This window comes from Kogia breviceps, chromosome 2 (genome assembly GCF_026419965.1).
Source record: "Kogia breviceps isolate mKogBre1 chromosome 2, mKogBre1 haplotype 1, whole genome shotgun sequence".
NCBI classification, from domain to species: Eukaryota; Metazoa; Chordata; class Mammalia; order Artiodactyla; family Physeteridae; genus Kogia; species Kogia breviceps.
The window spans coordinates 182,921,226-183,059,796 of NC_081311.1; the positions used below are offsets into that span (position 1 = coordinate 182,921,226).

At 46.9% G+C, this 138,571-nt stretch overlaps 6 protein-coding genes and 1 pseudogene across 15 annotated transcripts; 5 read left to right on the forward strand and 2 right to left on the reverse strand.

Annotated features, from left to right (window-relative positions):
- Window positions 1-6,552: 6,552 nt before the first annotated feature.
- On the forward strand, window positions 6,553-26,524 carry PLCD4 (phospholipase C delta 4). Its single transcript, XM_067026881.1, has 16 exons — window positions 6,553-6,642; window positions 10,534-10,574; window positions 10,712-10,870; window positions 12,072-12,300; window positions 13,416-13,551; window positions 14,446-14,677; window positions 18,122-18,323; window positions 19,283-19,427; window positions 20,060-20,212; window positions 22,125-22,298; window positions 23,549-23,705; window positions 24,041-24,157; window positions 24,392-24,564; window positions 25,115-25,250; window positions 25,591-25,740; window positions 25,820-26,524. Exons 2-16 carry the CDS (start codon window positions 10,553-10,555, stop codon window positions 25,924-25,926), a joined length of 2,292 nt encoding a protein of 763 aa, XP_066882982.1. The 5' UTR covers window positions 6,553-6,642; window positions 10,534-10,552; the 3' UTR covers window positions 25,927-26,524.
- Window positions 26,525-27,216: 692 nt separating this feature from the next.
- Window positions 27,217-45,608, reverse strand: ZNF142 (zinc finger protein 142). 5 transcript variants are annotated; one of them, XM_067026872.1, is made up of 11 exons: window positions 45,405-45,608; window positions 44,987-45,130; window positions 44,758-44,875; window positions 43,124-43,437; window positions 39,315-39,914; window positions 38,056-38,220; window positions 36,320-37,144; window positions 33,790-33,967; window positions 30,126-33,048; window positions 29,382-29,487; window positions 27,217-28,106 (listed from the first exon to the last, which is right to left on the reverse strand). In XM_067026872.1, exons 4-11 carry the CDS (start codon window positions 43,401-43,403, stop codon window positions 27,637-27,639), a joined length of 5,547 nt encoding a protein of 1,848 aa, XP_066882973.1. In that variant the 5' UTR covers window positions 43,404-43,437; window positions 44,758-44,875; window positions 44,987-45,130; window positions 45,405-45,608; the 3' UTR covers window positions 27,217-27,636. The 5 variants fall into 5 exon arrangements, with proteins under 5 accessions (XP_066882973.1, XP_066882974.1, XP_066882972.1 ...); XM_067026873.1 differs by having other exon boundaries at window positions 43,124-43,291; window positions 44,987-45,138; window positions 45,405-45,484; XM_067026871.1 differs by having other exon boundaries at window positions 44,987-45,138; window positions 45,405-45,484.
- Window positions 44,680-49,568, forward strand: BCS1L (BCS1 homolog, ubiquinol-cytochrome c reductase complex chaperone). 2 transcript variants are annotated; one of them, XM_059052134.2, is made up of 8 exons: window positions 44,680-45,778; window positions 46,986-47,354; window positions 47,456-47,595; window positions 47,808-48,002; window positions 48,308-48,371; window positions 48,610-48,779; window positions 48,997-49,114; window positions 49,256-49,568. In XM_059052134.2, exons 2-8 carry the CDS (start codon window positions 47,035-47,037, stop codon window positions 49,506-49,508), a joined length of 1,260 nt encoding a protein of 419 aa, XP_058908117.1. In that variant the 5' UTR covers window positions 44,680-45,778; window positions 46,986-47,034; the 3' UTR covers window positions 49,509-49,568. The 2 variants fall into 2 exon arrangements, with proteins under 2 accessions (XP_058908117.1, XP_066882981.1); XM_067026880.1 differs by having other exon boundaries at window positions 44,682-45,547.
- A 442-nt stretch (window positions 49,569-50,010) lies between these two features.
- RNF25 (ring finger protein 25) lies at window positions 50,011-56,433 on the reverse strand. 3 transcript variants are annotated; one of them, XM_059052131.2, is made up of 10 exons: window positions 56,364-56,433; window positions 53,834-53,908; window positions 53,492-53,594; window positions 53,332-53,399; window positions 53,164-53,233; window positions 51,924-51,995; window positions 51,692-51,835; window positions 51,258-51,350; window positions 50,850-50,984; window positions 50,011-50,646 (listed from the first exon to the last, which is right to left on the reverse strand). In XM_059052131.2, exons 1-10 carry the CDS (start codon window positions 56,402-56,404, stop codon window positions 50,077-50,079), a joined length of 1,371 nt encoding a protein of 456 aa, XP_058908114.1. In that variant the 5' UTR covers window positions 56,405-56,433; the 3' UTR covers window positions 50,011-50,076. The 3 variants fall into 3 exon arrangements, with proteins under 3 accessions (XP_058908114.1, XP_066882983.1, XP_058908116.1); XM_067026882.1 differs by having other exon boundaries at window positions 51,258-51,347; window positions 56,364-56,431; XM_059052133.2 differs by lacking the exons at window positions 51,692-51,835; window positions 51,924-51,995 and having other exon boundaries at window positions 50,012-50,646; window positions 56,364-56,431.
- A 325-nt stretch (window positions 56,434-56,758) lies between these two features.
- STK36 (serine/threonine kinase 36) lies at window positions 56,759-84,815 on the forward strand. Of its 2 annotated transcripts, XM_067026883.1 has the most exons (27): window positions 56,765-56,818; window positions 57,252-57,426; window positions 58,122-58,262; window positions 58,373-58,450; window positions 64,100-64,230; window positions 64,837-65,086; window positions 66,510-66,603; window positions 66,895-67,064; window positions 67,224-67,411; window positions 67,940-68,039; window positions 69,436-69,582; window positions 72,946-73,125; window positions 74,053-74,150; window positions 74,596-74,701; window positions 76,736-76,886; window positions 77,073-77,200; window positions 77,731-77,835; window positions 78,198-78,296; window positions 78,383-78,471; window positions 78,730-78,793; window positions 78,989-79,099; window positions 80,413-80,487; window positions 80,913-81,087; window positions 81,348-81,495; window positions 81,727-81,874; window positions 82,451-83,197; window positions 84,439-84,815. In XM_067026883.1, exons 2-27 carry the CDS (start codon window positions 57,343-57,345, stop codon window positions 84,580-84,582), a joined length of 3,951 nt encoding a protein of 1,316 aa, XP_066882984.1. In that variant the 5' UTR covers window positions 56,765-56,818; window positions 57,252-57,342; the 3' UTR covers window positions 84,583-84,815. The 2 variants fall into 2 exon arrangements, with proteins under 2 accessions (XP_066882985.1, XP_066882984.1); XM_067026884.1 differs by lacking the exon at window positions 82,451-83,197 and having other exon boundaries at window positions 56,759-56,818.
- An 8,172-nt stretch (window positions 84,816-92,987) lies between these two features.
- On the forward strand, window positions 92,988-128,689 carry TTLL4 (tubulin tyrosine ligase like 4). Of its 2 annotated transcripts, none has more exons than XM_067026885.1 (19): window positions 92,988-93,246; window positions 110,864-112,448; window positions 113,337-113,446; window positions 113,803-113,866; window positions 118,440-118,561; window positions 119,007-119,117; window positions 119,479-119,555; window positions 120,263-120,454; window positions 120,555-120,637; window positions 120,870-120,998; window positions 122,374-122,496; window positions 122,799-122,897; window positions 123,456-123,590; window positions 124,004-124,141; window positions 125,398-125,500; window positions 126,125-126,335; window positions 126,476-126,546; window positions 126,951-127,036; window positions 127,373-128,689. In XM_067026885.1, exons 2-19 carry the CDS (start codon window positions 110,962-110,964, stop codon window positions 127,629-127,631), a joined length of 3,600 nt encoding a protein of 1,199 aa, XP_066882986.1. In that variant the 5' UTR covers window positions 92,988-93,246; window positions 110,864-110,961; the 3' UTR covers window positions 127,632-128,689. The 2 variants fall into 2 exon arrangements, with proteins under 2 accessions (XP_066882986.1, XP_066882987.1); XM_067026886.1 differs by having other exon boundaries at window positions 127,469-128,408.
- LOC131750440 (UDP-N-acetylglucosamine transferase subunit ALG14 pseudogene) lies at window positions 94,892-95,370 on the forward strand (annotated as a pseudogene).
- Window positions 128,690-138,571: the final 9,882 nt, after the last annotated feature.

Below are 138,571 nucleotides of genomic sequence, written 5' to 3' on the forward strand. Positions count from 1 at the left end.
ATAAAGTATCTCTTGCTGGGGCAGAACCGCACTCCTGGCTGTAGTAGCCAGAACAGTACTAGTGTGGGAGAGACTTCTATAAATGAAGAGGTAAAGCTTGAAACATTTTATCAAAGACTTTAATATTCATTTCCTTCCAAGGTTCAAGACTTAGAGCACATCTCCTGAGTTGTTTCCATCCCTGTTCCTGGCTCTCAATGGGACAGAGCCAACCTCTGCTTCCAGCTTCTTTTTTCCAAGGCTTGAGGGCCTTCGTTTCAGTGATGGAACAGGGCAAGGAGAGGCATTGGTAGCCTTCAGAGCTTCCTTACTAGCTGTATGTATAATTCCCTTGCTCACTATTCCTGCTGCTCAAAGGCTGGGAAAGGATGAGGGGGAGAGGGAGAATACACAAAGTTAATTGCTATCAAAAGACCAAGGAAAACATTTAAAATAGGAAACCATAGAATGAAATGAGATTTTTCCTTCCAGAATGTTGTGGAATTTAAATTTTTTTAAAATAACACATTTATTTAAAAAGCAGATATAATAGGTAAGTTGAACAATACAATTAAACCTAGCTTAACTTACGTATATAGAACATTGTCACTGAACCAACAGGGTACATATTTTTAATTGCACCAAAAGCTTTTACCAAAATTGATCATAGCTGGACCATCAAGTTAGCCTCAGGAAATTTCCAAAATAATTTAAAATAATACAGTGTTCTCTGAACACAGTGGGATTAAGCGAGGGAAAAAAGAACAAACAAACTGGAAAGTCCCTAACTGTTTATAAAACAGGCAGTACTAAATAACCCACTGGTCACAGAAAAAAAAAGCACAAAGGAAATAAAAAAAAAACTGGTAATGAAGATATGCCATATCAAAACCTATGGTATACAGGTAAAGCACTACTTAAATAACTTTAAACTCACACATTACAAAAGAAAGGCTGAAGTCAGTGATCTAAATTTTCACATCAAGAAACTGGGAAAGAATAGCAAATTCAAAATGTAGAAGGAAGAATGCAGAAAAAAAAAAGTGAAATAGAAAACAGATGTACAATAAAGAAAATCAATAAAGCCGAAAGTCATTCCCTCAAAAACAGTAAAACTGATAAACCCATAGACTGATCAGGAAAAAACCCCTCAACATTAGAAATGAAACGAGGGACTTCCCTGGTGGTCCAATGGTTAAGAATCTGCCTTCCAATGCAGGGACACAGGTTCGATCCCTGGTCGGGGAACTAAGATCCCTCATGCTACGGGACAACTAAGCCCGCATGCCACAACTAGAGAGCCCGTGTGCTCTGAAGCCCGTGTGCCGCAACTAACACCTGATGCAGCCAAAAATAAATAAATATTTTTTAAATGGAAAAAGGGACATCATATCTTAGAGTCACCAGTATCATAAACTTCCAGAAACTATAGAAAAGGGGAACAGATCTCAATTCACTTTAAAATATATATATTTATTTATTTGGCTGCACCGGGTCTTCGTTGTGGCACACGGGATCTTTAGTTGTGGCACGTGGGCTCTTAGTTGTGGCATGCGGGATCTAGTTCTCTGACCAGGGATCAAACCCGGGCCCCCTGCATTGAGAGCATGGAGTCTTAACCACTGGACCATCAGGGAAGTCCCTCAATTCACTTTTGAAGCAGTATAACCCGGCCACCAAAAACTATCAAAGATATCACCAGAAAGGAAAACCAGGTGCTAATCTCTCCCGGGAATGTTAATGTAAAACTGCCAGACAAAATAAGCACGTCAAATCTAGCGATATATAAAAATGATAATAGGTCATATCTAATTTGGGTTTACTGAAAAAATACAAGATTGATTCAACACTTGAAAACTAATGAATTCAATTCACACAATCAGTGTATAAGGAGAAAAATCAATCTAGACAGATGCAGGAAAGAACACTATTCAACAGCTATTCATGATTTTTAAAATCTGAAAACCAGAAATAGAAGGGTATATCCTTAATCTCATAAAAATCTTACATATATATGTATGTAGGTAGGTTAAATATAGGTAGGTAGGTTAATTGATTACACACAAATATATGTGTGTGTGCCTGTAATCACTTTGACCCAAAATAAAATTTAATTACAATTTAAAGAAGTAAAAAGTTTCATATTCATGAAAACAAAAAAAATTTAAAAATAAAAATCTTAATAAAAACCCTACAGTAAGCCTCTCGATAAAATATTGAAATCATTCTCCATGAGGTGAGGAATAAGATAAGGATGTCCACTATCACAACTCCGTATACCATTATACTGGTCCCAGCCAGTGTGATAAGTCAAGAAAATAAGGGAATTCCCTGGTGGTCCAGTGGTTAAGACTCTGTGCTCCCAATGCAGTGGGCGTGGGTTCAATCCCTGGTCAGGGAACTAGAGCCCGCATGCTGCAACTAAAGATCCTGCATTCCATAACTAAAGATCCCACATTGCTGCAACTAAAGATCCCGCATGCTGCAACTAAGACCCAGCACTGCCAAATAAATTTTTTTTTTTTCTTTTGCTGTACACGGGCCTCTCACTGTTGTGGCCTCTCCCGTTGCGGAGCACAGGCTCCGGATGCGCAGGCTCAGCGGCCATGGCTCACGGGCCCAGCCGCTCCGCGGCATGTGGGATCATCCCGGACCGGGACACGAACCCGTGTCCCCTGCATCGGCAGGCGGACTCTCAACCACTGCGCCACCAGGGAAGCCCCAAATATATATATATATTTTTTTAATTAAAAAAAATTTTTAATTAATAAAAGATTTTTTTAAAAAAAGATTATAAAGGAACAAAAAAAGTGCTGACAACATAATTGTGTATGTAAATAATCCAAAAGAATCTGCAGACTCTTAGGATTAAGTGAATTTAGCAAGGTCACAGAATACAAAGTCAATATACCGCCTCCCCAAAATGAATTATGTGTTTCTAGATACAATAAATAGAAAATTAAATTTCAAAAATATATTGTTTATAATAGGATAACAAATAGCTCAAAATATCGATAGATATGTCAAAAGATACGCAGAATCTTTACATTGAAAACAATGAAACATTCTTAAAGAAAGACTGACGTGTGTGGTCAAATCATGTATAGTCAATTCACCACATATTTTTCTTCCTTGTTATAGGTTAGCTTCTGTCTGTTGGAAGCAAAGGGGAAACTTGCCTATGTTCTCAGCTATTTGGAAATCTCACTGTGAAAGTTTCACAATAACTTAGTTTTATTTCTTTAATTGTATATAAGATAACATTAGATTTAAGAAGCATTTTTAACCCTGATGAAATTTCAGGGATGACTTTATGATCTGACAATAACATTTCAAAATGAATACATTTTGAAAATAAATTGAAATGCCTTAAATGTAAAAAAAAAAAAAAAAAAAGACTGACAAAGATGAAGACATATATCGACTCCCTGGATTGGAAAATAAAATTGTAAGGATGACAGTTCTCTCAAATTGATCTGCTGGTGAAACTCAATTCTAAGTAAAATCCCAACAGGTTTATTTTTGTGAAAATTGTCAAGATGATTCTAAAATTTGCATGGAAATGCAAAGTGCCAAAACAGCCAAGGCAATCTTGAATAAAAATGAAATTGGAGTCTTCCACACCCAGATATCCTCCTTTAACTTTCAACATTTTAGTACCACCTTTTTGAGATATGGGTTACAAATAGCATACTATATCTTGTGAATTTTCTCAAAGTTTTACCTCTTGCACCCTTTGCATTTTAATTCTAACTTCTATCATCTTGTTCTCTGGTTTATTTTATATCTCCTTGTTCCTACTCCCCTTGGTGGTTTTGGTGTTTTTTTGTTTTTGTTTGGGGGTTTTTTTTTTTTTTTTTTTTTTTTTGCTGGAATGGAAGAGTGGCTATCTTGGCTTTTAATTCAACAGGTGGTCTCATATTGATGATTTTTTAGATGGAATTTAATATTTTGAGTTGCCTTTTTGACCAACAAGAAGGGGGCTTTATTTCAGAAGTTTGAGTAGTTTGGTTGGATGGTCTGGGAAAGAGGTCTCTGAAACCCCAAGCTGACTCCTGAGAAGCAGAGAAGTTTAGGGCATCTCCCCTGGGTGTCAGGAGGAAAGTTTAGGCTTGCCTGCGTAGCAGTAGGAGAGTATACTGTTTAGGTCTCCCTCTTTGCCAGCTGCCCCTTCATTTCAATTTAGGGCTTCTAGGCCTTTCCTGGGCATGGTTCCCAGAAAGTCCCTCTGCTGCTGCTACCCTGATCAGGTTTCTGGATCTGTTAATCATAGACAACAGTGGGGGAAGGGCCAGGATCATTATGGAAATAGGAGCAACTAAACCAGATGGACAGTTCCTATGCACGGGGCCCTGTCTGTCTGCTCCCGTCCTGTGTCTGAGGACCATTCTGCAGTGGACATGTCTTCTAAGCCATTCTTTGGAGCCACGTTAACCTTGTGAAGGTCTCCAAGTGCCTTTCCCCAAAATCAGAACGCATGATCTGGGGTGCTGATGAGAACACTGAAACAGAATGTTTGAGATTCGAACTCTACCAGAAAACCCTGGGGTGGGGGGTGATAATACCCCTCACAGAAAACCCAGAAGGGAAGGAGGTTGGGCCGCAATTAGGTGAGGCAAATAGTGACTCAGAGAGGCAAACTGTATGTAATCCTGGAATGCAGAAGGGGAGTGGGGAAGGTGAAGGGGAAGTATGGAAAAATAAGGACATGATGATGTTGGAGAAGTGGAAATGGGAGAGTAAGATGAGCATGTGAGACGGGACCACTATTAAGTAAAATATGAAATCAGCACAGTTTAAATCTTGATGCCTCCTAATCTTCCTGTTCTCCACGAACGGCCTTCCCTCTCCTGCATCCACTCCCTGCATACTCCTTTTCCTTTACCAAAACCTGCTCTTAGCACAGTAAGCTCAACTTAGGTATAAATTATGAAAGACCCATAAGGCTTCTGAAATTACCAGTTAATAAAATGTGAAAACATTTTATTGTCAAGTATAACACAAATATATAAAACTACATAAAGAAAATGTATAGCTTAATAAGTTATTATGAAGTGAAAACCCTTATTAGCACCCAGAACCAGAAATAGAGCTTGGTCAGCTGTTTCAGATGGGGCCAGCTATGGGCCCCATCCCATCACGACTCCTCCCTCCTCCCCAAAGTAACCACTATCCTGACATTTATGGTAATCACTCAGGAGGATTTTATTTTAATGGGACTAACGATTTAGCTATAAATAATCACTAATGGTAGACTATTAGGCAGTTGAGGGATGTTTGGAGGAGCCGCAAGAGGCAGCTGGATCTCAGCACACTCAAAAATCACACCACTTCGTACAGTTAGTTCCCTCTGTGCCTATGATTAAGACACACCTCACTGGAAGACGATCCCACAGAAGTCCAAGTACAGTGCTGTGCCCTTTGCCCTCAGCTCCATACTGTCATCCACTGATCCAGAAAGGACCATACTCCACAGTCTTCCCAAGGCAGAGCAAAAGTAGGTCCCAGATCACAGTACTTGAGCGAGTGTAAGGGACTGGCGGTCTCTGCTGCCGACATGTGAGTCTAGGACATTGCCTAAACTTCCCTGGGCCTTAGTGTCTCACTGTGAAGTATGGGGCCATGATAAAGCCCTTTACAATTGCCTATTCCTCACCTAACTTGGTCCCCTTTCCTCACCTAACTTGGTCCCCTTTCCTCAATCTTGGTTTCTGTTTCCTCTGCCTATTTATACACGCTGTAAGAAGCTCATTACCTTCCTTTCCCAGTTGGGTGTCTTTCCAGCCTTGTGCTCCTCTTTTTGCCCTTGATCCTCAGACACCATGGTTCTGCTTCATTTCTACATGTACCATTATAAAAACACATATACGTCCTTGCATATTAGAGGTGCTGAACAAATGGTTGTAGAATGAATGAATACATGAAACAAATTGTTTCCTACATTCACATAGGCACTCCTTCAATATTTAGCAAGTACCTAACATATACGTAGATATCAGCCTATCCCACTACACAAATCCTTCCTCTCCTCCTTTTCTCATCTTCCCCCTTTCCCATTCTATCTTTTTCCCTTTCTCTGAGCCATAGAGTTAGACTGAGTGCCCTGCGAGGCAGGATGCGGAGACACTTCTGCCAGTGGAAACAGACACCATGGAAAGGAGCCAGGTGAAATTAGGGCAAAGACAGCTGTACAACACGCAGAGGGAAACCAACCAGAATGAAAAGCAGTGATTCATGGAGCACTGCAGCTCAGATACTCCTTGGGTTTCACTCTGAGAGCTACTGCAGGACTGAGGTCGGTGAGGGCTGGCATCAAGATGAAGGACAGACAGGCTCCTCCTCCCTGGAGATGTGATGCCCGTCAATCCCTCCCCTAATCCTCTTCTGCGCACCCCACCCCCACTACTCCCTCACACTGACCAGTGTCCTGGGCCTTTAAGAGTTGGATGGGCTGGACTTAGGAGAGAGCTCACACCTCTCCCCACCCTACTCTTTCTATCTGGCTGTAAGTCTGCCAGTGACAGCAGCAAACTGCAGCAGAAGAGGGGAGGAAGCCAGTAAGTGCAAGAGAAGCAAAGGAGAAAAGGAGCCCCCCCTGGGTTTCCTCGGCCAACAGCAGAGAGCGTCGCAGATCTCAGACATAGGACTTCTCTCCTGCCCACGGTAAGGGCCTGGAGGCTCAGACCAGCCTCTGCTCCAAGCTCTGGCCTGTCTGAGTCCCTAACTCTACCCTCCACATGCTTACCCACCCTGACTAAATCATACCCTGGACTCTTTTGCCTGAACAGGCCTACAGGGCCCTGACCTCCTGGTTTTCTCTAGCTTAACCTCTTTGACTTAGTTTTCCTGCTGGTTGTATCAGTCACCTCTTTATATGAGGACCTCTTAGCTACCCAGGCTGCCACTCAGAGGTGAGCCCCACTCTAGTAAGGGAAGAGAGAGAATTGGAGCAGCCATGCTTTAGCACAAATTCAGTTACAGATTGTTGAGGATTACCAAATGAGGGCTGGCCAAGACCCATGGGGAGTACAGAAACCCCTGGTAATAGGGAGAGTTGTGAGACTTCCTTGGAAAGAGCCAGGGTTTGAGTTCTATGCCTGGTTCTTAGCCTGCTCAATGACCCAGGGCACTTTGTTGGTGTGCCAGAGTGCTGTGCTGGGAAGAGCACTTGCTTCTAGTCTTGACTCTGACGTTAACTAGCTCTGTGACTTTGCACCACAACTTCCTGATCTATGATCAGAGGGAGTGGAGGCTTCTCCAGATTTGCTTGTGTATCAGGAGTGCTTATTAAAGATAAATATTCCTGAACCCCATCCTTGGAAATTTGGATCTGGTAGATTTGAGGTGGAGCTAAGGAATCTCTATTTTAAGACACTTTCCAGGAGATATTGATATAGCCAGGAACTGCTGGATTGATGTGTTATAAAAGAGGAGTCTTCAAGCTCTAACATTCTGAGGGCTATGACCCATTCTGTCCTCTTTGTATGAACCAGGTCTGTCATAATCCTGCTCCAAACCAAGAGAGTAGACAGAATGATTCTCTTCCTTCCTACCCTCAGAGAGACCATAGACACCTTGAATTCCACTATTAGCCATTGGCGCCGTTGGCAACTCTGCCAAAGTCCATCTCTAGGTGACATGAAGCCACCTGGCAGTTGAGGACCAAATCTTGCTCGGCAGCCCTTGGCCACTTCCCACCTTATTTTGTGTCTCTATTTCCTCATCTGTGTTATCGAGGTAATTATCCATATCCTCGAGGATCTCCACATATGTGCCTAGGAGTAAACAGTTAAGACCCAATCTCTCTTACTCTCAGTCATTATCCTCTGCTCCTTGCCTTTTGCTCTTGCTCCCACTTCCAAATCCTTTTTCCCTCCTCTCCTAACTGCACCTGCATCAGTTGTGACCATCCTTCCCATCCTACCTTCAGGCACCAGAGGAAACACCAAGACCTAGAACACCTGGGTTCTAAGTCTCATTCTCTGGGCAGTTTGTTTAGTCAATCTCCTAGGATACAGGGGAAAATGAGGCCCAGAAGAGGGATATGCTACTCAGTATCTGAACCCAAGTGTCCGCCTTCCAGGGTCTCAAACTCCTCACAGCGGAAGAGAACCAGAGCTATTGAGAATTAGAAGAGAAACAAAAGAGGAAGGAGTAATGAAGAGAAGGTATAAGGAGAAGGATGAGAAGAGGAGAGCAAAGAGAGGCTGACTTAAGTGAGCAAACAGGGAGGCAGAGAGAGGATGAGCTGGAGAGAAAGGAAAAGGAAGGGGTCAAGCAGAGAATGGGGAAAGGAAAGAAAGAAAAGAAGGGCTATTAAGTGGGATTACGGTGGGAACAGAAAATTAGGGGGAGGAGAGACGAAACACTGATGTCCCTCACCCAGTCTTATCTCCGCTTTAATCTGCTTCTTAGAGAGAGCCCTTTCTAAGGGCAGAGTCTCAGTGAGACCTCTGAGGTGGTCAGCTAGAGACCTCAGTTCTAGTCCCAGCTCTGCCACTTAATTCATTAGGCGACTGGCAGTTCGGCTAGTCCTCCGTCCCCTTCTCTATAAAATGCAGTCCAGCTCTGACATTCTGTGGCTCCCTGAGTTGAAACTGGCCCTCTAATGGCCACATGTCACCTAGATACAGGTTTAAAATAGTGATTCAGGAATGGGAGCAGGATTGGAAGAGCATGTCGAGCTCTGCGATTGGAAGAGTTTGACAAGAGAGGTTAAAATAATTTTCTAAGGCTGGTTTGAGAGGAGATAGGGATGTCCCAGCAAAATAGGGGTGTCCCAGCACTTGGGCTCTGTTCTCAGGCTTCCCATGTTTCAGGACATCATGGTGAGGCTCCCAGACACAGGCATAAGGGAAGGTAATTCTGTCTTCTTCCAGGGCCAAGGCCCACCCACCCCAGAAGTTCAGAGGAGAGATGAGGCAGGATGTTGGCAACGGGGATTAGGCTTCAGCCCGGCTTACCTCAACCTCCCTTAGAGTCTGAGGACCTAAGACATTTAAGAGAGACCCGTTACTTCTCAGTCTTCGTACAGCTTTTGTAAACCTCAGATTCCAAACTGTGCATCCCCATCCAGCAAAGCAGAGATGCTTTGCTGTCTTCTTTTCTTCCTTCTTCAATCAGAGGTGTCTTCTGGTCTCACCCAGGCTTACACATTCGGCCTCAGCCAGCAAAACCTTTCCCTGTTGGAACTGTCTCAGGGTTCTTGCTCTCCTGCTGCCTTGAGATATTTCTTCTGCTTAGGCTCAAACTGATTCTCTGCACATTTCTACTCCTTTGGAAAGCCTTCTCTAGGTCCTGCAGCCAGGAAAGCTGTATTCTCGGTGACCTCCACATTATTCCTGAAGACTTAGTCACCCTGGGTGACTTTATAGTCTCTTCCTACTTAAGGGAGAGAGGGCACTAACATGCTCTGTGACCTCAGACAAATCACATCATGTTTCTGGACTTCTGCTTTTTCATTTGGAAAACGTAGGGAGTTGAACTGCATGAAGTTTTAATGGAGTACTAACTGAATGATTGGTTTAAGGATTCTTTCAGTTTTTTAGATGTTCACCACTGTCAAAATGTTAAACTTATTAATTAAAAACCACAACATTTTTATTCAAGTGTAGATCCTTTGCTTATACAAGAGCATAGAGCTTTATGTTTCATGGGCTTGGCCAGTTTCAGCATGATTTGGTTAAGAGTTGAGTATATTTCTTCTCGAGGCAGAGCTAGAATCAAAGTGGCCACAGATCAAATCTTCTAGTTCTTTTCAAGGCAAGTTTGTTGTTAGCTCTTAGGACAACTTAACCAGTCCTAAATTAGACAGCACATATTTAAAGGTAGGAACTCTTTTTTAGTAGGTAGAGAAAACTTGAAAATGCAGTTCTGAGACTATGTAACTTATCTGGTCCATTAAAACTGTGAGAATTACTGTTATGAAACGGAGTATAAAATATACTTTATCATGTGAAGGTAGAAGTGGCTTATTTAAGTAGGTACAGCACCAAGCGTTGTAGAAGATACAAAAGAAATACTCTGGTTTAGCCCTTCTGGAGCTGGATGACCTACTTGGGAGCATGCAGAGGGCTCCCGGAGGAGGGAGCTGGGATGATTCCACTTGGAGAAGGGAAGGCTAGGATGCAGAGAGAGTCTAGTTTCTGAAAGGGGACAGCCAGCAAGTTGGTGATTCCTAACAATGGGGAACTGAGACGTGTGGTGAGCGTTAACTCGTGGATAGCAGGATATTGGGAAGGAAGGGGTATTTGGCAGAAAGCCCTGGTGTGGCCCTGTCGGAGATGGCTGTGGGAAACAGCATAGGCTCTGGAATCAGATATATTCGGGTTTAAATTCCGAGTCCCTATATGAGCGAGGCAAGTTTCTTAGCCTCTCTAAGCCTCAGAATCACCAAACTCAAATCAGAAGTCAAAAGAGCTCCAAACTGTAGATGAAGTAGCTGACATAAGTGTGCAATGAAGAAACACTAGCCTCCTTCTCTTCCTCCACTGATCTCTTATTCTAAGACCCCGAGATTAACCTAAAGCCTCTTGCTGCTCCTTGCTCCTTTAGGTGACTCTGGCATCAGCTGATGGCGTCCCTGCTGCAAGGCCGTGAGTACCCCTGCAGGAGAAGAGGGCTTGGGGAGACAGCCCAGGGACAGGGAGGAGGCTGGACCCCTGTTCAAGAGCTCCTCCTGGGCCCTCCACCCTCCCCACCGGCTACCCAGTCCCTGCTTCTCCTGGCTCAGGGCTGCCTGTTAATCAAGACCTGCTGCTGATGCAGAAAGGCATGCTGATGCGCAAGGTGAGGTCCAAAAGCTGGAAGAAGCTAAGATACTTCAGACTTCAGGACGATGGCATGACAGTCTGGCATGCCCGGCAGGCCGGAGGCAGGGCCAAGCCCAGCTGTGAGTGACGTGGATGGCTAGGGGCGGGCATATGGGTGGATAGAACCCTGAGGACCCAGCAGCCTGAGAGCAAGGGGAGGGCCCAGTGTCCTGGGACGTGCTTTGTGCTGTCCCTTTTGTGTCTGTGTCTGAGCCTGTGAAATGGAGATTATAACAGTACTTGCCTCTTAAGTGTGTTATGAGGATCAGATTGGTTATTGCATGCAAAGACCTTCGAAGAGTCCTGACACATAATAAAGCTCAGTAAATCATAAATTATATAGTAGTATACTATTATTATTATTATTCGAGCTTGATCTCAGGCATCAGAATGTTTGGATTAAAGCTCTGGCTCTCCCAATTTCTAGCTGACTGGCTTTGGACAAGTTACTTAACTTAAACTAATATCAGTTTCCTCATCTATAAAATGGGGATGAAACAGTACCTGTCCAGTATGTTACAGAGGCTTAAGAAGTTAATGTATAAATCACCTAGCATGAGGTCTGAAAGCAGGATGCATTTAATAAATGTTAGTCATTATAATGAATACTTCCAAGTATCATAAATGTGTCATAATAATGTGCATCCTATTGGCCAAACACTTTATGATCCCTCTAAAAATTTGATCACAGGACACATCTAAGAGAATCTACTTTAGAGACATAACCAAAGCTCACGATCCACACCAGCTCCAGCTGAAGAAGTGGGGGGAAGGATTTTTCTGGCTCCCTCCCAGACATCTGGAAAGAGGAAGCCCTCAAACCTGGAATGGGAGAATTGAATCTGGGCACATCATGCTTTGGTGTAGCTGCTTCTACCCTGCAAGTGTGTTTCCACTTGTCAGCCCCGCCAGTCCTCCTGTGATCACCATGTAAACTGGCTATGGAGGGGACCATCCCTTATTTAAGATGAGGGCACTGAGGGGTTATGTCATTTTGGCCCATGTCACGCTGCCAGCTGGTGGCTGGAAGCCAGGTCCTGCCACTCCCAGAACAGGCCCCTTGCCATGCTGCCTATGAAAACAGCAATGACTCATGGCATCCTGAATTCCAAGGGTCTGCATCCCCCTGTACTAAGTCTTTGGGGGTTCCAGCCTGTGGAGGCTGGGGTGCCTCCTCCTGTGGCTTCAGAGAAAAGAAGGGAGTACTGGTCCTTGACCCTCAGTTGCTGCAATTTGGCAGATCTTCTTCCTCAGTGCCCGCACTTGCCTCTTCTCTGGCAGTCTCGATATCCGACGTGGACACAGTGCGTGAGGGCCACGAGTCTGAGTTGCTGCGAAACCTGGCAGAGGAGTTCCCCCTGGAGCAGGGCTTCACCATCGTCTTCCATGGCCGCCGCTCCAACTTGGACCTGGTGGCCAACAGTGTCGAGGAGGCCCAGATCTGGATGCAGGGGCTCCAGCTGTTGGTGGACTTTGTCACCAGCATGGACCAACAGGAGCGGCTGGACCAGTATCAGCAGGATGGAGTCAGAGTGGGCTCCACGGGTCACTGAAGGAGCCCGATGCTGCAGGGCTAGGGACAAGTGGGAGGGGCCACAGGGCTAGGGAAGCCTGAGAGTCCAGACGGGCTGGGCAGGGACAGCTCAGCCGAAGTGAGGCTGAGATACTGAGGGAGGAATGGAGGCTTGCGATGGCACAGGCATAGCCAGGCAGTTTGGGCAGAAATCAGGGCCCCCAGGATTGAGGGAAAGGACAGTGAGAGGCAAAGGACCAAACTAGGTGCTGATCCTGAGAGCTGAACAGAAGATCCCAGTGACATTAACTACCATAGGGATGGGAAGCAACTCCTTAGAGGGCTTAGTGGGGTCAGCTCACTTCAAGTTTCCTAGATTGTGTTCACCTTCTATGCCAGTTCATTCATTCATTCACCATCTATTAAGCAGAATGTATGAGGCACTATGCCAGGCTTTAGGAATACAAAGATTAATGAGACTCAGATACTGTTTTAGTCAGTAGAGAAAATATAATTGTGTAAATAATTTAAGTACCTTAGCAGTGTTATGGTACTCTAGATGATATGTGGGTGTCCAAAGGAAGGAGAAATATTTATTTCTAGCTGAGATGGTTCTGAGAAAGCTTCAGGGAGGAAGTAGCATTTGAGCTGAGCCTTGAAAATGAGTAGAATTTGAACATGAAGAGAGGAGGAGGGAAACGTACTCCTGCCTGAGGGAACAGCATGAGTAAAGGTCCAGAGGTGGGAAACTGAAGAGCAGGAGAGAGAGTGGGACATCAGCGAGCAGGGGAGTTGCTGAGTCTGGCTGAGGTACGGGGAGGTCAGTGATGTGTTGAGAAGACGAGGTTGGGGCCAGATCATGGGGGCGAAGGAGATCTTAACTTCTATGTTAAGGAATTTGGGCTTCTTTCTGCAGGCAACAGGGAGGTCCCCGCAGGCACCTGAGCCATGCAGGGACAAGGTAGATCGGTGCTCTGGGGAGATTATTCCAGAAACTAATGTGGAAAATGAATTGGCATTGGGGAGAGACAGGCGACAAAGACAGGGGTGCAGATGTCAATGGATGAACGTGCACACACAAACACACACTCAGTGCTTTTGCCTTGACTCAGACCTGGATGGCTGAGTGATTGGTTCCAGCACGGAGACAAAAACCAGGATGGTCGGATGAGTTTCGGAGAAGTCCAGCGGTTACTGCACCTGATGAATGTGGAAATGGACCAAGAGCATGCCTTCCAGCTTTTCCAGGTGAGTCTTCTGGGGAAGGAATAGCAGAAGCCAGCCAAGGCCACATTCTCACTTGGCTGGAAGTCCTCTGACCCTCTCCAGGAACACTCATCTGTTGAATCTCTCCTATGCACCCTAGCACTATGCCAGACTCAATGGGACGTGTGGGCAGGACATGGTTCATTTTCTTTTTTAAAAAATTATTTATTTATTTTTATTTTTGCCTGTGTTGGGTCATCGTTTCTGTGTGTGGGCTTTCTCTAGTTGTGGCGAGCGGGGGCCACTCTTCATCGCGGTACGCGGGCCTCTCACTGTCGTGGCCTCTCTTGTTGCGGAGCACAGGCTCCAGACGCGCAGGCTCAGTGGTTGGGGCACATGGGCCTAGTTGCTCCGCAGCATGTGGGATCTTCCCAGACCAGGGCACGAACCTGTGTCCCCTGCACTGGCAGGCAGATTCTCAACCACTGTGCCACCAGGGAAGCCCAGGACATGGTTCTTAACCTTCAGTCTTGTTAGAAAGATGACTCATAAACTTATGAAAGGTAAATAACAACATGTTATTACATCAGACCTCAGGGGCCTCTCTGCCGTTGGCCAGAATTTCACAAGTGCCTAGTAGAGTGGAAAACTCCAACTGATATGTGAGTAAATAGGAGGAGGGATCTTCTGATCTTTTAGGGACATGCTGGGGTATTTAACTCTTTCTAGTTGAAAATCATCTCCAGTAGCAAATGGTATGGCTGAAATTTTGCTTTTTACTTACTGAAGTGGCTTATTCTATGAACACTGAATGTCAGGAATTCTGTGGAAGCATGTTTGGCTCCACCAGTAATATTGCCCTTACAGGGCAAGTCAAAGCCAAAAAATCTGCTGTTAATAATGTTTGTGCACTCTCCTCTAAACCCTCTTTTGCAGAGAGCAGATGCATCCCAGTCTGGGACTCTGGAGGGAGAAGAATTTGTAGAGTTTTATAAGTCATTGACTCAGCGTCCTGAGGTGCAGGAACTGTTTGAAAAGTTTTCATCTGATGGGCAGAAGCTGACCCTGCTGGAATTTGTGGATTTTCTCCAAGAGGAGCAGAAAGAAGGAGAACGGGCTTCTGACCTTGCTCTAGAACTCATCGACTGCTACGAGCCTTCAGATAGCGGTAAGAGGACAAGGGTGGAGAGGCACCAGACGTGGGGGCCGGATGGGGGACTGTGATTAGAAAGGTGCAGAGACAAGCAGCCTTCTGCTTAACTAAGGGAAGGCTGAGTCCACCCCTAGCCAGGCGCCCTGCCCAATCAGCTTCATCTCATTCAATCACTCTTTAAGAAGGAGAGAGCCATTTTCTGCCCACATAAGATAGGAGTCTCCTCTGTAGTGCTGGATTTCTGAGGAGGAAGAACATTCCATAAGTCCCCTTTCCTCCACCATGCTCATGTTTCTCATCCTTCACTTTCAGGAAGTTCTTCCTGATATCAACATTTGTCCTCAGTGGAAATGGAAAATCCTTGGTCCTCTTGCTTTAAAAAAAAAAAAAAATTAATTAATTTATTTATTGGCTGCGTTGGGTCTTCATTGCTGTGCACGGGCTTTCTCTAGTTGTGGCGAGTAGGGGCTACTCTTCGTTGTGGAGTGCAGGCTTCTCATTGCGGTGGCTTCTCTTGCTGTGGAGCACAGGCTCCAGGCACACAGGCTTCAGTAGTTGTAGCACGTGGGCTCAGTAGTTGTGGCTCATCGGCTATAGAGTGCAGGCTCAGTAGTTGTGGTGCACGGGCTTAGTTGCTCCTCGGCATGTGGGATCTTCCCGGACCAGGGCTCGAACCCATGTCCCCTGCATTGGCAGGCGGATTCTTAAGCACTGCACCATCAGGGTAGCCCAGCCTTCTTGCTTTGGGCCTCTTCTCTAGTGCATGTGTTCCTCTAGCTCCCTTCATGGTTCCTGTTGGCTGTCTCTTTAAATGCTGGCTCTCTATCCTTTCCTGGGCTTTCTCCAAATTCTCCAAGTGGTTCTTGAGTCCTAAGCCTCTGAGCAGGGAAACTAGTCAGTTCCTGGCTGAGGGGGATGATGAGGTGGCCAATCATTTAGCTCTTTACAAGCACAGCTAAAATATGCCCTGTCTGCCCTCAAACCTTTCTCTTTGCCCCTTTACTAGACACCTTCCTGCCCTCCATTCCCTGCAGAAAGTGAAGAATTTACATTACTAATATTAAGTGACTTACAAGGCATTTTACATCTCTTACTTCTTTTAGTCCTCACTTTATCCTTGTAAATCAAAACCAATAATCTTTATTGGGCCTTTGCTAACTATCCCATAATGTGCTAATATCTTTACATGTTTTGCTATTCAAATCCTTCCAACACCCTGAGGAGGGGGGATCTATTATTGTCAGTTGTACAAAAGAGGAAAACTGAGGTTAAGAAAAATTAAATGACTTGCTCAGAGTCAACAGCTAATGAAAGGAGGAACTGGGATTCAAACCCAGGTCATCAGACTCTTACCTGGTGCCTCTCTTGAGAACGAGGATTAGAGATGAGAGGAATGTGAGCTGGACAGGTGACCCAGGTTTCCTAGGTCTCAACTCCCACTCCCTTTCATTCATTCATTCACTCACTACTTCAGCAAATGCTCACTGAGTACCTGTAATGTGCCAGGACCTATGGTAGGCACCAGATATACAGTAGTAGGTCAGACAAGGACAGTGCCCTCATGGAATGCAGAGTCAAACAGAAAGTGTTGGAATTGCTGATTCCAGATTCATGTGGGTGCTCAGAGAAGGAAGGGGCTGTAAAGCAATCATTTCAGGAAACTAAATAGAAGAGGAAGTTGGTGGGTTAAGAAATAGGATCCTCTATTTCCGGTTCGGGATCAGGTATACATCATTACGTCTATTCTACCTCCCACCGCTTTTGGTGTTCCTTCCCCTTGCACTTGACTATCGGATACTACACCCTGGCTGCAGAGTGTGGTATCAGTCAGGAGACGGGGGCTCAAGTCCCCACTCTGCTTCTTAGTAACTGAGTAACCCTGGGCCAGGGTCGCTTTCAGTTTTCTCATTTGTAAAATAATTGGTGATCAAATGAAATAATGTACATGAAAACTACCTAGTAACTAAGGACTTACCCTAGCGATTTGAGTTATTACAGTCAAGAGTGAAACTTTGTGCCCAGTGAAACTTTGTGCCCAACTTCTTGCCGTTTTCCACCATCCTTGGGCCTTGTCAAACCTGGAGTGAGGAAGCTAGGCATGAGACTCAAGCTGTTCTGTCTCCCCTGCAACAATGTTACCCTCAGTGAGACTGTACAATCCAGTGGTGTAGAGCGTGGCTCTGACATCTGGCTGCCTGGGTTCAAATCCCAGCTCCTTCACTTATTAGTTATTAGTTACGTGACCCTGGGATAAGTTACCTGACCTCTCAGGGCAGATCATGTTACATCCACCTGATTGTGTTGGTGAGAGCATTAAGAGAGACGCTGCATGTAACGTCCTTGGCACAGGGCAAGTGCTCAAGAACTGTTAGCAGGGGCTTCCCTGGTGGCACAGTGGTTGAGAGTCCGCCTGCCGATGCAGGGGACGCGGGTTCGTGCCCCGGTCCGGGAGGATCCCACATGCCGCGGAGCGGCTGGGCCCGTGAGCCATGGCCGCTGAGCCTGCGCGTCTGGAGCCTGTGCTCCGCAATGGGAGAGGCCACGGCGGTGAGAGGCCCACGTACCGAAAACAAACAAACAAACAAAAAACTGTTAGCCATCGTTGTTGTTATATGAAGCCCGTGCTGAGGGGGTGAGGGCTCTGGAAGGAGCAGCAGAGTGTAGTCCAAGGGGATATTGGACAAACACTCCTCAAAGCACCATATGGGAACTGACGATAGGAAGAAACCCTCAGGCCATAGTTGGCAGCAGCTACACAGCCCAGGGAATAAAACACAGGTACCTTGGTCTTGTCACTAACAAGTCTTTGACTTTGATCCTCTCTGAGCCTCAGTTTCCCCATCTATGAAATTAGCCCTTTGGACTGAATACTGTGCTGTCCATTATGGTAATCATGAGCTCCATGTGATTATTTAATTTACAGTTGGCCCTCTGTATCCACCGATTCCACATTCGTGGATACGGAGGGGAGGGTCAACTGTACCATGCCATTTTATGTAAGGCACTTGAGCATCCACAGACTTTGGTATCTGCTGTGGGGAAGGGGGAGGTCTTGAAGCCAATCCCCTGTGAATACTGAGGGATGACTGTAATTAAAATCAAAATTTTAACTCAGTTCCTCAGTCGCATAGCTACATTTCAAATGCTCAGTAGCTTTATGTATTTAGAGGCTATCCTATCGGGCCGTGCAGAATAGAACATTTCCATCATCGTAGAAAGTTCTATTGGACGGCACTGGACTAGAATGATCTGAACGATTCCCCTTGTAGATTTAATGTTCTCTGAGGGTGGGGATGATTGAAATGACAGACACTGGACGGGGCAAGTTTGGGATCTGGAGGCTGGGAGTGGACACCATTGGAAAGACCAGGCCCTGGAGAGGGCTGGAGTGGAGAACCGCCAGTAGATGTGCTGGGTGCTGTCACCAGAACTTCTCATTCTAGCTACTCCACACCCTAGGCAAACTGCGGCATGTGCTGAGCATGGATGGCTTCCTGAGCTACCTCTACTCGAAGGACGGAGACATCTTCAATCCGACCTGCCTTCCCATCTACCAGGATATGACTCAGCCCCTGAACCAGTACTACATCAGCAGCTCCCACAACACCTACCTAGTGGGAGACCAGCTTTGTGGCCACAGCAGCGTGGAGGGATACATACGGTGCAGTGGGGCCGAGGGGTGAAAGGGTCCAGCTCATGAGAAGGGAACATCTGTGGGAAGTTGGGGGGTGCTGTCAGGGGATAACAGGGATTGAAAAGTTGTTGTGGGGGGCTTTGGGGCTGAGGATCCCTGGATACCTGAGAGATGTGGAGGAGCTAACTGAAGACTGGCGGGAGAGTGGTATGGAAGCCCTGTGGGTCAATGGAGCTTCTCTCTCTCTCATAGGCTATGAAACTCTCTTGGAACTCAGAGGTCCTGACAGATTTATTGTGAACAAATAAATAAACTAAATGTTAAATGGGAGGCGGTAGAGGAGTTAAAAACATAGGTTCTGGAGTCAGATGATTTGAGATCAAATACTAACTCCCTCACTTGGGACTATGGGGCTAGATATTTAACCTCTCTATGCCTCAGTTTCCCTATCTGAGAAACAGAGGATAACAATGCCTATTCTGTCTGGGTTGTTTTGAGGATGAAGTGAGGTCATCCATGTGTCAATAGCTAATAAATGGTATCTGCTTTTATTGCAGTTAATCGTGTATTAGAGCAAATAGTCAAGATAGCCTTGTAGTGCCAGCAACTGAACTAGTAGCTTCAAGGGGATACATGATGAGTGGAACTTCCCCAGGAAGTCTAGTAGAGAAAATAACTGTAAATTCACTGAGAGTTTGAACAACTCGGGTGTTGTATAACCATTTACAAGCAGAACACCACAAGGCAGGATGTGATGGCTCGCTAAGGGAGGATTGTGAGTTGGGCGGGGTGGGGGTGGGTGGAGATCAGTGTGAGCTGCAGCCCCGTCCCAGTAGACAGGGAAGGGTCTGTGGAGATGTAGCTTGGTGGAGTCTTGATGGCTAAGTGCCGGTAAGCAGTGTTCTCTCCAGGGTGGGGAGCGAGGGTCCCTAGGTGGAAGATCAGACCTTGACCCCTCCTGTCCCTGGGGGGAGGGGTTCTTGCAGGGCCCTGAAGCGGGGATGCCGCTGCGTGGAGGTGGATATATGGGATGGACCTAGCGGGGAACCTATTGTTTACCACGGACACACACTGACCTCTCGCATCCCGTTCAAAGACGTTGTGGCTGCCATTGGACAGTATGCCTTCCAGGTAGGAGCCTCAGGATGGAAATACTGATGAGGCAAGAGGATCTGAAGGAAGAGGCTCTGGGTCTGGGGAGGGTGGAGGGATGCAGGGGAGGTTACGTCAAATGGCATATGTGTAAAAGAGATTTTAACTGTAGAGCATCAGGCAAATATTAAGGGATCGTTATGAATAAGTGTTAGATGTGTTACTAGTAGTCACAGAGCTAATTGCTAGAGGTTAGTAATTATTACCTCTAACAACTTCTGTCACCCATCTGGGAGAGGGTGGATGAGGAAACAGAGAAAGTGGTGGGTAGAGCTGGGAGACAATAGCAATCTGGAGATGAAAGCCTGAGAGTGTAACATGAACACATAACTGGGGGAATGGCCTGGCTTTCCCACTCTGAGCCTGAAAACGCAAAGGTCTCAGAGGGACCTGGGTCAGACCTGGCACAGATCTGAGATTTGGGGTCCCAAGAGTGACTTTTAGGTGTGGGGTGCCCAGACCCAGGAAGATCTCCTTGAGGCCTGGCATGGGGTCGGAGGACCTTGGCAATCAGACTAATCAGTTGAGTTAGTAATTAGGGGGGCCTGGAGAAGCAAGGAGGTTATAGGCCTCAGAACTCTGGCTCCAGTGTGCCCTCCCCTCCCCATCAGACATCAGACTATCCAGTCATCTTGTCCCTGGAGAACCACTGCAGCTGGGAACAGCAGGAGATCATAGCACACCATCTGACAGAGATCCTGGGGAATCAGTTACTGAGCACCACCTTGGATGGGCAGCTTCCCACTCAGCTGCCCTCCCCTGAGGTAGGACCATGCTCCCCTGGCCCAGGCTCTGCCATGGCTTCCCTACTGCCCCACCTTGGCTCCTTCTTCCACACCCATCTTGTTCCCTTCTTCTCACCCTCAGATGGACCATCTTACTCTTTAATATCCTTGGAGACAACTTCAATTTTTAAAAAATCTGATTCAGGGAGTTCCCTGGTGGCCAAGTGGTTAGGATTCCGGGCTTTCACTGCCATGGCCCGGGTTCAGTCCCTGCATGGGGAACTGAGATCCTGCAAGCCACGTGGTGCAGCCAAAAAAAAAAAAAAAAAAAAAAACTAATTTAACATAGAATTCTAGGTAAAGTTCTCTAAATTTAAAATCATTTATTTACTTTATATTTTTTAATGGAAAATCTTTTCTTCTTGATCGTTCATAATTATAGCCTATACAAATATAGAGAAAGGGAAAGCCCCCCACCATAATCTCAGCCTCTCCCATATCAGCTGCCAAAAGATTTTCTAAATGCTTATATAGACATATATGTGTATATATGGTCACATTTTAAAAAACATGAATGGGATCATCCCTTCTACCCCCCCCCCTTTTTTTTTTTGCGGTATGCCGGCCTCTCACTGTTGTGGCCTCTCCCGCCGCGTAGCAGGCTCCGGACGCGCAGGCCCAGCGGCCACGGCTCACGGGCCCAGCCGCTCCGCGGCACGTGGGATCTTCCCGGACCGGGGCACGAACCCGTGTCCCCTGCATCGGCAGGCGGACTCTCAACCACTGCGCCACCAGGGAAGCCCTCTACCCCTTTTATATCTCACATATATCAATATATATCATGAATGTCTTTTCATATATATGTATTTTATTTTTAACAGCCCTATAGTATTGTATCTTATGTTATTGACCATAATTTATTCAACCAGTAGGTGGTAAACATAACCAGTAAATGGTAAACATTTAGGTGGTTTATAATTTTTCACTTGTACGTAGAGCTCTGCCCGTTTATTTTGGATATTTTGGAGTTGGATTCCTAGAAGCAAAACTGCTGTGTTGAAAAGTTTGCATGTTGACATTTTTGATTATTGTCAAGTTGCCCTCTGGAAAAAAAAAAACCAAATTGCACTCCAACCAACAGTATAAGGCAGTGACTACAGACAACTCCAGTAGTGAGATAATTCCTAATGGCAAACATGAACAACAAAAAAAGTCAACTTTTTAAAGAAGGAAGGTCTGTTTTCTTCTTTTGAATTAATTGATAATTTTATTTACCCCCTTTTATAGGGTAAATATATAGGGTTTATAATTTTGATTGACATATAACAAATTTTTAAATGTTGAAGATAATGTTTTGGAAAATATTCTTTTGCAGTCTATTTTTCCTTTTTTTTGGCCATGCCGCACGGCTTGCAGGATCTTAGCTCCCAGACCAGGGGATGAACCTGGGCCACGGCAGTGAAAGTGCGGAGTCCTAACCACTGGACCGCCAGGGAACTGCCCTTGCAGTCTACTTTTTCTTTTTGTCATTATAACATTTTCAGAGATTTTTAAGCTTGATGTATTCAAATCTGCCAATTATTTTTGTGTCTTGTGAGTTTTCACCTCATATTTTTAAAGGCTTTCCCACCTTAAGCTTATTCAGAAAGATTCTGTATTTTCTTCTAATATTCTTATGTTCTTTATATTTACATGTAAATCTTTAATCTGTGAGGAATCTTCATGTGTCAAATGTGAGGTAGGGGTCTGCATGTATTTCTTTCCTCATGGATAGAGATGTTAGAGGTTCGCTAAATAGGAAGTCCCTGTTGGATGTATCAAGCAGCCTTCCTGTGGGAACTTCTGACCACTCACTCACTTCCTGTGCCTTTGAGAGCAGTGGGACCTGCATGATCCCCAGGAGGGTTCCAGACGAGATGGGTGGACAGGCCCCCTCATTTTTGTCCCCTAGGAGCTTCGGAGGAAGATCCTTGTGAAGGGAAAGAAGTTAAAAACGCTTGAGGAGGATCTTGAGGAAGAGGAGGAGGAGCCAGAGTCTGAACTGGAGGAGGCTGAGCTGCAGCTGGAGGCCCAGATGGAGTCTGAGCCCCAGGAGCTGAGCCCTCGCAGTAAGGACAAAAAGAAGGTAGGCCAGGAGAGTGGTCTTTCTGCTCTGGCATTTGATCAGGTGGTACCACTAGCTGAGAGCCCACATGTGAAGAGACTAGAGCCAGGCAGGGTGGAGGGCCAAGAAGCAAAATGCTCCTTGCCTCCAATGAAAAAGACGTAAGAGTGCGTACATAGCGTCACTATATAGATTGCCATATATAGATACATTGCAGTGGCTTTCCAACTTCTTTGGGCTGTGAAATCTTTTTTTTTTTAATGAAATCTTATATGGAAGCTCCGTATACAAAATAAATAAATGTAGAGCCCTCCTGGTTGAAGCACCCCTTTGGCTCTCTCCTGGGTCTCCCAGGTGACTTCTGAGACATCTTTGTACTACTTCCCAGTCTCCCTGAAGGCTAGTTTGAACACCACTGATGGGTACGTGCGTGCATGCATGCGTGTGCGTATTATATCGGGTAGGTAGGGCTTACTAGAGTGACTGCTGTGACCTCAACTAAAGTGGGCTTAGTTAGAGAGAGCTTCTTGGAAAAGGTGAGTCTGAAGAGGGATCAGAAATAGCCAAAGAGGAGGAGCAGGAAGAGGTGGGGAAGGGGAACCACTGGTGGGACCTCCAAGATCCTGCTCCGAAGTCCACATTTCTCTCTTTTGTGCATTTGCTTGGCTCAGCTGACTTCTAGCTTATCCTGTTCTCTCTGGAGCTGTGCTGTCTAACCTGCTGCCATGCTCAGGGATGGAAATGGGAATTCAGGAGAAAAATCTATAGGTATTACTCTGGGACTCTCACATCCTTCCAGGTGTGATTTCCATGACCATTTGCATACCATGACGTTATCTGTCTGGGCTCGTGTGCATTTTGATAAAATATTATTTGTTTTAAAAGATGAGAGGCAGGGAGTATGACATCTGTTTAATAAGTTAAAAACCTGTTACTTACAAAGTAACCTACAAAGTAATCCTTCAAGCCCAGAGGCTGAAACGGACCCCATCAGCATACATAGACTGCCTTTATTGCCATTCCCATCCTCAGGTTGTGATGTGCCCACTGTTGTGTCTGCCTATGTGTTGTCAGATTATGTCCCAGGCTCCTATTTCCAAGCCTGGGCTCCTTCTTCCCAAGCAGGTGAGGCAGGAGGGAGAATACAATGGGGAGGCAGTGGGCAGAGCCTTAGGTTGGGTGGAGAAGTTCAGATCTTGGCCATTGGCTTCTTCCCTCTCAGATTGCTAATGGTTCAATTCCATCTTCCTCTCTACTTTCTCCTTTTCCAGAAACCCAAGCCCATCTTATGTCCATCCCTCTCTGCCCTGGTTGTCTACTTGAAGGCTGTCACATTCTACAGCTTCACTCATTCGAGGGAGCACTACCGCTTCTATGAAACGTCATCTTTCTCTGAAGCCAAGGCCAAGAGCCTCATCAAGGAGGCTGGTCAGGACCAAAAGGGAGGGACAGGGAAGGAACTGGGATGGGTTAGAGTCAGGTCTGATGGGCAGGCAGACGAGCAAGAGGATGAGGGAGCGAAGGAGGGATGGTGGAGCCAAGGAACTCCTCAGACCAGGTACGGGGATGGGAGTATTAACAGTGGGCTCAAGGCTCTAGGGGTAAGACAGGTGTGGAAGATGGTCTGCATGGAAGAGAGATAGGCACAGCCTTAGGAGATGCTGCAGAGAAGAATGAAGTGGGTGGGCAGGGTACTTGAGATCAGGGAAGTGGGAGGACCCACCCCACCCACTACCATCTCCCAACCCACACCCTCTTTACAGGCAATGAGTTTGTCCTGCACAATACCTGGCAGTTAAGCCGTGTATATCCCAGTGGCCTGAGGACAGATTCATCCAACTACAACCCCCAGGAGTTCTGGAATGCAGGCTGCCAGATGGGTGAGGGGGCAGTAGGGACAGGGAAGAGCGAGTGGAAGAGCTCCGGGTGGGAAGTAAGTCCCTGGGTGGCAGTGGGGCCAGGGAGTGCTCCGCGGGGAGGGCTAGGCTGAGAAAGATGCTCTCCACGGTGCTTGCTCCCTGCAGCCCTTTTACACCCAATGTCTGTCTAGCTCCATGAAAGAGGGGCTGGATGGCCCCCACGGTGAGTCTTTCCTTTTCTCCCCGGGCCCTCAGTGGCTCTGAATATGCAGACTGCGGGGCTTGAGATGGACCTGTGTGATGGGCTCTTCCGCCAGAACGCTGGCTCCGGCTACGTGCTGAAGCCAGACTTCCTGCGTGACGCCCAGAGTTCCTTCCACCCTGAGAGGCCCATCAGTCCATTCAGAGCCCAGACCCTCCTAATCCAGGTATAATGGAAAGAGAAACCATTGGGAAGAAACTGGGATCACTGGGATAGAAGCCAGGGAGGGTGGTGGGTGGAAGGGGTGAGGGGTGGGTGGCTAGGCCTGACAGGAATGTAATGGGGGAAAAGTTCCTCACGAGGCAGCATGGACTTTGCAGCCAGTTGCCTAGGTTCAAACCCATTTACTAGTTGTGTAACGTTAGGCAAACTCCTTAACCTTAGTCTCCTCACCGGCAAAATTGGGGTAACAATACTGCCTACCTCTCAGGGCTGTTGTGATTAGTTAATTTGAAGTGCTTACAACAGTGCCTAGGGCATAGTAAGTGCCATAGAAGGATTGCTGTCATAAAATACCTACTTTCAAACCTTGCTAAATTTCTACTTGGATACATTTTAAATAGCAGGTGAGGTACTAGAATGTATTACCCATGAGAATTAGCTTTGCAAACCCAAAGCTATATTGCAAGGTCCTGTGTCTTCCCCGCAAGGGTGTGAGAGCTGGAGGGGGGCTGGGCTGAGCAGGAACTAGTGAGGTTCCAGAGCTCTGGTTGCAGGTAATCAGTGGGCAGCAACTCCCCAAAGTGGACAAGACCAAAGAGCAGTCCATTGTGGATCCACTGGTAAGAGTGGAGATCTTCGGCGTCCGCCAAGACACAACCCGGCAAGAGACCAGCTACGTGGAGAACAATGGTGAGACTGGGCAGTGCTGGGGGAAAGTGGGAGGAGCATGGCTGTTGTTTTCCTACCATCCAGCCCTCCATTAAGCACAGTCCATCACCCCTCCCGCCACCTTCATGGGAGGCAGTGTGGAACCGGACAAAGAATAAGGACTTGGACATTTTTGGGTCTGAAGCCAGGCCCCTCACTTACAAGCTAAGTGAGTGACTAAGCAAACTGCTTACCCGCTCAATCTCCACACTTGTAAAATGCTGCTATGAAAATTAAGCGAGAGAACATGGGGAAAGCAACCCAGCATGGTCAACAACGTCTGTTTCTTCATTTCTTCCCTCACTTACCCTCCCCCGCTCAGGTTTTAATCCATACTGGGGGCAGACACTGTGCTTCCGGGTCCTGGTACCTGAACTGGCCCTGCTGCGTTTTGTGGTAAAAGACTATGACTGGAAATCCCGAAACGACTTCATTGGTCAGTACACCCTGCCTTGGAACTGCATGCAACAAGGTGAGCCAGTCCTCCCACCCCTGACCCGCACCCCAGCTCTGGCTGCCTTCCTAATACTGTCCCCCGCCCCCCTTTCCAGGTTACCGCCACATACACTTGCTCTCCAAGGATGGCATCAGCCTCCATCCAGCCTCCATCTTTGTGCACATCTGCACCCAGGAAGAGCTAGAGGAGCTTGAATCTTAAGGTGGGCACTTCACGGGAAGAGTGGGTGCATCGGCTTTAGATGGTAAGAAAAGCCTGGAAGTATGCTCCAGAAAGCAAACAGAGGTGGTGAAAACCAAGCTTTGGACTGTGCGTTCCTAGGCACAAAATTACTTCATCTTTCCTGACAAGCAAATCTAGGACCTGATTTTTACCTTCTTTCTTTTCCCTTTCTTCGTTTTCACCAGCCTTTGGTATCATTCCTGTCCTTACCCTCTGCATACTCTACACGGGAATTCCTTCCTTCCTTCCTCTTGCTATAGATTCAATACCATACCCAGATCTAGGACTACACTTTTGCACCAACTCTGGCTCAAAGGCAGATTGCAACTAGAAATCCAGAGAAGGGCTTGGGGCAGACAAACCCTAAGAGGCATTATCTCCTCCACCTCTAACTTCCTCAAAGTCCAGAGCCAAGGGAAGGACAAATCAAGCCCCGAGGCTCCCCAGGCAAAGGCTGGGGAAGGAGATCTGACCCCAAGACTGTATTACGACTCTCAAGAGAACACTACACAGCCCTCAGAGTCTCCACTGGACCGCTGCTCCCTAGCCCCTCCGGTATAAATAGAGCTTCTCTCTCAATTTGGCTTGAGTACAGTCTCTCATTGTTGGGCAAGAAGGGCAGATATGAGGGTTGGGGGACATTTGGGTAGACAGCTGGGATAGGGAGAAGGTGGAAAAAGAGGGTTTCCAGCCCCACCCCCCGCCGCACTTCTACAAGTATGGCTTCTAACGGACAGGGCAAAACGAGGAGACAAAGAGTTATGTGATCCCAGCCCTCCTGAAGAGTTTGCCTGGAATAGTCCTGGTTTATGTCTGGTGTCTCAGCATAATAATTAATAGTACCCTCTTCAATTTTCCCAGTGTGTCCCAGTTGAGACGATTAATTATACAGTCACTGTGAGGCACTGACAAACTCCTGGGTTAGAGATTTACCTTCCCAGTTGTCTGTCTTTCACCCTATCCTTGTGCTTTAACTCTAGTGCAGCAGCTGAGCCAGTCAGGATGGTGCCGAATTAAAGCTGTTTCCACGAGGAGGCTTAGTGGGTGGCAATCCTCCCTTTACAGGTAGACAAAGGGACTCAGAAATAGGGAGCAGGGCAAGGGCTGATTCAGGCTCGAGGACAGAGAGGAGGCAGACCTGGGTGTTTGAGAATCAATCGCTCAGTGAAGACGGAAGGAGACAAAGGAGAGACAGAGGCCTGAGAGGGGACAGGGCAGACTGAGATGACAGCCTGGCAATGTTAAGTCAGGGACTTGGACGAGTCTATATAAGCTACTCATCATTTAAGCATGCTTTATAGAGCAGTGGGCACAACAGCACATGCGGTTAGATACAACTGTTCTGAGGATGCTGAAAGAAAATAGGACTTGACATAGTAAGAAGGAAAGAAAAGATGAAATGGGTAAACCACGATCTTATAGCCAGGGACTCTGGTGGAGTGATGGTGAAGAAGTTAGGAACTCACGGGTTAAAAACACAATGTGCCTCAACAGAAGTCAATCTGTGGTCCAGGTCTCTCTTCTATATCAACTTCCAAGTACTACAGCCAGAGTCCCAGGAGGGTTCCAGCCTCTCGGACACCCTGAAGCCAAGCCTTTCTTCTGGCCCTGAGCTCCTCAGGCTAGCTCTGGTTCCAGTCTGCACATCTGGGCCCACACCCTCTTCTTGTCGGGAGGTGGGGGAGGCCCTCAGCCCTCAGGTCCGGTGGGGGGAGCAGCAGGAGCAGGGGGGCCGGGATCCTCCAACTGCACGTCGTGTAGGTGCACCGTGGGCGTGCTGGGGTCCTTGCCCACGCCTTGGTTTGGGTCAGTCTGGTCAGGGTGGTGCCTGCGCACGTGCTTGACCACCTGAAATTTCTGCTTGGCCTTGTAGCTGCAGAGGCGGCAGAAGAAGGGGTGGCGGTCGGTGTGGGTGAGGGCGTGATGGCGCAGGCCGGCGGCCCAGCGGAAAGCACGGTGGCACACGTTGCACACGTAGGGCTTGGCCTCGCTGTGCTTGCGGAGGTGGGTGCGCAGCAGGAAGCGTGTCTTAAAGGCCTTGCCGCACTGCTCACACATGAAGGCCCGCGCTTCCCGGTGCCGCGTCTCCTGGTGCACGCGCAGTGCGTCGGCCCTGTTCGTGCAGTACTCACACTCGGGACACTGGTACGGCTTCAGTCCTGTAGGACAGGGCAAGGACAGAGAACACATCACCCCTGAAGGCGGTGGAACAAGGATCAGGGGACCAGAAGAGTCATTGTGATCCTGGGACATAAGGAACACAAGCAGCAACCTAAGGACCGTGTCTTTGGAATGTTCCAGTCCTGTCTGACATTGGTGTGTCCTATTCCCAACATAGCCCCTTGTACACAGTGGCTGCTCGATGGATGCTGGTAACTAACTGGACCCCTAAGTAGCCAACTGACGGCAATAAATACTCAAATATGACAGGGTTTCTACATGGGGAACTCCAACACCTTTTTGGTCATGGAGGACTCATGGAATTGGGAATCCATTGAAATGGATCCCTTGTTCAACACAAGAAGTAAAAGAAAATGCTTAAGAGGGGAGCGGGAGAGGCAACAGAAGGGGTAGAGGCAGAGGGCCTTGAAATGCATCTGGTTAATTCCTTTGTTTGGGGGGGCCACATGCAACAATCACCGGCACACCATCATTAACCCTTCTCTGAGAAAATGTGGTTCGTGGACTGTACCCAGGAGAAAAAAAAAGGACAAGTTAAAACAGGTGAGGGACTTCCCTGGTGGCGCAGTGGTTAAGAATCCCCCCACCAATGCAGGGTGTCCCCTGAGGATGAGTGCTGGTTTGAGCCCTGGTCCGGGAAGATCCCACATGCTGCGGAGCAACTAAGCCCATGCGTCACAACTACTGAGCCTGCGCTCTGGAGCCAGTAAGCCACAACTTCTGGGCCCGCACCTAGAGCCTGTGCTCAGCAAGAAGAGAAGCCACCACAATAAGAAGCCCTCACACTGCAACGAAGAGTAGCCGCCACTCGCTTTAACTAGAGAAAGCCTGCGCGCAGCAACCAAGACCCAACGCAGCCAAAATAAATAAATAAATAACAGCTGAACCCTCTACTTTCTTCTCCTCACTCATGATAGTTCCATCCTGTCTCTGTAGGGACCAGGCAGACCTGCTCAGTCGCTCATGTTTGAGTTGGAGGTTCTCAACCGGAGGTGGGTGACCTTGTGCCATAATACCCCGGGAAGCTTTTGCAAAGTACACATGCCCAGACTCTCAGGTTCACCTCTCTCCTGATTCTGATAGGCTTTCAGTGGGTTGGGAAGCTATTCTGGCTTTTCAGTCTACCTACTACCCTTGATGTGTATACTGCTGTGCACCCCGAATCTGAGTAAGGACATACACCACCTCAGGGAGGGTGGGTGTGCTAAGGCACAGGGGAACCCCTCGGGCCTGTCGAAACCATGCAGACTCACCTGTGTGCTTGGTCATGTGGTACTTGAGCTGGTTGACCCACTTGCACTTGTAGCCACAGTCAGGGCACAGATACTTCCGCTCCTCCTTGTGAATCCGCATATGGTACTGGAGGAGGGAAGAGCAAAGAGTACACCCAGAAAATGTGTACCCTTTGGTACTCACTGGATGTGGAAATAGAGCAAGCAGGCAGAGAAACTGGTGGCAGATAATCCTGTTCCCTGCACCGACCCTACCCATTCTCCCCCGCTGCCAGTCAGGTCTCCGAGGCCAGTCACTCTGATGCAACCCTAACCCCTTCGGCTGACCCCGGGTCTGCCCTATCTCAACTCTGCCACTTATTAGCTGTGTCTTTGGGCAATCTTACCCCTAATTCTCAGTTTATTAATCTGGAAAATGGGAAAGAGTAAAAGTATATCTCATATTTTTGAAAGGATTAAAATTAAGTGTCTGACATACAGTGTAAGTACTCAATAAATGTCAGCTATTATCATCTAGGTTATCTACAAACGATTACACGCCTTTGTCACATGCCAAGCATGTATTACGGAATTTTATCTCTGTAGCAACCCTATGAAGTATTATTCCCTCTTCACAGATGAGGAATCTGAGGTTTGGAGAAGTTAGGGGACTTGACCAAAGTCATGGCACCAATTTTCAGAAGAGTCAGGATTAAAGAACCCAGGTAGTTTAACTCTGCAGCCTGCATTCCTTCCATTCCCAGACCCCCTAGCCCCTGACCTTACCTTGAGGCGAGAGGGGTCAGCACAGGCATAGGGACAGAGGTGACAGTGGTAGGGCTTTTCCCCAGTGTGGACGCGGCTGTGCCAGGTGATCTTTTGCCGGTTCTTGGTGCTGTAAGCACAGTCAGTGCACTTGTAGAGCCGGGTGCCCCCGTGCCCTTTCACATGGTGATCTAGTACCAGCTGATGGCGGCACGCAAAGTCACAAAAAGGGCAGCGCAGAGGGGGCTGGCCAGCATCCCCAGCTGAGGATGCCGCTGCTGAAGTCTCCTCATGCTGTTCCAAGTAGTGCTTCACCAGGCCCACCCGCTCCCGGGCAGCAAAGTCACAGAGCTGGCAGCGGTGGCTGAAATGCTGCTGCCTTCGGTGCTCGTCCAATGCCGGCCGGCTGGGGAAGGCCTCCTGACAGGCCCCACACTCAAGCCGTGGGTGCTGTTTCCGGGTGTGCCCTCGCAGGCTGGCAGGGCTGGGGCACAGCAGCCCACAGCGGGAGCAGTGCAGGGGGCCCTCAGTGGCCTCTGTGGGAGAGCCAGGGACAGGGGGCGTAGGCTCGGGATGCCGGCGCAGAGCATGCTGCTTGAGTGCTGTCTCGGAGCTGAACTGGGCCTCACACTGGGGGCAGGCAAAGGCTGGGGTGCCCTGGTGGCAACTGTTAACGTGGCGAGTGATGTCATGGCGAAGGTAGCCACTATAGTCACAGAGTGGACAGAAGTGGGTGGGTGTTTTGTCGTGTACCCTCAACCGGTGCAAGCGCAGTTTTGAGTTGGTACCAAATGTTTGGGGACAGGAGCTGCAGGGGATGCGGCCAACACCTGTGTGTCGGGACTGGTGAGCCTCTAACCGGTACCGTCTGGTGGTGGAAAAGTCACAGAAAGGGCACTGATGTGGCTTCACACCCTCATGCTTCAGCCGCCGGTGCTGCTGTAGGCACCTGCTCTGTTTACAGGTGAAACCACAGTCCCCACACTGAAGAGGGGGCCGGGGGCCATGGGCTGGGGCTGCGGCGGGGTGCCTGCGCTTCTGGTGGAGCCTCAGGGCAGCAGCAGCAGGAGCGGTGAACGTGCAGAGGCCACAGCGCAGCTCTCCAGACTGCTCAAGGGGGCAGCCCCGGGTCTGGTGAGTCCTCAGGGCCCGTTCCTGCTGGCAGCTAAAGGGACACGTGGGGCAGGAGAAGCGAGCCCCCTTCTGCTTTGGAACCAGAGCTGCATCCCCATCACCAGGGCTGCGCTCTGCACTCCCACTGCTCAGGGGAGCAGAGTCCCTGCTGCTCAGCAGGGACACAATAGGCTGGGTCTGGGAGGCGCCTCGCTTTCCTCCCCCGCCACGTCCGCCCCGGCAGCCTTCAGCCACGTGAGAGGTAATGGAGGAAAGCCGAGAGCAAAGGAACATGCATGAGTTGCAGTGAAACTTGCCCTGCTCAAAGTGGAACTTCTCGGGGGCCTCTGTGGGCGAGGAGTCTTCTGTAGGAGGGACTGTGGAGCCAGAGAGTGTGGCAACAGGCTCCTCTATGTTTTCTGGCTCCCCAGGAAGCTTGGAAGGAGAATCTTTTGGGAGCATGACCTCTACTTCTAATGGTGCAGGTGGGGGCTTCCCACCTGCTGCATCCTCTGAGGCCGGCGTGCCCGGGGGCTGAGGATGCAGAGGGATGGGTGAATCTGGTCTGGGCAAGCCCTTGTTCTTTCTGAGGAGAACAGGGCACTTCTTCAGCAGATGGGTGCTGAGACCACGCTGTTGCTTGAAGCGGGCTCCACACTCAGGGCAGAGGAGGGGCTCTCGGTGGCCCTGGCATCCAGTCCTGGAGTGCAGACTCAGGGCCTTCTCCCGGCGGGTGATGAAAGGGCAGTGTGGGCAGCGGAAAGCCCGCCCCTCTCCCTGTATCACTACCATCTGAACCCGCCCCTCCAGCACCAGCGCCTCTGCCTGTTCTTTGTCCTGCCTCCTTAGGGCCTTGAGTAATAACTCCGATTCACGGAACTGGGGCAGGGGTGCTGTCTCAGTGGCTGGATTTGCCTTGAAGGTTCCCACCCAGCTGTTAGGGGGCTCCTCTGAGGAAGGGGGATTTATAGGGGGCTCAGAGACTGGCTTTTCCAGAATGGACTCTTCAGCACCCAAGCCAGAAGAAGTTCCAGCACCTTCAAAGGTAGACAGCTCTGTTAAAGTTCCATCTGGCCCTTCCAGTCTCAGAGGCCCTGAGGGATCCAGGGGCCTGAACTCCAAAGGAGCTGTTTCAGTGATTTCCTCAAGGGGCGGGTTGGCCACAGGCTCCAGCTCCACTCCCAGGGCCTCTAGGTGTAGCGTGCAGCCTCCCTCATCTACCTCCGCCGGACTGGGGTTGCCAACCAGGTCATGCCCCCGGGGAACCTCATCGCCGTCCTGTTTCCCAGCACTGTCCTCCTCACTAGTCTCTGGCGGGGCCTGATCCAAGCCGGGGTCCGCCACCGTCTCTGGGTCGCGGTCCGGCCCCTCAGGCTGGGCAGACAGCTGACTTGAGGGCTCTGGGTCTGGTGGTGGTGCTGGGCACTGCCCGGCTCCCTCTGGCTCCTGGCTGGCACGGCGAAGCTGCCAGACCTGGTCCCCGGGCACGTAGCCGTGGGCTTTGCGCTTGTGGAAGAAGAGGGCGGTGTTGCTGAAGGTGCGGTAGTCGCAGAGGGCACAGTGGAACTCTCGGAGGCGGGTGTGCTTGCAGTTCTCATGGCTCAGCAGGGCCTGCTTGTGGCGGCTCTGGTAGCTGCAGTAGCGGCAGGGGTAGAGTGGGGAGGCCGTGCCGGGGTGGTGCTGGGAAGCCATGTGCTTCTGCAGCTCATACTTCCGCTTGCAAGCGAAGGCGCACACCTCGCACATCAGGGACTTGCCCTGGTGCCGCAGCTTGTGGCTGCTCAGCTGATCAGCCCGGTGGCAGCGATAGGAGCACTGGTTGCACTGGTATCTGGTGAGGAGGGAAAAATCACAATCGTAAATTAATCACAGCAACTACCAGTAACTCTATAAATACCTACTATGGGCCAAGCTCTACACTCAGTGTTGTACATGCATCATCTAATTTAATCGTCTTAGTGAGGAGACTAAGGCACAGAAGTTAGTAACTTGCCTCGAGTTACAAGGAAGTGAAGGGCAGACGGTCTAGCTTCAGGGCTTGTGTTCTACCCCCTACTCTACATTGCTTCCTAAAGGGAAGGTATCACGAATCAGTCAACCTCTGTGGACTTCTGAGGAGCCGACATGGCTACAGCCCCATGGGGCAGGTTTCTGTGCCTAGTTCCCACTCTCCCACGGAGACGTGAAAGCCATGGAGAAACCCCCTAGCCAGCTGTGCCCACAGGTCAGAGGGGAACTTGCCTGGATTTGGACGTGGCCAGGACTGGAGCCACAAGCGTAGCCCATCTACATCACCAGGACTGGACTCAGAACTCAAATGACACTTTCGTCTCTGGGCCTCTACTCTGTGTCTACACCCCCTTCCCTGAGCCCAGAGAGCTCGCACCGTGCAGACTAGGCCACAGGCAGAGGTCAGCTAGAGGCAGCGGAGCCGAGATGACAGGAGCAGAGGGCCGTGCGGAGGAGTCTCTCTGGGGCCAGAAGAGAGATGGGGCCGGAAGCTGGCTTTGAGAGGCGGCTAGCTTAGCTCCAGGTCATCGGGTCAGGGATGGAGGCACGCGTGTGCTCATACCTGAGGTCGCCCGCGTGTTTCCGCATGTGCACGCTGAGGTAGTGCTTCCACTTGGTGACGTAGCCGCATTCGGTGCACATGTAATCCTTGGTGTTGGAGTGGGTCAGCATGTGCTTGGACAGGTAGCTCACGTCTCGACACGTGAAGTCACACAGCTCACACTTGTGCGGCTTCTCGCCTGTGGGGATGGCGGTGAGCGGGGAGAGAACACAAGTCAGACATGGACTGAGGGAGCGACAGACCGTACTCCCCAGCAGGCTCAACCTGATGCCCAGCAGGAGTGGATGCTGAGGTGCTATTCGCAGAAGTCAATGCTGCCTCACAGCCCTCTGGGACGACCACTCTTCCACCCTGACGCCAAGGAAGGTAGGGGGAAAGCGAAGACCCAGCTTTTGAAAAGTAGCTTCCAAGTCCATTCTGGATTTGTTATACAGCTTATTGGCACTAATGGCCAACAGCTCCACTTAGCCCAATTCGTTCCAGTTTTGTGGAAGAGGAGGAGAAAAAATTAGGCAATACAACATAGTGGTTAACAACTCTGACTCCGGAGTCCAACACAGTAATAAAGATATTAATAGCTGACATTTATACTGTGCTCACTATGTGCCAGGCACCTTTCTGAGCACTTTATAAAAATGCCTCCTCTTACTGAATCCTCACAACAGCTCTTTATTACCCCATTTTACAGAGGAAGAAGCTGAGGCACAGAGAAACCATAGAGCTATTAGGCAGTGGTTCAAATCCCAGTTTACTACTGTGTGTCCTCGGGCAGGTCATTTAACCCCTCTAAGTCTGTTTCCTGGACTCCAAAAAGGGGGCAACAAAAATACTGACCTCACATGGTTGATATGAAGATTAAGGGCTCAAGGATGAGCTGTCCCTGTTCGCTGGTCGAGACGTAGCGCTAAGAGGTGAGGCTGGGGCCATGTTCCTTCAGGACTATTCCCTGTTATCCCTGCCCACCCACCCTGCCCCTCTCCTTATGGTGAAGGGCAAGCAATGTGGTGTTCTGGCTCTGCTTCTGATACCAGCTGTGTGATCCTGAAACAGGCCATTTAAATGTTCAGCGTTTCTCATCTTTACCTGCCTTTCTTACAGGATCGTTATTATGGATTAAATGAGATAATGCATATGAAAAAACTATAAAGCACTACACAAGCATACCTCAGAGAGATGGTGGGTTCAATTCCAGACCACCACAATAAAGCAAATATCACAAGAAAGTGAGTCCCACAAATTTTTTGGTTTCCCAGTACACGTAAAAGTTACGTTCACACGTTGCATGGTATTCTGTTAAGTGTGCAGTAACATTCAAACAAAACAGTGTACATACCTTAATCTAAAAAATACTTTATTGCTAAAAAATGCTAACTAACACCTGACAATGCAGGGTTGCCACAAACCTTTGATTTAGAAAAAAACCACAGTATCTGCTAAGAACAATAAAGTATGCCTGTACAAGAAGCCTCAGAAAAATGAGATTTTGTGACTAAAGCCTGTATAGAAATGAACTGTTTAATGGAAACAACAATGGCTTTGCCACAAGCTGCCTAAAAACTGTCCTCCCAATCTAAAGAATCTTTGATGAGATTTTTCTTTTTTTGCGGTACACGGGCCTCTCACCGCTGCGGCCTCTCCCGCTGCAGAGCACAGGCTCTGGACGCGCAGGCCCGGCGGCCATGGCTCACGGGCCCAGCTGCTCCGTGGCATGCGGGATCCTCTCGGACTGGGGCACAAACCTGCATTCCCTGCATCGGCAGGTGACTCCCAACCACGGCACCACCAGGGAAGCCCTGATGAGATTTTTTAATGTCTTGTCAATCCACCAATGCTTACATAGAGATCACAAATGGGAAGATGCTATAGCAGGAAGCCTGGTTTGGTTTTTACTCAAAGCATCAGTAATGCTGGTAACTAATTAAGAGTCTGAGTTGAAAAACCTGCAACTTTCAGGTCACCAGACGTGATCGTGTTTTCAGTGTCATGGCTTTCAAGGCTATAATATATATGGATGGCTCAGTTCCCTCACCCACTATCTCTCACAGCACATCACAAAATTTGAACTGCAGAGGAAGGTATCTGTCCTGGTCTGGGTTTCTTTGCTTTAACAGGCTGGGTATTGACCCACCCATGCCTGATTAGGGGTGGGCAGAACCCGACGGGGCTTTAAAGGTGAGGCACGGGACTTCCCTGGTGGTCCAGTTAAGACTCTGTGCTCCCTGCAGGGGGCCTGGATTCGATCCCTGGTCAGGGAACTAGATCCCACATCCCACCACGAAAAGATCCCGTATGCCTCAACTAAAAAGATCCCACATGCTGCAAATCCTAGCCTGACCACTTTACTAGCTGAGTGACACTCAACTTAAGGCTTATTTGTAAACCGCAAATACCAGATTTATCTCTAGGAACACTAGGTCAGATGAGTCCTGCGCAGTGTACGCAAAGCCCTCCGGTGCCTGGCACACAGTAAACGCTCCCGTTTGCCATCATCACCACTATTACATGGTTGGAAGGGTGGAAGCCATCTCACCGGTATGCAGCAGCATGTGGCGAATAAGCACCCTCTTGTGGGCAGTGGCAAAGCTGCACTCAGGGCACTGATGGATCTTCTCGTGAGCATGCATCTTGCCCACATGGTCCTGGTAGGCCACGGGGTTGAAGGTGGCAAAGGGGCAGAAGGTGCAGCGCAGCTCTTCACTGCCAGGGTGGCCCTGCTTCTTATGTTTACGGAACAGGTGCTTGTTGGAGCAGGCAAAGTCACAGTGGGGGCAGTGGAAGGCATAGTGGCTTTTGTGGTGGGCCTCCATGGCTTCTGCTGTGGCAAAGAGCATGGGACACGAGTGATGGCGGCACTCCACGGCCCGCACCCCGTGGGTCTCCTTCAGATGCTTCACGAAGGCCTTGCGGTCAGGTGCCATGTAGCTACAGCCCTCCTGAAAGCAGCGAAGGGGCAGCGGCTCGGCCGCAGCTGCTGCGGTGTGGCTCTTGAGGTGCTCCTTAAGGGCCTGGCTGAGACGGAACTCCTCCCGGCAAACAGGACAGGCATAGGTATCTGAGTAGAAGTTGGAAATATCCTCATGCATGCTGGCCATGTGGCGGTTGAGGGCATTCCTCTCCACTGCACTGTAGTGGCACAGTGGGCAGCGGTGGGCCTTTTGGCCTAGCTCCCGCAGCAGGTGGGTCTTGAGCTTGCTCTTACTGGTGAAGAACTTTTGGCAGTTGGGGCACTGGAGACTGGGGTCTGGAAAGTGGAGATGTAGGTGCTCCACCAGATGGGTCCGCTTCTTGAAGCAGCGCTTGCATTCTGGACACATGTGGGTCTTGAAGAGGGACTCGGTGCCAGAAGCCACAGCTCCTGGGAGAGGGAAAGGCAGGGAGGGTTAAGAGTGAGATTCTTTGACAGGTCCGGGGCTGGCCAGTTAATGGCAGAACCACAATTTGCCCAGACAAAATATGCATGCATGCATGGCCTTGTTCCTTTCTTTCTAGGAAACCAAACAATAGCATCTCAAACTTTGTAGCCTCAAAGAAGAGAGAAGTCATTCAAGTATTTAGAGAAACAAAATCACAAGGACTTCTCAGACCCTGCTGTGACCTTTAAGAAGTGCTTCACCCAGCCACCCACTATTCTTGAGCTTTTATCTAGAAAGGCTCAAAAGAAGAATCTTGATGGAGCATTCTTGTTCTTCCTGTCCTTGACCTGGAGGGCAGGCGGAAGAATCAGCAGGGTTGGTTGGAAGGAAAAGAACCCCACAGGGAGCGGGCACAGGGAAGAGAAGTACTCCTACTGCTGAACACTGGGGCCAGAGAGAGCTGGTAATAAATATAATCAGATCCGTCCTGGTCACCTGATGGTAAATATGCTCCCTGTGGGATGGGTTTCAAATGCTGTTCTCCTCAAATGGAAAACTGGGAAGCAAGGATTCAGAAAAACAACCTTAGGGGGCTCAATGTCAGACAAGACTGGCTGCCAGTCAAAAACCCCTGGCATCTTCATACTATGAATATCACCCTCTCCCCCCCCACAAAAGAGCTTTCTGCCTGGGGAAAACCAGCCCCAAGAGCAAACTCTATTGACTCTTACCCTGTGTCACCAGGGTCTGTGCCCATTTATCACCTTCCCACTAGACATGTCAAAGTGGAATGTTAGGGACAGAAGGATCTGAACCAAAACTCAGAAAACCAAACCCCAGAGCCTCAATGCCACGCCCTCAACAGTCCATTCCTCCCCACCACCAAGAGGTTCAAGCCCCATCACTTCATTACCCTCCAACCGCTGAGCCCCCTGGCCTTTCTCCAGGGCTTTCTGGGAGTTCTGGCTGCCACTGTCCTCTTCTTCCTCTATGTCCTCCTCTTCAGCTGACTCCTGTCCAGGCAAGGGTGCTCCTATTTCCTCTGAAGGCTCTCCCTCTCCTGGGGACACTCTGAGAGCTGAAGATGCAAAGAACTTGATGACTAGAGGAGCCAATGCAGGGCTGAGTGCCTGTACTTCTCCTCTTACTGGCTGGAAGAATCACCTCCCACCATTTAGCATAAGGGAATCTGGGGTTCTAAGCATATTAATTTATTCGCACACAAGACAGGGATAGGAAGACCAGGAGCTGAGCTGTCAGTGATGCTCCAGTCTGAAGTAAATCAAACCTCAGGTAACACCAACCTTGGACCCCTTGAAGGCAAGATCTTTGAGGTCACTGCAGTGGGGGGAGGGGGCAGAGAGGCAGAGAATGGGCGGACTAGACTGTACTTCCCTGGCTCAGGTCCCCAGGGTTAATGGCTGGTGGCTCAGTGTGGGCGAACATCCCTGACCTCTAAACTTCTACTGAGAAACCCAACTCAGCACTTCAGGATCACATCCTGTGCTCTCAAATCCATTCCTTCTCTCCCTCAGTTAGAGGCAGCTGCCTCAGTAAGGCAAAGATGTATGACTTCTTCCCAGGAAAAAGGAATCTTCTCTTTGTACCAGAGCACAAATCAGTCTTAGCAAGTCAAATTCTCTCATCAGAACCCTGGCCTGGTTTCTCTATTTCCTCCTGCTCCTCTGCTCACCCCACACTCTTTCTGAGACCAAGAGGAATAAGAATCATTGAAGCACCACCTCCCTTGAAGGTTTCTTTTTAAAATAACCCCAGCTTCTCCTGCCCAGTCCCACTCGCTCTAACAGGGAGTCTACAGGCATTCTACCAATGGCTACAGCCACTGACGGGCAGTTTAGCTTCTGCCCTCAGAAAGTTCTGAAATGGATCAGAAGAGACATTGGTTAAGTAACTTCAAGGCCACAGTGTAGCTTAAGCCAAACTTCGTTCATTGTCATGGACAAAGACTTCCTCTTTGTCCCACATCTTCTGCCTGGTCCGGGGTGTCTAGATGCCTTCCCACGTCAGCCAATAATCCCATCCTCCTGAGCCACTACCCCGGATTCTCTCCAATTCAGGCTGACATTCACGGCATTAGTAACAACTGCCTCTGCTACAGACCGATGGCAGCTGCAATCCAGGCAGGATACTGCTGGGTCCTTGGCCTCATACCTGGCAGCAGCTCCTGGGATGGACGACCCTGAACAGCGGACAGTTGTCCCTGTGTCCCGGCCCCGTGACTCCGCTGATGCTGCCGGAAGAGTTTGATGTTGGAGCCCACGAAGCTGCAGTGGTTGCAGTGGAAAGGGTAATGGGCCTGCCGGTGCAGTTCCATGCCCTGCTGGCTCCCAAAGAGCAGGGGGCAGCCCCGGAAAGAACAGGGCACAGGAAGCGCCCTGTGGGTCTGCTTCAGGTGGTGCTGTAGACCCTTGCGATCTTGAGCAGAGAACACACAGCCAGACTCTGGGCAGGAGAAGGCATCAGGAGTGCCCCGGTGAATCTTGAAGTGGCTCTTCAGGGCCTGGGGTTGGGCAAACTCCTGTCTACACACAGGGCATGGCAGGGGGCTATCTGGTGGGCTCTGGCCCTGCAGAGGGCCAGGGAGAGTGAGGTTGCTGGGGGGCAGCTCTACAGAGCAGGAGGGGCTAGCGAGGCCCTGCACAGGCTGTATAATGGTCTCAGTGCACTGGTGCAGGGCCAGCAGAGTGGGCTCTGCGAAGCTCTGCTCACAGCGCTCACAGAAGTACACCTCCACCACCTTTACCAGGACACCTGCAGGCAGAGGACCGACAGAGAAAGGCACAGAATCAGACGGAACAAGACCGAGAGGAGTTAGTTACCAGTAGAAAATGTAGGTGAGTCTTTTAACATTCACGGAATGGAGTTGGACTTCAGTCTGATTCTACACCTTAAGTCTGATTTTCAAAGCCCCCTAAGGTCAAAGATGGTCTATCTTGCACGTGTGTTTGGATTCCCAGTATCTTGCACAATACTTGGCACAAAGTAGGTACTTCATAAGTATTTGTGAAGTGAATGTAACAAGTATTAACCAAATCCAGAAAGCATTAAGAAAAGGCGATATGTTTGGCCCAAATAAAAAATTAGAGGGCTTCCCTGGTGGCGCAGTGGTTGAGAGTCCACCTGCCGATGCAGGGGACGCGGGTTCGTGCCCCGGTCCGGGAGGATCCCACATGCCGCGGAGCGGCTGGGCCCGTGAGCCATGGCTGCTGAGCCTGAGCGTCCGGAGCCTGTGCTCCGCAACGGGAGAGGCCACAACAGTGAGAGGCCCGCGTACTGCAAAAAAAAAAAAAGAAGAAACTTCCAAAAGAAGAAAATGACAATCTGAGGAAAATATCTGCAACATACATGACAAAGCGTTACTTTTAAATTCTGTGAAGAGATTTTCAAAGGCACAGTAATTCATAAAATGGAGGATATCCTTTCTGAGATGAGCCAGATCACATTCATAATAACTGCTGCCATTTCTTTTTTTTTTGGATAATTTTTATTTTTATTTTTAAAATCAATTTATTTATTTTTGCCTGCATTGGGTCTTCCTTGCTGCGCTCGGGCCTTCTCTAGTTGTGGCAAGCGGGGTCCACTCTTTGTTGTTGTGCGTGGGCTTCTCATTGCGGTGGCCTCTCTTGTTGCAGAGCACAGGCTCCAGGTGCGTGGGCCTCAAGTCGTTGTGGCTTGTGGGCTCTACAGCACAGGCTCAGGAATTGTGGCGCATGGGTCTAATTGCTCCACATGCTGCCATTTCTTAAGCAACTGGCAGGATCTTGACAAAGAAAGGCTTAGGAAACACTTTTCCTTGGTCCTCCAATTGCCCTATGAGAAGAGGGATCTGAGATGCTGCAAGGTTAAGGCCATCAGGCCTGTTAATGGTGGTGCTGAGGTTTGTCCTACATTTATTCTGGTGGTTGTTTTTCTCTTTATTATTATTTTTTTAAATAAAAATTCAGTGCAACAACAGAACTATATAAAGAATAACCACGTCCCACCCTCACACACATAATTTGGTCTATATCCTTTCAGACCTTTTGGGGTCATTTTTTGGCAATTTGCTTTTTTTTTAAGTTTATTTACTTATTTATTTTTGGCTTTGGGTCTTCGTTGCTGCGTGTGGGCTTTCTCTAGTTGGCGGTGAGCAGGGGCTACTCTTTGTTGTGGTGCGCGGGCTTCTTATTGCAGTGGTTTCTCTTGTTGCAGAGCATGGGTTCTAGGTGCACAGCCTTCGGCAGTTGTGGTTCTCAGGCTCTAGAGCGGGGGCTCAGTAGTTGTGGCACACGGGCTTAGTTAAGTTGCTCTGCGGCATGTGGGATCTTCCCAGACCAGGGCTCGAACCTGTGTCCCCTGCAATGGCAGGTGGATTCTTTTTTTTTTTTTTTGCAGTACGCGGGCCTCTCACTGTTGTGGCCTCTCCCATTGCAGAGCACAGGCTCCGGACGTGCAGCCGCTCTGCGGCATATGGGATCTTCTCAGACCGGGGCACGAACCCGTGTCCCCTGCATTGGCAGGTGGACTCTCAACCACTGCGCCACCAGGGAAGCCCGGCAGGTGGATTCTTAACCACTGTGCCACCAGGGAAGCCCCGGCAATTTGCTTAAAAAATTTTTTTTTTCACTTGCTATATATCAAGGATATTTTTATCTATGAGTAGGACATTTAGATCTACCTAATTTTTTTTGTCCAGTTCATGGTACTTCAAAGCATGGGTAAATCAAAATGAAATTTTGCTCTTACTGATAAATATCTGGGTTGTTTCCAACCATTACAAATAAAGCTGCCCTACACATCCTTCTTCCTGCATCCTTGTGCATGTGTGTAACTCTTTCTATAGGACAGATCCCTAGAAGTGGAACTACTAGGTCAGACTACATGTCTTTTAAAATTTGTTACATGCATAAATTGACTTCCAAAAACTTATGCTAATTTATATTCCATAAACTATAAGACAGTATCTGTTTCCCCATAGCCTCACCAACACTAGGTTTATAAAAAATGCTTAATTTCTGCCAAAGTTGAGAAAAAATAATGGCATCTTATAGTTAAACTGGAATTTGTGTGTTAGTGAGATTAAATATACTTATGGTTATTAACTATTTTCATTTCTTCTTTAGTAAATTGCACGTAGATTTCTTTTCTCCCTTTCTAAAAAAATACTGTTTCTTTTTCTTATTGTGGAGCTCTTTGAATTTTAAAGATTTTTAACTTTCTTATATATTGCAAATGTTTTATATATTGCAAATGTTTTTCCAGGTTCCTTTTAAATTTATTATTTCTTTCACCACATCAAAGTTTAGAAATATTATACGATCAAACTAGCTAATCTTTCCCAGTATTCTTTGTACACTACCAAGGAAAAATGGTACAACTATAGCTGGAAGACGACAGTTACAAAATAGGGAAGTTACCTAAAAATAAGAAGTTGAGATGTGGGAAGATTAAAGGGGAGACTCTTTCTTTTAACGTAAATATAAATTATTCAACTCCCACTCTTAACGGCATGCTTCGGGTGAGTTAAGTATGTTATCCGCAAGAAACTAGAGCAGGGAAATACCAGATTACTGCTAGGAAGCCCTGCCAAGCCCTGGGTGGTGGAGAGAGGCTGGGCCTTTTGCCTAATCCCTGGTTGCAGTTCCTGGGTGGGAGGGTCAACATGGAGAAAAGAATCCTTGAGGACTATAGGAGTAAGGATTGGGCAGAGGTGTCAGAAAGGTCTTCCCTTCTGGATTACCGCCTAGCAGACGTGAAGCCCTCGCAGGGATAGACTGCCAAGAGCTTGGTACAAGTTGTGCACCACCTCGCCAGACTTCAATCAACATTCACCAACTGCAAATCAAATTACAACATCTCTAAGTATAAAAATAGGATGCTACCTTGTGTCTTCATCATATTTATATACAACGATCAAAAACAGCACAGACAAAAACTCAGGGTTGCTTGTCTCACCGGCCTGCTAGCAACTGTGTTGGTACCTGGGGTCTCTCCAGGAGCACCTGGGGACAGGTTTCCAGCAACTGCTTCCACAATGATCTCCATGTTCCCTGTGTCCTCTTCAGTTGCTGTGGTTTCTACCAGCAGGCAGCCTGGGTCAGCAGGCAAAGGTGGAGTGTTCCCAGAAGGACAGGGGCTCTGCACAGGCTCTAGGAGTCCACAGTTAGAGAGAGGTCGGGGGATCAGCAATAGCTCAGGGCACAGTCCATCCATCTCCCCAGTGCTGTTGGCTGGCTGTGAGTCCAACACAGGGTCTGTCATCACCACCAACTTGTGTGCTATGTCCTCTTACGTGCTGATAAACCAACCAGAAGAAAAACCAAACAACATGTAATTAGATCTCTCACTTTCTTCCCACTTGGTGTGGGTGCACAGCCCAGTGCCTGCCCAATTAGGCATTTCCTTGCATGGCAGCATGCCATACGTAGTTAACCTAGAAATTTTCTTTTTATGACCATGTTTACAACAAAAAGCATAAACATGATAATAGGAGTCGATATAGGAAAGAGACAAGAAGTTGTAGGCAACATATTAAAGACTGTTTCTTGGAGCTAAGTGATGTTGGTCAAATTACTAAGCAATCTGGGTCTCAGTTCTCTTATCTGCAATAAAATTGGGTGGGACCAAGGGATCGCAGAGGTCCCCTCCCCTCTTAACATTTTATGATCTCACTATTCCTTAGCCCAAAGCCCTTCCTTCATGATCTGGCCCCTGCTGACCTCTCCAGATTCATCTTCCACCTCTCTCCGCAAAAGGTCTCTGAACTGATGATTCAACTTGTCATTGATTTGCCATTCCCCAGACTCACCACATTCTCTTCTGCTTCCATATCCTTACACATCCCTCTCTTGGCTTGATGGGTCTTCTCCCCTTTGCCATCTCTTTTGTCTGGCTAACCAACTCCTAACTATCCTTTAAGAATCTGCACAAATGTCACTTCCACTAGGATGGCTTCTGGACACCTTTCATCTAAGTTTCTGTCTCTGAGGTCCTAACGGCACATTGTACATAGCTCTGTCAGAAACTGTGTCACACTGCACTGTCGTTTACCTATCAGTCTCCCTCCCTAGACTTGGAGCTTTTTGAGTGGAGTTTATTGATGTTATCACTTCACTGAACACACCACAACAGTCTATGCAAGTCAGACAAATAAGGGAATTCTAGTGAAGAACTCCAGACATAGAAATGCATCAAAGCAAAGCTAGGCTTCTACTAAGATATCAAATCAGTGATGTCTTACAAGTTAACACACCTAGAGAAATTTCTAACAAATTGACTATGGCCTCACATTGAACACTGGAACACAACTGAGAGATGAATGTCAAGTAAATTGCATATCTTGTTATACACGGCTAAAATTAGTCTAAGCTAAATAACCAGGAATTAATAAGAATGACAGTAATCCTTTCATGAAATTGAGTTATGGAGGTCGAGTAATGGCCTAGGGCTAGGAAATCAGGTTGCAGGTGAGAATTCTGCAACTCAAAGCCTCAGCACGGAAATTCGGAAGGTGGCAGGGCAGGGCACTTCCGTCCTCAGAGGATTCTCTGGAAACCACAGCCTCCACTTATCATCGCTGCTCTCGGGAGTCTTCCAGCTTGGGCAGTATACTTGCCTTAGGGAGGAGCCAAGGAGGACGCGGTGTCGTCTAGATTGAGCCGCTGGAAGGCGGAGTGAGGTGGCACATAGGTGGGCATAAGAGAAGAAATGAACTTATCTTCGGGGCACGGGTACTGAGGAAGAGAAAGGACAAATTAAGGCAGAGAGAAGGCCTGGGAAAAGGATGAGATCCAGCCTGGGGACCAAGGCACCCGTTTTCCACTTTCCTGTGGGCTCTGACTCACCGCGTGGCCTTGGACAGATACAGTCTCCTCGCTTCTCGGGGCCTCAGCTTTTCTATCTGTAAAGTGGAGGCGATGACAGCGTCCACATCGTTGGGCGGGAGCGGGAATCACAAGTGCCAGCAAATGGGAAAGCCGTTTTGTAACCTGCAAGGCTTAGGATGTAGCATCGTCATGCTTATGGTCCTAAGGAGAGGCAGCGGGTAACCGGGCGCGGTCCAGGGCAGTGACGCGACCGAGGAACCGGGTCGGCTGATGTGATGCGCCGGGGCCTCGCTCGTCGCCGTGCTCCCTTCAGCACTTCTCCCGGGCGTTCCCACCGCCCAGGCCCACCCCTCACCCTGAGGCTCGAGAAACTTTTGCCTCCGGCCTGCTCCACCCGCACTCCCTACTTGTTCCCGCCCCGCTGCCGCTTGCTTACCTCCCGGCCCTGGGCGGGCGGGAGCCTCGTCTCTATGGTCGACCAGCGGCTGGAGCGGCCTCCCGTGACTCCTTTTGTGCGACCGCCTCCGGCCCAGCCCCCTCTAGGACCGCGGGCATTTGGAGGCCGCTCTCTCTTCCTCTGTAAGTCTGGAGGAGTACTCTATGGTTCTGTCTATCGTTCCCCACCCCCACCTCCTATCCTGACCTTGAGGCCCAAAGAGTACCATCGAGAGTTGTGGAGCAGAGTGGCATAGCCTTCTTGGTGGGTGTGGCGGGAAGTAGATGAAACAACTCGAGGGCCGGGCGAAGCGGCGCTTCCCTGAAGAGCTAAGGGCCGAAACCATCGAGAGGGAGGGCCAGAGAGTCATGGCGGTAAGGGGTGTGGGAGTGACCGATTATTCCAAACCCGGCTACAAGAGGCGCGAGCTGGGGTGTAGAGGGGGTTCGGGAGGGGGCTTCTGGGCGACCGACAAGGACCGGGAGCGGGAAGGGCTTTGTCTGTAGCCTTCCACGCATACGAATTTTGGAATTCTGGATCCTGTTCTAAGCTTCAGCGGAGGTCACTGCTGTCACTTCACCGCACTGCGTTCCACGCGTAGAGCAAAGTGTCAGGGGGGGCGGGTGAGGTGTGCTAGAAACGATTTGACCTCCTACCCATCGGGATCTTACAGTCTAGAATCAGGCCCTGTCACGTTTTATTGGGGGTGGAATTGGAGGAAATCTCCTTGGAGAAAGTAGATGGGCGGGACTTCAACTGGAGACAATGGAGGAAATAAATTAAAATGGGCATTCCGAGTAAAGAGAACTGCTTGAGCAAGGAAGAGGGAGGTTTGTATATTTGTTCAACAGAGAGTATTAGGAGCTAAGCCATTGAAGGTAGGTGGGCCCCGTATGGTGGAGGTAGAGGAGTTTTTACCTAATTCAGGGATCTGTTGAGAGCCAGTCATTGGAGGTGTTGGAGTAGGGAAAGTGGTGGGATTGAAGTAGACCCTTATGAAGAAAGATCTGGACCCCTGTGTAGCAGTTTGGTGAAGCAGGACGTGGAGACCCATTAAGATGCCACTTCAAGAACTAAAATTAGTTTTGAAGAGACAATTTAGGTGGGAGGTAATAAAGAGCTAAACAGGACATTAGCATGTAAAGGAGAGGAGAGGATATTTGAAGTACATGACTTGTAATAGCAAGGCATGAGGTTACTGACAGGTTGACAGGGTAGAGAGGGTTCTAACTCAGCTGGTCCCAGGGACCACAAAAATTCTGTCCATCTATTATCCTGATGTGAAGTGGGTTATATTGTTCTCTCAGGTTTAAGGAATCTCCATAGTCGTCTGGCAGGGAACAGGTATGAACAGGATAATGAAAGGCAAAATGGGGCGAGTGGCCCAGAGTCCATCCTTTGCATTCCAACACCAACCCCACCCCACAAAGGGAGGATATTGAAGCATACAGTAATGCTAACCTGTCCTTCCTGCTCCCAGCTTCTGCAGGGGGGGGCGGGGGGGGTTGGGGAGGAATTTCAGAGTCCATTTTCTAAACTAATCTTGTGCTTTGTCCCATCTCCACTGCTCCCCACCCCCAGGTCTTGAAAATGCCTTGGGGCCTGTAAGATTCAGTGTTTTCCTTTCAAGATGCCCCTCACAGACTTTGTTCTGGCCCTGAAGGACAATCCCTACTTTGGGGCTGGATTTGGGCTGGTGGGTGTGGGCACAGCCCTGGCTCTGGCCCGGAAGGGTGCCCAGCTGGGTCTGGTGGCATTCCGGCGCCATTACATGATCACACTGGAAGTCCCTGCTCGAGACAGGAGCTATGCCTGGTTGCTTAGCTGGCTCACCCGCCACAGTACCCGAACTCAGCACCTCAGTGTCGAGACTTCGTACCTTCAGCACGAGAGTGGCCGCATCTCCACTAAATTTGAATTTGTCCCCAGCCCTGGAAACCACTTTATCTGGTAAGGCTGGGAACCAGAGAGGGCTCTGAGAGTAGAAAAGGAGAATGAGGGGAGGTGGGTTTGACCCATTAGTTCACCTCATTTTGACCATTCTTATTCAGGTATCAAGGGAAATGGATCCGGGTAGAACGGAGCCGAGAGATGCAGATGATAGACCTGCAGACGGGGACCCCCTGGGAATCTGTCACCTTCACGGCTCTGGGCACTGACCGAAAGGTCTTCTTCAACATCCTGGAGGAAGGTGTGGGATGGCACAGACAGGCTTTATGGGGGCGGGTGGTGGTGGTTGCAGGGATGGGGTCTTCGACATCAAAGGAAGAGAAGCTTGGAGAGGAGGAACAGGAGGCTTTGAGACCATGGGAGTAGGTGGCTAGGGAAACTGTTTTGGCACAGCTCTGCCTAGTAGCATGGCAAAGAGGAATTATTGGCTTTGTCTCATCTCCCCCCTCCCAGCTCGAGAGCTAGCCTTGCAGCAGGAGGAAGGGAAGACAGTGATGTACACAGCTGTGGGCTCTGAATGGCGCCCCTTTGGCTATCCACGCCGCCGGCGGCCACTGAATTCTGTGGTTCTAGAACAGGGTCTGGCTGACCGAATTGTCAGAGACATCAGGGAATTCATCGATAACCCCAAGTGGTACACTGACAGAGGTGAGAAGCAGCTGGGGTCTTGGCTAGGTTGTTTTTGATGTCGTATTAGAACAGGAGGGAACAGGCTGGTCTTTCTTGGCCAGATATAAAGCTGTGTGCTAGCGCTTTATATTTGTGGGCAAATATAAAGCTCTAGCCTAATTCCCATAGACGAAGGGGAGAGAAAAGTTGTCTACGGGAATGATTTCTTCCAATGCCAAAGTCATCAGGCCTCCAGGGAGCAGAGTTGGGCATGAAGGTGGACACCTGGGGCAGAGTACATGATTCATTTTAGGTCTTGACAGTCATCCCGGCTGTATTCGTAGGCATTCCCTACAGACGTGGCTACCTGCTTTATGGGCCCCCTGGTTGTGGAAAGAGCAGTTTTATGTGAGTAGAGTCAAACTTCCCTTAACCCTCAAACTGGAGAGAAACTGGACTGTTGGGGTTGGAAAGGGAAATAAATGTGGGGAACAGGAACTGGGATAAACGTGAGACATGAGGAACACTAGCGGGGTATGGCGAAAGGTTTAGGCCTCCGAGACAAAACTAGTACAGTGAGGAACTAGCAGCTGGGCCCAAGAGCCAGCTCCCAGGTTGCCCATTACCTGTCATCCCTCCTCCATAGCACAGCCCTGGCTGGGGAGCTGCAGCACAGCATCTGCCTGCTGAGCCTCACAGACTCCAGCCTCTCTGATGACCGGCTCAACCACCTGCTGAGCGTGGCACCGCAGCAGAGCCTGGTGCTCCTGGAGGATGTGGATGCTGCCTTTCTCAGTCGAGACCTGGCTGCGGAGAGTAAGTGAGGGAAGTTGACGGAAGGGGGAGTGTTTCTAAATGAGGAACAGTGGAAGAAAGGAGAAATCCAGAGAGCTGATGGAGGACACCTGGGTTAGCAATGCGAGCCCACAAGACACACTGATAAGTAGGGGGACGTGGTAAGTAAGGAGTAGAAGGGGATGTTAATTTTAAGTAGGGCTATGATCACTCACGCTTTATCTCTGCCTTCTTCCAGACCCAGTAAAGTACCAAGGTCTAGGGCGTCTCACCTTCAGCGGCCTGCTCAACGCCTTGGATGGCGTGGCTTCCACTGAGGCCCGCATTGTGTTCATGACCACCAACCATGTTGACAGGTGAGGAGTGAGGTACTCGGACTGGGAGGCAAGATTCCGCCCCCTCACCATCTTAGGAGGATCAGGAGGTTCAGCGGGACCATTTTGGGGGGTGCTGGTGGCACTGCTGCTCATGAATCTGCTTTTGCTGCCTTCTCTTAGGCTCGACCCTGCCCTGATACGCCCTGGGAGAGTAGACCTGAAGGAGTACGTGGGCCACTGCTCACGCTGGCAGCTGACCCAGATGTTCCAGAGGTTCTATCCAGGGCAAGCAGCTTCCCTGGCCGAGACCTTTGCAGATCGTGTCCTTCAAGCTACAACTCAGATCAGTCCTGCCCAGGTGCAGGGCTACTTCATGCTTTATAAAAGTGACCCTGCAGGGGCAATTCACAATGTGGAGTCTCTGAGGAGGTGACAACTGGGCTATGCCCAGCCCTCTCCTCCTCTAGGAGATCAATAAACACCTGCCATGCTACTCCGTTCTCTGACCTCCCTCCTACCTTCCAGTGTTGGCACTTGAAAAAGCAAGGGCCAAAAACACATGCCTTCAGGGGCCATCAGGTGTCCACATATGCAAATGCTGGGGGCACAGCCTGCCTTAGACAAAGGGGGAAGAAGAGAGACCGTAGTAAACGGGCAAGTACCATCCTCCACCTCATTCAAGTATAGACAGATAGATAGATGTGGGTGTATGCACAGTGGGTTATGGGGCAGGGTGGGTCCTGCATATTCTTCTTAAATGTTGGCCTCCACTAATTTTCCTTGGAATCCACTATACTAGCTGAGATGTCAGACTCCTCTTTATCCAGACCCCAATTTCTTGGGAGAACAGACTTCAGAGCAAGATTGTGGCTACTCTGCCTTGCTCGTCTTGCTGGGAAGTTAGAAAGAGAGCCATACTTCACAGGCTAGGCACTACTGAGTAAGGAAAGCCAAACAAGGCCAATCTCTTTATTGTCCCCCCCCACCCCCCCACAGTACTGCTAGGAACCATCCTCCGATTCGAGGCTCACGGGCTCCCTTCGAGGACCAGGTCGGTAGGCTCCCCGACCCCGAGGCAGGCGAGGGTAGGAAGAAGCCAGTGTCCGACCCTTGGAGCGCTCCCAGCGGGCAAAGTCGTGAGTCCTGCGGGGCGGGGGACCCTGCCAGTTGCCATGCCCCTTTTCTTGGGGAGGACCTTCAACCCCTTGGTTACGGGACTCTGGCTTTAGGTCCATGGGCTCCTTGATGGGCCCCTCAGGAGGTGGCAGTTCCTGGGTGTCACTGGTACCTTTGAGGGCATTGCACTCCCCTCCTTTTAGGTGCCTCCGTTCGGGCTGTCTCCAGGGACCTCGACTGGCCCGGGGAGGATCTAGCATAGCTTTCTGGGTCTCGCCCAGCTTTTGCTGATTTGGCCCAGCCCCTGGAATCTTCTCACATGTGTACTGGGAGGCCACAGGCAGAGGAGCTGACAGGGTGGTTGATGAGGTGGACTGTTCTGTGGCAAGGGTACTGGGTGGGTTGGATCCTCCAGAGGCATCTACAGCTGACTCGGGTTCCAAAGGGGCAGGAGGCTAGAAGGAAGTGAGCAGATGCAGTGAAGGGGATGCAGTTCCTCAAAGCGGGGAACCGCAGGCCCCTCACCTAGAATCTGAGCCGACTGCCATGAGCCTATAACCTCCCAGGGTAGAACAAAGCTCACCCGAGGGCCATGGCAGAGGGGTGTTGGTAGGAAGGTTGGTGTCATCAGGGGAGGAGTGGGAAACCCTTCCCTCACCTGCTGGAGGCTGATGAAGTACCGGTTACGCTCAGCCTCAAGGTCAATGATGCCCCCCCTCTCCTGCTGTCTCTGGTAGAGCCTCTTGCGCTCTTCTTGCTGGCGCAAGCTCTCTGCATCAGGCTGGTACAGCTCCTGGAGGGAAAGGAGCAGAATAGCATGGAGAGAAGAAAAAACAGGAGAAGGCAGACTCGAAACCCCGGCTCTTCCAGGACTGCCTCAGGAGATCTGCTCAAGGCTCTTGGTTTTATCCCTCAGACTGGGCTCCCGAACAGAGTTTTGGACTTCTGCTGGGGGCCTTGGCTTTACAGAGAGGGCCCAGGCAGCTTGAGGCCAATTCCAGAGACCCCATTCAAAGCAGAGAAGATGCCATTATTCTTGGCTCAGATTAACAGCGAGTTCCCTTACCATGGGCTGCTGGGGTTCAGGGGCTGCTTTCAGCGAGGCAAGATCGTACACGAGTGGCTCTCTGCACACCGGGCACTGCACACAAACGGCCTTCTGAAAAGAGAGGCGAAATCGCACCCCTGCTTCCCAGTCTAGGGTGCTTGCCAGCTGCCCAGGCTCATCTGTAGAGGGTTGGGACGGAGGGGCACAGGAATACCTACCTGTTCAGCGTGAGGGGGAGCAAAGCAGGGGCTGCCTAACCAGAGGTCTGGGTACCCTCTGAAATCGTGTGCAAAATGATTACGTGTATGTATAAGGATGCCCCTTTTTCCTGGACAAAGGTGAGCTTTCGTTAATCTCAAAGGTACCTATGACCCTGAAAAGGCTAAGGCGGCCCTGGAGTGGAGGGACAGAAGAGGGTATGGGAGTCGAGCAAGCAGGGGCAGCAGGTCGACCTGTCTGGCTGTGGCGCGCTGCCATTCCTGTTCCTGCTCCCGTCCCTGGGCCTGCAGCTCCTGCTCCATGTGCTGGATGTACCGAGCCAGGCAGTGGCAGTGGAAGTAGTGGTAACAGGTTGTTTTGGTAAAGGCCTCCTTCTCCTGGAGGGTAAGGCACTGTGTCACAGCTCTCCCCGAGCCGTCCACTGTCTGTCACAGCTGACCCCCAGGTCCCAGGAGAGTAACCCACCTGGAAACCATAGAGGCAGATGACGCACTGGCCATGGGGGATGTTGTTATCTGTGAGAATTTCCTTCCCTTTCTGAGAGGAGAGAAGACACTGTTCAGATAGCGAGGCAGGGGCCAGAGCTGTGAGTGAAGCTTGTCGACCACTCCCAGGAGTGACTGGTGGGCTGTCTCCAGCTGAGCCAGTCTGCCATGTGTTCATGCATGTCTGTCTTGGTGATGCCCCCTCTGCTTGGAATCAATACTCCTCCATGCCCACACCCCTCTCCCCAAATCTACCCAGCTTCAAAATACAATTTAATTGTTTTTCCACTCATTAAGTCACTTTTAATACATCCTGGGGATGAAAATAAAACACCTTAGAGAGAAAAAAAATGTTCAATTAAAACTCACATCTTCTGGGAGGCCTTTCCTGGTTATCCCCCTTTGAATATCACTCCCTCAGTGAGCCTGTTCTGGAGTCAGCTTTCAGAAAGAAAGTGAAGGCATGGACACCCCAAACGGACAGAGAATTCAAAAGGCATAAGGTTGAGCTATGAAATACGCATTTGCACCGTTGTTTGAATAGCTAATACTCTGGAATTCCACAAAGTTAAAAGCTGCGTCGTGAAGGCCTGACTCAGAAATGCTACAGTGGTCTATGCCCACTCTGACTCCAGGCCACCCACCTTCATTCTTTTCTGAACATTTTTCTTAAAAACTCAAAGTAGAGGAAAACAAGACTGTATTTGTGTTCTTGATCTCAAACAACTAAAGTTAGCTGTGTATATTAACTTGTAGCTCTAGGCATAGTTTCATGTGGGTTGTTTCCTTCACTAGGGTAGAAACTCTTTGAGGAAAAGAACCATGACTTTTTCTAGTCAGCTCCAATGGCAGACTAGCCTTCAAATGTTCATTTATGGCTAGACCCTCCAGGCAAGATCTCTTGCCATTTTAAGTTGCCAACACCAAGAGAACAAGAAATGCACTGATAATGAAGCACGAAAAATTCAAGTTAAAGAGGAAAAAAATTTTTCTGTCACGATGCTGGAATAGGCAACTTGGGGAAGCTATGGAACTGTCTTTGGGGAGATTTTTTGAAACAGAAGAGAGTCTCACCTTTCTGGAGCAGTTTAGGCTTACCTAAACAAGAACTAAACGAATGTCTCCAGACATATTTAAGATTCTAGGCCCAAGGCCTCCCTTGAAAGAAACTGCTCTAGCTGGAAGGCAAGGACATTTCCCCAGGCTAGCACACCTCTCACCTCGATGAGCTCATAGAGCATGGCAGTACCCAGCCCAGCCTCAGCCATGTGGCTCAGCGCCTGTGAGATCCTGTGGGGAGGGGGCAAAGCAAACATTAAGCCTGCACCCTTCCCTCACCAGACTGAGCTGTATCCCAAATTTTCCCTGCTCTGACCAGCCCGACTTACTTGTGGATCTGTTCATCTGACAGTCCTCGGGGGTTACGGATAGAGATCTGTGGCACCTCATGGGGATACTAGAGAGAGAAAATACCATGCTACTGCTGATGCACTCCACCCCAAGGCCTCTCCCCTTCCTCCCTTTGCTGCCATAAAGTAGAGGCCTCACCTGTGCTGGGACCCGAAGCACCAGAGTGAAGCAGACATACTGTGAATCCTGGTCTTCTGCAGTGGCAGGGTGCAGGGTGATGTAGATCTCCCACGGTGATGATCTGCAGGTGGATGAAGTGGAGACCTGGGATGTGACTGGGCAGGGACTTGAGGGCTGGGGAGGATGGGGGTGAGAGAGTAAAGCGGGCAGAGGAAGTGAGCATCATGTTCTTTCTTTGGGGTGATTAAAGGAATAGACTGTCTACATGACAAATATTATCTCAAATCAAGGCCCACAGATACTGCATGGAATCCTCTTACTACCAAGGGGACTCTTGCCCACCTCTAGTTGAATACGTACCTGCCATTTCCTTTGACCACCTGTAGTTCATCCAGATAGATAGACTCTAACACTTCAACTTCAGAGGGAAGGACCCTAGAGAGACAGCGGAGATTGACTCACCATTACAACTCTCCCTATCAAAGCCTACTAAGGCCAATGAAGGCTAGCTTTGTAGAAAAATGGCAATCTGCGTGAGTGCATTCTCTTGCTAACCTCCATAAAAATGGGGGAAACATGTTTCCTTAATTTGTCAAGTGGCCAGGTAGAAAGCACAGGAATCTGAGTTTTAGAGATCATTTCTGCCAATAGGTGAGGAAACAGATTCCCAAGAAGGTGAAAAGACTAGCCCAAATCTCAAGGCTTAACAGAGGCAGGACTGAGACCCAAGCTAGGTTTCCTGACTCCCTGTTTAAGTTTCATTGTACTGTTGGTTGTTCCTTAGTGGCCATCTCTCTGACCCAGAAATATGACATCTATTGATTAGCATTAAGATTACCAATACCACTCCTGGCTTTCCTTACACCGTTCTTGGATCCCAGTGTCTACACACACTGCCAATACCAGTCACTGTAAACCTCCTCAAAGGAGATACCAACCTGAACAGAACAGATCTACATAATGTAAAGGCTGTGCTGTAGTGGAAGAGCCATCAGCCTTGGAATGAGTAGCAGGTCCCAATCACTTACCAGCTATGTGATCTGAGTAGTTACCACATATAGATATTACCACCCACTCTCCACAGTTATCGTAAGGATGAAAGGCGATTTGTTTATGTCAAGTGCCTGATAGTATTTTGGCCATAGTAGCTAGTCTGTGTTCTCTTTTTTTCCTATTTGTATTAACCTTTTCCCTTAAAAGGAAAGAGAGAAGGTTGTAGTTAATATTCAATGTATTTATGATCCCTGCTGTCTGACTGATGTAGATCAGCTTGTACAGGTCAGGATCCAGTGGCCCCTCCACCTACCCGCTCCCCAGTCCAGAACTCTCTTAGGAAGAGATGTCAGTGTCTCTGCCATCCCTCAGAGGACACACATGTTTAATCACAGAAACAGCAGTTGTAATGCCACTGAAGATGAGTTACTGGCTTGAGGCCACAGCTTTACACAGATAATACATGGAAAGATACATGCTTAGTTTGCTTTCTTATAGTTATATTGCCCCTTCTTCACCAAGAGCAGGGCTGCCCTAGTGTGACATACATGTGTGTGGGGGTGTGTGTATACATGTGTATGTGTATATATATAGAGAGAGAGTGATTCTCAAAAAATTTTGAAGTCTTTTTAAAGTCTTAGGCAGACACCTGAAAATATAAAATAGATAACATAGGTAACAGTTGAGTACTTCTGGTTGACATAAGCGTTGGAGTCTTAGAGCACCGCAGGCTGGTTGTACAATCAATACGGCCCTCGCCAAGGTACAACGTGTTCTCTCAGAATCTTAAATTCCCCCTGAAAAGGCTGAAAACAGCAAGTCTGGATGGTCTCAAAAAAGGCCACCACTGGCTGGGCTCCCTGAACCAATGAAACACTGAGGTGTAGCCTCCATCAAGAAGCCCTTCAATACTTCACCCACACTACCTGTGACTTGGGCCCTGGATGTGAGATATGGGATGGGATGGTGGTAAGATGGTGACAAAAAAAGGGGGGGTGGAACTGTACAATGTCCTATAACTAAGAACATAAGGTTTGGAGTCTGACAACCTGGATTCCTAGCCATAACTATGTACCTTTTGGCAACTCATTTTACCTCTTCAGGCCTCATTTAGTCTCCTTAGGTGCCTACACCTCAGAGTTATTAATGAAAAGGAGGCTTAGGTATGTTAAAAAATCCACCTTGATCCTCTCAGATCCTTCTCTGAGGTGGATGCCACACACCCACATTTTTTTTTTTTTACAGCTGAGGACACTGACTCAGAAGCTAGGTGGCCTGGTCAGCATCACACAGCTAATAAAATATGATGTGAACACACATTTTTCTATTTCCAAATCCCAGAGTCCTTCCATGTTCTGGTCCCTTGTGAAGAATGCTTGAGGGAAGGACTAGGAGCGCTTTTTGTAAGGTGTAAAGCTTTATTCAGACGACAGTCCTCATCAGTGCTGTCGGGAAGGGAGAAGGTTAAGGAAAGCCTCAGAGGAAACAGTCTGATCCGAGGGGAAGGGGGGACGGGAACTGGAGGACCTCGGTTCTAGGAAGTAAAAGGGACGGAGAGGGGGGCGGAGATCTGATAAACAAGCATCCCCCGGGACCCTGAGCAAATCCACTTCAGAAGGCAAGAATGGGACGGGGTGAAGCCGGAGAATCGAACCTGATAAGGCGCGGCCCGAACTAGCCAGGCCGGCGCTGATGCTGTCTCCTCCGGGTCAGACCAGTGCCCCTCCACCCACCCGCTCCCCAGTCCAGAACTTTCTTAGGAAAAGATGTAAGCGTCTCTGCCATCCCTCATCCCTCGTCCCGCCCCACGCGCCCGCCGTACGGACCGTCCGCGGCTGCCGCTAGTCCCCCGGACCGGATCCAGGCGGTCCTCCAAAGCCCATGACCCCAAAGTTACCAGTCCTCCTCCCCTGCAGCTGCCGACGCAGACGCCGCCATGTCTTCTGCGGCCCGCAGCCGGAACCGGAAATAGCCTCCGGGCAGTCGGAGGCGGAAAGTAAAGCAGGGGAGGGAGAGTAGCTAGCGGCCGTTTCTAGGCAACCGCAGACTCCCGGTCCTTAGATGGTCCTGAGGGCCAAGGGATGGTTCGGAAATGCCCTAGGAAGTGCCTATGAGCGGCCCGCCGTATCTCCCACACCCCTGAATGCCTGTTACTCCGAACCTCTGACCAGCTCTAGCGAGTAAAATTGGTAACAATGTGAGTCTAAAGAGACCGGCAGTGGGGGTGGGACGATAAGTCCCACGATAAGAACGATAAGTCAGGCAAAATACGAAGGCAGCCAGAAGGGGGCGGGGCTGAAGGCCAGGGCTGGCCTCCCTCGGCCTGAAGAGCTTGCAGCTCCTAGGCTTGGGGTAAGAGAGGCGCTCCCGTCCGCTAAGCCGGCGGGCCAGGGGTTTGGGTGGGGGTGCTGAGGAGGTTGTCAGTGGCAGGAACTTTGGGGTGGCTGGAAGGGGGGGTCGGTGGGCGAGGCTGGATGGAGGGGGTCGGGGTCGGGTGGGCGAGGCTGGGTGGAGAGGGTGGGGTGAGGGGGAGAGGCTGGGTGAAGGGGCAGTGGTCGGGTGGGCAAGGCTGGGTGGAGGGGGAAGGGGGACACGGGGTCGGGTGGGAACAAGGTTGGGTTGGGAGACAGGAAGAGAAAAGGAGGGAGGACTATGGAAGGCACTCTGCTCCAACATCTCATCTTTCCATTCTCTACCCTACCTTGTTTATGAGGCCTGGATTGTTATGGGAAAAAAGGAAAAGGAAAGGCGGCTAACATTAACCTTTCTTCCATGCCCGAACCAGGCCTCCCAGATGTGTGGAACTGTCCCTGGAGCTGTAGCCCTTCGCCACCATCTCTATCTCCTTCCTTCTGAGGGATCCTGAAATCTCTGTCATGGAAAAGTACCACGTGTTGGAGATGATTGGAGAAGGCTCTTTTGGGAGGGTGTACAAGGGTCGAAGAAAATACAGTGCTCAGGTGGTGAACAAAGAGGGGTATCTCTTGGGTGGTGTTCCACACCCTCAACTCCAGTGGAGAATGGGGCCAGAATATTGACCTGTATCCCTAGGACACTGATTCCTTCCTACTTACGGAATATGAGCTCTGAAATTGGATTACTTGGGTTCAAATCGCAGCTCCACCACTTTCTAGCCTTAGAACTATAGACAAGTTACTCAAACTCTCTATGTCTCAGTTTCCTCACCTATAGAATGAAAATAAGAACAGCGTTTTATTGGGGTATGAGGATTAAATGTGATGTCACACTGAATCACTTAGAACAGTGCTTGGCACCTAGTTAACAACAATGATTACTATTATTATTAATGTTATTATCTATCATACCATGCAGGAAGGGATAAACCACCTGAACTCTATTCTTCCCTCTTCATTTTTCCTTCCTTCCCTTTCCCCTAAATCCCTTAAATCTTGCATTCTTTATCAGTTCTTTTCCCAGAATCCACCAAAAGGATCTATCTGGCAGAGGCTCTTTCCTGCTAGGGTGAAAGCAGGGGAAACCTGGGTAAGGCCAGGGTACCATGGGGAAAGTCGAGTGGGAGACTAGCAAGTATAGTGAGAATTGCTCAAACAATCTGAAGTCTGTATTCTGGAGCTTTGAGGCTAATGTTTCAATAGTGTGGTTAGGCCTTGACTCTTGACCTTACCACTGACAGGTGGTGGCCCTGAAGTTCATTCCAAAATTGGGACGCTCAGAGAAAGAGCTGAGGAATCTGCAACGAGAGATTGAAATCATGCGGGGTCTGCGGCATCCCAATATTGTGCATATGCTTGACAGCTTTGAGACTGACAAAGAGGTACGCTTAGGTTTTGGGTCACCTCTCGCCAAGAAGAAGGGTCCCAGGAATTTCCCAGCCTCAAAATACATAAATGTGGAGCCATTAGTAGCATTGCCTTCTCCCTGCAGGTGGTGGTGGTGACAGACTATGCTGAGGGAGAGCTTTTTCAGATCCTAGAAGATGACGGAAAACTTCCTGAAGAGCAGGTATTCCTGGCTCAAACTTCTTCCACCCATGACCTCTTCTCAGTTTAAGGACTGGTAGCAAGAGCTGGTAGCAAGGGCACGGAGAGTCTCCAGTTTGAAAACTCCCAAGTAAAATAAAAGAGTCTAGGTATATGTAGAGGCAGTGTGGTGTGAAAGTAAAGTATGTGAATGCTGGAACCCAAATCTCTGAATACAAAGGTTGGGTCTGCCACTTTCTAGCCAGATCTTCTTGGGCAAGTTACTTTAACTACTCTTTGTTCACTTTCCTCATTTTTTTTGTTTGTTTTTATTTCCATTACTCTAGGAGGTGGATCAAAAAAGATCTTGCTGTGATTTATGTCAAAGAGTGTTCTTCCAATGTTTTCCTCTAAGAGTTTTATAGTGTCCAGTCTTACATTTAGTTCTTTAATCCATTTTGAGTTTATTTTTGAGTATGGTGTTAGGGAGTGTTCTAAATTCATTCTATTACATGTAGCTGTCTAGTTTTCCCAGCACCACTTATTGAAGAGACTGTCTTTTCTCCATTGTATATCCTTGCCTCCTTTGTCATAGATTAGTTGACCATAGGTGTGTGGGTTTATCTCTGGGCTTTCTATCCTGTTCCATTGATCTATTTCTGTTTTTGTGCCAGTAACATATTGTCTTGACTACTGTAGCTTTCTAGTATAGTCTGAAGTCAGGGAGTCTGATTCCTCCAGCTCTGTTTTTTTCCCTCAAGACTGCTTTGGCTATTCGGGGTCTTTTGTGTCTCCATACAAATTTTAAGATCTTTTGTTCTAGTTCTGTGAAAAATGCCATTGGTAATTTGATAGGGGTTGCATTGAATCTGTAGATTGCTTTGAGTAGTATAGTCATTTTCACAATACTGATTTTTCCAATCCAAGAACATGGTATAGCTCTTCATCTGTTGGAATCATCTTTAATTTCTTTCAACAGTGTCTTATAGTTTTGTGCATACAGGTCTTTGGTCTCCCTAGGTAGGTTTATTCCTAGATATTTTATTCTTTTTATTGCAATGGTAAATGGGAGTGTATCCTTTATTTCTCTTTCAGATTTTTCATCATTAGTGTATAGGAATGCAAGATTTCTGTGCATTAATTTTGTATCCTGCAACTTTACCAAATTCATTGATTAGCTCTAGTAGTTTTCTGGTGGCATCTTTAGGATTCTCTATGTCTAGTATCATGTCATCTGCAAACAGTGACAGTTTTACTTCTTCTTTTCTAATTTGTATTCCTTTTATTTCTTTTTCTTCTCTGATTGCCATGGCTAGAACTTCCAAAACTATGTTGAATAATAATGGTGAGACTGGACATCCTTGTCTTGTTCCTGATCTTAGAGGAAATGCTTTCAGTTTTTCACCATTGAGAATGATGTTTGTTGTGGGTTTGTCATATATGGCCTTTACTATGTTGAGGTAGGTTCCCTGTATGCCCAGTTTCTGGAGAGTTTTTATCATAAATAGGTGTTGAATTTTGTCAAAAGCTTTTTCTGCATCTATTGAGATGATCATATGGTTTTTCTTCTTCAATTTGTTAATATGGTGTATCACATTGATTGATTTGTGTATATTGAAGAATCCTTGCATCCCTGGGATAAATCCCACTTGATCATGGTATATGATCCTTTTAATGTGCTGTTGGATTCTGTTTGCTAGTATTTTGTTGAGGATTTTTGCATCTATATTCATCAGTGATATTGGTCTGCAATTTTCTTTTTTTGTAGTATCTTTGTCTGGTTTTGGTATCAGGGTGATGGTGGCCTCATAGAATGAGTTTGGGAGTGTGCCTTCCTCTGCAATTTTTTGGAAGAGTTTGAGAAGGATGGGTGTTAGCTCTTCTCTAAATGTTTGATAGAATTCACCTGTGAAGCCATCTGGTCCTGGACTTCTGTTTGTTGGAAGATTTTTAATCACAGTTTCAATTTCATTACTTGTGATTGGTCTGTTCATATTTTCTGTTTCTTCCTTGTTCAGTCTTGGAAGGTTATACCTTTCTAAGAATTTGTCCATTTCTTCCAGGTTGTCCATTTTATTTGCATAGAGTTGCTTGTAGTAGTCTCTTAGGATGCTTTGTATTTCTGCGGTATCTTGTAACTTCTCCTTTTTCATTTCTAATTTTATTGATTTGAGTCCTCTCCCTCTTTTTCTTGATGAGTCTGGCTAATGGTTTATCAATTTTGCTTATCTTCTCAAGAATCACCTTTTAGTTTTATTGATCTGTGCTATTTTCTATGTTTCTATTTCATTTGTTTCTGCTCTGATCTTTATGATTTCTTTCCTTCTGCTAACTTTGGGTTTTGTTTATTCTTCTTTCTCTAGTTCCTTTAGGTGTAAGGTTAGATTGTTTATTTGAGATTTTCCTTGTTTTTTGAGGTAGGCTTGTATTGCTATAAACATCCCTCTTAGAACTGCTTTTGCTGCATCCCATAGGTTTTGGATCGTCGTGTTTTCATTATCATTTGTCTCTAGGTATTTTTTGATTTCCTCAGTGATCTCTTGGTTATTTAGTAGTGTATTGTTTAGCCTCCATGCATTTGTGTTTTTTATGTTTTTTTCCCCTGTAATTGATTTTTAATCTCATAGCATTGTGGTCTTGATATGATTTCAGTTTTCTTAAATTTACTGAGGCTTGATTTATGACTCAAGATGTGATTTATCCTGGAAAATGTTCCGTGCACACTTGAGAAGAAAGTGTAATCTGCTGTTTTTGGATGGAATGTCCTATAAATATCAGTTAAATCTATCTGGTCTATTGTGTCATTTAAAGCTTGTGTTTCCTTGTTAATTTTCTGTTTGGATGATCTGTCCATTGGTGTTAGTGAGGTGTTACAGTCCCCCACTATTATTGTGTTACTGTCGATTTTTTCTTGTATAGCTGTTAGCAGTTGCCTTATGTATTGAGGTGCTCCTATGTTGGGTGCATATATATTTATAATTGTTATATCTTCTTCTTGGATTGATCCCTTGATCATTACGTAGTGTCCTTCCTTGTCTCTTGTAACATACTTTTTTTTAAAGTCTATTTTATCTGATATGAGTATTGCTACTCCAGCTTTCTTTTTTTTTTTTTTTTTTTTTTTTTTTTTTTTTTTTTTTTTTTTTCGGTATGCGGGCCTCTCACTGTTGTGGCCTTTCCCGTTGCGGAGCACAGGCTCCGGACGCACAGGCCTAGCGGCCATGGCTCACGGGCCTAGTTGCTCCGCGGCATGTGGGATCTTCCCGGACCAGGGCACGAACCCGTGTCTCCTGCATCGGCAGGCGGATTCTCAACCACTGCGCCACCAGGGAAGCCCTCCAGCTTTCTTTTGATTTCCATTTGCATGGAATATCTTTTTCCATCCCCTCACTTGCAGTCTGTATGTGTCCCTAGGTCTGAAGTGGGTCTCGTGTAGACAGCATGTATATGCGTCTTATTTTTGTATCCATTCAGCAAGCCTGTGTCTTTTGGTTGGAGCATTTAATCCATTCACATTTAAGGTAATTATCGATATGTGTGTTCCTATTACCATTTAAAAAATTGTTTTGGGTTTGTTTTTGTAGGTCCTTTTCTTCTCTGTGTTTCCCACTTACAGAAGTTCCTTTAGCTTTTGTTGTAGAGCTGGTTTGCTGGTGCTGAATTCTCTTAGCTTTTGCTTGTCTTTAAAGCTTTTGATTTCTCCATCGAATCTGAATGAGATCCTTGCTGGGTAGAGTAATCTTGGTTGTAGGTTCTTCCCCTTTGGCACTTTAAGTATATCATTCCACTCTTTTCTGGCTTGTAGAGTTTCTGCTGAGAAATCAGCTGTTAACCTTATGGGAGTTCCCTTGTATGTTATTTGTTGTTTTTCCCTGCTGCTTTCAATAATTTTTCTTTGTCTTTTTTTTTTTTTTTTTTTTTTTTTGCGGTACGCGGGCCTCTCATTGTTGTGGCCTCTCCCATTGCGGAGCACAGGCTCCGGACGCGCAGGCTCAGCAGCCATGGCTCACGGGCCCAGCTGCTCCACGGCATGTGGGATCTTCCTGGACCGGGGCATGAACCCGTATCCCCTGCATCGGCAGGCGGACTCTCAACCACTGCGCCACCAGGGAAGCCCCCTCTTTGTCTTTAATATTTGCCTATTTGATTACTATGTGTCTCGGCATGTTTCTCCTTGGGTTTATCCCGTATGGGACTCTCTGCGCTTCCTGAACTTGGGTGGCTATTTCCTTTCCCACATTAGGGAAGTTTTCAACTATGATCTCTTCAAATATTTTCTTGGGTCCTTTCTCTCTTCTCCTTCTGGGACCCCTATAATGTGAATGTTGTTGTGTTTAATGTTGTCCCAGAGGTCTCTTAGGTTGTTTTCATTGTTTTTTCTTTATTCTCTTCCACAGCAGTGAATTCCACCATTCTGTCTTCCAGGTCACTTATCCGTTCTTCTGCCTCAGTTATTCTGTTATTGATTCCTTCTAGTGTATTTTTCATTTCAGTTAGTGTGTTGTTCATCTCTGTTTGTTTGTTCTTTAATTCTTCTAGATATTTGCTAAACATTTTTTGCATCTTCTCTATCTTTGCCTCCATTCCTTTTCTGAGGTCCTGGGTCATCTTCACTATCATTATTCTGAATTTTTTTTCTGGAAGGTTTCCTATCTCCACTTCATTTAGTTGTTTTTCTGGGGTTTTATCTTGTTCCTTCATCTGTTGCATAGCCCTCTGCCTTTTCATCTTGTCTATCTTTCTGTGAATGTGGTTTTTGTTCCACAGGCTGCAGGATTGTAGTTCTTCTTGCTTCTGCTATCTGCCCTCACTTTCCTCATTTTAAAATGGAAATAATAATAATGTCTACCTCATAAGGCTATTGTGAAGATTAATGAGTTAATTCCTGTAAAGTGTTTGAAAGAGTGCCTGACACAAGTGTTTAATATATCTAGCTATTATTAATGCTGTTGTTATTGTTAGGCACCTCTAGGTAAGAAGGCCCAGTGTGGTGGTACCAGAGAGGCAGGAAGGGATAAGCGTTGTGGTTAAGGCAGGATTCACCACCAAGACACAGTGGTTGGCAGTAGAATTTGGTTGAACACATTCTCCAGCCATATTCATTCTAGGGTTTTCTCTGTACTCTAGCAAGTAGGCACCCTTCAGGACTTCCTGTCACAGCATTCTGTTTCCTTCCAAGCATTCATCATTATTTGTAAGCCATCATCTTATTTGTTTTGTCAGTCTTGTTTGTTTGTCTGGCTACTTCTCTTGAGAGAAGGGACTTTGTCTTATTTAATAACAGCTAATATATATTGAATTTTAAGTGCCAGGCACCATTCTGAGCAATACGTTACTTTACATGCTTTAACTTATTTAAATCCTCACAATGATCCTATGAAATAAGTAGTATCATTATCGTCGCGTTATGGGTATATGATGAATCTGAGAGCCATAAGGTAATTTGCATGTGGTCATGCAGTTAGTAAGTGAGACTCAATAAATTTTCCTCGAACGAATGAATGAACAAATGAAAGAATGAATGAATAGGGGAGCAAGAACTAAGGAATTGTATCTTGTGAAGCTCTGGAAGAAAGGGAAGGAAGAGAAGATCACATCAGCAGTAGTATTAGGGTGGAGTCTTTGGGCTCATCAGCGGACTCCTTCCGCTGACTTCTCCTTTCTTCCTCTCACCTGACTGTTTGACCCCTAGGTTCAGGCCATTGCTGCCCAGTTGGTGTCAGCTCTGTACTATCTGCATTCCCACCGCATCCTCCACCGAGACATGAAGCCTCAGAACATCCTCCTTGCCAAGGGTGGTGGCATAAAGCTCTGTGACTTTGGGTGAGGTGCCTGACCTTCTGTCTCTGCTTCCAGTTCTGCAAGGAGCCTTAGACTATATGCTTGATTTCCTTGGGCCTCATTTTAGAACCTGAGCTGGAGACTGGGATTCCTTCTGGGTCTTGGAAGATGGTCTCTTTGTTCAGGTTGGGGATATCTCACACAGTGATAGGTAGCAGTGACCAGCTCTAGTGTTTATTAATTTATCTATCTTTTTTTTTTTTTTTTTTTTTTGGTGGTACGCAGGCCTCTCACTGTTGTGGCCTCTCCCATTGCGGAGCACAGGCTCCGGACGCACAGGCTCAGTGACCATGGCTCACGGGCCCAGCCACTCTGTGGCATGTGGGATCTTCCTGGACCGGGGCATGAACCTGTGTCCCCTGCATCAGCAGGCAGACTCTCAACCACTGCACCACCAGGGAAGCCCTATCTATCTATTTTTGGGCCCCACCCCAGTGCATGCTGGATCTGAGTTCCCCAACCAGGGATTGAACCTGCGCCCCCCTGCAGTGTAAGCACAGCATCTTAAACCACTGGACCGCCAGGGAAGTCTCTCTTGTTTTTATTGAATATCTTCTTTTTCCATTTTGATTCCATCATCTACTGCAGATTTGCCCGGGCTATGAGCACCAACACGATGGTGCTGACATCCATTAAAGGCACACCACTCTACATGTCTCCAGAGCTGGTAGAGGAACGACCATACGACCACACCGCAGACCTCTGGTCTGTGGGCTGCATACTGTATGAGCTGGCTGTGGGCATTCCTCCCTTCTATACCACGAGCATCTTTCAGCTGGTCAACCTCATTCTCAAGGACCCTGTGCGCTGGCCCCCCACCATTAGTCCTTGCTTCAAGGTGATGAATTCTGAAAGACTGCTTTTGCATCAGAAACCTGTCTCCCTCTGCCTTGTTCCCTTTTCCACAATTTTTTTCAGAGCTGGGGCTGCACTTTACAGTTACTTAATTGATGCAGGAGCTGGGGCAAGCTGCCTTGCTTTTGTACTGCAGGGGCTTATTCTGGGAGGGTGATCTAAGGTGTGCCCAACTTGGGAGTAGCAGCCCCTTCTTGGGTCAGGCTGTCCTTTATCAAAATGGAGAGGTAATTTCAAGACACCAGAAACAGATATTGGTCCATTTACACACTCTTTATTCTACTAATTTCCTATCAGATGCAATGTCCAAATGATTTCTAGACTTGCCAACACAGCTGTCCTCTTCCTGAAAGAACCTTTAGATATCCAAATGGCCAGAGCTAATGGGGCCAGCTCACTGATTAGGGGCAGAGGATAGAGGTGGTGCCTGTTTTTTGCAGTTAAATCTTAGCAGGCCAGAGGGAGGGTGGGAGGGAGGAAAAAGAGTTGACCTTTTTAATTTTTCATCTAGGGCAAGATTTGGGCCTTCAATAAAATTTAAATGCAGCCTTCTCCCAGAGTAAACTCTCATTATAACTTTTCTTTGTTTTAGCTAAGATGAAAAGAGACAAGTTTCTCTCCAACCCCGTTCAGTTGGGGGTGGCCTGAATAATTATCAAAAAGAACCTAAACAAAGGAAACATAAGTGGGTGATATACATAGATATTCATTCTCCCTTAGGGCAGACATGCAGGTATCTCCAGCAAGAGCCAAGGTGTAATGATCACCTTGTTTTAGAACAGGGGTCGTAATCTACTAGTACATTCTATTCCTATTTCAGGCCCAATTGAGGATTTCCCCAAGGATACCTCATAACAGATGTACCCTTTTCAGACAGTCTCCCTACCCCTCCACCATCTGAAGACTTGCTGAAAGATTTGTTTTTGAGTGCTCCCAAACACATCTTTACACAGTGACTTATGCGTGTGAGTGTGCTTTTAACTGTAAGTGCATTTGTTCCTACCCAGCACAAACAAACCACAGTCAAAGGGAGGGCAAGGTGAGCAGTTTGGGACCCCCTTGAATGTTTGCTTTCTGAAGATGATTGTGAATGTGACATCCCTCTCTTTCTCTTCGCTTTTTTCACTTCTTCACAAAGCTGTTGACATTGAGATTTCTGGTTTTACTTCTGGGGTTCCAGAATGTCCATGGACAGGAATTGGGACTCCCCAGGAGGGGAGGCAGTGAGGTCTGTTCATGATTTCAGCCAGGAGAATGAGGCCTAAGGATAGGATTAGAGGGGGTGTGATTAAGACCAGCTAGTCTGTTGTAAGAATGCACTCAGGAGTCTTGGTTGGCCGATTCTGATGAGTTTGAGAGAACCTGTGGAGAAGTGAAGGCTGATGGGGTATCCTTTCTCTCCACAGAACTTCCTTCAGGGACTGCTCACCAAGGACCCCCGGCAGCGTCTGTCCTGGCCAGACCTCTTACATCACCCCTTTATTGCTGGTCGTGTCACCAGTGAGTCCTTAGGGTTCCCAGGGCTCTTGCACTTCCCCAGTACTCTACCCAATGCAACCCCTGACCCCAACATCTGGATCCAACATATATTCTTTTCCCCACCTGCTTGAATTCTCCCTAGCCCTTTGCATGACCCTTGCCACTTCCCTTGTAACCCCAGTCCCTCTTTATCACTTTGTCAAAAGGGTCTCCTTCCACAGAAGCCTGGAGATGCTGAAGTTGTCTCTGGCCAAATGGAAACAGTGGCGCAGCTCCAGTGTGATCACCTCTCCCCCTCTTCTCTCCTTGCAGTACTAACTGAGTCAGCAGGCCCAGATTTGGGCACCCCATTCACCAGTCGCTTACCCCCAGAACTTCAGGTCCTAAAGGACCAACAGGCACATCGTCTGGCCCCCAAGGGCAATCGATCTTGCATCTTGCGGCAAGCCTGTAAGCGCATGGCTGAAGAGGCCAAGCAGAAGGTGTGTGGGGCAGAAGGGCATGTATGATATAGCCAGGCTAGTGACTGGGGGAGTTGGAGAAGGAGGGTGACTTTCTAGGGTTGGGAAAGGGCCACGAATAGGATTCATAGTGCCTTATGACAGCCAGATAGTTCTGACTCAGTGTCTCATTTCCTGTAGAAACACCAGAACACAGGACCTGCCCTCGAGCAAGAGGACAGGACCAGCAAGGTGGCTTCTGGCACAGGCTCTCTGCCCAGACTAAAGGCCACTCCTCAGGAACCAAGCCTCTTGACTGGGGTCTTAGGCTCAGAAATGAAGAGCAGCTGGGCTGAGTGGAGGGCTGGAGAAGCTCCCCCTGCACCTTGGTGAGGAGGGTAGAACCGGGGATTTATGGGATGAGGTCACTTGCAGATCTTTGGCTCCAGTCAAAGCAAATACAGCATGGTCCCTGTCACTCACTACTGCCTAAATGTAGACAGGGCCCTGGGAGTCTTGAGTCCTGGGTGCCTGAACCCTAATTCCAGGTATTGATACTTTCCTGATTCATCAGGAAACGTCGAAACTTTCCTTTCTCTATGTCTCAGTTGTATTGATACATTAACTGAAAAGGAAAGAATCATCTATATGCAAAAGGGAAGATTATTTGAGTTGAGAGCTACGGCTGAAAACCACCAAGGTAGCTTTGAGAAGAAGATCCAAAGTGGGAGGGCAGTCAAGGATATGCATGTAGTGGACCTATCCTGTCCTGGCCAGATCCTAGAAGGAGTTCTCCTCTAGCCAATCCTATATGGCTTATTTTTCATTCCTATCGTGGACATAGAGGGAGGGACAAGTTCATGAACTCTAAGCCTCACAGGTCTGGAACTCATCTTACTCCCTGCTTCCTCTGGCAGGGCAAACTGGATCACCCAGGATTGTGAGCAAGCATTCCCAGAGCTGAGGCCAGGGGTGGTGGGCCAGCAGAGCCTTGATGCAGTGGACCTAGAAAATGAGGTAAGACCTAGGGACTCCTCCTGGCCTTGTTCCTGCCATGGGATGTTGGGTCTTGGTAGATGTTTTCTGGAACAGTGATTCCCAACCCTCCAAGGAATAGCTCCCTTTGTGTTAAAAATTGCTTTCTTATTATTTATAGATTTTAATTGCATAGTATCTGTACATTTAATTATCAAAAATTGGAGTACATATGTAAAAAGGAAAGTCCCTCCTAAGCCTTATTTCAGTCCCAAAGGTGTCTGTCTCCTTCCCAACTTTTTGTGCTTTTACACACATATATATATATATATATATGTATGCTCATATAGAATATATAGTTGGGCTGTTTTTACATTACTGAGTTCATACCATATGTATCGTTTTGCCTCATGCATCTCTTACATGATCTGTTCTAGAGATCTTTCAACATCTACTTCAATCTTCTGTTTTTTTAAGGTTTTAACTTTTTATTTTGAAAACATTTCAAACTTAAAGAATAATTGTGAAAATAGAACCTAGAATTCTTATATACCTTTTCACCCAGATTCACCAGTTGTTAAAATTCTGCCACATTTGCTTTATGGTTCTCTTTCTCTATATACGGACACATCATCTTTCTGAGTCATTTTAGGGTAAGTGCAGACATGCCCCTTTACTGCCAAATATACTTTAGTGCATATTTGCTAAGATCGAGGTGATGCACTTGCACCACCTCAGTGCAGTTATAGAAGTCAGAAATTTGACACTGATATGATTCTGTTACTTAATCTGCAGTCCATATTTAGATTTTGCCAGTTGCTCTGGTAATGTTCTTTATAGTAAAAACATGTTTTTCCCCCGTCCACAATCCAATCCAGTGTTAAGCACTGCATTTAGTTGTTATGCTTCATTAGTCTTCTTTAATCTGAAACCGTTCCTACTCTTTCTTTGTCTTTCATGCTTGATAGTTTTTAGGTGCACAGGTCAGTTACTTTGTAGAATGTTCCTCACATTGATACTTCTGCATAATTAGATTCGAGTCATGCATTTTTGGTGGGCACACTACATAAGTGATGCATTGTCAGTACTACAGTCTTTTTAACAACTTCTTAGTACGTCCTAATATGGATGTGCCGTGGTTGATTATTCCCTTACTGACTGGCTCTGTGACGTTTCCAATTTTTTAAAATATAAACCACGCAGTGGGCATCTTTCCAGGTGTCTCTTTATGCACACCTGCCAGTGTTCTCCAAGAGGCTTTTCAAGACCCCTCACTTACTGCCAACTCTACCTTTTTAAACGGGTGGCTGAAAAAAATACATCTGTGCCAAAGGAGTCACTGGCCTTTTGCAGTTACTTCATGATTCCCCAGGTTCGGAGCTACTACCCTTGAACCTGACACACTCCTCCTGACCTCTTTCACTCCCTGATGCCTCAGGAGCCAGACAACGATGACGATGAGTGGCGGCACCTGCTGGAGACCGCTGAGCCTGTGCCCGTTCAACTGAAGGCCCCTCTCGCCCTGCTGTGCAATCCCGACTTCTGCCAGCGCATCCGGAGTCAGCTGCGCGAGGCTGGGGGGCAGGTAACCAGCGGAAACATGCCGTGGATGAAACTGGAGACTGTCTCCACAGATGAGGCATTAAAAAACGTTGATTGACATAAGGAGAAAGAAAGTTTGTCCCTTTCCTATTCTCTTTCACTCCGTCCATTTAATTCAAGGAGATTTGCCTACCTCCTTTAGTAATACAGAAAGAGCAGACCTTGGGTGGTTCTTTCTGAAGGGAAAGGTATTCCTCTAGAGCAGGGATCAGCAAACTTTCTGATGGAACTTTTTTAGGCACTGTTGTCCAAGAGGAAAAAATGGAGGATATCAGGTAACTACTTCTATAATGACAGAAAACACACTTCCACAAAAGTTTTGACAAAATTAAAAATATGTAACAATTTAAGTGTGTAATCTTTTCTAATGCAGGTATACTAATGAGAAGAATGAGATTCTTTTCTAGGGGATAACATCTTGCTTAATTGGTGTTCATAATTAGTATTCTCTCCTACAAAGCCTTTCCTTGCATCTCTGAAACGGTGATCTTCTTTCCTGGGAACTCACTGAAATATGTTGCGTGCATCTCTCTCTCTTTTTGTTAAAGTTTATTTTATTTTATTTTTTAAATTTATTTAGGCTGCGTCAGGTCTTAGTTGTGTCATGTGGGATATTTCGTTGTGGCGTGTGGGCTCCAGGGTGCGTGGGCTCTGTAGTTTGCAGCACGTGGGCTCTCTCGTTGAGGCGCACGAGCTCAGAAGTTGTGGCGCATGGGCTTAGTTGCCCTACGGCACGTGGGATCTTTGTTCCTCGACCAGGGATCACACCCGCATCCCCTGCATTGGAAGGCAGATTCTTTACCACTGGAAAGAAGTCCCTTTTTTTTAAAGTTTTTAAAAATAATTTTTAGTAAATTTACAAAGTTGTGAAATCATCACCATAATTCAGTTTTAGAATATTTTCATCACCCCAATAAGATCATTCTTAACTATTTACAGTTAATTATCATTCCCACTTCTAGTAACAGGAGGCCACTTTCTCTCTATTATATTTGCGTTTTCTGAACATTTCACATAAATATGATCATACAATGTATAGTCTTTGTGTCTGGCTCCTTTCTCTTAGCATAATGTATTTGAGGTTCATGTTGTAGCGTGTATCAATACTTAACTCCTTTTCATTGCTGATTAATATTCGGCTGTACAGATATATCACATTTTGTTTATCCATTCCACTAATTGATTGAAATTTGGATTGTTTCCAGTTTTTGGCTTTTATGCATAATGCTGCTTTGAACATCCACGAGGAAGCCTTTGTGTGGACATGTGTTTTCATTTCTCTTGGATGAATGCATAGAAGTGGAATTGCTGGGGCATATAGTAAATTTATGTTTAAGATTTATTTATTTATTTATTTATTTTTTTGCGGTACATGGGCCTCTCACTGCTGTGGCCTCTCCCGTTGCAGAGCACAGGCTCTGGACACGCAGGCTCAGCGGCCACGGCTCATGGGCCCAGCCACTCCGTGGCATGTGGGATCCTCCTGGACCGGGGTATGAACTCGTATCCCCTGCATTGGCAGGCGGACTCTCTACCACTGCGCCACCAGGGAAGCCCTATGTTAAAGATTTTAAGAAACTGCTGAACTGTTTATTTTCCAAAGTGGCTGCACTATTTTACATTCTCACCAGCAATGTATGAGGGTCCTCATTTCTCCACCTCCTTGCCAACACGTATTACTGTCTGTTTGAGTGTAGTCATTTTAGAGAGTGTGAAATAACATCTCATTGCCATTTTAATTCACATTTTGCTAATGACTAATGTGAGCATCTTCTCATGTGCTTACCAGACATTTGTATTAACATTTCTTCTTTGGTGAAATATCTAATCATTTCTTTGGCTCATTTTTAAGTTGGGTTGTTTTCTACTTGAGTTGTAAGAGTTCTTTGTATCTTCTGGATACGAGACCTTTATCAGATGTATGATTTGCAAATATTTTCTCCCAGTCTCTAATATGTCTTTTTATTCTCATGAGAATGTCTTTTGAAGCACAAGGTTTTTTTTTTTTTTTTGCGGTATGCGGGCCTCTCACTGTTGTGGCCTCTCCCGTTGCGGAGCACAAGCTCCGGACGCGCAGGCGCAGCGGCCATGGCTCACGGGCCCAGCTGCTCCGCGGCATGTGGGATCTTCCCGGACCGGGGTACGAACCTGTGTCCCCTGCGTCGGCAGGCGGACTCTCAACCACTGCGCCACCAGGGAAGCCCGAGGCACAAGGTTTTTAAATTTTTGAAGTCCAGTTACCATTTTTTTCCTTTGTGGATTATGCTTCTGGTGTTGTATCTGAGAGATCTTTTTTAAACCCAAAGTCTTGAAGATTTTCTCCTATGTTTTTTCTAAAAGCTTTCTAGACTTTTAGCTCTGACATTTAGGTCTCTGACCCATTATGAGTTGATTTTTGTATATATCGTGAGGTAGGGATATAAGTTCATCTTTTCGCATGTGGTTATATAATCATCCCAGCACCATTTGTTGAAAAGACTCTCCTTTCGCTCTTGAATTACCTCGGCACCCTGCACCTCTCTTTTGGCCCTTATCTGTCTTCCTTGTGTTGGATAATTTTTCAGTGGGGAAAGAGGTTAACAACTCCGCCTCCAGGGTAAAACTTTCTGAGATAGAATTCCAGCCAAACTACTGTGTGTGATTATTGACTACTTACTTAACCTATCTAGTAGCTTCAGTCTCCTCATCTATAGAATGGATAATTATATTTACAATCACTAGGGTTATTGTAAAGATTAAATGAGTAAATAAGTGAACAGATTCAGAACAGTGAGTAGCATATTGTAAAGCACTTGATGTAAACGTTAGTCTTCTTTTGAAGAATAACCTCTTAAAAAATAACCATTTAAAAATATAATACTGTCCTGTATAAAAATAGGTGGTAGGTAGGATCTGGCCTGCAGGTCATATTTTGTCAGCCCCTGATCTAGAGTTGAATAATATTGTTTTGTCTTTCTGGAGTTGAGCAACATTGTTTTGTGCCCATTGTTTTTAATTTTCAGAAATGTGTGTGTGTGGTTTCATTTTTTTTTTAAAGGTGAAGGTCTGGAGAAGGGAGGGAGCAGATAGGAATGTCACTGGGTCTGTCACTGACTGAGGGGAGGTGTTCCCCCCTCCCCCCAGTTTGGTCACCTCTAAGTCAGGTGACCTGGCCATCTATATTCCCCTTTCCTGGTACACTTTCCCTGTTTCTCTATTCTCCTTTTCTGGGTTTTAGATTCCCAAAGAAAGGAATGAAAACATTTGGTCTGCTGTGTCAACATCTTGGGGACACTTGGTATCTGTGACTCTCCTCCCTTTACCTCTCATAATATCGATTACTGTCTCTTTCCCTTGTGTCACCCAGATCCTGAAAGGCGTGCTGGAGGGCGCTTCCCACATCCTTCCTGTGCTCCGGGTCCTGAGCAGTCTCCTCTCCAGCTGCGGTGACTCTGTTCCCTTGTACTCCTTCTGCCGTGAGGCAGGGCTCCCCCAGCTCCTGCTCAGCCTCCTCCGACACAGCCAGGAGAGCAGCAGTATCCAGCAGGTAAGCGCTGCGCCAGGAGCCTCTCAAGACTTACCAGAATTTCTTCTCTTTGGATTTCTTTTCTTTGAACTGCCATCTCTATTTGGCCCAACTTGCTTTTCTTTTCTTCTCCTCCTCTCTAGCTAGTAGATCATGAATTGCCTTCCAAGGCCAGGCAGGTAATGTCATCAGTGAAGCAGACTGTGTGTGACTATATGAATCAGTGGGAATGTGAGAAACTGAGATTTCGTGCTCGGTCGGAACGGGGCATCCTCTCCTCAGCGCCGGCTCACTGTTGCTAGGTGGGAATGTGGGCTCAGTGGTGCCAGATCCTGCAGTTTTCCAAGAAAAGCTAGAAATCCAGATTTTTATGTGCAATTTCGCAATATTTAGAGCACTGTATTTTGAAAGGTACAATCCTAGGCTTTACCGGCCTGATTTTATAGAGCAGGGTACTGAAATTCAGAGATTAACTAACTCACACACGGGCGGTGCCTTGTCAGTGGTCATGGAGATGATAAGCGGGAGAGCTAGGAGTGAGTCTCAGTGTCCACGTCCCTGTGCTGTGTCCCGACGCAGCTGAGCTGAGAGGCCGGAATGCAGGAATGTTTAATGTGGCCAAGGCTTGGCGGCTGGAAGCTGCACTCTGCTGATGAGTGTTAGTCTTGAGAGTTTTTAAGGAATTTAGAAAAGAATTTGAGCTCTTTTGAAAAATGGAACCTCCTAAACTCCAAAATGCTGTTCAGGCCCAAACAAGATACATTTTCTGGCTGTTTACAGCCCGTCGGCCGCCACTGTTACCTCTGGATCTCCTCTCTCTGTCCAAACTCTCTCTTCTCTCTGTCCCTTTCTGTTTGCTCAGCCGAACTGGATATCTGACACCCTTTTCCCTTAGTCTTTGTTTCCATCCCCTACATTGCCCTAACTCTCTGTCCTCTTCCCTGGCAGCAATGTTGGTATGGGACCTTCTTACGGGACCTGATGGCTGTGATTCAGGCCTACTTTGCCTGCACCTTCAATCTGGAGAGGAGCCAGACAGGTGACAGGTGGGATGAGAGGCAGTTTTGCTCTGTTGGCCAGTTTGGCTTCAGTTTCTACCCCCATTTCTTCCCATCCCCATTAGGAAGAGGCTAAGTAAGGAGAAGCCATGATTTGTGCCAGGTTTAGGGGTCAGCTGAGTGACCTCTTAGAGTCCACCTAGTCCTCTTAAGGACCCCGAGACACCTCCAAGTTTGCCCACGGAATTTCAGGTTCTAAGGGTTAGCAGTCACACTAAATGGAAGGCTCAGGGTGTGAATAAGCTAGAGAAAATGACAAAGAGGCCTGGAGGTATGTATGTGAGACTGTGTGTGTGTGTGAGGGGAGAGGGGAGAGAGCACTCTGATGTGTTCCTTTGCAGAGATTCTCCTACCTGCCCTGAACTGACCCATTCACAGCATGTGGGCTTTTAGTAGAGAGATGAGAAGAAACCACGGACTCATTTTTTCCTAGCCTACAGGTATTTCAGGAGGCTGCCAACCTATTTCTGGAGCTCTTGGGGAAACTACTGGCCCAACCAGAAGACTCCGAGCAGACTTTGCGGAAGGACAGCCTTATGGTAATCTGCTCCCCCTTTCAGATTTCTGTCTGTGGTTTTCCCTGTGTCTCTCCCATCCTCTTTTTTATGGCTCTGTAGGGTTAGATCGAGGTAATACAACAAATGTTTGTTGAATGCCAGCTATGTGCCATATGCCATCTGAGTAAGAGAAAGTCCCCATCTTCAAGGGATCAGGGCTAGTCTAATAGGAGAGATGTGATCAAGGACAACAGTGTGAAAAGTACATTAGAACTTCATGTAAAATGCCGAAGCACCACTGGAGAAGACTAACGCTACTTGGAGGGTCATAGAAGAAATCGTTTTTTTTTTTCTTTTGGACCCGCCACGCAGCATGTGGGATCTTAGTTCACTGACCAGGGATTGAACCCACGCCCCCTGCAGTGGAAGCACGGGGTCTTAACCACTGGACCTCCAGGGAAGTCCCTAAGGGTCATAGAAGAAATCTTGAAGGAAATAATCTCTGCTAGGATTTGAAGAATGCACAGAAGTTTGCCAGGTGGATGAGGCAGGAAAGTAGGGAGGACATTCCGGGTAGAAAGAGCAACCTATATTAAAGCCCAGAGGCATTAAGCAGTGTGGCCTATTTTAGGGAACCACAAATAGAAGTATTTCTTCTTGAATAGACTTACAGATCAGCTAGTATTCCCAACCTTGTTTGTTCTACAGACTAGTAACCTTTGTCGGTTCTCTCTCCTGGACTCTGGAGGTGAGGGATGGGAAGGGAGGCTTGAAAGAGAAAATAGTTGAGTTCTGACTGATCTCAGAGGAGACGGAGAGAAACATGTTCAAGGAAGGAAACAATTGCCTGGTCGTTGTTCAGACTAGAAACTGGGAGCACAGATCTGGGCTACATTCCTACTTCCAGCTAGCAGCTAGCAGTCCATTCAGTCTCTTCTCTTCTGTTGTTTTTTTTTTTAAAGAAGATGTTGGGGGTAGGAGTTTATTAATTAATTTATTTATTTTTGCTGTGTTGGGTCTTTGTTTCTGTGCGAGGGCTTTCTCTAGTTGTGGCAAGCGGGGGCCACTCTTCATCGCGGTACGCGGGCCTCTCAACATCGCGGCCTCTCTTGTTGCGGAGCACAGGCTCCAGATGCGCAGGCTCAGTAGTTGTGGCTCACGGGCCTAGTTGCTCTGCAGCATGTGGGATCCTCCCAGACCAGGGCTCGAACCCACGTCCCCTGCATTAGCAGGCAGATTCTCAACCACTGCACCACCAGAGAAGCCCTTTTTAAAAAAAATTAAAAATAAATTTATTTACTTATTTATTTTTGGCTGCATTGGGTCTTCATTGCTGCACACGGGCTTTCTCTAGTTGTGGTGAGTGGGGGCTACTCTTCCTTGCGGTGCGTGGGCTTCTCATTGCGGTGGCTTCTCTTGTTGCGGAGCATGGGCTCTAGAGAGCAGGCTCAGTTGCTGTGGCGCACGGGCTTAGTTGCTCCCCAGCATGTGGGATCTTCCCGGACCATGGCTCGAACCCGTGTCCCCTGCATTGGCAGGCGGATTCTCAACCACTGCGCCACCAGGGAAGCCCAGTCTTTTCTCAGAATTCTGAGAGCCCATTTTAACATCCTTCACCCTTTCCGGTCAGGAAGCTTTTAACATCTAACGTAAATTTTGGCCAGTAGTGACTCACATTATTGGTCAGCACTTCTCATATGTCATTGTGCACTGAGTAGCTTGGGAGTTTGGAATAAATTCCCCACCTCTCGAAATTCTGAATCAATAAGACTGGGTTGAGAAGGACCCATGAATCCCCAGGAATTCTTATACTCAGGGTCCACAGATAATACTTTGAGAAACATCATCTAGGGAGCAGCTGATCAGAATAAAAGGATTGACACCTAAAATTCCTGTCCTTGAAATGTGAAGGCAGTTATACTGCACTTTCTTTGTGAGGAATACTTAGAGTCCATCAGTTGGTCCCCCTGGGTTTTTCTCCTCCTTTCTCAGGTTCTCCAGGAACTCCTGCTCCTTATCCTAAGTCCAGTCAGTTTTCTCATGTGCCTGCTGTTAACCCTGCCTTATCTCCCTTAGTGCTTTACTGTTCTGTGTGAAGCCATGGATGGGAACAGCTGGACCATCTCCCGAGCTTTCTACTCCAGCCTGATGACCACACAGCAGGCTGTGTTGGACGGGCTCCTTCATGGCTTGACAGTTCCACAGTTCCCTTTCCACAGCCCCCCAGGTAACTGGAATGGGAAGGTAAGGTTCTCTCGACCTACTTGTCGAGTAGGTCCAGCTCTGCTCTTTCTCCTGCCATTACCTAGAATAGACCTGGCATTTAGTGAGTGTTAAGTAACTATAAACTGAGGGAAAGAATGGGGAATCTGAAACACCCAACACCTTCCTGCATTCTTTGCCTTTCTCGTAGGAGCCCCCGAGGTGAGCCAGCCGCTTCGGGAGCAGAGTGGGGATCTGCCTGGAGCCATCGCCTCGGCACTGGCAGCCTTATGCACTGCTCCTGTGGGGCTGCCTGGCTGCGGGGAAGCCAAGGAGCAGGTCTGAGCTACGGTTTTTTTGTTCCTGTCCTCCCTGTTGCCAGAATAGGGGAGGCTGGCCCAGCTTTTCAGAAAGGCAGAGAAATAAGCTTTTATGCCTCCCTTTACTCAGTACTTCCAGAAACAGATGCCCCCACTAGATTTGGGCCACTTGTAGAACTTGATGTAGCCAAAATCCCAGAGCCCTTGGCCAGCTGATTAGAGAGCTCAGTGACAAACTGCCCATGTGGTGGGGTAGCTGATCTGAAGCCACCAGTGATGCTTCCTCAAGGGTTCAAGATTCAGATTTCCTGCTCCCTTTTGGCTAGCAACACTTGCCTCTGTACCTGCCTGCAGTGGGACTTAACTAGGCCTTGCCTTTTGGTTCTCCACTGGCCATGAAGACTGTGAATGGAATGGGGGCTGAGGTTCCTGGTGAATCTGGGGAAGAGTGGCTAGCAAGGGGTTAAGAGTCCTGATTAGTTGGAGATATGAGAGGAATGGGATTGGAATAATGGGAATGGGATTGAGTCTTCAGGTACGTCTCTACAGATCTCTCGGCATTTGGCAAACCAGCTCACTGAAGACAGCAACCAACTGAGGTCATCCCTCATCTCTGGCCTGCAGCATCCCATCCTGTGCCTACACCTTCTCAAGGTACTGCCTGCCCATTAACTCTTGGCCTTTCAGACTTCTTTTTCACCCCAAGGACTAAGAGAGAGAGAAAGAGACACTGAGAGAAATGAGAGACACCCCCCCACCCCTTGGAGGACCCCTTTCTGCTTGTAAAACTGTTCAGCTGAGATGGCCCTACTGTCAGCCAGTCCTCAGTAGAACCAAGAAGTGTCCACATCTCACATTCTTTCAGCAAGAGGCCGAAGTGGCCTGAATTTCTCTAATATCCCTAGTTGTGGATACTAGATCTGTCGAGAGGCTAGCCTGCTGTCAGCTGAGCCTTTCAATTTAGGAGCCCAGGGGCTGCTCTGCCTCCCTTACAGACTCCTTCCTACTCCCTTTAGGTTCTCTACTCCTGCTGCCACGTCAGTAAGCCCCTGTGCCGTCTTCTAGGGCAAGAGCCTCTGGCCTTGGAGTCACTGTGGAAGTTGGTCCAGGGCAAGGTAGGCCAGCAGCACGAGTGGGCATCTCTTGGGGGCTCCACCATCTCAATCAGAGGAGCCTCTGTTATCTCGGGTTTCCTTTGTAGGTAAAGGTAGTGGATTGGGAAGAGTCTGCTGAAGTGACACTGTACCTCCTCTCCCTTCTTGTCCTTCACCTCCAAGATCTGCCTTCTGGGTGAGTCATAAAGCAGGGTCTCTCCACTGAAATCTTCCACCCACATAGCTCACCCAGACATGGATTGTGGGGAGTGACACCCTACGGCCTATCCTTAGAAGGGATTGGGACAGAGAGTGTGAGGGTTTCTGTACAAAGAAGAGACCTAGATTCCCACCAACTTTGTGCCTTGGAGGTGGACATGCAGCCTAGGTGGAGAGTGCCATCCAAGGGAGAGAGCAGGCCACGCAGCAGCCTTGATGTATCTCTTTATTCCAGAATGGAGAAGCTAGGCAGTGAGGTTGCTACTGTCTTTACCCATTCACACGTCGTCTCTCTTGTGGTGAGTTTTCACCCTTCATCTTCCTCCACTTTTCACCCTATCATCCCACCCTTCTGCAAGCAGGAGAGTCATTTCCTAATTTGCAGCTGTTTGTGAGGCATTCTTCTGGACCAGGACAGAGAAATAAATCCTCTCTGCCTGTCCCGAGGACCATTCAGATGCGGACATTCCTCCGCCTTGTCTAACTCTCCGCAGAGCGCGGCAGCCTGTCTGTTGGGACAGCTTGGTCAGCAAGGGGTGACTTTTGACGTCCAGCCTGCGGAGTGGATTGCAGCTGCCACACATGCCCTGTCCGCCCCTGCGGAGGTGAGCTCTACCAGGGAATGCCGACATGCGTTTTCTCTGAGTCAAATAAGGTCTGCGTTCAGGGAGAAAGACCGAAATGCCAGCAAGCCTAGAGTAAACTAAGGAGTGTGAGAGAATCAAGGCGTCTTTCCTGTCCTATCTTTCTGCCCTTGGATAATAGATCCCTCTGAGCCCAGACTGTCAGGGCTTTAGGTTTGTTGTTAACTTGCAGGACCTCTGAAGGGGGAGGGGGAGGCATCGTGTGTGTGTGTGTGTGTGTGTGTGTGTGTGTGTGTGTGTCTCTCTCTCTCTCTCTCTCTCTCTCTCTCACACACACACACACACACACTCTGGCACTTGCCTCCTGAAGGATCTCCCCTCCAGCCTCTCTCCTCTGCAGTCCATTTTCTTCACTGCCACCAAAGTAAGCTTTCTTAAAGGAAAACCTGCCCATTTGTTCAACCAGTAATTATTTCACACATAAATATAGTGGTGAGTACCAGGCACTATTCTCGGCTCTGAGAATACAGTAGTGAAAGGAGAGACAAAAAAATCTTGCCCATGTGGAGCTTGTGTAAGTCCTCAGTGGCTTCCCACGCTTTCTGGATTAATATCTGAATTGGTTAGCAGGCTACTCAAAGCTCATCTGGTCCCTCTGGGCTCTCTGATCCTGCTCCACCAAAGAGTTAACATTTCCAAAGTTCACTGTGCTCTCTCACGACCTGCCTTTATGGAAGCTATGACCTCTCCCTTCCTCGTCTGCCTTTATGGAAGCTATGACCTCTCCCTTCCTCGTCTCCCTTTTTTATTTTTAAATTTTATTTATTTATTTATTTATTTATTTATTTAACATCTTTATTGGAGTATAATTGCTTTATAATGGTGTGTTAGTTTCTGCTTTATAACAAAGTGAATCAGTTATACAGATACATATGTCCCCATATCTCTTCCCTCTTGCATCTTCCTCCCTCCCCCTCATCTCCCTTTTAAACTTTTAATCCCATCAGTTTCCTACCTCCAGGAGGCAGAGTTAGCACTCTCAACTGTGTCCCCTTCCCTCTCCACAGCCCTCCCTCACAGCCTCTCATGTAGCAAGCATCTTCCTAAGCTGTAATGGTTTGTCTGGCTGCTTACTTTACTGACTGTGTGTCTTTAGGACAGAGTTAGTCATTGAACAACCAGGCAGGAGCCAAGACTCCTAAGTCCAAAAGAACTCTCCCTGCTACACCAGGCTGAAGAAGAACTCCCTCTGCCTGACTTGGAGTTGGGAGCACAGGCCTGTGTGGTCACCTCACCCCTCTCAGATCTGCTCTCTTCCCACCTCTCTCCGGCAGGTCCGGCTGACCCCGCCGGGTGGCTATGGGTTCTATGATGGCCTCCTCATCCTTCTGCTGCAGCTGCTCACCCAGGTACAGCTGCATCCTAGGACGGATGGGAAGTGAGGAGAGCTGCTTTGGGGAGCCACTGGCCAATAGGAAGGAAGAAGCAACACAGTCACCTCTCCTCTCAAACTGCCTGTGATGGCCTTAAATTGGGCCCATCTGCCATCAGTACAGACCCTTTAAGGGGCACCATTCAGCTCCATCCCTTGGGATTCAGTGGGAAGAAAGCTGTAATTCCCTGGTTTCCAGTAGACATACACATGGGTTGAGAGGTCAGGGGTTAAGATGTGATAAGCGAGGGAACTGGGACAACAGGGAAATCCTAGGTGGGAAAACAGAAGGAATTATTTCCGGGACTCCTCTTCCTCGTAGGTCAGGGACAAGAGTAGAAAAAGGCATTTTGACTCCTGTCTTGGACCTCCTCGTTTACCCTCATTCAATTTTGTCTCTAGCAAGGGAAGGGTAATCCAGTAAGCGTCGTGGCTAGCTCAGAAATGTGGACTGTTCTGTGGCACCGCTTCTCCATGGTGCTGAGGCTCCCTGAGGAGGCATCTGTACAGGAAGAGGAGCTGTCACTGTCCAGTCCACAAAGCCTGGAGCCAGACTGGACACTGATCTCACCCCAAGGTATCTTTCCAACAGCACGGCCCCTTTTGTCGGGCCAGTGTGTGTTGATTCCTCTTCAAGAGGAAACAGCCTGGAACTGGGTTAGCCCATGGAGATGGCTACTGCTGCTGCTGTCTGGGGAGAGGATGGCAGAGTCTATGCTGGAGCTGCTCAAGGACGGGGAAGGGACTGAACAGCTGGCAGCCCTGAGAGCCTTGGGGACGCAGGGGCATCCTGACCTCTTGCCTGCTCTACTGGGTCTCCATTCTTGGTGTTTCCAGGCATGGCAGCCCTGCTGAGCCTGGCCATGGCCACCTTTACCCAGGAACCCCAGTTATGCCTGAGCCACCTGTCTCAGCGTGGAAGTATCCTCATGTCCACCCTGAAGCATCTGCTTTCGCCCAGCTTCCTGCATCAACTGACCCAGGCGTGAGTTGGAGCTAGAGGAGGGAGACCAGAAAATTCAACGTTGGCTGTTGAGGGTAGGAGGAGGGGAAGGCAGGAGAGAAAGAGCTGACAGCTTGAGCTGTGAGGCAAGAAATGGGATTACTGAGGTTGGGGAAGGAGAGATGGACTAGGGAATTTGAGAAGAGTCGGGGGAAGAAAGCTAAAGGGTGGGTGCAGCAGACTGAGTATATCCTTCCACTCTCCCCTCCTTAGGCCTCAAGGGCCTGAGTTTCTCCCCATCGTGGTGCTCTCTGTCTGCCAGCTCCTCTGCTTCCCCTTCGCCCTGGATGTGGACGCTGACCTCCTTGAAGGTGTCTTGGCTGACCTCACAGACTCAGAAGTCACAGCCCACCTGCTGCAGGTACTGGGGAAGCTACCCAGGCAGGAAGGTGGAAGAGGAAGGTGGCCCAACCTTGTGTACTCAAATTCACTTCCCGACAGCTCCGGGGCTCTCCCAGGCCCCTGTAGGAGTACAGCACCTGGCTTGGTCTGAGAGTTGAGTGGAGAAAACATTCGGGCCTGAACAGAGGCATGTGGTTGGAGCTGGGCTGATGCCTCTTCTCTCCATCAGTCTAATACCTGGATTCGCTTGGAGCCCAGTGAGGCGGATATCTCAGTCTAGGCCCTGGAGACTCAGCTCCTCAGCTGGGAATCACTTCCTTGGAAATTGTTGGCATTAAGCAGTGAGCGGGTCTCGAAAGCAGAGAGACTAAGTCCTTGCAGAGAAAGGCATGGACTTGGGAAGGACCTGTTCTCCTGGGCTCCACGTTGTGTCTCACGTGCAGTGCTGTGGCTCAGGTCTTCCGGCTCTCTGTGATATTCTCACCAGAGTTTGGCTTTTCTGTCTCCCAGACTGTGGGCTCCGTCTCGTTACCTAGCTGCAGTGTATTCTCCCTCTCCCTGAGCTCTTTTGCCTGCACCCCTCCCCCTTCTCCAGGTCTGCCGCCACCATCTTCCACTGACACAAGCCGAGCTGCCCATCGGTCTGCTCACACTCCTGGCCCTCTCGGAGCCCCCCTCTCTCAACCAGTTTGTGAGCACAGTAGCCTCCTGCCCTACAACCACCATCTCATTCCTCTCAGCTGCCCTCCTGGGTGACCAGCCACTGCTGACCTCTGACCTTCTCTCCCTCCTGGCCCACACCGCCCGGGTACTGTCTCCCAGCCATTTGTCCTTTATCCAAGAACTCCTGGCTGGCCCCGATGAATCCTATCGGCCCCTGCGCAGCCTCCTGGGCCACCCAGAGAATTCTGTGCGGGCCCGTACTTACAGGCTCCTGGGACACTTGTTCCAGCACAGCGGAGCCCTGCGCGGGGCCCTGCAGAGCCAGCTAGGACTACTCAACCTTCTGCTGCTGGGGCTTGGAGACAAGGACCCTGCTGTGCGGCACAGTGCCAGCTTTGCTGTGGGCAATGCAGCCTACCAAGCTGGTCCCCTGGGGCCTGCCCTGGCAGCCGCGGTGCCCGGTATGACCCAGCTGCTTGGAGATCCTCAGGCTGGTATCCGGCGCAATGCCGCATCAGCTCTGGGCAACTTGGGGCCTGAGGGTTTGGGGGACAAGCTGTTACAGTGCCAAGTACCCCAGCGGCTCCTAGAGGTGGCGTGTGGAGACCCCCAACTAAACGTGAAGGAGGCTGCCCTCATTGCCCTCCGGAGCCTCCGACAGGAGCCTTGCATCCATCAGGTACACCTGAGGGGACTGAGGAATCACCATGATGGGGCTGGTTTTCACAACATTTTTCTGAGATAGTCTTTAAGGAATTGGGACATCTAGAAACCCAAGCTGTATCCTTCTCTGGGAGCAGGAAACCCAGGGGCCGTGACTTGGTCATGAGTTTTTCATCTAACATTTCGTACCTGGAGAAGGGAGGGGACCTGGAAGAGGGCTCTATTGGGCTAGGAGATGCCTGGGATCTCAAGGACCAGTGTTTCTTCTGGAGGCTGTGCAGGAGGGAGGTGAGGGAAGACTAGACGTTGAGGTATAGAATGGTTTCATTCTGAGGGCCACAAAGGTGCTAACTATCTTTTTTAGCACTTACCATGTGAAAAGTACCATGCTAAGCATTTTACCTTTATTATCTGTTTTAAGCTTTGCTTCTCATTTTGCAGGCAATGAAACTGAGGCACAAAGAATTTAATAACTTGTCCAAGTTACAAAGCTAATATGTAGGTTTGGACTTTTGAACTCAAGAGTCTAAAGTCCAGAGCCCATGCTGTTTTGTTTTTTTTTTTTTTTTCCTTTGGCTGTGCCACATGGCATGCGGGATCTTAGTTTCCTGACCAGGGATTGAACCTGTGGCCCCTGCAGTGAAAGCATGGAGTCTTAACCATTGGACCACCAGGGAAGTTCCTAGAGTCCATGTTCTTAACCACTGCTTTACTCTGTTTTTTCTTTTTTCTGCTCAATTCTCAGTATATAAACAGCCCAATGGAAAAATCATACATCTACCTATGATAAAGCTAAACCTCCAAATTATAATAGTTCAATGTGGTAGCATTGGGTGGTTCATGCAGAAGAGAAGTTTTGACAGGATGGTTGTGATATATATTAGAGTTTTTTTGCAATCTGTGTGGGGAAATAATAAAAGGGATTCTTGGTGGTAAGGAGGTCCAGACCTACTGGTCTAGATCCACAGCTGGGAGTCTCACCTTTTGTCTTACTTTTACTGCTGCATTTATTACCTCTTCCTGGGGACAAGTGCATGGGTCCTTTGGTGCCTTGGTTTCGTGGTCTGTAACCAAAGAGAATGGAAATAGACCTCTGGTCCTGGTGATTCCTGTCTCCAAGGTCTGTCTTTTCCCACACAACCTATTTTGAGTCCCCAAGAGCTCATTTTCTTTTTCTTCCTTTTCTAGAGTGGGAATTGCTGGGCCAAATCACAGTCCTCTGCATGTCATGTTCTATCATCTCTCTTTATCCCACAGGTGCTGGTGTCCCTGGGTGCCAGTGAGAAATTAGCCTTGCTCTCTCTGGGGAATCAGTTACTGCCACATAGCAGTCCCAGGCCGGCCTCTGCCAAACACTGCAGGAAACTCATTCACCTCTTGAGGCCAACCCACAATACATGACCCCAGATTCCTGGGGTCCAGCCTCCAACCTTCATTGCCCTACTGTTGCCAACCCTTCCTTTTTCTGCTCTACAAGCCACCAACTCAACCAAGAGCTAAAGAGACTGAAAGAGATAAGCTGCCAATCAACTGATTTGAGAACGAGAACCTAGAAGAGGTTTATGTATAAAGCTCCTTCTTTCCCCTAGATTCAGGATGATTTCAGCCAGTAAACTTCACTGTTGTTGGTGCCAGAGGAGATTCCTTTCTTCTCTACATCAGGGGGTCTTTTCTCCAATAATGTGGCTTTAAACCCAAGGGACATGCCTTCTGGACCTTAGGGATACACCTTCTACCTGAGAGGTCTCTTCCTTTCTGGAGCTCCTGAAATCTTCCCAGCAGGTTCTTGTTTTAGATGCAGTGGTCCCAGGACAGTGATGAAGACAGAGCTTGCCTCTAGGGGATAGCCTGCTATGGGGATAAATGCCATCAGTCCCTGGTATGGAGGGCTCCCCAGCCTGTAGCCCCCATTCCCATCCATTGGTGGGGGTGGGAGTGTACCTTTTCTTTCTTCCTTCCTTCCTGCCTTCCCTTCCCTTTCCTCCCTTCCTTCTTTCCTTCCCTCCCTCCCTCCCTCCCTCCCTCTCTGCTTCCTTTTTACTTTTTTTTTTTTTTTTTTTTAACCCTACTTGGAGCTGCCAGGGTAAAGAGTTGAGAGGTTCAGCTCTTTTAGCTGATGTGTGATGCTGGAAGCACTGGTTTTCTGTTCACAGAAGATCCTGGTTTGGGAGCTTTTCTTGCCTTCCAGCTTCCTCCATCCCAGATGAGCTGCATGTGGTCACCTACTTCCAAGCCAGGGCCAGTGGAGCTGAAATAGGGAAGGGTAGGATTAAACAGAGGAGTAAATTGGATTGCTTTCTGATCTCAGGCTTAGTGACTAGTTTTAATATTTGGTGGAGTTTCAATGTATAGGGAAGCCCAGCTGCTTTAGAAGGATGGCTGTTTATGGAGATTGTGCAGTTTACCAGAAAGGGATGTTTGGCAGGGCCATTGGTTAAAATCATAATCCATACTGAAAAGCTTAAACCTTCACTCACTGGATAGCTTGCAACCAGCTTCCCAGAGCCCTAATTTCTCCATCTGTAACATAGGGAGACTACTTTTTGTCTTTCCTTAAATTCCACTTGTTTTAGAAATGAAAGATGAGTAAGGTGCCTTTATTTTTATAAAGAATTCATTTAGACCTCGTCTTCATTGCCCACTGTCTGTGTTTATATTTTGGCAAAAATAACATTTTTTTCTAGAGACCACCATAATTCCCTCCTATCCAGATTATTTCAGTTCAGTTCAATATATATTTATTTATTTATTTGTTTTTTAAAGTTGTTTATTGACGTATAGTTGAATTACAATGTGTTAATTACTGCTGTACAGCAGTGACTCAGTTATACAAACATATACATTCTATTTCATATTCTTTTCTATTATGGTTTGTCACAGGATATTGAATATAGTTCCCTGTGCTATACAGTAGGACCTTGTTGTTTATCCATTCTATATATACCAGTTTGCATCTGCTAATCCCAAATTCCCAATCCAACCCTCTCCCAGGCCCCTCCCCCCTTGGCAACCACCGGTATATTTTCTACAATGTATATTTATTGAGTCCTTTCTATATGCCAGATACTATTCTAGGCACTGGAGGTAAAGCAATGCCTGTTTGTCATAGAGTTTCCATTCTGGTTGGGGAGACAGTGGGCTTACTAAAGTGAGTGAATTGTGGACTCTCCTGGTGGAGCAGCGGTTAAGAATCCACCTGCCAATGCAGGGGACATGGGTTTGAGCCCTGGTCAGGGAAGATCCCACATGCCTTGGAGCAACTAAGACTGTGCGCCACAACTGCTGAAGCCCGCATGCCTAGATCCCGTGCTCCGCAACAAGAGAAGCCACCGCAATGAGAAGCCCGTGCACCACAACGAAGAGTAGCCCCTGCTCACCGCAACTAGAGAAAGCCTATGCGCAGCAACAAAGACCCAAGCCAGCCAAAAATAAATAAATAAAATATTAAGTTACTTAAAGAAAATTTTTTTAAAATGAATTTTTTAGTATGTAGGAATGTGATAAAAGCTCCAGAGAAATACAAAGCAGGAAGGGGGGGATGAGTGCTGAGTTGGATAGCCAGGGTAGACTTCACTTAGAAGGTGACATTTGAACAAAGACATTTGAACAAAGCAGTGCAGCTCTCTGAGGGAAAAGACTATGCAGGGAGAATGGTCTTCAAAGGCCATTGGAGTATGGCCATATGGAAGTATGCCTGGAGTGCTTGAGGAGCTATGAGGAGGCCAGTTTGCATGGAAAAAGTGAAGAAGGGGGGAGAACAGTAGGAAATGAGGACAGGAAGGTAATGGGGACCAGATGTAGGCCTTAAAGACCTTACATTTTACATAGAGTAGGGATCTATTGGAGAGTTGGATCAGAGGAGTTCTGAGATCTACGTTATGTTCTAAAAGATTGCTCTTCGTTCCTGTATTGTGATGGACAGTGAGGAATGGGGGAGGATAGGAAGTAGGGTGGGCAGTTAGGAGGCTATTGTGATAATCCACATGAGAGATAATGGTGTCCTGAACTGGAGTGGTACCAATGGAGTGTTGAAAAGTAGTCAGATTTTGAATATATTTTGAAGATGGAATGAATACGTTTTCTTGACTGATTGGATGTGAGAGTGTAACAAAGGAAAGCAGTCAAGGATGACTCCATGGTTTTTGGCCTGAGCAAATTGGAAGGATGGAATTGCCTTTAACTGAAATGGGGAAGGCTGTTAGTGGAGTGGCAGTGGGTGGGAAAACTCTAGTTTTGAACGTTAAGTCTATTAGCTGGAAATTTTCAAACATACAAAAAAGTAGATTAGTTCAGTGAACCCCATCACCACTTCGATAGCTACCATATCCTTTTTTTACTTAAGTATTTTGAAACAAATCCTGGGCAACATATGTTATCCATGAGTACATCGGAATGTATCTCTGACAAATCAGAAATTTTGCTTTTGTTTTTCACAAAACCACAGTACTTCACTAAGACCTATCTGGATTAACACAAATATGTATGCAGTATTGTGTTTTTAAATGTTTTTTTTTTTTTTTTCCTAAAAGGTAAACGAGGGGGAATTACCTTGTAAAGGAATTTTTTGCTTTTTCCAAATAATTTGGTAAACACTAGCTTGAAATATTTTGCTTATCTGGTACGTAAACAATTTAATGTAGAGAAATTAAATTTACATCCAAACTTTTTAGGCTATTGCATCAAGCAATTATTAATAATTTTATGAGGAAGCATAATAAGAAAAATGTTCCCATCCTTGTGAGCATACAATCTAAAGGATTAGAAATATGTAAACAGGGGCTTCCCTGGTGGCGCAGTGGCTAAGAATCCGCCTGCCAATGCAGGGGACACAGGTTCGAGCCCTGGTCCAGGAAGATCCCACATGCTGCGGAACAACTAAGCCGGTGCGCCACAACCACTGAGCCTGCACGCTAGACCCCGCGAGCCACAACTACTGAAGCCCACGTGCTACAACTACTGAAGCCCACGCGCCTAGAGCCTGTGGTCTGCAACAAGAAAAGCCACCGCAATGTGAAGCCCACACACCGCAACGAAGAGTAGCCCCCCAACCCTCGCTGCAACTAGAGAAAAGTCTGCACGGGGCAACGAAGACCCAACGCAGCCAAAAAAAAAAAAGAAATATGTAAAAATATGTAAACAGTTTTACATCTAGCAATTATCACACAAAGTGCTGAGAGGATTTGGAATGAAAGTCTGAGTAGTGCCTGGAATTTAGAGAATGTCTGGAAGGTTTGAGCATTTGTGCTTGTTTTGAGTGCATATGTATTTTAACTTTGGGGGAGGGGAGAAGGAAGTTAAAGTTTTTGAACACATGAAAGTAGAGAGATGGCATGCTAAACCCTCCAATACCCTGATCCCACAAATTCAGCTGTTATCAACATTTTATCACACTGCTTCTACCTATTCCCTTGTTTAATTTTGTCATTGCTATAGTTTTAAATAAGCATTTTTTGGAAATAATTTAAAATTTAGAGAAAAGTTGTAAGAACAGTACAAAGAACTCCTATATACCCTTCACCCAGATTCACTAACTGTTAACATTTTGCCACAATTGGTTTTATCATATTTTTCTGAACCATTTCGGAGTAAGTTGTAAATACCATGCCCCTTTACCTTTAAAAAAACTTGTGTTTCTTAAGATCAAGGATATTTACTTATATAACCACAGTGTAACTAATGGGATTAATGAAATCAGTAAATTCAACACTGATATAATACTATTAACTAATCTACAGCCCATATTCAGATATTGCCAATTGTTCCAATAATGTTCTTTATACCAATTTTTCTCCTGGTCCAGGATCCAACCCAAGATCATGCTTTGTGTTTGGTTATGATATCTCTTTTGCCTCTAACCTAGAACCATTCCTCATCCTTCCTTTCTTTTACGATAGTGATTGATATTTTGAGTATATCTGATGTTTCTTTGTGATTTGAATATATCTGATGTTTGGGTATATCTGATTTTTGTGTGTGATTTGATTCCAGTTATACATTTTTGGCAGAAACACTATATAAGTGATGACGTGTCCTCTTAGTACATCATTTCTGGAGGCCGATGATGTTGCTTTTTCCCATTATTGGTGAAGTTACCTCTGATGACTTAGTTAAGGTGGGCTAGGGAGATTTCTGTTACTGTTTTGTTATTTTTTTAACTAGACTTTATATTTTAGAACAGTTTTAGATTTAAAGAAAAATCAAACAGGTAGTGCAGAGAGTTCATGTATTATACCTTGCCCCTACACACAATTTCCCCTATTATTAACATCTTACATTATTTTGATACATTTGATTACAATCAGTGAACCAGTATTGATATACAGTTGACCCTTGAAAAACACAGGGCTTGGGGGTGCTGACCCTTGCACAATGGAAAATCTGAGTATAACTTTACAGTCAGCCCTCCATATCCAAGGATTCAACCAACTGTGGATTATGTAGTACTGTAGTATGTATTTATTGAAAAATATTTGCATGTAAGTGGATCCATGTGGTTCATCAAACTCGTGTTGTTCAACGGTGAACTGTATTATCAACTAAAACCTGTATTTTGTTCAGATTTCCTTAATTCTTACCTAATTTCCTTTTTCTGTTCCAAGATCTCATTACACATCATTTAGCTGTCCTTGGGCTCCTCTGGCTCTAACGGTTTCTTAGAAGTTTCTTGTTTTTGATGACCTTGACAATTTTTTTTTAACGTCTTTATTGGACTATAATTGCTTTACAGTGTTGTGTTAGTTTCTGCTGTATAACAAAGTGAATCAGCTATATGCTACGTATATCCCCATATCCCCTCCCTCTTGCATCTCCCTACCACCCTCCTTATCCCACCCCTCTAGGTGGTTACACAGCACCGAGCTGATCTCCCTGTGCCATGCAGCTACTTCCCACTAGCTATCTATTTTACATTTGGTAGTGTATGTATATATGTCCATGCCACTCTCTCACTTTGTCCCAGCTTACCCTTCCCCCTCCCCCTGTCCTCAAGTCCATTCTCTATGTCTGTGTCTTTATTCCTGTCCTGCCCCTAGGTTCATTAGAACTTTTTTTTTTTTAGATTCCATATATATGTGTTAGCATACGGTATTTGTTTTTCTCTTTCTGACTTACTTCACTCTGTATGACAGACTCTAGGTCCATCCACCTCACTACAGATAACTCAATTTCGTTTCTTTTATGGCTGAGTAATATTCCATTGTATCTATGTGCCACATCTTCTTTATCCATTCATCTGTCGATGGACACTTAGGTTGCTTCCATGTCCTGGCTATTGTAAATAGTGCTGCAATGAACATTGTGACCTTGACAATTTTGAGTAGTACTGGTCAGGTATTTTGTAGGATGCTCCTCTACTGGAATTTGCCTGGTGTTTCTCATGCCTAGAGTGGAATTATGGGTTTTGGGGAGGAAGATCACAAAAGTAAAATGCCATTTTCATCATGTATCAAGGGCATATACTATCTACATGACTTAGGACTTGATGTTGACCTTGATCACCTGGCAGAAGTGATGTTTGTCAGGTTTTTCTACTGTTACTACTTTTGCCCTACTCCACCTCCCTTTCCATACTGTACTCTTTGGAAAGAAGTCACTCTGCACAGCCCAAACTTAAGAAATGGGGGTTATACTCCCCCTCCTTTAGGGCTGAGTATCTACATAATTTGGGGGGAATTTTTCTGCATAGGAGATTTGTCTCTTTATCACATCTGTGAATATATTCAACCATTTATTTATATCAGGGACTCATGGATATTTTATACTTTGGGTCATAAACCACTATTTATTTAATTTTATTGCTCAAATTGTTCGAGCTTTGGTCATTGGGAGTTCTTTCAGTTAGCTCCTGTGACATACACCCACCAATCTGTTTTTTTGTTTGTTTTCGGAACACTTTCTTTCTGGCACTATCAGATGCTTCAGGCTCATTTTGTATATTTCCTGTCCCAGTCTGAGAATTTCTCTAGGAAGCCCTGGTTCCTTGTAATGTAGTGGTATTAGAAACTAAGAGCTGGATGCTACCTGTGCTCGTTGTTACTAGGGTGTTTGCTGTAGTATTTTAAAGCAAAAGCAACCCCCTGGCATCATGTTGTTTAATACCTTAAAGTGTCTGTAAGAAATAAGGATATCCTCTTAAAAGATGTCAAAATGTCCTGTGGCTGCCAGAAAAAATTACCACAAATTTACTGACTTAAAACAACAGAGATTCTCTCACAGTTCTGGAAGCCAGAATTCTGAAATCAAGCTGTCTGAGGAACCCCATTCCTCCCTCAGAATGTTCTAAGGAAGAATCCATTCTTTCCTCTTCCACCTTCTGGTAGCCTCAGGCATTCATCTTCACTCTGATCTGTACCTCCTTGGTCACACTGCCTCTTCCTTTTTTCTGTGTATTCTCTGTGTCTGTCCCAGCTCCCTCTGCCTCACTAGGGATACTTATTGGGTTTAGGGCCCACCCAGATAATCCAGGAAAATTCCTTAATCCGTTCATGATCATCCTCTCAAAATCCTCAATCACATATTTTGCCATATAAAGTAATATTTACAGGTTCCTGGAATTAACACAAGGATATAATGCAGGGGGGTCACCATTCAGTAAACTACAATAACTAAAAAAATTAATAATGATTTCTTCTTCTTTTTCGTGTGTGTGTGGTACGCGGGCCTCTCACTGCTGTGGCCTCTCCCGTTGCGGAGCACAGGCTCCGGACGCGCAGGCTCAGCGGCCATGGCTCACGGGCCCAGCTGCTCCGCGGCATGTGGGATCTTCCCGGACCGGGGCACGAACCCGTGTCCCCTGCATCGGCAGGCGGACTCCCAACCACTGCGCCACCAGGGAAGCCCTTCACTCTTTTTTTATACTCCGAAATTGTCGGAGAAATTAGGTCATTCCCCTATACATTGGCCTACATTCTGCATTGGTCAAATGGCTTTCTTGTGACGGCGTTTCTCTTTATTTCCTGAAAACTGGAAGTTGGAGCCAAAAGTTTGATTAAGATTCAGATTCAACTGATATTTAGACAAAAATACACTACTTCCTAAGTATTACTGTGTAGTTCAAATTGCATCACATCATGAGACATAATTTATAGCTGCCCCACATTTCATGATCTAAGATTGATTAAAATATACAAGTGATAGCAAATGTACTTTCAGTGTAAAAATCCCCCATCAACCTTCTAATAATTTTAGCATTTATCAATGACTGTTGCCTAAATCAAATATTCATTAAGCATCTTTGTTCTGGTCCCAATTATTTTCCTTAGGTTAATTTCATCTTTTATTGTCCCCTTTATTTCTGTAGCAGACTATTTAGAAAAGTTCTTTCCACCCTCCAGCTCTCTTGAGATCTCCAAATCCATTAGGTCTAGGGACATCTGAGACTGAGGGTGTACAATCCATCTTGCCTGGCGAGATAATTAATTGAGTCAGTGTTTCCTAAAGTTCACACTTGGAGCCCAGTAAGCAGGTGGTTGTAATTGGAGCCTGTTGGGTGGGTGGGGTTAGGGGAAGGTGGGTAGAGGGAAGCATGGCGGATCTGGCGATCTCTCCTTTCCTGGGGTCAAACTCAAAGGCTTACTGGAAGGAACTACAAGAAAAATTTTTAATAAAGCCTGAGCTCTTTGATTTTAGAGTAGCAAATTAAGGCACGGCCGAAGACAGAGTCCATAGGGGTTAGGTATAGCGGGTCCTGGAGCGCCAGAGCTTAGCCTTTCAGGGATTTAACCTTGAGACTACATCTCCCAGAATTCCACTCGGCGAGTCCCACCCACGTTGAAGCGATTGCGTGTGCGCGAGCCCTGTGACCGCCTGCCCTCCCAAACTCCACAATCCCGGAGTTTCCGCCTGCCTGCCTCCCTCCCGCTGGGATCGCCCCTTCAGGCCCTCACTCCGTCCGCTGGGGGCGCGCGCAGTGCGTGGCTGGTGGCAGCGGCGCCGGCGGCTGAAAGCGCGGGCCGTGTGGCCGTGCGTGGTTGCTAGGGGCGCCTGAGGCCGTCCGCTCGCCCGGAAGGCCAAGGGAGGAAGCAGCCCGGAGCCGGCGCCCAGTCGGGGCGAAGCTGAGTCCGCTAGGTGAGTGTGGCCGCGGAGCCGGGCAAACGACCCTCCGCCGCCCCGACTCTCCCGCCCCTCCCTTTGCCCGAGTCCTTTCACGCGGCCCCCAGCCCTCTGGCCGCTCCTGCCCCAGCCCTGCTTCCTGCCTGACACCTCTCCATCCCCTGGGAGGAGAGGGGGCCGCGTCCTCCCACCCTGCCAGGACTTCGCGCCTCTTCGGAACCCTTCTCCCCCCTCCGCCCCCTTCCCCGCCACGCCCAGTTAACTTAGTCGCCCCGCCTCTGGGTGCCCCGAACCCTGCAGCATTCTCTCACCCTGGGCCTCCGTGCCTTGTCTTTCCCGCTCCGCTGCAGTTTAAATTCTCCCTGCTTGGGTGTGAGCCCAAGCTCCTCTCAGGCCTCACGGCCGAATTTTACATGGATACCCACTTTTTAACTTCCCCGTCTTCACTATCTGTAGAGAAATACTTTCCTAAACCGTAGAGATTCAAACAGCATCCGAGATGCTGTGGAGTTGAATTCTTTATGTATGCATACATCCATTACTTCATTTAATCATTCAACAATTTTTAATAACCATCGACAAATATTTAGTGAGCCAGGGCACTGTGGAAGGCCCGGAGGGGGGGAGGGGGGATACAGTGGTGAGCAAGGCAGGCGTGTTTTCACAGAGCTTATAGTCTAGGGGAGATTTTAATCAGGTAAACAGCATTTGCCGTATGTGTGGTGTGTGTTCTGATAGAACATTAGAAGGATATTTAACCCAAATTTACGTGGAAAACTATATTATCCCCATTCCCTGGTCTTCACATTCCCATTCTGGATCTAGGAAATGTTTTGATCCTTCCTTCCTTAGGGAGTTATCCCTGCTCTCTGTTACTCCAGATCCCATCTTCCTTAACGTCATTACCTGTTGATTTAGCCAGTCAACGAGTAGCTGGGAGACCCTTTGGGACAGTGTTCTATCCCATCCTTAATTTCTTGCAATAAATACTGAGGCATTGTTTCATAAAAAATACTCACTGGGTGCCCGTAAAGTTACCAGCTGCTTATTGATTGGGCTGAATGGAGCACTGAAAAATTATCAAGTGTTTTCTGGGAATAAAGAGGTGAGAGGACATTCCAGATACAAAGTAGCTTTAGTAAAGATACTAAAGTAGCTTTAGTAAAGGCCTGAAAAGGGAACTGGAAACAGTCGGATAGACCTGAGCTGTGTTTGGAGGGAACCAGCCCGGGACAAATAGTAGTAGGGAAATTAATAGGGGTTAGATCACAAAGGGCTTTGGATGTTTTGCTGAAGACTTAGAACTAGATCCTCCAGAGCAGTGGTTTTCAAGCAGGACATTCAGGGGCCTGAGACTTCCAAGGGATAGACATGTACATATAGTCTTAGAAGAATCAGCCCCCATATCCTCAGCTTCCAAATGAACGCTTCTAAAACTGACCTTACAAAAAAGGGGTGGAGAGTGTCATATCTCTCACGCTCTCAAATTTTACTATAGTATATTTTTCTGAGTGTAAAAACCTCAGGTTGGCAAAGGGAATATTTTGGAAATATTAATTTCAGGGGGGCCTTCTTTGGTGTTTGATTAAGTTACCTCAAAAACCTAGAAGGGCTCCTGCTGCCGGCGCCAGGGGATAGCACGCATGCGTCTTGTCTTTGAATGGGTGGCACCCTTATCCTCGCGGCGGCGGCAGGATCCGTGGCCCTGCTGTTGGCAGTGCGGCTGTGGGTAGTGCTGCGTCCCCGCGCCGCTGTGGCCCGGCGGTCTCTCAGCCTCTTGGTGGTGGCTGGGTCTGGTGGGCATACCACTGAGATCCTGAGGCTGCTCGAGAACTTTTCCGATGCTTACTCTCCTAGACATTGTATCATTGATGACACTGATGAAATGAGTGCCCGTAAAATAAATTCTTTTGAAGTAAATCGAGCTGATAGAAACTCCAGTGCTACGTTTCCCGAGTACTATATTCACCGCATTCCCAGAAGCCGGGAGGTGCTGCAGTCCTGGCTGTCCACGGTACTCACCCCCTTGTACTCTGTGTGGCTCTCCTTCCCCCAGACTCACCGAGTGAAGCCAGATTTGGTAAGAAAACTGAGCCATGTGGGAAAAAACTGACTTGCCCAAAGTCTGAGGGCCACTAAGTGGATCCAAACCCGGAAAACCTGAGACTGCAGGATCTATACTCTAATCATTGTACTATTCTACCCTTCTGTTCGGGACATAACCATTGAATTCATGAATAAATTTCCTAATAGGGTCATACAGATGAGACCACCCAGAGAAAACAAACAAACAAACCACTAGAAGTCTTCCTGTCTTCCCGTGTGTAATACACACTGCTGTTAGAGTGAAGCTTGTTCCTTGTTGAGATATTCTGAATTCAGAAGAACACAACAGTTGGAGACTTCCCTGGTGGTCTAGTGGTTAAGACTCCGCCCTCCCAATGCAGGAGGCCCAAGTTCGATCCCTGGTCAGGGAACTAGATCCTGCATGCTGCAACTAAAAAATCCTGCATGCAGCGATGAAGATCCTGCATGCTGCAACCAAGACCCGGTGCAGTGAAATGAATAAATAAATATTTTTTTAAAAAAAGAACACAACAGTTAAATGTGTCTAAAATGTTTTTCGGGACCACAGATTTTTCAAGCTGTATTGGATAAAAGTTGCATAAATTATTTTTTTAAGATGTTGGGGGTAGGAGTTAATTAATTAATTAATTTTTGCTGTGTTGGGTCTTCGTTTCTGTGCGAGGGCTTTCTCTAGTAGTGGCAAGCGGGGGCCGCTCTTCATCGCGGTGCGCGGGCCTCTCGCCATCGCAGCCTCTCGTTGCGGAGCACAGGCTCCAGACGCACAGGCTCAGTAGTTGTGGCTCACGGGCCTAGTTGCTCTGCGGCATGTGGGATCCTCCCAGACCAGGGTTCGAACCCGTGTCCCTTGCATTAGCAGGCAGATTCTCAACCACTGCGCCACCAGGGAATCCCCCTAGCTCCGTTTTTTTCCCTCAAGATTGCTTTGGCTATTTGGGGTCTTTTGTGTCTCAATAAAAATTTAAGATTTTTTGTTCTAGTTCTGCAAAAAATGCTGTTGGTAATTTGATAGGGATTGCATTGAATCTGTAGATTGCTTTGGGAAGTACAGTCATTTTCACAATATTGATTCTTCTAATCCAAGAACATAGTATATCTCTCCATCTGTTTCTGTCATCTTTGGTTTCTTTCATCAGTGTCTTATAGTTTTCTGCGTACAGGTCTTTTACGTCCTTAGGTAGGTTTATTCCTAGGTTTTTATTCTTTTTGTTGCAATGGTGAATGGGATTGTTTCCTTAATTTCTTTTTCTGATCTTTTGTTGTTAGTATATAGGAATGCAAGAGATTTCTGTGCATTAATTTTGTATCCTGCAACTTTACCAAATTCATTGATTAGCTCTAGTAGTTTTCTAGTGGCATCTTTAGGATTATCTACATATAGTATCATGTCATTTGCAAACAGTGGCAGTTTTACTTCTTTCCAGTTTGTATTTCTTTTATTTCTTTTTCTTCTTTGATTAACAAGCCTAGGACTTCGAAAACTATGTTGAATAATAGTGGTGAGAGTGGACGTCCTTGTCTTGTTCCTGATCTTAGAGGAAATGCTTTCAGTTTTTCACCATTGAGAATGATGTTTGTTGTGGGTTTGTCATATATGGCCTTTACTATGTTGAGGTAGGTTCCCTGTATGCCCAGTTTCTGGAGAGTTTTTATCATAAATAGGTGTTGAATTTTGTCAGAAGCTTTTTCTGCATCTATTGAGATGATCATATGGTTTTTCTTCTTCAGTTTGTTAATATGGTGTATCACATTGATTTGCGTATATTGAAGAATCCTTGCATCCCTGGGATAAATCCCATTTGATCATGGTGTATGATCCTTTTAATGTGTTGTTGGATTCTGTTTGCTAGTATTTTGTTGAGGATTTTTGCATCTATGTTCATCGGTGATATTGGTGTGTAGTTTTCTTTTTTTGTAACATCTTTGTATGGTTTTGGTATCAGGGTGATGGTGGTCTCGTAGAATGAGTTTGGGAATTTTTCTCCCTCTGCTATATTTTGGAAGAGTTTGAGCACAGGTGTTAGCTCTTCTCTAAATGTTTGATAGCATTCACCTGTGAAGGCATCTGGTCCTGGGCTTTTGTTTGTTGGAAAATTTTTAATCAGAGTTTCAATTTCAGTGCTTGTGATTGGTCTGTTTATATTTTCTATTTCTTCCTGGTTCGGTCTTGGAAGGCTGTGCTTTTCTAAGAATTTGTCCATTTCTTCCAGATTGTCCATTTTATTTGCATAGAGTTGCTTGTAGTAATCTCTTTTTTTGTTTGTTTGTTTCTGCACTGTCAGTTGTTACTTCTCCTTTTTCATTTCTAATTCTGTTGATTTGAGTCTTCTCCCTTTTATTTCTTAATGAGTCTGGCTAGTGGTTTGTCAATTTTATCTTCTTGAAGAACCAGCTTTTAGTTTTATTGATTTTTGCTATTGTTTCCTTCATTTCTCTTTCATTTATTTCTGATCTGATCTTTATGATTTCTTTCCTTCTGCTAACATTGGAGTTTTTTTGTTCTTCTTTCTCTAATTGCTTTAGGTGTAAGGTTAGGTTGTTTATTCGAGATGTTTCTTGTTTCTTGAGGTAGGATTGTATTGCTATAAAATTCCCTTTTAGAATTGCTTTTGCTGCATCCCATAGGTTTTGGGTCGTCATGTTTTCATTGTCATTTCTTTCTAGGTATTTTTTGATTTCCTCTTTGATTTCTTCAGTGATCTCTTGCTTATTTAGTAGTGTATTGTTTAACTTCCTGTGTTTGTATTTTTTACAGATATTTCCCTGTAATTGTTGTCTAGTCTCATAGTGTTGTGGTTCGAAAAGATACTTGATATGATTTCAGTTTTCTTAAATTTACCAAGGCTTGATTTGTGACCCAAGATATGATCTATCCTGGAGAATGTTCCATGAGCACTTGAGAAGAAAGTGTACTCTGTTGTTTTTGGATGCAATTTTGTATAAATATCAGTTAAGTCCATCTTGTTTAATATGTCATTTAAAGCCTGTGTTTCCTTATTTATTTTCATTTTGGATGTTCTGTCCATTGGTGAAAGTGGGGTGTTAAAGTCCCCTACTACTATTGTGTTACTGTCAATTTCCCCTTTTATGGCTGTTAGCATTTGCCTTATGTTTTGAGATGCTCCTATGCTGGGTGCATAAATATTTACAATTGTTATGTCTTCTTCTTTGATTGATCCTTTGATCATTATGTAGTGTCCTTCTTTGTCTCTTGTAGTAGTCTTTATTTTAAAGTCTATTTTGTCTGATATGAGAATTGCTACTCCAGCTTTCTTTTGATTTCCATTTGCATGGAGTATCTTTTTCCATCCCCTCACTTTCAGTCTGTATGTGTCCCTAGGCCTGAAGTGGGTCTCTTGTAGACAGCATATATACAGGTCTTATTTTTGTATCCATTCAGCCAGTATGTGTCTTTTGGTTGGAGCATTTAATCCATTTACATTTAAGGTAATTATCAATATGTATATTCCTAATGCCATTTTCTTAATTGTTTTGTGTTTGTTATCGTGGGTCTTTTCCTTCTCTTGTGTTTCCTGCCTAGAGAAGTTCCTTTAGCAGTTCTTGTAAAGCTGGTTTGCTGGTGCTGGATTCTCTTAACTTTTGTTTGTCTGTAGAGGTTTTAATTTCTCCATAGAATCTTAATGAGATCCTTGCTGGGTAGAGTAATCTTGTTTGTAGTTTTTTCCCCTTCATCACTTTAAATATGTCCTGCCACTCCCTTCTAGCTGGCAGAGTTTCTGCTGAAAGATCAGTTGTTAACCTTATGGGTATTCCCTTGTATGTTATTTGTTGCTTTTCCCTTGCTGCTTTTAATATCTTTTCTTTGTATTTAATTTTTGTTAATTTGATTAATATGTGTCTTGGCGTGTTTCTCCTTGGATTTATCCTGTATGGGACTCTCTGCACTTCCTGGACTTGACTGAATATTTCCTTTCCCATGTTAGGGAAGTTTTCAAATATTTTCTTCAAATATTTTCTCAGAGCCTTTTTTTTTTCCTCTTCTTCTTCTGGTACCCCTATAATTTGAATGTTGGTGCGTTTAATGTTGGCCCAGAGGTCTCTGAGACTGTCCTCAATTCTTTTAATTCTATTTTCTTTATTCTGCTCTGTGGTAGTTATTTCCACTTTTTTTCTTCCAGGTCACTTATCTGTTCTTCTGTCACTAATCTGCCTCAGTTATTCTGCTATTGATTGCTTCTAGAGAATTTTAAATTTCATTTGTTGTGTTGTTCATCATTGTTTGTTTGCTCTTTAGTTCTTCTAGGCCCTTGTTAAATGTTTCTTGTATTTTCTCCATTCTATTTTCAAGATTTTGGATCATCTTTACTATCATTACTCTGAATTCTTTTTCAGGTAGACTGCCTATTTCCTCTTCATTTGTTTCATCTGGTGGGTTTTTACTTTGCTCCTTCATCAGCTGCATATTTCTGTGTCTTCTCATTTTGCTGAATACACTGTGTTTGGGGTCTCCTTTTCACAGTCTGCAGGTTTGTAGTTCCCATTGTTTTTGGTGTCTGCCCCCAGTGGGTAAGGTTGGTTTAGTGGCTTGTGTAGGCTTCCTGGTGGAGGGGACTGGTGCCTGTGTTCTGGTGGTTAGGGGTGGATCTTGTCTTTCTGGTGGGTGGGGCTGCATCCAGTGGTATGTTTTGGGGTGTCTGTGAACTTAGTATGATTTTAGGCAGCCTCTCTGCTAATGGGTGGGGTTGTGTTCCTGTCTTGCTAGTTGTTTGGCATGGAGCATCCAGCACTGGAGCTTGCTGGCCATTGGGTGGAGCTGGGTCTTAGTGTTGAGACGGAGATCTCTGGGAGAGCTCTCGCTGATTGATATTATGTGGGGCTGGGAGGTCTCTGATGGCCCAGTGTACTGAACTCGGCTCTCCCACCTCAGAGGCTCAGGCCTGACATCAGGCCAGAGCACCAAGACCCTGTCAGCCACATGGCTCGGGAAGAAAAAAGAAAGAAAGAAAAATAAATAAATAAATATAAATAAAATAAAAATATTTTTAAAATTATTACAACAAAAAAGTAATTATTTAAAAAAGAGCAACCAAACCAACAAACAAATCCACTAGTGATACAAGCGCTAAAAACTATACTAAGGTAAACATAAAAATCAGAAACAAGTTGGTGGCAGACGGCAAACCCCAAGTCTCCAGTTGCTTCCAAAGTCCACTGCCTCAATTTTGGGTTCATTCGTTGTCTATTCAGGTATTCCACAGATGCAGGGTGCCTCAAGTTGATTGTGAGGATTTAATCCGCTACTCCTGAGGCTGCTGGGAGAAATTTCCCTTTCTCATCTTTGTTCGCACAGCTCCTGGGGTTCAACTTTGGATTTGGCCCCACCTCTGTGTGTAGGTCGCCCTCAGGCTTCTGTTCACACCGAGACAGGACAGGGTTAAAGCAGCGACTGATTAGGGGGCCCTGACTCACTCATGCTGGGGGGAGGGAGGGGTACTGCAGTTATAATTGGAATGTGGGGTGAGCCTGTGGCAGCAGAGGCCAGCATGACATTGCGACGGCCTGAGGTGTGCTGTGTGTTCTCCTGGGGAGTTTTCCCTGGATCATGGGACCCTGGCAGTGGCGGGCTGCACAGGCTCCTGGGGGGTTGGGGGTGTGTGTGGATAGTGACGTGTGCTTGCACACAGGATTCTTGGTGGCTGCAGCAGCAGCATTAGCGTTTCATGCCCATCTCTGGTGTCCGAGCTGATAGCCGTGGCTTGCACCCTTCTCTGGAGCTTGTTTAGACGGTGCTCTGCCTTCTGTGGGCAGACAGGGAAGGAATCCCCTCTCCCTGTGCACCCTGAAGCAATGGTCTCTTGCCTCTTAGGCAGGTCCAGACTTTTTCCCAGACTCCCTCCCGGCTAGCTGTGGCGCACTAGCCCCCTTCAGGCTGTGTTCACACAGCCAACCCCAGTCCTCTCCCTGGGGTCTGATCTCCGAAGCCCGAGCCTCAGCTCCCAGCCCCCACCCACACTGGCGGGTGAGCAGACAAGCATCTCGGGCTGGTGAGTGCTGGTTGGCACCGATCCTCTGTGTGGGAATATCTCCGCTTTGCCCTCCGCACCCCTGTTACTGCACTCTCCTCCGTGGCTCTGAAGCTCCCCCCACCCCCGTCCACCTCCATCTCTACCAGTGAAGGGGCTTCCTAGTGTGTGGAAACCTTTCCTCCTTCACAGCTCCCTCCCAGAAGTGCAGGTCCCATCCCTATTCTTTTGTCTCTGTTTTTTCTTTTGCCCTACCCAGGTACATGGGGATTTTCTTGCCCTTTGGGAAGTCTGAGGTCTTCTGCCAGCATTCAGTAGGTGTTCTGTAGGAGCTGTTCTTCATGTAGATGTATTTCTGATGTATTTATTTGTGGGGAGGAAGGTGATCTCCACGTCATACTCCTCCGCCATCTTGAAGGTCCCTCCTAGGTGTTTGTTCTTTAATTCTTCTATGTCTTTATTAAACATTTCTTGCATCTTCTCTATCTTTGCCTCCATTCTTTTTTTTTTGCGGTACATGGGCCTCTCACTTCTGTGGCCTCTCCTGTTGCGGAGCACAGGCTCCGGACGCACAGGCTCAGCGGCCATGGCTCACAGGCCCAGCCACTCCGCGGCATGTGGGATCTTCCCGGACCGGGGCACGAACTTGTGTCCCCTGCATCGGCAGGCGGATTCTCAACCACTGTGCCACCAGGGAAGCCCTGCTTCCATTCTTTTTCCGAGGTCCTGGATCATCTTCACTATCATTATTCTGAATTCTTTTTCTGGAAGGTTGCCTATCTCAGCTTCATTTAGTTGTTTTTCTGGGGTTTTATCTTGTTCCTTCATCTGGTACATAGTCCTCTGCCTTTTCATTTTGTCTATCTTTCTGTGAATGTGGATTTCCTTCCACAGGCTGCAGGATTGTTGTTCTTCCTGCTTTAGCTGTCTGCCCTATGGTGGATGAGTCTATCTAAGAGTCTATCTAAGAGGAGGGACTGGTGGTGGGTAGAGCTGGCTGTTGCTCTGGTGGGCAGAGCTCAGTAAAACTTTAATCCGCTTCTGTGCTGATGGGTGGGGCTGAGTTCCCTCCCTGTTGGTTGTTTGGCCTGAGGCGACCCAGCACTGGCACCTACAGGCTCTTTGGTGGGGCTAATGGTGGACTCCGGGAGGGCTCATGCCAAGGAGTACTTCCCAGAACATCTGCTGCCAGTGTCTTTTGTCCCTGTGGTGAGCCACAGTCACCCCCTGCCTCTGCAGGAGACCCTCCAACACTAGGAGGTAGGTCTGGTTCAGTCTCTGTGGGGTCACTGCTCCTTTCCCCTGGGTCCCGATGTGCTCACTACTTTGTGTGTGCCCTGCAAGAGTGGAGTCTCTGTTTCCCCCAGTCCTGTCAAAGTCCTGCAGTCAAATCCCGGTAGCCTTCAAAGTCTGATCCTCTGGGAATTCCTCGTCCTATTGCCAGATCCCTGAGATTGGGAAGCCTGACGTGGGGCTCAGAACCTTCACGCCAGTGGGTGGACTTCTGTGGTATAAGTGTTCTCCAGTTTGTGAGTCACCCACCCAGTAGTTATGGGATTTGATTTTATTGTGATTGCACCCCTCCTACCGTCTCACTGCAGCTTCTCCTTTGTCTTTGGATGTGAGGTATCTTTTTTGGTGAGTTCCAGTACCTTTCTGTCCATGATTATTCAGCAGTTAATTGTGATTCTGGTGCTCTCACAAGAGGGAGTGAGTGCATGTCCTTCTGCTCCACCATCTTGAACCAAACCTGTTTTCTACTGTTTTCAATTCTTCACCCAGCTCTCACCTGAAAAACTTAGATGAATCTTTAACTTCAGGATCTTGTACTCATGATGTGGAGTTGAGTGTAGCTTTCCTGCTAGATTCCTTCTATGACCTTGGAATTGTCTGGTCATAGGCTTCCTGGATTTTAGCATGCAATCAGATGCTTTGATCTGTTGGTGAAATGCAGAGAAAACTTTTCTTTAATGACCTGAACTTCTCATCCTCTCTTCTGGCAGAACTGGGAAGCCAGACCTGGTATTTTGGAACAAATACTGAGAGTGCTAATTTCTTTTAAGCCCTGAGATACAAAGGGCCTTGTCCTTGGGAGCCTCTTGGACATCCTGGGCAGGCAGTGCTATTCTAGACCAGAGGTTTTCATTATATGCAGTTTTTTTAAAAAATTAATTAATTTATTTTTGGCTGCTTCAGGTCTTACTTGCGGCCTGCAGGATCTTCGCTGAGGCATGCGGGATCTTTCATTGTGGTGCGTGGCGTGTGGGTTTTCTCTTCTCTAGTTGTGGCATGTGGGCTTCAGGGCGTGTGGGCTCTGTAGTTTACGGCATGTGGGCTCTCTTGTTGAGGCGCGGGAGCTCAGTAGTTGCAGTGCGCGGCTTTAGTTGCCCCACGGCATGTGGGATCTTAGTTCCTGGACCAGGGATCGTACCCACGTCCCCTGCATTGGAAGGAGGATTCTTTACCACTGGACCACCAGGAAAGTCCCTCTTATCTGCACTTTTAAAGCTCTTTGGGGTATTCAGTGTATTTTGTAATGTGGGATATATATCTACTCCATACTAGAAATTGAAGTATTTATTTATTAATTCATTTAGAAATAATAATAAACTCATTATAAGTAAACATAAGTAGCATTTTTTAAAATGCAAAACGCTATTGTTTCAGAAATATTAGTAAGAAGAGTGGCATTATTTTTGAGAATCTCGTTAATGTCTGGCTTAATAGAAGACAGCTGGATTCTCATATTTGTTTCTGCATTCAGTTGGTTTGATATGTTGTTGTGATTGAATGATGACAAAAATCCAGCCTCACATAGATAATTAGTTGGAAAAGGGAGGAATATTTCTATGGCCTTTTCAGACAATAGTGGGTATTCTTCTTTGGTACTACACAGAAGTTAACAAGGGGTGGTTTTATGAAGGTTAGCTGCAATGGAATCTGAAATGTTATCAGTGAGCTTTTCATACTTTGTTTCATTAGAATCCATTGGTCTGTCTCTGACTTTGACCGGACCTTTTACCCATGCCTGATTCTTTGACATTGTGTGATAGATATTTGGAAAATACTGGTTCATTGAGTTATGCAGATCTTACAAATGTTGCCACATTTTATTTTATAGTATCAAAAAACAATATATTATCACCACACTCATCAGAAAGATGGTTAAGTATTGGGAAACTGTCAAGCTCATGGTGGCAGATACAATTTTTGCCAAAATTATAGTTTTCTCTTGGAAGCTCAAATTTTATCATTGGCAACAAACACTGTCAGCTGTTTTCCCTGAAGCGACAGGCTTACTCTGTTTCATTTTCTAGAGAATGCCTGCCAAGTATCAACGTCTGAATAATCATCACTTGTGTGTACTTCATTCTTTCAAGTAAGCATGATGTTCCACACAGAAATTTTGCAATTCAAACAAGTGCTTTATTTAGAGACAACCATCGTCTTCTATTTTATATGTACTTCTCATTTTGTCACACAGAATATTAAAAAGATGTACTTGAGGATTGAGATTTCATTTTTATTGCATCATCAAGGACATTTTTAAGTAAAGCTGGCATTTCTTCTTTCACTGTATAGTGAAGGAGTGTGTGGTGGTGAAGAATCTCGCTTGGTGCCGTTGTCTCGACTCCTACTCAGGAACCAGCAGTTGGACCCACCATTGCTCTTGCACCATCAGTGGAAAGGCTGGCACAGTCAAAAAAGGCAAATCACATTTTAGTTTTGTTATGAAAATAGTTTCAGCTAGTGGAACCCCTGAAAGAGTCTTAGGGTTCCCTCAGGGTCTGGGACCACACTTCGAGGACCACTGCTTTAGAGAGCTCACCTGAGGTTTCTTTCAGAAGCTGCTGAAGGTCAAGGCTTCAGGAGAGCTAGTCACTTGATTATGTTAAACCTTCAACTGTTTTCACTTTTTAGTAATTTGCAGATGGACCTCGCTCAGCTCTAGCTGCTGTAAGCTGTATTTTTTCCTGAGGTTTGCTAATTACTTTTACATAACTGTGTTCTACAAGAGCTGCCCTTCTCAACTTGTGGTAGTGACCCTTCCTTCTCATTAGGGTTGGGGTATTGGCCTTCCTTTCTTAACAGGGCTTTAAAGAAGTTCCATGCTCCTCCAGCTTTCTTTAGGGAGACATAGTTTGGGATTTATCTCATAAGAGAAAATGGGTCTGATTCCTATACTCCTCCTCATTCTGTTTGATTTCAGACAAGTCAGTTCTACCATCTTACATAACTGTTGACCAACTAAAGTAATTTCATCAGAGATCTTATGACTGTAGACTCTGAACTGTTTCTGATGTCCTGAGTTCCCCCTGGTGACAGGGAAACACTTAGATGGAGGAGGAAAAGGAAACTTCAGAGAGAGTGATACAGTCAGTGTGTAATGAATAATTGCTTTCTGTAAATAGATACTTTGTCCAAGTTGGTCTGGGCCTGGCCCCTCCTGACTTGATGGTTTGAGACAACAGTCATAGATTTTCTAGCATAGACTGCTTGTCATTCACTCTCACTTAAGGAGGAAACTTGAGGCAAAATGACCTCACAGAGAGTGGAAGGCAGAATGAGATAGACATCTTCTGAATGCTGTCTAAAGATGACAAAGCAGGTTGTTGAGATTCCTGAGACTGGATGCTTTAGAAGGAGAGAGGCTGGATCCAGGGACGTCAGGCAGGATGTTACTGCAACAGTCCTGCACTTGGTGAGGGGAGTGAGGGACTAGGAATTGGACTGAGCCAGTCATGCAAATAGAAAGAAAAGGATGTTTGAGGCCATTTTGTTTATCTTCAGAATGCTCAGCAGTTCTTTACCTTCCTTTCTTATCCCTTTAAGGGAAAAAAAAATTGTTTCTTTTTTAACAGCTTTGTGGAGGTATAACTGACATTGAAAATATTCATCACCCTCAAGTCAATTTTTAAACTTTGTTCTAGGGAGCCTTAATATGTCATGACGGGGAGGCATCGCTGAGCATTGCTGAGGAGGAGGCCAGACTAGGGCAGTGATCTTCCTCCTTCTACTCACATAGCTATGCATTTATCTGTTACAGAAACACAAGATTTTCCTATAACAACCATCATGGAGCTTATGAGGCATATTCATATGAGAAGAGAACAGCGGTAAAAGATAGCCTTTACAAAGTATCGAATTAGAGGAATAAATACACAACAGATATTCATGGGTGGGATGGAGCTTGAGCTGGGCCTGGAAAAGGTAAATAAAATATGATAAGGATTCAGAAGGAAGAGGCTGAGTGGAGTAAGGGCCTGCAGACAGGTTTGAAAGGATTACTATAAGACCAGAACAGGTCATATAACAGAGTTCAAGGTGGAAGGAAATGGAAATACGCCTTAAAAAAAGACTGAAGCCAGGCTCAGGCTAAGAAGTCTGGAATTTATTTATTGACTTACATGAGAATCACCTAGAAGGCTTGTTTAAAATACAGATCCCTGGCGCTTCCCTGGTGGCGCAGTGGTTGAGAGTCCGCCTGCCAGTGCAGGGGACACGGGTTCGTGCCCGGGTCCGGGAAGATCCCACATGCCGCGGGGTGGCTGGGCCCGTGAGCCATGGCCGCTGAGCCTGCGCGTCCAGAGCCTGTGCTCCGCAACGGGAGAGGCCACAGCAGTGAGGGGCCCGCGTACCGCAAAAAAAAAGAACAAAAAAATACAGATCCCTGGCCCCACCCCAGACTGAATCCTCTCTGAAAGTGGGGCTCAGGAATCTGCACCCCAGGTTATGCTGATGCAGGTCATTGGTGGGCTACTGTGATATTAAATGAGGGCTCAAGGAAAATTTTTGGAAAGGTAACTGATCGAGTGATATTTAAGCAAAGTTAATCTGGAGGTTGCCTGCAGAATGGAATTAGGAAGGGCAGACCCTGGAGACACAAACTTCAGTCTGGAAGCTGTTGCAGTCGTCCAGATCTGGGATGGTGGTGGAAATGAAAGGAGGAGGCATGCCATGAAGAAAGAATCTCTTAAGTTTTGTGACTGGCTTGGCTTTGGAGATTAAGAGAAAGGAAGAAATCAGAAGTGACTTAAGTTTTCCTCTTAGGTGACTGAGAGAAAGAAGTTTCCACTGAAAGAAATTGGAACGTCAAGAGTGCAGAGCTAGGGAATTCCCTGGAGGTCCAGTGGTTAGGACTTGGCACTTTCACTGCCGGGGTCCGGGTTCAGTTCCTGGCTGGGGAACTGAGATGCTATAAGCTGTAAGGCGTGGCCAAAAAAAAGAGTGCAGAGCTGATCTGACAAGCTGGGCTGAAGTGGTTGGACTTGCCTGTGGAAAAGGTGGAGAAGACGGCGATGAGGACACAGAGCTTGAGAGAAGTCGGGTCTGAAAAGTGACTCTTCTCCTGCAGGTAATAGTTGAAGTGGTGAGAGCAGATTGGTTTGATGTGAGAGAGAGGATAAAAGAGAGGAGCTGTGGAGGATTTTGGAGTCAACCTCTGGAGGTAAAGGCACTGTTGAAGCAATTGGGTGTGGCTGTGGCAGAGTTCCTACACTGAGTAAAGTAGCAGCAACAAGGAGATGCTGGTAGCACCCCAGTGTTCACTGCAGCACTGTTTACGATAGCCAAGTTATGGAAGCAACCCAAGTGTCCAGTGATAGATGAATGGACACAGAAGATGTGGTACATATATACGGTGGAATATTACTTGGCCATAAAAAGAGAGAAATCTTGCCATTTGTAAAAAGATGGGTGGATCTAGAGGGTATTATGCTAAGTAAGATAAGTCAGACAAGGAAAAACAAATGCCCTGTGGGAAATGGCCATTGCAGACACATACAAGATCTAGAATCCTGTTAGTCACAGAGAAGATAATCCACTTTACTCTGGCACTAGCCCAGCAGGCCACCCGCAGCTTCTGAAGAGGGTGGGAATATATCCTTCGCCTTTGTCTTCCTCATTTGGATTAGAAGTGAAGCCAGCTAGATGCCGGGCCACTTGCATCCAGTGTTCCTGGCACTGAGGATTTGTGTGGAGGGATGCAGAGAGACAGACATTGAGCAGTGTGTGCAGAGAGGAGGGTTCTCTTCACCCAGCCCCGAGGTGTGCAGTGGGTACCCATGTCTATGAGGGAAAGTGGACTTGCCCGCGGTGCAGATGAAGATGCAGTGGTGTGCTCTTTGGGCACTTCACCCCCAAAGGGGCTCAGTATAAACAGTGGAGGAGTATTTCTAACCTGCCTTTTGTCTTGTAACTGAAGGTTAGGGATAAGTGAGGGAACAGGGCCTAGGTGTGTGTTTCATTTCTATTTAAGAGGCAGCATGGAGTCAAACTCAGGTTTTAATCTAGCCACTCCTTGCTGGTTGTTTAATTATAGAAAAGTTACTTAGCTTTACTGAGTCTTGGATTCATCATCAGTAAATTGAACATAGGGTTTTTGTGAGGATTAAATGAGCATAGTACCTGGTATTTATTAGGTGCCCAAACTAGCATTCATCAGTTCTAGTGTATTTCCCCTTTATTTACTGTATTTTTTTTTCAGTTTATTCATTCAACAGAATATTGAGCACTTATTGTGGGTGAGACCCTATATTGGGGACATCGGGGAGGGACAACATGCTCCTTGCTCCTAGTCAGGTGAGTAGTCCATTATTAAAGCTCAGTGTAATACAGACAGTGATGGTGGCGAGCACAGAGATGAGGCATCCTGTTTGAACTGGGGAGTTCAGAAAGGCTGCCTGGTGAAAGTGATATTTGAGCTGTTTATTTTTTGTCTGGTGGAAGAGAAGGAAAGGCTTCTAGGGAGCGATACTTGTAGAGACATGAAGGTCTGAGATAGGAGGATGCACGTGAGGAGCCACAAGTTGGGTGATGTTCAGGGAGCACCAGCCTGAAATCTTGTTTCCTTAGCCCCTTTTGCCATCACTTTGGTGAATCTGTTGTGCTGCATTGGTGGGGAAAGATGTAGATTCCTGAAAGATGACTACGTGAATTGGGACGTGAATCTGTTGAGTGTACATGACACACACTCAGGTGTGTGGTCTTATGAAATCACTGGCAGGATTTGACCCTTCCCTTTGTGTGTGCTTCTCTGCCATAAGTGCACAGAGTATAATTGTCCCCCGCACAGTATTTCCGTAGTTTGGACTTGGTGGAGGTCCATTTTCTGTTACCTTAATTTGTGGTTACTGGCATCATATCTGGTTTTAGCCCTTATGCTGTCTTTTGCCCACTATCATTTTGAACATCGGCAGTGATTTTTTGGTACTCTCCTTGAGAAAGAATCCACATAGGTCAGCCTTTTCAGGAAAAGAGGGTGATGTCATGTGGCTTCTGCAGGCTTTTTGTTGGTAGACAACACCAACAGTTCCTGTAGCTGTAGACAGGAATTCTCCTATCAAAATACAAAGTCCTCTCCCCACTGACTGTGTCTCAAATGAAACTTGAGCAAAAAAATTCCCTGCTAATTCCTTCCCTCTAGCCACTCTGAAAACAATTGTTGAAGATGCCAGGATTTCATTCAGAATTATGCCAGATGAATGACTTCTTATAAAAGGGTCTTGTATTTTTTTCCCCTGGATGCTGTTGTGAAAGCAGGCCCACCTTTCCCTGCAGGTGTGAAAACTTCAGAATATTTTGTGAATTTGGTTTAGAAAGCAAAACACCATACTAAACTGACTGTTGGGGACCCAGAACTACAGGCTGGTTCAGAGGTTTTGCTTTAGAGGAAAGATTCAATGAGGAAGTGTAAGAGACAGGCTCTCCTTCCCCCAAATCAGCCCAAAGTGAAGGCTGGGATTTGGAATAAAGAAAGTTTCTCTCCTCTTCTCGCCTCTGTAGTCTACTCCCTGACCTTTCCTGTCCCATTGTGGCTGCTGGAAATAAAGTCACCTTAAATAAAAAGAATGTTGGTGTCTAGTTCCATCTTGTTTCTTCTCTTCCCCACAATATGTTGGTTGGAATTTAAGCCTATATAGTTGGCAAGATGCTTGAAGAGATGAAATTACTGTCTCAGCTCCAGAATGCACTCCAGAGGTCAGCAGGAGAAATCTCTGCTCTTACCTGAACTTGTCACATTTAACCGTGGAAAGCAGACCACATCAGGGGCAGCTGAGAATTGGTGAGGGAGCAGTAAGATGTAAAATAAGCTTCTCAAATGATCTTTGACCATTCAGAATTGGTTGATGAGGAGGAAGGTATTAGCTGGTTTCTCTGCCACACCCAGACTTGCCTCATTCCTAGGCACACTCGTGTCAGGTGAGGGAAGGAAGCCACTTGTGTAAAGTTGTGGATGATGAGACAGAAAGGTGATTTTTTCTTTGGAGAGAGAGGAAAGAGCTCTCAGAGTGAGAGGGTGGGAACATGTGAACAGACTTACACTGGTGGCACCTTAGTGTCCCAGTCCTTGATGGAGCCAGCTTTGGTTGCATGAGGGCAGCAGGAGGTCCACTGAAAACTCCCTAAGGATCTAGTGTTCTTCTCCCAGGGCCCCAATTGATGACCAAGACTGGTTGCCCAAGAAGTGCTCAGGTGGGGCTCTTCCTTGCCTGGGCACCACTGTAGCATTGTGTCTGTCCTTCTAGGACTGTAACATTCCCAATTGTCTCTCTGCTCTTCAGGCTGCCGGACCTCAAGGATGCGGCTACTACTGGTGGAGGTACGAGGCACCTTACCTGAGCTGGGCCATGAGGCCGCGTGGCCGTGATGTGGGCTCCTCATGGCCTCAGCAAGAACAGAGCACTACAGTCTTGGCCTCCGCCAGGGAAACAGCTTTAAGCCGGGTGGGCCCTCAGGCACAGTGCCTACCCCGCCACGAGAGAAACCCTCTGAGGGCAGAGTCTGGGCTCAGGCTCGTCAGCAGGTGAAGCCAATCTGGAAGCTGGAGAAGAAGCACGTGGGAACACTTTCAGCAGGGTTGGGCCCAGGCCTCTTGGGTGTCCCACCGCAGCCCGCATACTTCTTTTGCCCCAGCACTTTATGTAACTCCGGGAGCACGGCTGTCATTGCAAGCCACAGCAACTCCTGTCACCTGCACTCCCTCCCGGACCTGTTCAGCAGCACCCTGCTCTACTGCCGCTCCAACTACAGCCACAGACCATACCAGCAGCTGGAGTCTTTCTGCTTGCGTTCAAGCCCGTCAGAAAAAAGACCTTTTTCTCTCCCTCAAAAGAGCCTCCCTGTCAGACTCACTGCCAATAAGGCCACTTCTTCCAAGGTCTCCCCCATGGCATCCTCATCCACAGAACCATACCTCTCACTGGGAGTGGCTGGTGAAGATCCTTCAGGGAAGAGCCTGGCCTCTGCCATCTCAGGGAAGACCCCGTCTCCACTCTCCTCTTCTTCCTCTTCCTACAAGCCCATGCTAAATAACAACTCCTTCCTGCGGCCAAATAGCACTAAAGTGCCTTTATTGCAGGCCACAGAAGGCCTGAAGCCAGTATCCTCACCGAAGGTCCAGCTTGTCTCCTGGCATCATTCAGGGGGCACTGGAGACTGTGCACTCCAGCCTGTTGAGCACAAGGTGCCCAAGAGCAGTGGCACTGTCCTAGATGATGACCCTTCCCACAGCACCCTGTCTACCCCCAGTTCCTTAGACGCTTCCACCACCAGTGCTGCCTCTCCCCACTACAGCTGGAGTAACTTAGCCACAGGGGCAGAGCCACATCCCTATGGCCTGGATGGGGACTCTGTTTCCCAGAATCTGACTAAGGAGGTTCTGTTCACTGAGGCTGTGAGGAAGTTGACTGCGAGAGGCTTTGAGAAGAAGCCAAGGCAAGGCTACCATTTTGAACAGTCTTATTTCATGAACCCCAGCTTGCAGTGGGATGTCCTCAACAGGAACAGGTGGTGGAAACCAGCTGTGGTAGGCCAGCAGCTCCCTCAGGAGAATGCTGGAGCAGACAGTAGGGTCCTCCCTGGAGCCTCGGACACCATGGAGCTGGACAGTACAGTCTTCTGTACCAAACACATCAGCATTCACCTCCTTGCCTCACACACCAGTGGGCTCAGCTGCAGCCCTGCCTGTGGATCTGCAATCGACTCCCCACCTCTTGGAGAAGACAAAACTCCAGCTCTGCCTTCTCCCCCTCAGCCCCTTGGTGTGGCCGAGGTGGCCACCCACCTCTCTTCCATCCATCTGGGCAAGCTTGGGAGGGAGGAGCCTAAGGAAGCCAGGAAGCTGGACTCACCTGCTAGGGATATTGGGTAAGTTGGAGAAAGTTTTTGGTTCATTTAAAGCAGTAGCATGTATACATGTTTGGTGACACTGACCATCTGTCTCTGGAGGTTGGTTTTGTTTCTTAACTGCCCTAGAATTTAGGTTTTCACTTTAGGGCAGAGGTCAGCAAGCTACACTTTGCAGGCCAAATCCCACCCTCTGCCTGCTTTTATAAATAAGGTTTTATTGAAATGCAGCCTTACTCCTTCATTTACTACTGTCTGTGGCTGCATTTTTGTTACAACAGTAGGGTTGAGTAGTTGCGACACACTGAATGGCCCACAAAACTGAAAATATTAACTGTCTTGTCCTTTAGAGGAAGAGTTTGCTAAGCCTTGCTTTAGGTTATAACCAGGGAAAAATAAGAATTCCAAACATCATGTGTTGGGAACTGTGATTTCTCTACTGAATTCCAAACCAAATCAGGTTCTCAGTCATTCCTGGTATGACAGCCGTTTCAGAGTTAGGGCATACACATACTTGGCCTCTTCTCTTGTGCCTTGTTACTTCTCTGGAACCGTGGTCCACGAAGGCCTTGTTCTCAGTTCCCAGAGAGAAGTCTAGGGACCTTTGATGTCTATTACCACACATTGGTTGATGATGTTTTGTATTCAGAATTTTGTTTTTATATGCTATGAAGGACGTCAAAGAAGATGGATGACATAGTGCCTCTCTGCAGAACAGGGGATGTAGGATGTAGGATGACTAGACCTAAGCTCTGAGGACAAGAGGAATGAGTTGTAAGGCCCAGGCAAGGGCCAGCAGATTGGTGACTGGGGAAGAGACAAACATTAGGAGATGATGAAGGAATGAGAATCCAACTGTGACCGCTCTTATGGAGTTGGCTGGGCCGGGGGCATGATTCTTTCTTATAGTTCAGCTACTGACCTCCAGCTAGACCAGGTTGAAGCTGAAGATCTGGAAGAAGAGCTAATAGATGGTTTGGAAGACTGCTGCAACCATGATGAGAATGAAGAGGAGGAGGGTGAGTAGGGGACCCCTCTCTCACCCCCAACTGGGCATGGGTCACCACCGCTAGGGAAGGGGACTAACAATTGTGTACCAGATCCTTAACTCACTTTGTCACCTACATTCATCATTCGCCTTGGGGGTCTAAGGGTGGTAGTGGCTTTTGGGGGACTTGCTCTCTAGTCCCCCATCCCCCGAGTCTTGCCTTCTCCCTGCTGCTGTCGAGCTTCGGGGAGGCCATGCAAGGCAGCAGTGGGTGCTTGTGGCTCTGTAAGAAGGCTGAGCCAAGACGTCCGAGGAAGAGCTGCCTGGGCTTGGTGACTTTGTGTGGCAGCCTCTCCTAGCTGGGACTTCTCTGCTTTTCACCCCCAGGAGACTCAGAGTGCTCCTCATGCAGTGCTGTTTCCCCCAGCGAGTCAGTAGCAGTGATCTCTCGGTGAGTGCTGGCTGTGTAGATCGTTGGTAGAGGCCCATTTTCCATCTCTTTAAGATTATAAAGAGATTAATCACCTAAGTCATTAATTAATGGCCCTGTTAACCCTAACTCATCTTTACCAAATTTTTACATTAGGACTTTAGTTTTCAAACAGGAAACAGTGGAAGGGAACAGAAGCATATTTTATCAGTTGGGCTTAAAAACAGTACCAAGTTTCTTAGGCTGCAGTTTGGTCTTTAGGCTTCAAGAAATTGTTCAAGTAAAAAGCAAATAACCTCAACAAGTATTTAGAAAATTAATAACTAATTAATGAAGACCCATATTGTTTGAGGTAGATTCTTAGTTAGGCTACCCACTTGAGGGTAATTGCCACCTTGCATTATGAGTGTGTCCCACAGGCAGAAACAGTTCTGAGATAGATATACTGCTAATTGGAGCTTTCTGCAATGCTCTTCTGCTCCCTTCAGAGGTTCGTTTTATAAGACTGATGTTGACCTTAGTAATAAATTGAATTTAAAATTCGCTGGCTTTAATCTAGATTATTTTGTTGACTGCCCTTTGTGGAATCTGAGTGATACCCATCTCTAACTAGGGAACCAACAAGTCAGTCTCTTAATGTAAACCCTTCTTTTGTAGAACAGATAGTTGTAGAATGCTGTATAACTGAGATGGGGAGGCCAGGGAGAGGAAGGAATGCAGGACTAAGAGGAAATTACTATAAATGAGGACATGTCATTGTGCTAAAGAGTTTTAGAACTTGCTTAAGGATCATACAGATCACCTTTCTGGGTAGAAAGTTAACATTCTTCAATGTAATCTTCCTTGTTTCCCTCATCACTTCCAACCTTGTCTCAATATGAAGCTCTGTCTTCATTAATTTTTATTAGATATTAAAAAGAACCCTCGGGCTTCCCTGGTGGCGCAGTGGTTTGAGAGTCTGCCTGCCGATGCGGTGGGCATGGGGTAGAGCCCTGGTCTGGGGGCATCCCACATGCCGCGGAGCAACTGGGCCTGTGAGCCACAATTACTGAGCCTGCGTGTCTGGAGCCTGTGCTCCGCAATAAGAGAGGCCACGATAGAGAGAGGCCCGCGCACCATGATGAGGAGTGGCCCCCGCTTGCCGCACCTGGAGAGAGCCCTCGCACAGAAATGAAGACCCAACACAGCCATAAATAAATAAATTAATTAATTTTTTAAAAAGTAAATGTTCCAAAATAAATGAAATAACAAATTATAGATGTAATAACATATAATCCTGGAAAAATTTTTTAAAAAAAGAACCCTCATGGGCTTCCCTGGTGGCACAGTGGTTAAGAGTCCGCCTGCCAGTGCAGGGGATGCGGGTTTGAGCCCTGGTCCGGGAAGATCCCACATGCCGCAGAGCAACTAGGCCACAACTACTGAGCCCACATGCTGTAACTACTGAAGCCCGTGCGCCCTAGAGCCCGTGCTCCACAACAAGAGAAGCCACCACAATGAGAAGGCCATGCACCTCAATGAAGAGTAGCCCCCGCTCTCCGCATCTAAAGAAAGCCTGCGTGCAGCAATGAGGACCCAACGCAGCCAAAAATAAATAAATAAAATAAATATTTTTTAAAAAAGAAAAAGAACCCTCACAAAGTACTAAACATTAAAGTTTTTTTCTTTTAAAAAATAACTTCGGGAGCTTCCCTGGTAGCTCAGTGGTTGAGAGTCTGCCTGCCGATGCAGGGGACACGGGTTCGTGCCCCGGTCCGGGAAGATCCCACATGCCGCGGAGCAGCTGGGCCCGTGAGCCATGGCCGCTGAGCCTGCGCGTCGCGGAGCCTGCGCGTCGCGGAGCCTGTGCTCCGGAACGGAAGAGGCCACAACAGTGAGGCCCACGTACCACAAAAAAAAAAAAAAAAAAAAAAAAAAAAAAAAAAGAATGTTATACAAATGGAATGCTAGCCGTATATAGCCTTTTGAGATTAGCTTTTTTTACTCAGCATATTCTTTGCAAATTCATCCAGGTTGTTGCATGTATCCATAGTTCATTCCTTTATATTGCTGAGTAGTGTTCCATGGTATCAGTGGACCACAGTTTGATTAACCAGCCACCTGCTGAAGGATATTTTGTTTGTTTCCAGTTTTTGACTATTACGAATAAAGCTGCTCTAAACAATTGTGTACATATTTCTCAGTGAACATAAGTCTTCATCTCTCTGAGATAAATGCCCAGGAGTGTAATTGCTGGGTTCTATGGTAATTGCATGTTTAGTTTTTTTTGTTTGATTTTTTTCTTTTTTGGCTGTACCACACAGCATGTGGGATCTTAGTTCTCTGACCAGACATGGAACTTGAGCCCCCTGCAGTGGGAGCACAGAGTCTTAACCACTGGACCACCAGGGAAATCCTGCATGTTTAGTTTTTTAAGAAACTGCCAAAACTGTTTTCCAGAGTGGCTGTACCATTTTGCATTCCTGTCTTGTCTTTGTTTTTAAACATTAACTCATTCTTCTTGATTTTCAACCATCTTAAATTCTGATACTCAGTAAATGAAAAGCCTTTAAAGTAAAATATTTTGGAAATGAGGAATAGAGTTGAATTAATTGGATTTATTTAATTAGGAATTAGTATTTAACTTGACCCAATAAAATGCACTAAAAATCTCTAAGGTTTGAAACACTGAAGTGTTTTACATACAGTGCCTATTTCTGTTGTGCTGCAAAATAACAAGTAGAGTGGCTCTTTATAAGCTAAAAATTAATCTTAAAAAATATTTGTGGGGCTTCCCTGGTGGCGCAGTGGTTGCGAATCTGCCTGCCAATGCAGGGGACATGGGTTCGAGCCCTGGTCCAGGAAGATCCCACAAGCCGCGGAGCAACTAGGCCCGTGAGCCACAACTACTGAGCCTGCGCGTCTGGAGCCTGTGCTCCGCAACAAGAGAGGCTATGATAGTGAGAGGCCCATGCACGGCGATGAAGAGTGGCCCCCGCTTGCCGCAACTAGAGAAAGCCCTCGCACAGAAACGAAGACCCAACACAGCCAAAAAATAAATAAATAAATAAACCAAAATATTGTTAATTGTTTCATATAGCAAATTCTCTTCCAACCAGGTTTTGACATATACACACTACTGTATATAAAATAGATAACTAATAAGGACCTACTGTATAGCACAAGGAACTCTTCTCAATACTCTGTAATGAACTATATGGGAAAATAATCTAAAAAAGAGTGGATACATGTATATGTATAACTGATTCACTTTGCTATACAGCAGAAATTAGCACAACATTGTAAATCAACTATTCTCCAAAAAAAAAAAAAAAAATTTGTGGATCATATAGCTCAGTATAGAGAGTAATAACTACTCTCTCCACTTTCAATGCTGTTTGAAGAAATGGTCTGGGTCTGTCAATAGATAGTTGAGGTTTTCACTATTTTGAGACTCCTTGAGCTAGCCTTGGCCAAGACATTGTTGGAATAACAGTAGGGACCCCATGGCCCACTGCCGCAGATTCCCAGACATGTGTTACCACGTTGTTATGTAAAAATCTGATGTTAACGAATCATTTTCAAAACAGAGAAGAGCATTAATCATCCATATATTTTCAGATAAATGTAAAATGATTTAGGAGTAGCACTACTTCTTTTCTTTCTGTTGCCTTTTCCCCCCTTTTCTTTTTAAAAATCTCTATATCTCTTCTTAGTTCTTTTCTACCTTTTCTGCTTTTCCTCCTTTTTAGTTACCCATATCATTCGTTTTCTCTCCTTGTTATTTCTCTTAGTCTTAGTGTAGTATATTCCTCTACTAGTATCCACTCAAACTCATTACCTGCTCTCAGAACCACTCTTTTCAGGAACCTCCTCAGCCTGTGGCTTGTCACAGGAAATTTTGGAGTTGTCTCATAGAAAGAAGTATTGGAAAACTTTGTCTTCAGGTGATTTTTTTTTTTTTTTTTTTTTTTTTTTTTTTTTGCTGTACGCGGGCCTCTCACTGTTGTGGCCTCTCCCGTTGTGGAGCACAGGCTCCGGACACGCAGGATACGGACGCACAGGCTCAGCGGCCATGGCTCACGGGCCCAGCCGCTCCACGACATGTGGGATCTTCCTGGACCAGGGCATGAACCTGTGTCCCCTGCATCGGCAGGCAGACTCTTAACCACTGCACCACCAGGGAAGTCCTCTTTAGGTGATTTTTTTTTTTTTTTTTTTTTTTTTTGTGGTACGCGGGCCTCTCACTGTTGTGGCCCCTCCCGTTGCGGAGCACAGGCTCCGGACGCGCAGGCCCAGCGGCCATGGCTCACGGGCCCAGCTGCTCCGCGGTATGTGGGATCTTCCCGGACCGGGGCACGAACCCGTGTCCCCTGCATCGGCAGGCGGATTCTCAACCACTGCGCCACCAGGGAAGCCCTAGGTGATTTTTAATGGTGTGACTGTATAGGTTAGCTGTAGCACCTTATGGATTAATATTTGCAAAATAATTATTGAGCACTTCTTTTTGTAGAATCAAAGTGTAAGATAGCACCCTGAAAGAAATATGTAATAGTAACAGCACTCAGAGCTGTGGCTTTCCCTTTCTCTACCACATTTCTGTTTTTCATCTTAGGAACTGTATGGAGATTCTGACCAAACCCCTTTCCAATGAGAAAGTTGTCCGACCAGCCCTCATCTACAGTCTCTTTCCCAACGTGCCCCCTACCATCTATTTTGGCACTCTGGATGAGAGAGGTAAACCTGGCCAAGTGTCAGCCCAGAAGAACCCCCAGGAGAAGGATGCTAGCGAAGTTGGGAGGGGGTGGCAATAGGGTGGAAGGGGCTTTCCAGAATGGCTGTATCGGTGTTTCGTTCCCCGCCTGGTTCACCAGTCTGATGGGGGGATCTTTATCTTGTCCATCCTTTGGCTGACCCTCTCAGCCCCATAATTTCATGATCATTCTTGCCCTCTAACCTTGCATCTTTCCCCTTTCAACCGCCTCTCCTCTCTGTTTTCCTCATACCTGTGCAGCCTCCTTTCTTCCCCAAAGTGTGCTCCTTTCAAACTCTGGTATGGAGCAATACTTAGTGCCTTGCCTACCCAGGGAAAGCTGAGCAACAGTGCCATCTTTTACCTCTTCTCACCATGACTTTCCTGCTCTTCTCCACACTCTCCCCCAACCTCCCCGCTTTCCCCCAGTGGAGAAACTTCCCTGGGAGCAGAGGAAGCTGCTCCGGTGGAAGATGAGCACAGTGACCCCCAACATTGTCAAGCAGACCATTGGACGGTCCCACTTCAAAATCAGCAAGAGTGAGTCACTTGCCTTACTTCGAGCCTGTCCTCTGCCCCAACAGATGGGCTTTGGGCAGGAACGGAGCCCTAGATATCTCCTGTTATGTGGGGACCCTGTCCTGAAGTTTCCAACTTCATAGGAGGACATAGGTCTGAAATCCCTGTGGGCTGGAGTCTGTTCCTCAAAATTGGAAGACAGAGGCCCATTGTTCTAGTCCTGACCCCAGGGCCTCATGTAGGACAGCTCCATGGCAACTCTGAGAAAACCGGGGCTGGGAGCTATGCCCAGGCCCGGTGGTATTCCTGGGGCCTCTGAGCCTCTCTCTGTCCCAGGGACCAAGCTGCCAGCAGGACTGACTTCCTGATGTGCCTTCTGTAGGGAATGATGACTGGCTGGGCTGCTGGGGTCACCACATGAAGTCTCCTAGTTTCCGATCCATTCAGGAGCATCAGAAGGTAGGGGCCCTTTCTGAGCCACTCTTCCCCTGGACTCTGGACTGGGCAGGAGGAGGCTGGTATTGGAAGTGGGGGAAGAGGAGGATGACCATGGAGAAGTCAGGAGGGTTCATAGGGGAGTGGAGGAAGAGTAGGAGGCAGGTGCGGGGTGAGCCCCCAGCAGTTCACACATGTCTAGTAGTTCAGCTGCAGTGTCTTAGACAGTTGCAGCCTCTAAAAGACACTTTTTCCTCTAGTGTCTTGAGATGCAGTGTCAGTTTTCAGTTTATTATGTTTCTCCTGTGACCGCTGCACATTGCCTCCATTCCTCCAAGCTGAATATGTGTAAAGAGGACTTTGGTCTCATGATGGAATGAATAGTCCCTTTTCCCCAGGAAAGCCAGGTACTTTCCTGTCTTTGTCCTACAGGCATGGAAAAAGACTTAACAGCTTTTTCTTTGCTCTTAAGGTGATATTATGTCTGTCTTAGTTACTGTTTTATGTCGTGAACTGTTGACTCCTAAAGGGCACCCCCTTTTGTTGTGTTTGTGTTTTAATCATTTTTTGGTGAATGCTCAGCAGCTGAATACTTAAGGACCTTTAGATGGTGATAATCAGACGGAACCGGAGCTCTGAATGTTGAAATGGTGTATTGAATCTTGCTGTCTTCCTTGTGGTCTCACCTGGACTCTCTCTCCCCCTACTCTCACCCTTTGTCCCTTCTGTAGCTAAATCACTTCCCAGGTTCATTCCAGATTGGACGAAAGGACCGATTGTGGCGGAACCTGTCCCGCATGCAGAGCCGGTTTGGCAAGAAGGAGTTCAGTTTCTTCCCCCAGTCCTTCATCCTGCCCCAGGATGCCAAGCTTCTGCGCAAAGCCTGGGAGAGCAGCAGCCGCCAAAAGTGGATTGTTAAACCAGTGAGTGGATCACGGCAGGTGGTAGACCAGGGCCTGAGAGTGGGAACAGCGGAGTGTCTGGCCAGGTAAACAGCTCCCCTCCTCTCCCTTTGACTTCTAGCCAGCATCTGCTCGAGGCATTGGCATCCAGGTCATTCACAAGTGGAGTCAGCTCCCCAAGCGAAGGCCCCTTCTAGTACAGAGGTGAGCCAGTCTCCAGCTCAGATCCTGCTCCCCGTTGCCCATCTTCTCAGCCTGGAGGTTCCCTTTTCATGATGTTCTTTTGTCCTTTGTCCTCCCAGCCAAAAAACTTCCTCAGCTAGCTGTTTAAAGGTCTTTGTCCTGGGGACTGTTAGCTGGCTTTTGCCATGGCTCAGTTACCTACCAAGCCCTATCTCATCTTTCCTGTCCCTGAAGCTGGCCTTTCCCTGTGTAGGTATCTCCACAAACCCTACCTCATCAGCGGCAGCAAGTTCGATCTGCGAATCTATGTTTACGTCACCTCCTATGATCCTCTACGGATTTACCTCTTTTCAGATGGACTCGTCCGCTTTGCCAGTTGCAAGTATGTGGTAGTGGTGAGGCCTCATCCTGACAGCTTTGGGGATTTGCTTTCCTTCCAGGGAGGGAAGCCAGAGGACACCAAACAGGAAAATAACCAATATTTTGGTAGTTTTTGTTTGCAAAGGAGAAGGTAGGGTGTCTTTGGGAAAACCTAGTCTTCCTTTTCTCCTGTGTGTCTCCTTTACTTTTACATCAAACACTTCACTTCTGACACTTCTGGGCACCAAATGTGTGGGGTTTTTTCCCGCACACGAAGCAGTTCTACCCAACACCAGGTGAGTGTCAATTGAACTCAATTCTGACACTATCTACCTGGAGATAGCATCAGATCCCACAAGTTAAGGGCTCAGTCTCATCAGGCTGCCCCTCCCTGCACCACCTCAGATGCCAGTTGCAAGTGCAGGGTGCCGCATGTGTTTCTGACCAACTGGCTATAAATCAGAGGTTCCCATGACCCCCTCCTTGGGGCCGGGGCTGAGGGGTATCAATTTGATTAATTTGCTAGAGCAGCTCACTCAACTCAGGAAAACTGTTTACTTATGTTTACTGATTTATGAAAGATGGATGTGATGAAGGGTACAGAAGAACAGCCAGATGGAAGAGATGCACAGGGCAAGGTATGTAGGAAGAAGCATGGTGCGTCTATGCTCTCTCTGGGCTGGCTGCTCTCGCAACACCTCCAGAGGTTTACCCACCCGGAAGCTCTCTGAACCTCATATTTTGGGGATTTTTATGGAGGCTTCATCACTTAGGCATGATCGATCATTAACTCCATTTTCAGCCCTTCTCCCTTTTAAAGAGATTGGGAGTTGAGTGGGGGGAGTTGAAACTTCCAACTGTCTAACCTTGGCTTGGTCTTTCCAGTGACTCATCCAGGAGCCATCCAGGATCTTAACCAATGTCACCTCATTAGAACAAAAGACGCTCCTATCACCCAGGAAATTATAAGAATTTCAGGAGCTCTGTGTCAGGAACTGGGGTCAAAGACCAAATCTGAGAACAAAGATTTTCCTTGTATTCTTACCACTAAGGAATTTACAAAGGTTTTAGGAGCTCTGTGTCAGGGGCTGGGGGCAGAGACCAATATGTATATTTGTTATTATAAATCACAGTTATATGTGGAAGGGGAAATAAGGAGGTCCTCTGCTTCACTGAATAGGGAGTGTCTTCCTGCAGGACTGAGGTGGGATAAATTGGAAGATGAGTTTATCTGTGGTGTTTTGGAAACCTTACCAGTAGGTGTACTTCTCAGACCTTTGTGCATCTGAAAAGATCTGTCCACGTGTCCTTTGCCTCCTCGGGATGTGGGGAAATGTTTGGACCGTTATCCATCTGCCATCTCACCATCTCACCTCTGCCTTTCCTCTCACTTCCAGGTATTCCCCTTCCATGAAGAGCCTTGGCAACAAGTTCATGCACCTGACTAACTACAGTGTCAATAAAAAGAATGCCGAGTATCAGGCCAATGAAGATGAAACGGCCTGCCAGGGCCACAAATGGTACCCAGACAGTGTCCCCATCAAGTGGAGGTCTAGAGGAGCACAGGGTTCTGGGGTTTGGGGAGGTTTTGGGGGGCTGGTGAGTGGAGGATTAATATAAGACCCAGAGATTATATAAACACTTGGCAATTCAGAATTGGTCTGTTTGCATCTAACTCATTTCTGTCTTAATTCAAAACATCAAAAGAAGATATATGAAGAAGATACCTTTGGGCCTCTCATTCCTTTTTCCTTCTCTTTTTTTCATCGCTCATTCATAGAATACAACCCTAAATTCTCCCTCCTCCTCTCCTGCCTTCCAGGGCACTGAAGGCTTTATGGAGCTACCTGAGCCAGAAGGGAGTCAACAGTGATGCCATCTGGGAGAAGATAAAGGACGTTGTTGTCAAAACGATCATCTCGTGAGTCACACTGCCACCCTGGGTGTGGGGCCTGCCACTGAACCCACGCTTTTCTTGTGGGCCTCCAACCTGCTGTGCTCCACACTTTTGACCATGCTGTGTTTCCATTTCTGAGGACAGGGTTTAGGAAGGAATGGATAGACTTAAATTCTGCTCTTCTACTGAACTTCATCCCCAGAAGCTGGCTCCACATCACAGACATCTCTTTTTTTTGTTGTTGTTGTTGTTGTTGTGGTACGCGGGCCTCTCACCATTGTGGCCTCTCCCGTTGCGGAGCACAGGCTCCGGACGCCCAGGCTCGGCGGCCATGGCTCAGGGGCCCAGCCACTCCCCCGCATGTGGGATCTTCCCGGACCGGGGCACGAACACGCGTCCCCTGCATTGGCAGGCGAACTCTCAACCACTGCGCCACCAGGGAAGCCCACAGACATCTCTTAAGAGCTTCTTTTCCTGGGTTGCTTCTGTTCTCCCATCTCTGAGCCACTCCATTGGCAGGGCAGCTCTAGGTAGAGCCTTTGGGAGGAGCTGAGCTGAATACTTTCTCCTCCCTGTGACCAGGTCAGAACCCTATGTGACCAGCCTGCTGAAGATGTACGTGCGGCGGCCCTACAGCTGCCACGAGCTCTTCGGTTTCGACATCATGCTGGATGAGAACCTCAAGCCCTGGGTCCTGGAAGTCAACATCTCCCCAAGGTAGGTATTCTCAGGGCACTCACAGTAGAAGCCTTTCTGTGTCCTCATGATCCTGTTCTGCTCCAGTATTGGTGACTTCGGGATAACCTTTCCTTCACTAGAATATGTGTTTTCCCTTCATGGTCTGTTTACACATTCCCTTATTCTTTGCCATTATCTCAAGATTCTCTGACATTGGAGACAGATTGTTAAAAGTTACTCTTTTAGACTTGATGGCTACTGCATGCTTTTCCCTAGCAAGGTCATGGGCAGGAACCACCCTGTGTGAGGTTATTCACTATCCGTGGAGCAAGAAGACCCCCGTGATGGTGCTCATGAGTTTGGATGTAAACAGGGCTGGCATTGACTGGGACTTGTGACTGGAAACAGTTTTGGCATCTGCTTTTACCACTCTTTGGATCCTTTCCCTGAAGCCTCCACTCCAACTCTCCGCTGGACATCAGCATCAAAGGCCAGATGATCCGTGACCTTCTGAACCTGGCGGGCTTTGTTCTGCCCAGCGCAGAGGATATCGCTTCCAGCTCCAGCAGCTCCAGCAGCTCCACCACCAGGTCAGCCTCCTTGCTTGGCTGCAGCTCGGCTGGCAGCACGAGCAGCCCCATAGAGACTCTGGCAAGGGGTGGTGTCTGGGCGCTCCCTCCTGCTTGGTCTCCCTTGCTGCTCCGTCTGACCCTGCAATCTACTCACACACCACTGCCATGTCAGTGCCCCCTAAAAGCCTGTTTGCTTAATTGCTCCCCTGCCCAGGAATCCCCACAGAGCCTGGGGGATCAGCTTTAAATTCCTCAAGCAGGGGATTCCCTGGCAGTCTAGTGGTTAAGACTCCACGCTTTCACCGCTGAGGGCCTGGGTTCAGTCCCCGGTCGGGGAACTACAATCCCACCAGCCGCGTGGCACAGCCAAAAAAAAAAAAACTCCTCAAGCAGACGTTCAAGGCCCCAGCCTCTTTTTCCCAGGCACCCCTTCCTTATTCCTCTTCCCAGCTCCTGCGCTCTGACAAACTGGAATGCTCATAGAACCTCAAGGTTGGAAGAATCCTTAAGGATCAGTTAGTCTAGTCTCCTCTCTGAAATGTTCACTGCTTCTCATTGTTCCGCTATGGTGTCCCCTCCTCTGCTCATGGGGTTTCTTCCTCCTTCCACTCAGCAAGACCTCCCTGTTTCAACCTCACCCATCCATCAAAGCCTAGCTGAAGGCAGCACCTTCATGAAACCAGCTCAATGTGGGCTCTCCCCTCCACACCCCCAAAGCACTCAGAACCACTCTTGAGGAAAGGAGCTCAAGTTTTTGGTAACAAAACTTGCTTTCCCCACTGTACCTTGTAGACTTATATTTGACACATGCCATCCTGTGAGGTTCTTGGAGACCATCTTTGTGTCTCTCTCAGCAGTAATTGTTGTAATGTGGATGATGAAACTGAGGTGCAGGGAGGTCAGGGAATTTGTCCAGGATCACATAGCCAGTAAGGCCAAGCTGGATATTTATTATAGTAAGTGTTCACTAAATTAAATTAAACTGAAATATATACAGTGATTGTTCCACGGTCCTCCTTTTTTATCATTTAAATACAACTTAAAGAGGGTGCTTTGTACTCTTTTAGTTCTTACATGGTACTTCATCTTTGAGTCTCAGGCTACTGGAATGCAGCGCACTGCAGTATGATTTACTCACGTAACGAACTTCTGTCCATCCTTCTTTGTCTTCTCTTGAGAAGTGTGTCTTCCTGGGCTGGACCCTCTCTCTACATGTCCTCAGGGTGTGAAGCTGCTGACCTTACCCTTTTCCCCCTTTCCACCCTCTGCCTTAGCCTGCCCAGCTCCCCAAGGGACAGATGTCGAATGGCCCCGGAGTACTTCACTGCACAGAAGATGAAGAAAGCCTATTACCTGACCCAGAAAATTCCTGATCAGGTAGGAAATTGCCTTCACCCCAGTGCTGGCAGAAAGCTTCCCAGGTCAAACCTGTGGAGCCCCAAGGCAAGCAGTTTTTCTTCCCTCTAGGGCAGGGTTTCCTACATCCCCTGGTGTGCAGGGATTTGTTGGAATGTACGTCATTCCAGAGAGTTGATGGCCCTTATCACGTGTTCAACAACCACTGCTCTTAGCAAAGTGCTGTACCAGCCCACCCTTCTTGTAGAGCTATAGACCCTTTGAGTTTCTTTTCCTGAGGGGCAGTGAGTTCCTGGAAAGCTTGACTTTCTCAGAGCAGATGAGGGAGTCAGATGGAAGTGTGGCAGACACAAGGCTGTGGCCAAATCTGGATTCTGATCTTGACTTCATCCAACAAATCACTTAACCTCTGTGCCCCCTGTCTCCCCTCACCCCAGCCAAGAGTCTCTTCATGCCCCGAATAAGCTCAGCAGACTTGGGAATAGATGAGGTCCATAGTGGGCCCACCAGACTGCTTTCGTGGTCCTTTGGTCCTGGAGCCTTAGGACTCCAGAGCTGTACTCCCCATCCCCCAGCTTTTTGATTCTCTGCCTCTGGCTTACACTCTTTGTCATACCCTTTTCCCCCCTGTTCCTTGGGCCACAGGACTTCTATTCATCTGTGCTGGATGTCCTGACGCCAGATGATGTTCGTGTTCTGGTTGAGATGGAGGATGAGTTTTCTCGCCGTGGTCAATTTGAACGAATTTTTCCTTCTCGAATCTCTTCTCGCTATCTCCGCTTTTTTGAGCAGCCACGATATTTCAACATTCTCACCACCCAGTGGGAACAGAAGTACCATGGCAACAAGCTCAAAGGTGATGTGTCCTCCCTGCCCATATGCCATGTTTAATGAGAGATTAAATCCCAATAGACCAAGAAGTGGGCCTCTGTGGCAAGAAGAATAGGCCTGTTGATTCCACCCTCTTAAGTCCCACCCTTGTTAATCTTGTCCTAGGGGTAGATCTGCTTCGGAGTTGGTGCTACAAAGGGTTCCACACAGGAGCCATCTCTGATTCTGCTCCAGTGGTGAGTAGTGCCATTGGGGTGAAGGGGGACAGTCCTACCTCAGGCCCCTCCCTCTTCCACCTGAAGAGTGCAGCATGGCTTGGGTGTAGGTCCGGACCCTCTCACTTCTTCCCAAGGTTCTGCAGGTCTCTGTGTCTCAGGACCCTTCCCTTTCAAGGGAATAATTGCCTCCAGGATTCCCTGGATGCCTTTCTTTCAAGGATAAGGTGCTTTGTAGACTCAACTTCTTATCTGAATCAAGAGAGGACCAAGAATTCTCCCCATATGGGCCCATTCCTGCAGGGTAGGAAAGGGAAGAGCCCTTTGATGACTCAGAGGTAGAGATGGGAAAGAGTCCTAAGACCCAGACACTCTCCCCTGACCTCTACCTTGCCCTTTGGCCTCATTGCTTCCTTTGCTTTTAGTGGACTCTCCCGACATCAATTCTGACTGTCCCAAAGGGTGATGTGACACTCAATGATTTCTCCAAATCAGAGACTGGCAAGCTGGGGTGAGTGCTGCCTGGGCAAGGGAAGGGTGTTGAGTGTGAATTTGGGGAATTTTCTTCCTCCCTCTCTTCCCAGAGTATGATGAGATCAGCGTTCTCCAGTTGGGGGTTGGTGGGACTATCACAGTATGCAGCCACAGTATCTTCTTCCTGGTGGCTCTTGGTATGCCTAGTAAAGCTGAGCTGGAGCACAGACTCATCCGCAAAAGCAGCAACTTTCAGCCATACTGAAATGAATACGGTGAATGCCTGCTCTAGACTCTGAAGGTAGCAGATCATGGGTTAAAGTCTCAGCTACACAATGTCTCGGCCATTTCTTCCTCCCTCTGTTCCCTTCAGAAAACATGGCTCCTCCAAGGGAAGCATACCACTCTCTGAAGATGGAACCATGCCCAAGCCCACGAAGACCCACGCTGGCCTTTCCCCTTTCCCCAGGAAACCCAGTTCCTCAAAGGACAGTGAGGACACCAGCAAAGAGCCCAGCCTCTCCACCCAGACGTTACCCTTGATCAAGTACTCTGGGCAGACTTCAAGGCTTTCTGCCTCCCCCACCTCCCAGTCAGCTGATGACTCCCTCCTGGCTGCCGTGAGCCTGTGATGGACCTGTCTCCACCAGCCCCTGCCCAGGCGCACCAGTGTTAGCTACCTCATGGGAACCGGCCGGCCAGCCGGCCAGCCTGAGCTCCCACCCCTCCACCTCGCCCCGCCCCCAGAGTATTTTTTGAAGTGGTTGAGTTGTAGAGGGGGGTGTCTGGCGGACTGGAGGGGTGGTGGTGAGGGGGACAAGGTGAGGAAGGTTCACTGGCTGGCACTTCATATCTCAGCGGAGAAGCCAGTGATGGCCACTCAGCCTTATAAAGCAGGGTATGGTTTCTACTTTTAGAGAGCCATGTGTGGTTTGTTTTAGGCCTTGGTGCGGTGACTGAGTTATGGCTCAAGAGGAGAAAACATACTGAACATATTCGGGCCTGAAGTCCCTTGCTCTCTATATAATTGAGGAGGTTCCTCTGAGGGTCCTTGTTTCCTCAGGTCTCACCCTCCCGCCTCCCCAACCTCCTGTCCTGAGGAGTCACTTTCAGAAGCCTTCGGACCTCCTCAGTAGATAAGCAGGCAGAGGCCATGATATGCTGAACCCATTTCCTATTGTCCTAGTCTTGCGGGCATCCCCACCTCCAGACCATTTCTCCTTTCATATACCCACCCAGCCAGTAGCCCTAGGTCTTCCTCTTCTGACCTCACATCACTACTTGTTCAACCTTCTAGACTTCTCTCTCATGGATGTTACCCCTTCAGCTCTTGTCTTCCTGTGAGGTGAGAGGTTTTATGAGCTTTGTGAATTTCCCATGGCTGCAGTAAAGGAGCCCGTATAATCCCACTTGCTGTTGCCTGTCTGGGTCCATATATCAAAGGACGCAATCCAAGGGGAGGGTGGAAGGAGCTGTGGTTCCCCCTTCACTCTCTCTGGTGTTCGGGGTCTGGCTCACAGGTCGCTAGGGCATGCAGACTCTGGTGGCCTGGAGGGCGGGTTTCAGGAGCAGCCACCATTGTAGGATGGGCTTCCAGTCAGGCTCCTGACTAAACCTTGTACTCTGAACTGGATCTCCCTCCCCAAGACTCAGTAAACAGTGAGTGTTCAATAAATGATGACCACGTGAACTGTACGTACAGAGGTCTCACAGGACACAAACAACACCTAAACCAGAAGCTCTGCCTCTCTCTCTCCCGGGCCCAGGGGGAAGCCAAGGTTGGAGGGTTTGGATCAGAAAGGTTGTTTTCACTTGAACGATGCTCCTCCTTAACCTGGCACTTCCTGGTTGCTGCTCGCCCCCTCCCCAGCCCTACAATCCCTTTACTTCATTTCATTTTTCTATCAGTGGGGCCCAACAAGAAGCCAACTGACCCCTTGACTCAGTTACCCAGGTTTTCCTTTTGGCACATCAGGCAGGATGCTCTGCTCACGGTCTGACCCCAGGCTTTCTCTGCTTTCATTCTTGAGCTTGGGAGAGGTATCCTGCTTCGTGGCTCCAGGAGTTCTGTGGTGAGTTGGGAGGGAGCCCTGGAAAAATCACTGAGAGGCCTGACTGCGTTCAAGGCCACACAGTTGATGTGTGAAGGCCATGTTGACAGTTGTGAAGAAAGCTTGATGGCAAAGTCCTGGGTCACTGCTGTGCAGTGGTAAGGACTTCAAAGTCAGGTCCGCAGCAGAGGTCGTTGACAGACCTGTTAAATCTCTTCTGCTAGACTTGAAACCAACTCCCCCTTGTCCTGCAAAAGTGGGTGCAGTATTCTAGTGCAAATGTCAAACCTTGTGATGAGGGCAGGAAGCAGCCTTCCTAGGAAAATTAGCCACCTGCTTAAGCAGTTTTGTTGTGGCTCGTCCTCTGGTGCAGAGGCTTAGGTGTGGAGGCCTGACTGAGCGGTGCCACTCCCTGGAAACCAGCTTCAATACTTTGCCTTCTGAGAATCCCCAGATGGACAGCACAACTATTCCCATCCCCATAACTGGAGAAGGGACTGGCTCTGCAGCATGATGGGAAGCAGGGGAGTGAGCTGTGGGGAAATTAAATGAGTGATGGAAGTAGAGTGTTCTTAGTAGCTTAAAACATGTTTATACTTTTAAAGTTTTCATCACCTTTGAGTATCTGGTTGTGTGTGTGTGTGTGTGTGTGTGTGTGTGTTGCTGGATTGGAGAAAGGAATGAGGCTAATGTGTCATACTTCCCTTTCAGCCTTGAAAGAAAATGAAATCTTGCTTATGAAGAATTCAGCATACATACTTAGCAATGCATACCCACAGTATAAGGTATTCAGCTAAATAAGGAATTTGGGGGAAGTAGTGAGATTTGGGGGAAAGTTTAAATTTGAGGGTATAGTAGAGTAGATGTTTGTCAGAACATGTCAGTTTTTTCCTAACTTGGTAACGTACCCAGTCCCTGTTTGGAGAAAGGGGAGCAAGTGCTCCTGAGTCAAGGAATGCAGTGTACAGGGTATTTCTGAAGCACTGGAGTAAGGGTTTGGGGGCGGGGGTGGGGTGGGGTGGGGTGGGAAGGAGGGTGGTTACCATTTCTGTTTACTTTAAATTCACTCAAGCTTGACCAGACACTAAGGAACTTAGAATGAATACTTAATGGAGAGGTGGCATGGGGATAAGAAAAGAGCATGAAACTTGGAGTCTGACCTAGGGCTCAAATCTCAGTTCCTTTGTGTAGCCTTGGGCATGTCATCTAACTTTTAAAAGTTTTTAAATAATATGAATTTAATACCTACACTGTAAGGTTGTGAAAATTAAGCAAAACATAGTAAAAGCACTTAGGACATAGGACTTAATGCATGGTTACTCCTTTCTCCATTTGCTATCCAAGCCCTGTTCCTTGGTTAGGGAAAGGCAGGCAAGAAATGTAAAAGCCTTTCCACTAAGGAATGAGGCAGCTATAGAGACATTTTAGAAGTGAAGAAGGCCAGAACAGGGTTTGGCCTGGGTGATACCTCATCACCCCTACCTTCACCCTATCACCATTATTCATTCTACTGTTTCACATTTTGTTGGGGATTTATTTCTTTAGTTAAATATTTCACAGACAGAATGCAAATTAAAAGTATGTGTTGGGGATTCCCTGGTGGCACAGTGGTTGGGAGTCCGCCTGCCGATGCAGGGGACGCGGGTTCGTGCCTCGGTCCGGGAAGATCCCACAAGCCGCAGAGCGGCTGGACCCGTGAGCCATGGCCGCTGAGCCTGTGCGTCTGGAGCCTGAGCTCCGCAACGGGAGAGGCCACAACAGTGAGAGGCCCGCGTACCGTTAAATAAATAAATAAATAAAAGTATGTGAATTGGACTTATTCAGTCCTATTCAGAGAGGAGCTTTGATAAGAAAGGGAGCGTAAGGGAGCAGTGGATGCCTGCGGGCTGGAGAGGGGAGGAGCAGGGCCCAGAAAATAGAGACCTTGAACTGGAGCCAAAGAACTTGCACCAACATAACAGCTGTGCAAGGCGAGGGACACTTGTCATTACAGGCACATTCTTATGATTTGAAGCTATTTAGTTGAGGGTGATTGTGCCTCCTGTGAGCGTATTGAAAGGACACACCTTATTGCCCTCTGGGACCATCCAACAGTGGGCCAGTGCAGGAGGTTGATAATCCAGGTGCACAGTCTGCTCCACTTCCCTCCACAGCGGAATTAGTTACCCAAATAAGGTAGTCACCAAAGGCAGCCGGAGGACTTCCTCTGGATTTGTCCTAAGACTAAGCTCTGTTTACGGTGTGGATTCCCCAACAGCTTTGAAACACTGATGGTTTTCAAAAGTGTGTAGTTGAGGGAACTCCATTTCATGCCACTTGAGAGTCTATTCCAGCCTCTCCAACAACACTCGGTCATTTAGATCTCCCTGTAGCAGTTTGCACCCTTGTTAGTGTCAGGCTCATTTGACTTGACTGTTCATCAGCTTTGGAGCATTGAGAACTGCAAGCAGCCTTTATGTTGCTCTTAGCAGATTTCTCATAGGTGAAAGAATGTGAGAAGGATCAATAGCAAGGTGGGTGTTTTCTAAAACCCATTTGTGCCTTAATTATTATAATGGACTGAGACACATGGAATGCTACGGACCGTCATGGGGAAATCCAACACAATTTTGAAAAGATAATAATCTCTAAATTTCAACTAGTAAAATGAGGAGACCAGAGCTTACCTTGTAGGGTAGTTATGAGGGTTAAGGGGGTGCAGGGCAGAATATACATAAAGCACCTAGTAAAGTGCCTGATAACATATATAATGCAGATTAAAAAAAATAAAAAACAGTTAACACCACCAAAACCACTCTCATAAAGTAACAGTAGCATACTGTGTTAACACAGCATGTTACTATTATAATGGTACTATGGTACTATTATAGTAGCGTGTTGCTCTTACAAAACTGATAAACATGGGACAGCAAACTGGTGATTTAATCAAGATAATTCATTTAGAAAAATTGAAACCCTCAACATTAGTTGTCAGAGAAGTGCGGTTAAAACTATAATGATACAGGCTGAGGAGCCAACAGGGAAAAGCTACCAACTGTGGGATTATGACTGAACCTCTAAATAAGAATCTCAGCAAGGCAGAACCACAGGGCAGTCATGGCTAAGCCTCCTTGGCTGGTCCCGCAGTCCCTACTGCAGGCAGGCAGCCAAGTGCTTCCGTCTCTCCCTGTGAGGCCCATAGCACATGCAGGGCGGGGGCCTGAGCCAAGAGCCTCTAGTTCAGAGAAAGGGGGGCTGCCTCCTTGCATGTCACTCAAGGCACATTCCTGGGGAATCTGGTGTTAAACCATTCGTAGACAACCTGCTTCTGGGTCAGGGTTGTGTGCAGCTGAACAGCTCCCTCACTGCAATCTATTGAAAGTCAGCCCTCAACATAAGCGTTTGGAAAAAAAGAAAAAGAAAAGAAAAACTACAAGGAGACACCACTTACACAGCAAACTGGCTCAAATGAAAAAGGCTGAAAATACCAAGTGTCTGCAAACATGGAGCAGCTGGAACACATACATTGCTGGTGGGAATGCAAAACAGTACATTGGAAAATAGCTCAGTAGGTTCTTATGAAGTGAAATACACTCAACGTATGACCCAGCAATTCACTTCTGCTTGCAAATGTTCACAGCAGTTTTATTCATAATAGCAAAACCCTGGAAACAACCCAAATATCCAACAACTAGTGAATGAATAAACAAATTGTGATATATCTGTTCAATACTACTTAGGTAAAAAAGAGGAATAAACTGACACGTGCAACAACATGGATGAATCTCGAGAGCATTATGCTGAGTGAAAGAAGCCAGAAACAAAAGACTACATACTTTATGATTCCATTTATATAACATTCTAGGAAAGGCAAACTAGGGACAGAAAGCTTATCAGTGGTTGCTAAGGACTATAGATGACAGAGGGGAGGGACAGTTGAGGGGCACGTTGGAAATATTCTATACCTTGATCGTGATGGTGGCTATTCGACTATGTTTGTTGAAACTCATTGAATTATACACTTAAGATGGATGAATTTTCTTATAAGTAAATAAAGCTGACTTTAAAAAGGCCAAGGAGATACCATTTCATGATGCATATGTATATTAAAAGCACAATGAGATGACACTAGAATAGTTAAAATTTATGTATTTTTATTTAAAAAAAATATTTGGTTGCATGAGGTCTTAATTGCAGCAGGCGGGCTCCTTAGTTGCAGCTTGCAGACTCCTTAGTTGCAGCACATGGGCTTCTTAGTTGTGGCTCACCAGCTGCTTAGTGTGGCTCCACGGCTCCTTAGTTGTGGCATGCAAACTTAGTTGCGGCAGGCATGTGGGATCTAGTTCCTTGACCAGGGATAGAACCCGAGCCCCCTGCATTGGGAGCACAGGGTCTTATCCACTGAACCACCAGGGAAGTCCCTAGAATAGTTAAAATTTAAAAGGCAGTCAAGATTTAAGAATCCGGGGATACAGCAAAAGCAGTTCTAAGAGGGAAGTTTATAGCAATACAATCATACCTTAAGAAACAGGAAACATCTCGAATAAACAACCTAACTTGGCACCTAAAGCAATTAGAGAAGGAAGAACAAAAAAACCCCAAATTTAGCAGAAGGAAAGAAATCATAAAGATCAGATCAGAAATAAATGAAAAAGAAATGAACGAAAGAATAGCAAAGATCAATAAAAGTAAAAGCTGGTTCTTTGAGAAGATAAATAATATTGATAAACCATTAGCCAGACTCATCAAGAAAAAAAGGGAGAAGACTCAAATCAATAGAATTAGAAATGAAAAAGGAGATGTAACAACTGACACTGCAGAAATACAAAAGATTATTAGAGATTACTACAAGCAACTGTATGCCAATAAAATGGACAACCTGGAAGAAATGGACAAATTCTTAGAAATGCACAAGCTGCCGATACTGAACCAGGAAGAAATAGAAAATATGAACAGACCAATCACAAGCACTGAAATTGAAACTGTGATTAAAAATCTTCCAACAAACAAAAGCCCAGGACCAGATGACTTCACAGGCGAATGATATCAAACACTTAGAGAAGAGCTAACACCTATCCTTCTCAAACTCTTCCAAAAGATAGCAGAGGGAGGAACACTCCCAAACTCATTCTATGAGGCCACCATCACCCTGATACCAAAACCAGACAAAGACGTCACAAAAAAGAAAACTACAGGCCAATATCACTGATGAACATAGATGCAAAAATCCTCAACAAAATACTAGCAAACAGAATCCAACAGCACATTAAAAGGATCATACACCATGATCAAGTGGGGTTTATTCCAGGAATGCAAGGATTCTTCAATATATGCAAATCAATCAACGTGATACACCATATTAACAAACTGAAGGAGAAAAACCATATGATCATCTCAATAGATGCAGAGAAAGCTTTTGACAAAATTCAACACCCATTTATGATAAAAACCCTGCAGAAAGTAGGCATAGAGGGAACTTTCCTCAACATAATAAAGGCCATATATGACAAACCTACAGCCAGCATTGTTCTCAATGGTGAAAAACTGAAACCATTTCCACTAAGATCAGGAACAAGACAAGGTTGCCCACTCTCACCACTCTTAATCAACCTAGTTTTGGAAGTTCTAACCACAGCAATCAGAGAAAAAAAAAAAAAGAAATAAAAGGAATCCAAATGAGAAAAGAAGAAGTAAAGCTGTCACTGTTTGCAGATGACATACTATACATAGAGAATACTAAGGATGCTACCAGAAAACTACTAGAACTAATCAATGAATTTGGTAAAGTAGCAGGATACAAAATTAATGCACAGAAATCTCTGGCATTCTTATACACTAATGATGAAAAATCTGAGAGGGAAATTAAGAAAACACTCCCATTTACCATTGCAACAAAAAGAATAAAATATCTAGGAATAAACCTACCTAAGGAGACAAAAGACTTGTATGCAGAAAACTATAAGACACTGATGAAAGAAATTAAAGATGATACAAATAGATGGAGAGATATACCATGTTCTTGGATTGGAAGAATCAACATTGTGAAAATGACTCTATTACCCAAAAGCAATCTACAGATTCAATGCAATCCCTATCAAATTACCACTGGCATTTTTTACAGAACTAGAACAAAAAATTTCACAATTTGTATGGAAACACAAAAGACGCCGAATAGCCAAAGCAATCTTGAGAACGAAAAATGGAGCTGGAGGAATCAGGCTCCCTGACTTCAGACTATACTACAAGGACACAGTAATCAAGACAGTATGGTACTGGCACAAAAACAGAAATATAGATCAATGGAACAGGATAGAAAGCCCAGAGATAAACCCACACACTTATGGTCACCTTATCTTCGATAAAGGAGGGAAGGATATACAGTGGAGAAAAGACAGCCTCTTCAATAAGTGGTGCTGGGAAAACTGGACAGCTACCTGTAAAAGTATGAAATTAGAACACTCCCTAACACCACACACAAAAATAAACTCAAAATGGGTTAAAGACCTAAATGTAAGGCCAGACACTATCAAACTCTTAGAGGAAAACATAGGCAGAACACTCTATGACATAAATCACAGCAAGACCCTTTTTGACCCATCTCCTAGAGAAATGGAAATAAAAACAAAAACAAATGGGATCTAATGAAACTTAAAAGCTTTTGCACAGCAAAGGATACCATAAACAAGACCAAAAGACAACCCTCAGAATGGGAGAAAATATTTGCAAATGAAGCAACTGACAAAGGATTAATATCCAAAATTTATAAGCAACTCAGGCAGCTCAATAACAAAAAAACAAACAACCTAATCCAAAAATGGGCAGAAGAACTAAATAGACATTTCTCCAAAGAAGATATACAGATTGCCAACAAACCCATGAAAGAATGTTCAACATCATTAATCATTAGAGAAATGCAAATCAAAACTACAATGAGATATCATCTCACACCGGTCAGATTGGCCATCATCAAAAACTCTAGAAACAATAAATGCTGGAGAGGGTGTGGAGAAAAGGGAACACTCTTGCACTGTTGGTGGGAATATAAATTGATACAGCCACTATGGAGAACAGTATGGAGGTTCCTTAAAAAACTAAAAATAGAACTACCATATGACCCTGCAATCCCACTACTAGGCATATACCCTGAGAAAACCATAATTCAAAAAGAGTCATGTACTAAAATGTTTATTGCAGCTCTATTTATGATAGCCAGGACATGGAAGCAACTTAAGTGTCCATCAACAGATGAATGGATAAAGAAGATGTGGCACATATATACAATGGAATATTACTCAGCCATAAAAAGAAATGAAACTGAGTTATTTGTAATGAGGTGGATAGACCTGGAGTCTGTCATACAGAGTGAAGTAAGTCGGAAGGAGAAAAACAAATACCGTATGCTAACATATATATGGAATCTAAGAAAAAAAAATGTCATGAAGAGATTAGTGGTAGGACGGGAATAAAACACAGACCTACTAGAGCTTGGACTTGAGGATATGGGGAGGGGGAAGGGTAAGCGGTCACGATGTGAGAGAGTGGCAGGGACATATACACACTACCAAATGTAAATTAGATAGCTAGTGGGAAGCTGCCGCATAGCACAGGGAGTTCACCTCTGTGCTTTGTGACCACCTAGAGGGGTGGGATAGGGAGGGTGGGAGGGAGGGTGACGCAAGAGGGAAGAGATATGGGAACATATGTATATGTATAACTGATTCACTTTGTTGTAAAGGAGAAACTAACACACTATTGTAAAACAGTTATACTCAAATAAAGATGTTTTAAAAAAAAGATTTAAGAATCCACCTGCCAATGTGGGGGACATGGGTTCGAGCCCTGGTCCAGGAAGATCCCACATGCCACAGGGCAACTAAGCCCGTGCGCCACAACTACTGAGCCCGCGAGCCACAACTACTGAAGCCCGTGTGTGTAGAGCCCATGCTCCGCAACAAGAAAAGCCACTGCAGTGAGAAGCCCGCGCACTGCAACAAACAGTAGCCCCCGCTCGCCGCAACTAGAGAAACCCCGAGCGCAGCAACAAAGACCCAACACAGCCAAAAAAAAGAAAAAAGAAAAAAAAGAAATTGTTGCAGCTACCTTTGGAAAACACAGTGTCCCACATTAGCCATCAGGAAAATGCAAATTCTAAATATACCATGTATAATTATTGCAGAGAGCTGCATACTAAGACTGATAATGTCATTATCACAGTATTATCAGTAGCTCATCTGACCTGGGAACTCCACTCCTAGGAATATGCTAGTGATGGGGTGAATTGTGTGCCCTCAAATACGTAGGCTGAAGTACTGATCATATTGTGACCTTATTAGGCAATAGGGTCATTGCAGATATAACTACTTAAGATGAGGTCATACAGGAGTAGGGTGGGCCCCTATTCCAATATGACTGGTATCCTGATGAAAAGGGGAAATTTGGACACAGATATGCACACAGGGAATATGCTATGTGAATATGAGGGCAGAGATTAGGGTGATGCAATGAAGAGTAGCCCCCACTCGCGGCAACTAGAGAAAGCCCATGCGCAGCAATGAAGACCCAATGTAGCCAAAAATTAAATAAAATAAACTTATTTTTAAAAATTAAATTATTATTAAATTTGGTGTGTATATTTCCAATTTGTGTGTGTGAGAGAGAGAACCAACTGTTGAAAGGGTTTTGTAATTTGTTTTTGTTTCTTAATGAAACATGAGCATTTTAATAAAACTCATGCTCTTTTCACTGAATCATTCTGCCTCTTGTTTCCATAAATTCTTTTGTTTCAGGATAGGGAGCCTCATTCAAGTGTCAGATTATAGCAACAACCCCAGCTGCTCCCTTGTAATCGAGTGGCCCTTCCACATTACGGAAGCAGTGGTTGGAGCGTTTCATCTCATTCCCTTTAGGGAAAGACTGACACAGCAGAGAACAAAATAGTTATTTGCTTTGTGAAAGTTGAACTTCAGACAAATGCTGAAATATTTTTAAAAATATTTGATTACTGAGAGCAGAAGAGTTAACTTAGCTGGTAGAAGGGAAGGCAGCGATGCTGTGGTCTATGGAAAAGAAGGCAGTACAGATCATTCATAATCACTGGGACCCCAGTTCCTGAATTCTGGCTCTGACTTTACTAGCTGTATGACTTGAGAAAATTATTTTAAATCTCTGCCCCACTGTTTTGTAACATATTAGGATAATAGCATCATTAACTCTTAGAGTTGATGCAGGAATCAAATGAATTAGAAAAGTGGTCAAAACAGTGCCTGATACATAGTGAGTCCTCAAATGTTAATTCCTCTTCCTTCTCCATTCCCCTTCTTCTTCTCTTCCTCCTCCTCCTCCTTCTTCTAGGCTGATGTGTGTCCCTGATATAGGAGCCTGTGTCCTGCACTTCTCCTCTGCCAAAGAGAATCTGAGAACAAAAAAGACCCATACCTGCTTCCTGGAAGGGAAGTCCCAGAGGTTTCCTCATGCCAAGTATGAGGACATCTGAGACATGTAGGCAGATAGGCCTGAGATGACCTCAAAGTTCTTCAGAAAGA

What these genes read in the sequence shown, in the direction of transcription:
- ZNF142 (XM_067026872.1), bottom strand. Translation starts at nt 43,403, where the DNA reads ATGACAGACCCTGTGTTGGACTCACAGCCAGCCAACAGCACTGGGGAG. An exon ending in ATCCCAGGAGCTGCTGCCAG is followed by an intron (nt 38,221 to 39,314) that starts GTATGAGGCCAA and finishes TTGCATCTTCAG; the next exon opens with CTCTCAGAGTGTCCCCAGGA. An exon ending in GGGGGCTCAGCGGTTGGAGG is followed by an intron (nt 37,145 to 38,055) that starts GTAATGAAGTGA and finishes TCCCTCTCCCAG; the next exon opens with GAGCTGTGGCTTCTGGCACC.
- TTLL4 (XM_067026885.1), top strand. Translation starts at nt 110,962, where the DNA reads ATGGCCTCAGCAAGAACAGAGCACTACAGTCTTGGCCTCCGCCAGGGA. An exon ending in TCCAGCAGCTCCACCACCAG is followed by an intron (nt 124,142 to 125,397) that starts GTCAGCCTCCTT and finishes CCTCTGCCTTAG; the next exon opens with CCTGCCCAGCTCCCCAAGGG. An exon ending in TCTCTGATTCTGCTCCAGTG is followed by an intron (nt 126,547 to 126,950) that starts GTGAGTAGTGCC and finishes CTTTGCTTTTAG; the next exon opens with TGGACTCTCCCGACATCAAT.
- BCS1L (XM_059052134.2), top strand. Translation starts at nt 47,035, where the DNA reads ATGCCCCTCACAGACTTTGTTCTGGCCCTGAAGGACAATCCCTACTTT. An exon ending in CCTGGAAACCACTTTATCTG is followed by an intron (nt 47,355 to 47,455) that starts GTAAGGCTGGGA and finishes ATTCTTATTCAG; the next exon opens with GTATCAAGGGAAATGGATCC. An exon ending in TCGAGACCTGGCTGCGGAGA is followed by an intron (nt 48,780 to 48,996) that starts GTAAGTGAGGGA and finishes GCCTTCTTCCAG; the next exon opens with ACCCAGTAAAGTACCAAGGT.
- RNF25 (XM_059052131.2), bottom strand. Translation starts at nt 56,404, where the DNA reads ATGGCGGCGTCTGCGTCGGCAGCTGCAGGGGAGGAGGACTG. An exon ending in TCAGATGAACAGATCCACAA is followed by an intron (nt 53,234 to 53,331) that starts GTAAGTCGGGCT and finishes CCCTCCCCACAG; the next exon opens with GATCTCACAGGCGCTGAGCC. An exon ending in TCTGCCTCTATGGTTTCCAG is followed by an intron (nt 51,836 to 51,923) that starts GTGGGTTACTCT and finishes CTTACCCTCCAG; the next exon opens with GAGAAGGAGGCCTTTACCAA.
- PLCD4 (XM_067026881.1), top strand. Translation starts at nt 10,553, where the DNA reads ATGGCGTCCCTGCTGCAAGGCC. An exon ending in GGCGTCCCTGCTGCAAGGCC is followed by an intron (nt 10,575 to 10,711) that starts GTGAGTACCCCT and finishes CTCCTGGCTCAG; the next exon opens with GGCTGCCTGTTAATCAAGAC. An exon ending in ATGCCTTCCAGCTTTTCCAG is followed by an intron (nt 13,552 to 14,445) that starts GTGAGTCTTCTG and finishes CCTCTTTTGCAG; the next exon opens with AGAGCAGATGCATCCCAGTC.
- STK36 (XM_067026883.1), top strand. Translation starts at nt 57,343, where the DNA reads ATGGAAAAGTACCACGTGTTGGAGATGATTGGAGAAGGCTCTTTTGGG. An exon ending in TGCGCGAGGCTGGGGGGCAG is followed by an intron (nt 69,583 to 72,945) that starts GTAACCAGCGGA and finishes TGTGTCACCCAG; the next exon opens with ATCCTGAAAGGCGTGCTGGA. An exon ending in AGAGCAGCAGTATCCAGCAG is followed by an intron (nt 73,126 to 74,052) that starts GTAAGCGCTGCG and finishes CTTCCCTGGCAG; the next exon opens with CAATGTTGGTATGGGACCTT.